Genomic DNA, 144,179 nt, shown 5'->3' on the forward strand with positions numbered 1-144,179 from the left:
TATAGTATGCCATACGATATGGGCTATAGCCCATGGTCCAAAATGATGAGAAACGAGGCTAACTTTTTTTTTCAAAATTTCAAAAAACATGGGCTATAACCCATCGTTTTTTTATTTTTTCATTTTTTTCAAATCCTCCAAAATGATGAAAAACGGCGTGCTATAGTATGCCATACGATATGGGCTATAGCCCATGGTCCAAAATGATGAGAAACGAGGCTAACTTTTTTTTTCAAAATTTCAAAAAACATGGGCTATAACCCATCGTTTTTTATTTTTTTCATTTTTTTCAAATCCTCCAAAATGATGAAAAACGGCGTGCTATAGTATGCCGTACGATATGGGCTATAGCCCATGGTCCAAAATGATGAGAAACGAGGCTAACTTTTTTTTTCAAAATTTCAAAAAACATGGGCTATAACCCATCGTTTTTTTATTTTTTCATTTTTTTCAAATCCTCCAAAATGATGAACAACGGCGTGCTATAGTATGCCATACGATATGGGCTATAGCCCATGGTCCAAAATGATGAGAAACGAGGCTAACTTTTTTTTTCAAAATTTCAAAAAACATGGGCTATAACCCATCGTTTTTTTATTTTTTCATTTTTTTCAAATCCTCCAAAATGATGAAAAACGGCGTGCTATAGTATGCCGTACGATATGGGCTATAGCCCATGGTCCAAAATGATGAGAAACGAGGCTAACTTTTTTTTCCAAAATTTCAAAAAACATGGGCTATAACCCATCGTTTTTTATTTTTTTCATTTTTTTCAAATCCTCCAAAATTATGAAAAACGGCGTGCTATAGTATGCCGTACGATATGGGCTATAGCCCATGGTCCAAAATGATGAGAAACGAGGCTAACTTTTTTTTCCAAAATTTCAAAAAACATGGGCTATAACCCATCGTTTTTTATTTTTTTCATTTTTTTCAAATCCTCCAAAATGATGAAAAACGGCGTGCTATAGTATGCCGTACGATATGGGCTATAGCCCATGGTCCAAAATGATGAGAAACGAGGCTAACTTTTTTTTTCAAAATTTCAAAAAACATGGGCTATAACCCATCGTTTTTTATTTTTTTCATTTTTTTCAAATCCTCCAAAATGATGAAAAACGGCGTGCTATAGTATGCCGTACGATATGGGCTATAGCCCATGGTCCAAAATGATGAGAAACGAGGCTAACTTTTTTTTTCAAAATTTCAAAAAACATGGGCTATAACCCATCGTTTTTTTATTTTTTCATTTTTTTCAAATCCTCCAAAATGATGAAAAACGGCGTGCTATAGTATGCCGTACGATATGGGCTATAGCCCATGGTCCAAAATGATGAGAAACGAGGCTAACTTTTTTTTTCAAAATTTCAAAAAACATGGGCTATAACTCATCGTTTTTTAATTTTTTTCAAATCCTCCAAAATGATGAAAAACGGCGTGCTATAGTATGCCGTACGATATGGGCTATAGCCCATCGTCCAAAATGATGAGAAACGAGGCTAACTTTTCTTTTCAAAATTTCAAAAAACATGGGCTATAACCCATCGTTTTTTTATTTTTTCATTTTTTTCAAATCCTCCAAAATGATGAAAAACGGCGTGCTATAGTATGCCGTACGATATGGGCTATAGCCCATGGTCCAAAATGATGAGAAACGAGGCTAACTTTTTTTTTCAAAATTTCAAAAAACATGGGCTATAACCCATCGTTTTTTTATTTTTTCATTTTTTTCAAATCCTCCAAAATGATGAAAAACGGCGTGCTATAGTATGCCATACGATATGGGCTATAGCCCATGGTCCAAAATGATGAGAAACGAGGCTAACTTTTTTTTTCAAAATTTCAAAAAACATGGGCTATAACCCATCGTTTTTTTATTTTTTCATTTTTTTCAAATCCTCCAAAATGATGAAAAACGGCGTGCTATAGTATGCCATACGATATGGGCTATAGCCCATGGTCCAAAATGATGAGAAACGAGGCTAACTTTTTTTTTCAAAATTTCAAAAAACATGGGCTATAACCCATCGTTTTTTATTTTTTTCATTTTTTTCAAATCCTCCAAAATGATGAAAAACGGCGTGCTATAGTATGCCGTACGATATGGGCTATAGCCCATGGTCCAAAATGATGAGAAACGAGGCTAACTTTTTTTTCCAAAATTTCAAAAAACATGGGCTATAACCCATCGTTTTTTTATTTTTTTATTTTTTTCAAATCCTCCAAAATGATGAAAAACGGCGTGCTATAGTATGCCGTACGATATGGGCTATAGCCCATGGTCCAAAATGATGAGAAACGAGGCTAACTTTTTTTTTCAAAATTTCAAAAAACATGGGCTATAACCCATCGTTTTTTATTTTTTTCATTTTTTTCAAATCCTCCAAAATGATGAAAAACGGCGTGCTATAGTATGCCGTACGATATGGGCTATAGCCCATGGTCCAAAATGATGAGAAACGAGGCTAACTTTTTTTTTCAAAATTTCAAAAAACATGGGCTATAACCCATCGTTTTTTTATTTTTTCATTTTTTTCAAATCCTCCAAAATGATGAAAAACGGCGTGCTATAGTATGCCGTACGATATGGGCTATAGCCCATGGTCCAAAATGATGAGAAACGAGGCTAACTTTTTTTTTCAAAATTTCAAAAAACATGGGCTATAACCCATCGTTTTTTAATTTTTTTCAAATCCTCCAAAATGATGAAAAACGGCGTGCTATAGTATGCCGTACGATATGGGCTATAGCCCATCGTCCAAAATGATGAGAAACGAGGCTAACTTTTCTTTTCAAAATTTCAAAAAACATGGGCTATAACCCATCGTTTTTTTATTTTTTCATTTTTTTCAAATCCTCCAAAATGATGAAAAACGGCGTGCTATAGTATGCCGTACGATATGGGCTATAGCCCATGGTCCAAAATGATGAGAAACGAGGCTAACTTTTTTTTTCAAAATTTCAAAAAACATGGGCTATAACCCATCGTTTTTTTATTTTTTCATTTTTTTCAAATCCTCCAAAATTATGAAAAACGGCGTGCTATAGTATGCCATACGATATGGGCTATAGCCCATGGTCCAAAATGATGAGAAACGAGGCTAACTTTTTTTTTCAAAATTTCAAAAAACATGGGCTATAACCCATCGTTTTTTTTTTTTTTCCATTTTTTTCAAATCCTCCAAAATGATGAAAAACGGCGTGCTATAGTATGCCGTACGATATGGGCTATAGCCCATGGTCCAAAATGATGAGAAACGAGGCTAACTTTTTTTTCCAAAATTTCAAAAAACATGGGCTATAACCCATCGTTTTTTATTTTTTTCATTTTTTTCAAATCCTCCAAAATGATGAAAAACGGCGTGCTATAGTATGCCGTACGATATGGGCTATAGCCCATGGTCCAAAATGATGAGAAACGAGGCTAACTTTTTTTTTCAAAATTTCAAAAAACATGGGCTATAACCCATCGTTTTTTTATTTTTTCATTTTTTTCAAATCCTCCAAAATGATGAAAAACGGCTGCTATAGTATGCCATACGATATGGGCTATAGCCCATGGTCCAAAATGATGAGAAACGAGGCTAACTTTTTTTTTCAAAATTTCAAAAAACATGGGCTATAACCCATCGTTTTTTATTTTTTTCATTTTTTTCAAATCCTCCAAAATGATGAAAAACGGCGTGCTATAGTATGCCGTACGATATGGGCTATAGCCCATGGTCCAAAATGATGAGAAACGAGGCTAACTTTTTTTTTCCAAAATTTCAAAAAACATGGGCTATAACCCATCGTTTTTTATTTTTTTCATTTTTTTCAAATCCTCCAAAATGATGAAAAACGGCGTGCTATAGTATGCCGTACGATATGGGCTATAGCCCATGGTCCAAAATGATGAGAAACGAGGCTAACTTTTTTTTCAAAATTTCAAAAAACATGGGCTATAACCCATCGTTTTTTTATTTTTTCATTTTTTTCAAATCCTCCAAAATGATGAAAAACGGCGTGCTATAGTATGCCGTACGATATGGGCTATAGCCCATGGTCCAAAATGATGAGAAACGAGGCTAACTTTTTTTTTCAAAATTTCAAAAAACATGGGCTATAACCCATCGTTTTTTTATTTTTTCATTTTTTTCAAATCCTCCAAAATGATGAAAAACGGCGTGCTATAGTATGCCATACGATATGGGCTATAGCCCATGGTCCAAAATGATGAGAAACGAGGCTAACTTTTTTTTTCAAAATTTCAAAAAACATGGGCTATAACCCATCGTTTTTTATTTTTTTCATTTTTTTCAAATCCTCCAAAATGATGAAAAACGGCGTGCTATAGTATGCCGTACGATATGGGCTATAGCCCATGGTCCAAAATGATGAGAAACGAGGCTAACGTTTTTTTTCCAAAATTTCAAAAAACATGGGCTATAACCCATCGTTTTTGTATTTTTTCATTTTTTTCAAATCCTCCAAAATGATGAAAAACGGCGTGCTATAGTATGCCGTACGATATGGGCTATAGCCCATGGTCCAAAATGATGAGAAACGAGGCTAACTCTTTTTTTCAAAATTTCAAAAAACATGGGCTATAACCCATCGTTTTTTTATTTTTTCATTTTTTTCAAATCCTCCAAAATGATGAAAAACGGCGTGCTATAGTATGCCGTACGATATGGGCTATAGCCCATGGTCCAAAATGATGAGAAACGAGGCTAACTTTTTTTTTCAAAATTTCACTAATCATGGGCTATAACCCATCGTTTTTTTTTTTTTTCATTTTTTTCAAATCCTCCAAAATGATGAAAAACGGCGTGCTATAGTATGCCGTATGATATGGGCTATAGCCCATGGTCCAAAATGATGAGAAACGAGGCTAACTTTTTTTTTCAAAATTTCAAAAAACATGGGCTATAACCCATCGTTTTTTTATTTTTTCATTTTTTTCAAATCCTCCAAAATGATGAAAAACGGCGTGCTATAGTATGCCGTACGATATGGGCTATAGCCCATGGTCCAAAATGATGAGAAACGAGGCTAACTTTTTTTTTCAAAATTTCAAAAAACATGGGCTATAACCCATCGTTTTTTTATTTTTTCATTTTTTTCAAATCCTCCAAAATTATGAAAAACGGCGTGCTATAGTATGCCGTACGATATGGGCTATAGCCCATGGTCCAAAATGATGAGAAACGAGGCTAACTTTTTTTTTCAAAATTTTAAAAAACATGGGCTATAACCCATCGTTTTTTTATTTTTTCATTTTTTTCAAATCCTCCAAAATGATGAAAAACGGCGTGCTATAGTATGCCGTACGATATGGGCTATAGCCCATGGTCCAAAATGATGAGAAACGAGGCTAACTTTTTTTTTCAAAATTTCAAAAAACATGGGCTATAACCCATCGTTTTTTATTTTTTTCATTTTTTTCAAATCCTCCAAAATGATGAAAAACGGCGTGCTATAGTATGCCATACGATATGGGCTATAGCCCATGGTCCAAAATGATGAGAAACGAGGCTAACTTCTTTTTTCAAAATTTCAAAAAACATGGGCTATAACCCATCGTTTTTTTATTTTTTCATTTTTTTCAAATCCTCCAAAATGATGAAAAACGGCGTGCTATAGTATGCCGTACGATATGGGCTATAGCCCATGGTCCAAAATGATGAGAAACGAGGCTAACTTTTTTTTTCAAAATTTCAAAAAACATGGGCTATAACCCATCGTTTTTTTATTTTTTCATTTTTTTCAAATCCTCCAAAATGATGAAAAACGGCGTGCTATAGTATGCCATACGATATGGGCTATAGCCCATGGTCCAAAATGATGAGAAACGAGGCTAACTTTTTTCTTCAAAATTTCAAAAAACATGGGCTATAACCCATCGTTTTTTATTTTTTTCATTTTTTTTAAATCCTCCAAAATGATGAAAAACGGCGTGCTATAGTATGCCGTACGATATGGGCTATAGCCCATGGTCCAAAATGATGAGAAACGAGGCTAACTTTTTTTTTCAAAATTTCAAAAAACATGGGCTATAACCCATCGTTTTTTTATTTTTTCATTTTTTTCAAATCCTCCAAAATGATGAAAAACGGCGTGCTATAGTATGCCATACGATATGGGCTATAGCCCATGGTCCAAAATGATGAGAAACGAGGCTAACTTTTTTTTTCAAAATTTCAAAAAACATGGGCTATAACCCATCGTTTTTTATTTTTTTCATTTTTTTCAAATCCTCCAAAATGATGAAAAACGGCGTGCTATAGTATGCTGTACGATATGGGCTATAGCCCATGGTCCAAAATGATGAGAAACGAGGCTAACTTTTTTTTCCAAAATTTCAAAAAACATGGGCTATAACCCATCGTTTTTTATTTTTTTCATTTTTTTCAAATCCTCCAAAATGATGAAAAACGGCGTGCTATAGTATGCCGTACGATATGGGCTATAGCCCATGGTCCAAAATGATGAGAAACGAGGCTAACTTTTTTTTTCAAAATTTCAAAAAACATGGGCTATAACCCATCGTTTTTTTTTATTTTTTCATTTTTTTCAAATCCTCCAAAATGATGAAAAACGGCGTGCTATAGTATGCCATACGATATGGGCTATAGCCCATGGTCCAAAATGATGAGAAACGAGGCTAACTTTTTTTTTCAAAATTTCAAAAAACATGGGCTATAACCCATCGTTTTTTATTTTTTTCATTTTTTTCAAATCCTCCAAAATGATGAAAAACGGCGTGCTATAGTATGCCGTACGATATGGGCTATAGCCCATGGTCCAAAATGATGAGAAACGAGGCTAACTTTTTTTTCCAAAATTTCAAAAAACATGGGCTATAACCCATCGTTTTTTATTTTTTTCATTTTTTTCAAATCCTCCAAAATGATGAAAAACGGCGTGCTATAGTATGCCGTACGATATGGGCTATAGCCCATGGTCCAAAATGATGAGAAACGAGGCTAACTTTTTTTTTCAAAATTTCAAAAAACATGGGCTATAACCCATCGTTTTTTTATTTTTTCATTTTTTTCAAATCCTCCAAAATGATGAAAAACGGCGTGCTATAGTATGCCGTACGATATGGGCTATAGCCCATGGTCCAAAATGATGAGAAACGAGGCTAACTTTTTTTTTCAAAATTTCAAAAAACATGGGCTATAACCCATCGTTTTTTTATTTTTTCATTTTTTTCAAATCCTCCAAAATGATGAAAAACGGCGTGCTATAGTATGCCGTACGATATGGGCTATAGCCCATGGTCCAAAATGATGAGAAACGAGGCTAACTTTTTTTTTCAAAATTTCAAAAAACATGGGCTATAACCCATCGTTTTTTATTTTTTTCATTTTTTTCAAATCCTCCAAAATGATGAAAAACGGCGTGCTATAGTATGCCGTACGATATGGGCTATAGCCCATGGTCCAAAATGATGAGAAACGAGGCTAACTATTTTTTTCAAAATTTCAAAAAACATGGGCTATAACCCATCGTTTTTTTATTTTTTCATTTTTTTCAAATCCTCCAAAATGATGAAAAACGGCGTGCTATAGTATGCCGTACGATATGGGCTATAGCCCATGGTCCAAAATGATGAGAAACGAGGCTAACTTTTTTTTTCAAAATTTCAAAAAACATGGGCTATAACCCATCGTTTTTTTATTTTTTATTTTTTTCAAATCCTCCAAAATGATGAAAAACGGCGTGCTATAGTATGCCATACGATATGGGCTATAGCCCATGGTCCAAAATGATGAGAAACGAGGCTAACTTTTTTTTTCCAAAATTTCAAAAAACATGGGCTATAACCCATCGTTTTTTTATTTTTTTCAAATCCTCCAAAATGATGAAAAACGGCGTGCTATAGTATGCCGTACGATATGGGCTATAGCCCATCGTCCAAAATGATGAGAAACGAGGCTAACTTTTTTTTTCAAAATTTCAAAAAACATGGGCTATAACCCATCGTTTTTTTATTTTTTCATTTTTTTCAAATCCTCCAAAATGATGAACAACGGCGTGCTATAGTATGCCATACGATATGGGCTATAGCCCATGGTCCAAAATGATGAGAAACGAGGCTAACTTTTTTTTTCAAAATTTCAAAAAACATGGGCTATAACCCATCGTTTTTTTATTTTTTCATTTTTTTCAAATCCTCCAAAATGATGAAAAACGGCGTGCTATAGTATGCCGTACGATATGGGCTATAGCCCATGGTCCAAAATGATGAGAAACGAGGCTAACTTTTTTTTCCAAAATTTCAAAAAACATGGGCTATAACCCATCGTTTTTTATTTTTTTCATTTTTTTCAAATCCTCCAAAATGATGAAAAACGGCGTGCTATAGTATGCCATACGATATGGGCTATAGCCCATGGTCCAAAATGATGAGAAACGAGGCTAACTTTTTTTTTCAAAATTTCAAAAAACATGGGCTATAACCCATCGTTTTTTTTTTTTTTCATTTTTTTCAAATCCTCCAAAATGATGAACAACGGCGTGCTATAGTATGCCATACGATATGGGCTATAGCCCATCGTCCAAAATGATGAGAAACGAGGCTAACTTTTTTTTTCAAAATTTCAAAAAACATGGGCTATAACCCATCGTTTTTTTATTTTTTCATTTTTTTCAAATCCTCCAAAATGATGAACAACGGCGTGCTATAGTATGCCATACGATATGGGCTATAGCCCATGGTCCAAAATGATGAGAAACGAGGCTAACTTTTTTTTTCAAAATTTCAAAAAACATGGGCTATAACCCATCGTTTTTTTATTTTTTCATTTTTTTCAAATCCTCCAAAATGATGAAAAACGGCGTGCTATAGTATGCCGTACGATATGGGCTATAGCCCATGGTCCAAAATGATGAGAAACGAGGCTAACTTTTTTTTCCAAAATTTCAAAAAACATGGGCTATAACCCATCGTTTTTTTATTTTTTTATTTTTTTCAAATCCTCCAAAATGATGAAAAACGGCGTGCTATAGTATGCCGTACGATATGGGCTATAGCCCATGGTCCAAAATGATGAGAAACGAGGCTAACTTCTTTTTTCAAAATTTCAAAAAACATGGGCTATAACCCATCGTTTTTTAATTTTTTCATTTTTTTCAAATCCTCCAAAATGATGAAAAACCGGCGTGCTATAGTATGCCATACGATATGGGCTATAGCCCATGGTCCAAAATGATGAGAAACGAGGCTAACTTTTTTTTTCAAAATTTCAAAAAACATGGGCTATAACCCATCGTTTTTTATTTTTTTCATTTTTTTCAAATCCTCCAAAATGATGAAAAACGGCGTGCTATAGTATGCCGTACGATATGGGCTATAGCCCATGGTCCAAAATGATGAGAAACGAGGCTAACTGTTTTTTTCCAAAATTTCAAAAAACATGGGCTATAACCCATCGTTTTTTATTTTTTTCATTTTTTTTAAATCCTCCAAAATGATGAAAAACGGCGTGCTATAGTATGCCGTACGATATGGGCTATAGCCCATGGTCCAAAATGATGAGAAACGAGGCTAACTTTTTTTTTCAAAATTTCAAAAAACATGGGCTATAACCCATCGTTTTTTTATTTTTTTATTTTTTTCAAATCCTCCAAAATGATGAAAAACGGCGTGCTATAGTATGCCGTACGATATGGGCTATAGCCCATGGTCCAAAATGATGAGAAACGAGGCTAACTTTTTTTTTCAAAATTTCAAAAAACATGGGCTATAACCCATCGTTTTTTATTTTTTTTATTTTTTTCAAATCCTCCAAAATGATGAAAAACGGCGTGCTATAGTATGCCGTACGATATGGGCTATAGCCCATGGTCCAAAATGATGAGAAACGAGGCTAACTTTTTTTTTCAAAATTTCAAAAAACATGGGCTATAACCCATCGTTTTTTTATTTTTTCATTTTTTTCAAATCCTCCAAAATGATGAAAAACGGCGTGCTATAGTATGCCGTACGATATGGGCTATAGCCCATGGTCCAAAATGATGAGAAACGAGGCTAACTTTTTTTTTCAAAATTTCAAAAAACATGGGCTATAACCCATCGTTTTTTATTTTTTTTCAAATCCTCCAAAATGATGAAAAACGGCGTGCTATAGTATGCCGTACGATATGGGCTATAGCCCATCGTCCAAAATGATGAGAAACGAGGCTAACTTTTTTTTTCAAAATTTCAAAAAACATGGGCTATAACCCATCGTTTTTTTATTTTTTCATTTTTTTCAAATCCTCCAAAATGATGAAAAACGGCGTGCTATAGTATGCCGTACGATATGGGCTATAGCCCATGGTCCAAAATGATGAGAAACGAGGCTAACTTTTTTTTCCAAAATTTCAAAAAACATGGGCTATAACCCATCGTTTTTTTATTTTTTCATTTTTTTCAAATCCTCCAAAATGATGAAAAACGGCGTGCTATAGTATGCCATACGATATGGGCTATAGCCCATGGTCCAAAATGATGAGAAACGAGGCTAACTTCTTTTTTTCAAAATTTCAAAAAACATGGGCTATAACCCATCGTTTTTTATTTTTTTCATTTTTTTCAAATCCTCCAAAATGATGAAAAACGGCGTGCTATAGTATGCCGTACGATATGGGCTATAGCCCATGGTCCAAAATGATGAGAAACGAGGCTAACTTTTTTTCCCAAAATTTCAAAAAACATGGGCTATAACCCATCGTTTTTTATTTTTTTCATTTTTTTCAAATCCTCCAAAATGATGAAAAACGGCGTGCTATAGTATGCCGTACGATATGGGCTATAGCCCATGGTCCAAAATGATGAGAAACGAGGCTAACTTTTTTTTCCAAAATTTCAAAAAACATGGGCTATAACCCATCGTTTTTTATTTTTTTCATTTTTTTCAAATCCTCCAAAATGATGAAAAACGGCGTGCTATAGTATGCCGTACGATATGGGCTATAGCCCATGGTCCAAAATGATGAGAAACGAGGCTAACTTCTTTTTTCAAAATTTCAAAAAACATGGGCTATAACCCATCGTTTTTTAATTTTTTCATTTTTTTCAAATCCTCCAAAATGATGAAAAACCGGCGTGCTATAGTATGCCATACGATATGGGCTATAGCCCATGGTCCAAAATGATGAGAAACGAGGCTAACTTTTTTTTTCAAAATTTCAAAAAACATGGGCTATAACCCATCGTTTTTTATTTTTTTCATTTTTTTCAAATCCTCCAAAATGATGAAAAACGGCGTGCTATAGTATGCCGTACGATATGGGCTATAGCCCATGGTCCAAAATGATGAGAAACGAGGCTAACTTTTTTTTCCAAAATTTCAAAAAACATGGGCTATAACCCATCGTTTTTTATTTTTTTCATTTTTTTTAAATCCTCCAAAATGATGAAAAACGGCGTGCTATAGTATGCCGTACGATATGGGCTATAGCCCATGGTCCAAAATGATGAGAAACGAGGCTAACTTTTTTTTTCAAAATTTCAAAAAACATGGGCTATAACCCATCGTTTTTTTATTTTTTTATTTTTTTCAAATCCTCCAAAATGATGAAAAACGGCGTGCTATAGTATGCCGTACGATATGGGCTATAGCCCATGGTCCAAAATGATGAGAAACGAGGCTAACTTTTTTTTTCAAAATTTCAAAAAACATGGGCTATAACCCATCGTTTTTTATTTTTTTCATTTTTTTCAAATCCTCCAAAATGATGAAAAACGGCGTGCTATAGTATGCCGTACGATATGGGCTATAGCCCATGGTCCAAAATGATGAGAAACGAGGCTAACTTTTTTTTTCAAAATTTCAAAAAACATGGGCTATAACCCATCGTTTTTTTATTTTTTCATTTTTTTCAAATCCTCCAAAATGATGAAAAACGGCGTGCTATAGTATGCCGTACGATATGGGCTATAGCCCATGGTCCAAAATGATGAGAAACGAGGCTAACTTTTTTTTTCAAAATTTCAAAAAACATGGGCTATAACCCATCGTTTTTTTTTTTTTTTCAAATCCTCCAAAATGATGAAAAACGGCGTGCTATAGTATGCCGTACGATATGGGCTATAGCCCATCGTCCAAAATGATGAGAAACGAGGCTAACTTTTTTTTTCAAAATTTCAAAAAACATGGGCTATAACCCATCGTTTTTTTATTTTTTCATTTTTTTCAAATCCTCCAAAATGATGAAAAACGGCGTGCTATAGTATGCCGTACGATATGGGCTATAGCCCATGGTCCAAAATGATGAGAAACGAGGCTAACTTTTTTTTCCAAAATTTCAAAAAACATGGGCTATAACCCATCGTTTTTTTATTTTTTCATTTTTTTCAAATCCTCCAAAATGATGAAAAACGGCGTGCTATAGTATGCCATACGATATGGGCTATAGCCCATGGTCCAAAATGATGAGAAACGAGGCTAACTTCTTTTTTTCAAAATTTCAAAAAACATGGGCTATAACCCATCGTTTTTTATTTTTTTCATTTTTTTCAAATCCTCCAAAATGATGAAAAACGGCGTGCTATAGTATGCCGTACGATATGGGCTATAGCCCATGGTCCAAAATGATGAGAAACGAGGCTAACTTTTTTTCCCAAAATTTCAAAAAACATGGGCTATAACCCATCGTTTTTTATTTTTTTCATTTTTTTCAAATCCTCCAAAATGATGAAAAACGGCGTGCTATAGTATGCCGTACGATATGGGCTATAGCCCATGGTCCAAAATGATGAGAAACGAGGCTAACTTTTTTTTTCAAAATTTCAAAAAACATGGGCTATAACCCATCGTTTTTTTATTTTTTCATTTTTTTCAAATCCTCCAAAATGATGAAAAACGGCGTGCTATAGTATGCCATACGATATGGGCTATAGCCCATGGTCCAAAATGATGAGAAACGAGGCTAACTTTTTTTTTCAAAATTTCAAAAAACATGGGCTATAACCCATCGTTTTTTATTTTTTTCATTTTTTTCAAATCCTCCAAAATGATGAAAAACGGCGTGCTATAGTATGCCGTACGATATGGGCTATAGCCCATGGTCCAAAATGATGAGAAACGAGGCTAACTTTTTTTTCCAAAATTTCAAAAAACATGGGCTATAACCCATCGTTTTTTATTTTTTTCATTTTTTTCAAATCCTCCAAAATGATGAAAAACGGCGTGCTACTGCCGTACGATATGGGCTATAGCCCATGGTCCAAAATGATGAGAAACGAGGCTAACTTTTTTTTTCAAAATTTCAAAAAACATGGGCTATAACCCATCGTTTTTTTATTTTTTCATTTTTTTCAAATCCTCCAAAATGATGAAGAACGGCGTGCTATAGTATGCCGTACGATATGGGCTATAGCCCATGGTCCAAAATGATGAGAAACGAGGCTAACTTTTTTTTTCAAAATTTCAAAAAACATGGGCTATAACCCATCGTTTTTTATTTTTTTCATTTTTTTCAAATCCTCCAAAATGATGAAAAACGGCGTGCTATAGTATGCCGTACGATATGGGCTATAGCCCATGGTCCAAAATGATGAGAAACGAGGCTAACTTTTTTTCCCAAAATTTCAAAAAACATGGGCTATAACCCATCGTTTTTTATTTTTTTCATTTTTTTCAAATCCTCCAAAATGATGAAAAACGGCGTGCTATAGTATGCCGTACGATATGGGCTATAGCCCATGGTCCAAAATGATGAGAAACGAGGCTAACTTTTTTTTTCAAAATTTCAAAAAACATGGGCTATAACCCATCGTTTTTTTATTTTTTCATTTTTTTCAAATCCTCCAAAATGATGAAAAACGGCGTGCTATAGTATGCCATACGATATGGGCTATAGCCCATGGTCCAAAATGATGAGAAACGAGGCTAACTTTTTTTTTCAAAATTTCAAAAAACATGGGCTATAACCCATCGTTTTTTATTTTTTTCATTTTTTTCAAATCCTCCAAAATGATGAAAAACGGCGTGCTATAGTATGCCGTACGATATGGGCTATAGCCCATGGTCCAAAATGATGAGAAACGAGGCTAACTTTTTTTTCCAAAATTTCAAAAAACATGGGCTATAACCCATCGTTTTTTATTTTTTTCATTTTTTTCAAATCCTCCAAAATGATGAAAAACGGCGTGCTACTGCCGTACGATATGGGCTATAGCCCATGGTCCAAAATGATGAGAAACGAGGCTAACTTTTTTTTTCAAAATTTCAAAAAACATGGGCTATAACCCATCGTTTTTTTATTTTTTCATTTTTTTCAAATCCTCCAAAATGATGAAAAACGGCGTGCTATAGTATGCCGTACGATATGGGCTATAGCCCATGGTCCAAAATGATGAGAAACGAGGCTAACTTTTTTTTTCAAAATTTCAAAAAACATGGGCTATAACCCATCGTTTTTTTATTTTTTCATTTTTTTCAAATCCTCCAAAATGATGAAAAACGGCGTGCTATAGTATGCCGTACGATATGGGCTATAGCCCATGGTCCAAAATGATGAGAAACGAGGCTAACTTTTTTTTTCAAAATTTCAAAAAACATGGGCTATAACCCATCGTTTTTTATTTTTTTCATTTTTTTCAAATCCTCCAAAATGATGAAAAACGGCGTGCTATAGTATGCCGTACGATATGGGCTATAGCCCATGGTCCAAAATGATGAGAAACGAGGCTAACTTTTTTTTTCAAAATTTCAAAAAACATGGGCTATAACCCATCGTTTTTTATTTTTTTCATTTTTTTCAAATCCTCCAAAATGATGAAAAACGGCGTGCTATAGTATGCCGTACGATATGGGCTATAGCCCATGGTCCAAAATGATGAGAAACGAGGCTAACTTTTTTTTTCAAAATTTCAAAAAACATGGGCTATAACCCATCGTTTTTTTATTTTTTCATTTTTTTCAAATCCTCCAAAATGATGAAAAACGGCGTGCTATAGTATGCCATACGATATGGGCTATAGCCCATGGTCCAAAATGATGAGAAACGAGGCTAACTTTTTTTTTCAAAATTTCAAAAAACATGGGCTATAACCCATCGTTTTTTATTTTTTTCATTTTTTTCAAATCCTCCAAAATGATGAAAAACGGCGTGCTATAGTATGCCGTACGATATGGGCTATAGCCCATGGTCCAAAATGATGAGAAACGAGGCTAACTTTTTTTTCCAAAATTTCAAAAAACATGGGCTATAACCCATCGTTTTTTATTTTTTTCATTTTTTTCAAATCCTCCAAAATGATGAAAAACGGCGTGCTACTGCCGTACGATATGGGCTATAGCCCATGGTCCAAAATGATGAGAAACGAGGCTAACTTTTTTTTTCAAAATTTCAAAAAACATGGGCTATAACCCATCGTTTTTTTATTTTTTCATTTTTTTCAAATCCTCCAAAATGATGAAGAACGGCGTGCTATAGTATGCCGTACGATATGGGCTATAGCCCATGGTCCAAAATGATGAGAAACGAGGCTAACTTTTTTTTCAAAATTTCAAAAAACATGGGCTATAACCCATCGTTTTTTATTTTTTTCATTTTTTTCAAATCCTCCAAAATGATGAAAAACGGCGTGCTATAGTATGCCGTACGATATGGGCTATAGCCCATGGTCCAAAATGATGAGAAACGAGGCTAACTTTTTTTCCCAAAATTTCAAAAAACATGGGCTATAACCCATCGTTTTTTATTTTTTTCATTTTTTTCAAATCCTCCAAAATGATGAAAAACGGCGTGCTATAGTATGCCGTACGATATGGGCTATAGCCCATGGTCCAAAATGATGAGAAACGAGGCTAACTTTTTTTTTCAAAATTTCAAAAAACATGGGCTATAACCCATCGTTTTTTTATTTTTTCATTTTTTTCAAATCCTCCAAAATGATGAAAAACGGCGTGCTATAGTATGCCATACGATATGGGCTATAGCCCATGGTCCAAAATGATGAGAAACGAGGCTAACTTTTTTTTTCAAAATTTCAAAAAACATGGGCTATAACCCATCGTTTTTTATTTTTTTCATTTTTTTCAAATCCTCCAAAATGATGAAAAACGGCGTGCTATAGTATGCCGTACGATATGGGCTATAGCCCATGGTCCAAAATGATGAGAAACGAGGCTAACTTTTTTTTCCAAAATTTCAAAAAACATGGGCTATAACCCATCGTTTTTTATTTTTTTCATTTTTTTCAAATCCTCCAAAATGATGAAAAACGGCGTGCTACTGCCGTACGATATGGGCTATAGCCCATGGTCCAAAATGATGAGAAACGAGGCTAACTTTTTTTTTCAAAATTTCAAAAAACATGGGCTATAACCCATCGTTTTTTTATTTTTTCATTTTTTTCAAATCCTCCAAAATGATGAAAAACGGCGTGCTATAGTATGCCGTACGATATGGGCTATAGCCCATGGTCCAAAATGATGAGAAACGAGGCTAACTTTTTTTTTCAAAATTTCAAAAAACATGGGCTATAACCCATCGTTTTTTTATTTTTTCATTTTTTTCAAATCCTCCAAAATGATGAAAAACGGCGTGCTATAGTATGCCGTACGATATGGGCTATAGCCCATGGTCCAAAATGATGAGAAACGAGGCTAACTTTTTTTTTCAAAATTTCAAAAAACATGGGCTATAACCCATCGTTTTTTATTTTTTTCATTTTTTTCAAATCCTCCAAAATGATGAAAAACGGCGTGCTATAGTATGCCGTACGATATGGGCTATAGCCCATGGTCCAAAATGATGAGAAACGAGGCTAACTTTTTTTTTCAAAATTTCAAAAAACATGGGCTATAACCCATCGTTTTTTTATTTTTTCATTTTTTTCAAATCCTCCAAAATGATGAAAAACGGCGTGCTATAGTATGCCGTACGATATGGGCTATAGCCCATGGTCCAAAATGATGAGAAACGAGGCTAACTTTTTTTTTCAAAATTTCAAAAAACATGGGCTATAACCCATCGTTTTTTTATTTTTTCAATTTTTTCAAATCCTCCAAAATGATGAAAAACGGCGTGCTATAGTATGCCATACGATATGGGCTATAGCCCATGGTCCAAAATGATGAGAAACGAGGCTAACTTTTTTTTTCAAAATTTCAAAAAACATGGGCTATAACCCATCGTTTTTTTATTTTTTTCAAATCCTCCAAAATGATGAAAAACGGCGTGCTATAGTATGCCGTACGATATGGGCTATAGACCATCGTCCAAAATGATGAGAAACGAGGCTAACTTTTTTTTTCAAAATTTCAAAAAACATGGGCTATAACCCATCGTTTTTTTATTTTTTCATTTTTTTCAAATCCTCAAAAATGATGAAAAACGGCGTGCTATAGTATGCCGTACGGTAGGGGCTATAGCCCATGTTCAAAAATGATGAAAAATGAGGATAACATTTTTTTCAAAAATTCAAAAAACGATGGGCTATAACCCATGTTTTTTGAAATTTTGAATTTTCTTCAAATCCTCAAAAATGATGAAAAACGGCGTGCTATAGTATGCCGTACGGTAGGGGCTATAGCCCATGTTCAAAAATGATGAAAAATGAGGATAATTTTTTTTTCAAAAATTCAAAAAACGATGGGCTATAACCCATGTTTTTTGAAATTTTGAATTTTCTTCAAATCCTCAAAAATGATGAAAAACGGCGTGCTATAGTATGCCGTACGGTAGGGGCTATAGCCCATGTTCAAAAATGATGAAAAATGAGGATAACATTTTTTTCAAAAATTCAAAAAACGATGGGCTATAACCCATGTTTTTTGAAATTTTGAATTTTCTTCAAATCCTCAAAAATGATGAAAAACGGCGTGCTATAGTATGCCGTACGATATGGGCTATAGCCCATGGTCCAAAATGATGAGAAACGAGGCTAACTTTTTTTTTCAAAATTTCAAAAAACATGGGCTATAACCCATCGTTTTTTTATTTTTTCATTTTTTTCAAATCCTCCAAAATGATGAAAAACGGCGTGCTATAGTATGCCGTACGATATGGGCTATAGCCCATGGTCCAAAATGATGAGAAACGAGGCTAACTTTTTTTTTCAAAATTTCAAAAAACATGGGCTATAACCCATGTTTTTTGAAATTTTGAATTTTCTTCAAATCCTCAAAAATGATGAAAAACGGCGTGCTATAGTATGCCGTACGGTAGGGGCTATAGCCCATGTTCAAAAATGATGAAAAATGAGGATAACATTTTTTTCAAAAATTCAAAAAACGATGGGCTATAACCCATGTTTTTTGAAATTTTGAATTTTCTTCAAATCCTCAAAAATGATGAAAAACGGCGTGCTATAGTATGCCGTACGGTAGGGGCTATAGCCCATGTTCAAAAATGATGAAAAATGAGGATAATTTTTTTTTCAAAAATTCAAAAAACGATGGGCTATAACCCATGTTTTTTGAAATTTTGAATTTTCTTCAAATCCTCAAAAATGATGAAAAACGGCGTGCTATAGTATGCCGTACGGTAGGGGCTATAGCCCATGTTCAAAAATGATGAAAAATGAGGATAACATTTTTTTCAAAAATTCAAAAAACGATGGGCTATAACCCATGTTTTTTGAAATTTTGAATTTTCTTCAAATCCTCAAAAATGATGAAAAACGGCGTGCTATAGTATGCCGTACGGTAGGGGCTATAGCCCATGTTCAAAAATGATGAAAAATGAGGATAACATTTTTTTCAAAAATTCAAAAAACGATGGGCTATAACCCATGTTTTTTGAAATCTTTAATTTTCTTCAAATCCTCAAAAATGATGAAAAACGGCGTGCTATAGTATGCCGTACGGTAGGGGCTATAGCCCATGTTCAAAAATGATGAAAAATGAGGATAACATTTTTTTCAAAAATTCAAAAAACGATGGGCTATAACCCATGTTTTTTGAAATTTTGAATTTTCTTCAAATCCTCAAAAATTATGAAAAACGGCGTGCTATAGTATGCCGTACGGTAGGGGCTATAGCCCATGTTCAAAAATGATGAAAAATGAGGATAACATTTTTTTCAAAAATTAAAAAAACGATGGGCTATAACCCATGTTTTTTGAAATTTTGAATTTTCTTCAAATCCTCAAAAATGATGAAAAACGGCGTGCTATAGTATGCCGTACGGTAGGGGCTATAGCCCATGTTCAAAAATGATGAAAAATGAGGATAACATTTTTTTCAAAAATTCTAAAAACGATGGGCTATAACCCATGTTTTTGAAATTTTGAATTTTCTTCAAATCCTCAAAAATGATGAAAAACGGCGTGCTATAGTATGCCGTACGGTAGGGGCTATAGCCCATGTTCAAAAATGATGAAAAATGAGGATAACATTTTTTTCAAAAAATCAAAAAACGATGGGCTATAACCCATGTTTTTTGAAATTTTGAATTTTCTTCAAATCCTCAAAAATGATGAAAAACGGCGTGCTATAGTATGCCGTACGGTAGGAGCTATAGCCCATGTTCAAAAATGATGAAAAATGAGGATAACATTTTTTTCAAAAATTCAAAAAACGATGGGCTATAACCCATGTTTTTTGAAATTTTGAATTTTCTTCAAATCCTCAAAAATGATGAAAAACGGCGTGCTATAGTATGCCGTACGGTAGGGGCTATAGCCCATGTTCAAAAATGATGAAAAATGAGGATAACATTTTTTTCAAAAATTCAAAAAACGATGGGCTATAACCCATGTTTTTTGAAATTTTGAATTTTCTTCAAATCCTCAAAAATGATGAAAAACGGCGTGCTATAGTATGCCGTACGGTAGGGGCTATAGCCCATGTTCAAAAATGATGAAAAATGAGGATAATTTTTTTTTCAAAAATTCAAAAAACGATGGGCTATAACCCATGTTTTTTGAAATTTTGAATTTTCTTCAAATCCTCAAAAATGATGAAAAACGGCGTGCTATAGTATGCCGTACGGTAGGGGCTATAGCCCATGTTCAAAAATGATGAAAAATGAGGATAACATTTTTTTCAAAAATTCAAAAAACGATGGGCTATAACCCATGTTTTTTGAAATTTTGAATTTTCTTCAAATCCTCAAAAATGATGAAAAACGGCGTGCTATAGTATGCCGTACGATATGGGCTATAGCCCATGGTCCAAAATGATGAGAAACGAGGCTAACTTTTTTTTTCAAAATTTCAAAAAACATGGGCTATAACCCATCGTTTTTTTATTTTTTCATTTTTTTCAAATCCTCCAAAATGATGAAAAACGGCGTGCTATAGTATGCCGTACGATATGGGCTATAGCCCATGGTCCAAAATGATGAGAAACGAGGCTAACTTTTTTTTTCAAAATTTCAAAAAACATGGGCTATAACCCATGTTTTTTGAAATTTTGAATTTTCTTCAAATCCTCAAAAATGATGAAAAACGGCGTGCTATAGTATGCCGTACGGTAGGGGCTATAGCCCATGTTCAAAAATGATGAAAAATGAGGATAACATTTTTTTCAAAAATTCAAAAAACGATGGGCTATAACCCATGTTTTTTGAAATTTTGAATTTTCTTCAAATCCTCAAAAATGATGAAAAACGGCGTGCTATAGTATGCCGTACGGTAGGGGCTATAGCCCATGTTCAAAAATGATGAAAAATGAGGATAATTTTTTTTTCAAAAATTCAAAAAACGATGGGCTATAACCCATGTTTTTTGAAATTTTGAATTTTCTTCAAATCCTCAAAAATGATGAAAAACGGCGTGCTATAGTATGCCGTACGGTAGGGGCTATAGCCCATGTTCAAAAATGATGAAAAATGAGGATAACATTTTTTTCAAAAATTCAAAAAACGATGGGCTATAACCCATGTTTTTTGAAATTTTGAATTTTCTTCAAATCCTCAAAAATGATGAAAAACGGCGTGCTATAGTATGCCGTACGGTAGGGGCTATAGCCCATGTTCAAAAATGATGAAAAATGAGGATAACATTTTTTTCAAAAATTCAAAAAACGATGGGCTATAACCCATGTTTTTTGAAATCTTTAATTTTCTTCAAATCCTCAAAAATGATGAAAAACGGCGTGCTATAGTATGCCGTACGGTAGGGGCTATAGCCCATGTTCAAAAATGATGAAAAATGAGGATAACATTTTTTTCAAAAATTCAAAAAACGATGGGCTATAACCCATGTTTTTTGAAATTTTGAATTTTCTTCAAATCCTCAAAAATTATGAAAAACGGCGTGCTATAGTATGCCGTACGGTAGGGGCTATAGCCCATGTTCAAAAATGATGAAAAATGAGGATAACATTTTTTTCAAAAATTAAAAAAACGATGGGCTATAACCCATGTTTTTTGAAATTTTGAATTTTCTTCAAATCCTCAAAAATGATGAAAAACGGCGTGCTATAGTATGCCGTACGGTAGGGGCTATAGCCCATGTTCAAAAATGATGAAAAATGAGGATAACATTTTTTTCAAAAATTCTAAAAACGATGGGCTATAACCCATGTTTTTGAAATTTTGAATTTTCTTCAAATCCTCAAAAATGATGAAAAACGGCGTGCTATAGTATGCCGTACGGTAGGGGCTATAGCCCATGTTCAAAAATGATGAAAAATGAGGATAACATTTTTTTCAAAAAATCAAAAAACGATGGGCTATAACCCATGTTTTTTGAAATTTTGAATTTTCTTCAAATCCTCAAAAATGATGAAAAACGGCGTGCTATAGTATGCCGTACGGTAGGAGCTATAGCCCATGTTCAAAAATGATGAAAAATGAGGATAACATTTTTTTCAAAAATTCAAAAAACGATGGGCTATAACCCATGTTTTTTGAAATTTTGAATTTTCTTCAAATCCTCAAAAATGATGAAAAACGGCGTGCTATAGTATGCCGTACGGTAGGGGCTATAGCCCATGTTCAAAAATGATGAAAAATGAGGATAACATTTTTTTCAAAAATTCTAAAAACGATGGGCTATAACCCATGTTTTTGAAATTTTGAATTTTCTTCAAATCCTCAAAAATGATGAAAAACGGCGTGCTATAGTATGCCGTACGGTAGGGGCTATAGCCCATGTTCAAAAATGATGAAAAATGAGGATAACATCTTTTTCAAAAATTCTAAAAACGATGGGCTATAACCCATGTTTTTGAAATTTTGAATTTTCTTCAAATCCTCAAAAATGATGAAAAACGGCGTGCTATAGTATGCCGTACGGTAGGGGCTATAGCCCATGTTCAAAAATGATGAAAAATGAGGATAACATTTTTTTCAAAAAATCAAAAAACGATGGGCTATAACCCATGTTTTTTGAAATTTTGAATTTTCTTCAAATCCTCAAAAATGATGAAAAACGGCGTGCTATAGTATGCCGTACGGTAGGGGCTATAGCCCATGTTCAAAAATGATGAAAAATGAGGATAACATTTTTTTCAAAAATTCAAAAAACGATGGGCTATAACCCATGTTTTTTGAAATTTTGAATTTTCTTCAAATCCTCAAAAATGATGAAAAACGGCGTGCTATAGTATGCCGTACGGTAGGGGCTATAGCCCATGTTCAAAAATGATGAAATATGAGGATAACATTTTTTTCAAAAATTCAAAAAACGATGGGCTATAACCCATGTTTTTTGAAATTTTGAATTTTCTTCAAATCCTCAAAAATGATGAAAAACGGCGTGCTATAGTATGCCGTACGGTAGGGGCTATAGCCCATGTTCAAAAATGATGAAAAATGAGGATAACATTTTTTTCAAAAAATCAAAAAACGATGGGCTATAACCCATGTTTTTTGAAATTTTGAATTTTCTTCAAATCCTCAAAAATGATGAAAAACGGCGTGCTATAGTATGCCGTACGGTAGGAGCTATAGCCCATGTTCAAAAATGATGAAAAATGAGGAAAAAATGAAAAAATGAAAAAAAAGATGGGTTATAGCCCATGTTTTTTTAAATTTTGAAAAAAAAAACTTATCCTCGTTTCTCATCATTTTGGACCATGGGCTATAGCCCATATCGTTAGTCAGGGTTCTAGTCTCCTGAAGAACATTTTCACTGTCAATCTAAATTCTAAAAGGCTGGTTAAATGAGACATGGGCTATAACCCATCGTTTTTTTCATATTTTCATTATTTTCAAATCCTCAAAAACGATGAAAAGCGGCGTGCTATAGTATGCCGTACGATATGGGCTATAGCCCATGGTCCAAAATGATGAGAAATGAGGATAACTCAAATTGTCGTATAACTCAAATTGTCGTAGTGGTTAAGATGTTGGCTTTCCACGTGGGAGACGAGGGTTCGATTCCCGGCTGTTACACTATCATACAAAAAAAGACCTCAACAGCGCTAAGAAAGATCTGATTAATATGATGCTGTGTTATTTAAACTTTACTAACTGAAGGCTAACGAACAAAAGATCACTTCAAAATTACCAGGAGACTTTGCCTGAGAGTGTCTGACTGATGGTGCAGTGGTGTCAGGGTTTGAACCGGCACACTTCTACGGATATCATTTGACTTATCCACTGGGCCACTGAGGCACACAATCATGGTGAATTTCTGGGCTGCTTTAAAGTTGTCCTTCTGGAAATCAGTGTGCAAAGTGAGTTAAAAGTTTAAAGAACCATGTCGTTTTGTCTGCTTTACACAACTGCTCACACTATCATTTTGCTGGTCACGGTCACAGTAATAGAAAAGCAAAGTCACGGTAATAGAAAAGCAAACATGGATGTTTTTTTATTTTGTTTTTCTAACAGCAGTTAATACATTACCTATAGCAAGCCAAAAAAATAAATACAGATATTAACTTAAATAATTTGAACAAAGTGATTCAACACATGACAGTAGAGTTTCTTTTTAAAAATGTGACGGGTAGTGAGTGAATCTATTTCAATAGTCTAACATGGCCTCGTATCCTGCTCTTTAGTTTCATTACATCCCTTTAAGAGAATGATTACATGAAATACGGTACGGAAATTCATTCCTTCTCAAATGAGAATTTTGTTTAAAAAAAAATCCAAAACAATACTTTTGGATAGAAAGATTATTTTCATTTTTTTAATCAATGGATGAAAAGAGAGGAAGCCACGGGAGATTACTGGAACACAAGCCATCAGAAGCAGAATGATGTTCAACATGCGGAACAGCAGGACATGGGATAAAAATACAATAACAGTGCAGAAATATTCAAAACAATACAAACGGACAGAAAACAGACCACCCCCCCCCCTCCTCCCAAAGTCTACTGTAGGTGACGCTATTTAGAAAAATCTCAAGATTTTTTATAATCGTCATGTACAAATGAAAAACATCTCGTTTCAAAAAAAGGTGGTGTGACAAATATAAGCATTTTTTTTTGTTTTGTTCTTTTATTTTATATTCCCTGACAGATGTGAAAGCACTGAGCAACCATTGGGCCACGATACACCCAGTTAAGATCACCAGTCCAATCAAAATCGTGGCTTGACACTTCATCCACTAATTAGCAGACACCAACACACATTATGCCAATGGTAATCTTATCCACTAGACCCATTCCATTAGAGGTGCTGAAACCTTTCCTGCAATCCGAGGTTGAATGGATGGAGGGATATTTCACTTAAAAAAAAAAATAATAATCTTTGGTCATTTCATCGTCTACTCAGGTTTATGTGAACACCACAGACAGTTTTTAAGTCAGTTGATTCAGTATTTATTTATTTGCTGCCCCGCCCCATTCATATAGAAACCAATTGTAACTTCAAATTCCATTTTAATGTTAGATTAAAATGTTAGATTCATCGAAAAACATCCGTCCTTTTTTATGGTCACTGATACTGCCCTCCTGATACGTGAGGGGGCTGTGTTTTTTCAATTACTATTTTCATTTACTTTTAATAATGTTTTAGTGTCCGGCCTCCTCCTGCTCCTTATTCTTTTCCGAGAAGAGGTGTTAAAATGGAGTTTGCGGTTACAATGGGGTTGTATAGGAAGGGGGCAGGGCAGCTAAAATGAATATATCTAAATACTGAATCGAGCAACTTAAAAACTGTCTGGGGTGTTCACATAAGCCAGAGTAGACGATGAAATGAACACCCTTTTTTTAATGTGAAATATCTCTTTAAGATGGACCTGGATCCTACACGCAGACGCTTGAGCGTGCATGCGTATACGCATGCATGCACGCACAAACATGATAAGCAGTACATTTTCCCAGTACATCGTCTCTCTACACCGCTGGTTCCCAAACTGTTCAGGTCGAGACCCAAAAGAGAGATTCAACTTTTGCAGGAGACCCAAACTAGTGAAAATAGCAGATCTACAAGGGCACAATGGGTTGCTTCGCGTCGCGAGCTTGTAGATCAGTTACTTTCACTACTTTTTAAATCTGCATTATTTTTATTCTTTTTTTTTTGTTTGTTTTAAAATGTATACAAGTTTTGGTATTTTTATTTATTTAAATCAAAATCTTTTGAAAAATATATATATATATATATATATATATATATATTCTTTTTTTTAAATGTAGGAAATGAAAATGGGATTTTTTACTCGAGTCGTGACCCATAAAAATTGGTCAGTGACACACAAATGGGTCCCGACCCACTGTTTGGGAAACAGTGCTCTCTACACAGTGCATTCATTTGTCATTGATCTTCAGCCTCTCTACTCTCTACGGCCTAATTTAAATACATAGTCGCGCGCCAGCGTCGTCGTGCAATTCGGAAAGAGCCGGTCTACGAGCTCGCACACACAACAGCGCACCGCTGATCTGCTTATTTCCGGTGAGCGCCGCGGCTGTGCGAACCAAAAGTCTAAATCAGGCCTATATCAATAAATAATACGTGGCTCCTCCTCCTCATTTCCCTTTGGAGTGGCGCGGCTCCCAGTGCGCGCTGCTCCCCCTGGTGGCGGCGCGGAGGTCGGACAGAGCCACGTAGTCTTTCTGGAAGCGGGAGTTGGGCGTCCTCTGCCTCTTCCTCTCGCCCTGCGATGTGATGAAGGTGTCCTGGAAGCGCATGCTGGAGGCCGTGGACTGGAGAGAGAGACAGAGAGAGAGACGGAGACTTAAGGCCCCATTTAGACCCGAGGACGATTCTACCAATGTCTTCTAAATCATGACAGTTTTCTGAAAACCCCTGAATGTGGCTGAAGTCACATTGGGAAAAAATCTGATTCCATGTGACTTGTACAGTATGTGACCTGTCTGCATTTAGACTTGTTTAAACAAAACAGATTCCAATGTTATGTGGATGGGGCACAGATCTGATTCAGGCTAGATTTGGCTGCCAGTGTGAATGGGGCCATAGAGAGATAAATTAGAAAAGTCAATGATGTGAGCGCTGAGTCAGATTATTATTATTTTTTTTTAATATCCAATCCAAATTTTAATTATTAATAGCAGTTTATACAGTGTTTATAAAGTGAGGAGTGTAGATCTTAGGTTTGGGCGGTATCCATTGTCTTATACTGTACCTTCATACTTACCTACCTGACATTCACCAATCTATACGTTATATGACTTTATATATTTGTGTTTTTTTTCCTTATCTTTGTAGCAGGTACAGTTGTCCAGATATTTTTTTATTTGTGTGAATTTCAGCCTCTGCGGGGGGTATTCATATGCAAATATCAGGACCAATGGCATTGCAATGATCAATGATGACGTTTAGGTGAAAAAAATATTTTTAATTAATGAATTAAAATATGTTGTAGTATTGCAACGCTGGGTGTTACAGGGTTAAAGCTATTTTTGTGTGACACTGTAGTATGATCAAGTAAGATCATTTACGAAAATAAAAAAAACTAAGTTCTGTGTAGTCTCTTTGCTTACCACTACATCTGGTGACATCTAAATTCAAAGGGGCTTGAACTGAATCAGAGAGTTAAAAATAATAATGTAGCCACGGAGGCGACTAGTCATTGGTTAGACATGGGTTAAGGTTAGGTTTAGGTGTGCTGCCCCGTGGGAGGTTAGGTTTAGGGTGAGGGTTTGAGATAGGTTGTAGTTGTAGGACTGGTCTAACCAATGACTAGTCTAAACCAAAAACTGTCTAAACTAAGTACTGCACCCAGAGGCGGACCTACTATATGGATCCAAAAGGCACATGCGTTACCAGTCGACTAAAGAGCCAGGCCTGATAGTGAGTAGCAACACAGCACCCTATAGAGTCCTGGCCCCTTTGATGACGACGACGACCAGGGGCCCCGGAAGAGAATTTCCCATTCATTTTTCCCATAGACGTTTCAAAAAGTATTTATTTAAAGAGCTGTAAGCCCCAGACAAAGCCAACTCGGATGGTGACAAATCATGACAATAAACTAAAAACTTTGGGCCGAACAAATGATTAGAAAGAAGAAAAACAACAACAAATGTTTTCTTCTTTCAAATTATTTGTTCGGTCAAAAACAAAGTTGTTTGTCATGATTTGTCACGATCCGAGTTGGCTTTCCGAGGATAAAGGTCTTTAAATAAATACTTTCTGAAACGTCTATGGGAAAAATGAATTGGAAATTCTCTTCCGGGCCACTCGTCAGGGGGCGAGCATCGCAGTCCCTCCCCCTTTCAGAACAACAAGTGGCCCAGGAAATTAATTTGTCCCATAGGCATTTTGTGCTTTACTTATTTAAAGACCTTTTAAGCGTCGTACGAAGCCAACTCTTGTCGTGACAAATCATGACAACACACACAATATTTTGGACCAACCAAATAATTACAAAGAAGAAAAACAACAAAAAAAAGGGTTGTAACCTGCCGTTTTTTCTACTTTCTAATTCTTTGTTTGTCCCGAAATATTGTGTGTAATGTCATGATTTGTCACGACAAGAGTTGGCTTCGTACAACGCTTAAAAGGTCTTTAAATAAATAAAGCACGAAATGCCTATGGGACAAATGCATTGCGATTCATTTCCTGGGCAACTCGTTGTTCTGAAAGGGGGAGGGACTGCGACGCTCTATAGCCTCCAATAACAGCATTGCAGAACCACTGCGAAGACTTTTGGAGCGGTCCTTCATATTGGCAGCAGTATCGGGACTGGGTTTCAAAGCAGCAGGTGTAGGTTTGTGAACGGCTGTTTTTTTCCAGTTTTTTTTCTAGCCCCACACACTTAATATAGACGTCATCAGACATATTGGTAGGTGGAGTCAGGGATCTCCCAATATGTCTGGCTACGCGAAACTATCGTAGGCAAGTCTTGCTGGGTTTAAATTAATTATGGCCCATATAAAAATGAACAGATAGGAAATATGCACCCTCCACCCCTCCGTAGATTCAGCATACCTTGCTGGAGAAGCCGGTGACACTTGTTGGCGCGGCGGGTGCCGACACAGCAGTGGTCTGAAAGGTGGTGGCAGACTGGGCAGTTGAATAAAATCATGTGGCTAATAAACTGATTTTGTAGTTGGAAGTCATCTCAACATAAAGTTATATGTGGCAATATTGTTTATGATTCTGTGTCTATGTTTTTGACAGTATTGAGAACCACTTTAATTTTTAAATACACCTGGTATACCGTAATATCTTGATACCGCCCAAGCCCTATTAGATCTACACTTTACCATGCAGCATATTGCTTGTTATGGGCTGTACAACAGTAGACTACAGTACAGACTGTGACACTTACAAGTCTACCCTTCACCTTTTTAGGCAGGTCTTCATCCAAAGTATACACATCCTCCCTCTTTGCCAGCACCTGAGAGCCATCCTCAAACTCCACCTACAGTGAGAGAGAGAGCGCACACACACACACACACACACACACACACACACACACACACACACACACACACACACACACACACACACACACACACACCTTTAAATAGTTGTATGGTTTATTGTTTGACAAGCCCTTGTGCTGCAATCAAAAAACTAATAAAATATCCATGTGTTAAGCTCTGCTAGCTGCATGGCTCTAAGGATTTGGCACTTGGAAATGTTCAGCGTCCCATTAGCCCATCTGTTCAACACTTCTAATCTCAAACAAGATATGAAAACTACTGGCTAGATTGCCATGGAATTTGCCCATGTAACACTTCCCAAACTATGTTTAATTAAAACTACCAGCAGAGTTGTTAGGAACGTGACCTCTTAAGAGCTGCCTGCTACAGTAACAGGGCTTTTAAACTCTTAGGCCTCTTGTTTGAGGGCAGAAAATGTTCACGTTTATTGGCAGAAAAATAACTGTTGGAAGATTGACACAGCAGCGAATTGGCAGCGTTGGCAGTAAGCAGCAGGTTCAGCATTGTGGGGAACTCTGCACATTGTGGAAGTCAGCACCGTGCCTTGAACGTTTGCAAAGGCAAAATCCCTGCCGGGTCAAAACAAACGACAAGTTGGCAGGGGAGCGCTTTAAAATGCACTGAACAAACACATTTTGGCAGCTTCTGATTTCCCTGAGCTGTACAAGATGTCTTGAGGTGAAAAGCTCTCTCAAGGAAAACAGGTTTGTTTAAATGAAGTGGAGATTAGAGTTCCAAGAAAATGTATTTACACCATAAATAAATATTGTTTATGGAGGAAACACACATTTCCAAAATTGCTACAAGTTACCGTCCCTTTGATATAGCACAGTAGAAAGGCTACTGTACATTATTATTATCTTATTTATTTTGAAAACCTATTGAATACATCCAACCCGTGTTCCCAGCGTGTATGACAGGCGTAGTAAACCAAAGTTTTCAAGGACCCCCAGCGTGCTGTATTGGTGTCACGGACCCCCATACCTCTGAGAGTGTACAAATGGAACCAAATGGACCATTGGTGTCCTTCTGGTAATAATGATCTCGGGAGTCATGTGACAAACAGCATCCCACAGGGCATTAATGATGTCATCACATACTGTTTGCCCATAATTGGCTTCTGAAATTAGTGGGATTCATTTCTTACAGAAAATGCCATATATCATGAACGCAGCATCCAATAAACCTAAAGCATTGAACTAGCATGTTGAGGGGCCTCTATAGAACACACCTCCAAAAGCATGTCACAGAAATGCGGGTCCTGGCGGATGCAACACACTACTTACACAACACTGGCCAGGCAACCCAACCTGGCACAGATATGCGCTCTGCTGAGCACCCCTTTCTAGTTTCATATTTAAACACAAAAGGGACAAAGAGGAGTTCTTGTCTTTTTCAGAGATTGTCCCACTTCTAAAAAGAAATGCGTCTGTGTGTGTGTGCGCGTCAGAAATGCATCTGCGCATTGCTAATGGTTGACGCCCAGCTAAAGTATATAAAGATTTAAATGGAAGCAGCCTGACATCTTGGGCTTAGTTAATATTTCAGTGTGTTTGAATAATGCAGATTGTCACCTCCTCCTCATCCCCCACCTCTGGCTCTTTCCACCCCTCTACCCATCCTCTTCCGCTCTACGCTCTCCTCATGTGCATCTCTGCTACGATCTGTCCGTCTCCTCCCTCTTTTACGTCCTCCCCTCTGACGACAGCTCCCCCTCTTCTTCTCTCACCACTGCTCCAATCAATCCACCCCATCCTCTCTTCATCCTCCCATCTGGCACATCTCCTTAAGACCGCCTCGGTGCCCGCGTCTGCTTCTCTTTCTTTCGCTCACTTCACTATCCCTTTCCGAGGCTCCACCTGTCTCTATACATAGACCAGATAACGTCAGCCGAGTCAGGTGGAATCTGAAGGCGGTCAAGAAGTTTATCGCAGTGTGTTCCTGACCATCTGCCGGGTTTGCAGCATTCTCTGCCAAGGTCCAAAGACACCATGTACATAACAATTTAGCCGCATTTAGTAGACGCTCTTAACCCAGAGTGACGTTACAGAAAGCAAGAACAACACAAGGTCAAATACATAGAAATAGTCAACTAGGATCATAAGTCAACTAAGAACCGTCTAACAGTAGAATATCTGTAGCCAGAAGGGAGAATTAATGGAGATGTGGGTTGTGTTTGCACTTGTATGCTTGCTCACTGCATGTGGCACGGTGAGTGTATGCGTGCGTGCATACCTGGTACATATAGGAGACATTGGAGCCCAGGTATTTGGCCCCATAGAACAGTCCATCGGGCCATTTGACTTGAACAGGCTCTCCCACCTCTGGAGGACCCAAGTTCAAACAATCTCTGCTCTGTAAAACCAAGGAGAATATTGGTTAGTCTGGGAGTGTATTTGTGCCAAAATGCTCCTAATGGTGAACATTAGGTTTAGGTTGTCATCACAAGCATTTTACACGTTAATGAATTGCCCAGGAGGGACGTTCTGTCTTTTGAAACCTATCCCGTTTCGGGAAAAGACAGAGACTTAATTGTTTGATATGGGCGAGCGATACACTACAGTCTACAGTCTACAGTGTGCAACATTCGAAAACCACTGGTGCGTGATCAAAAGTGTTCCCCCTCCATTATAGCGGACGGGAGGTATAATCTAATAATAATAACGCTAATATCTCTGAATCTAAATCACTGATTTCGATTCTAATCAAAACATGCGCTTTTGACGGCCCATCGCGGTCCTGTTGATAGTCGCGGTAGAATAATTAATTGATTCGTAAAAGCAATCGTCAAGTAAACTTAATTTCATTTACAGTTGAACATTTTTGCCAACGAATGTAGCAAAAGATTTATGAACTGCTTAACGACCTGTCTGGTGTATAGCGTGGGGAATATTATTGGAGAATAAATCATAGAGCACGCTTAGCACACATTAACCTGATCTACGGTTTGACAAATGTTCTGGAAATGTTCGCAGGTAAAATGTTCTGGAAATTCAATCCAGAGAACTTCTCCTGGAAGAAGGTTGAGCCCAGAGGGAAAAGCCTGTCTCAGACACCTTTCATGTGCTGTTGCATGGTGGTAGATCGTATCATCCTCTATCTAATGACCTGTACACCTTACACCTACGTAAGTCCTACTTTGAAGAAGTTATGCAAGCTAGCAATTATTCAGCACGGTCTGATGCAGTAGAGACAGTAGAAAGTATAAGCCAGCGGAAAATGTGTACAAGCTTTTATATCTGTGATAGAGAAATGTAGCTGGGACACCCTGCTGGAACACCACTTTCAGAACAACTGCCACATATTACATTGTGAAGACTGTCATAAACTATGGTTGCCCAGTGCCCACACATTAGACTATTGTTAGAACACACTGTAATAAAAGGGACATTAATAGGAGTTCAGGCCTGCCTGCAGGCGTCATATCTTGTTTCTGGGAAAACATGATCTCCCAAGAGGTTATTGGCTGGGCTGACACTGGTCTTGGCTATGACTATGAATCGTCTGTCACTATTTGGGGAACATGTTGCCGAGAAGGTGTCTTCAAGTTACAAAAACGCCTGGTTGTTGTAACTCACAAACCAGTGGGTCAACAATGACACTGCAATATTAGTCAACCATGGTTCGATGGGAGCGTGTGCCTCATGGCTCCACTGGGTTAGCCAAGATCACAGTGAAGCCAAGTTCACCATGACCCGAGTTGAGAGAACTTAATCCCATGCTGTCAAAAACATCATAGAATGAGGCGCCAGGCTCGGTGGAAGATTGTTAATGGTTTATTCTGGAATATTAAGATGACTCACTAGGTGGAAGCTCCTGGATGGGTGGGAGGAGGTCATGTCCATAGGACAGAAATAATCAGGTATATATATGTTGAGTTGGCCCACGGTCGCGTGTGTGCATGTATGCGTGTGCGTGCGTGCGTGCGTGTTGATACAACACGTTAAAACACTGTTAAAAGTTCAGGTTTTTTGGGTGCAATTGAGCTCAGAAAGAAAAAAAACAACATTACAAAAACTGCAAGCTGCAAGGTTGACTAATCCACAAACTTTTTCCATGGCGCTTTGAACCTACTTTGTCTATTACTTTCTCTAAATAGTCCATCCATCCATCCATCTTCAACCGTTTATCCGTAGTCAGGTCGCGGGGGCAACAGCTCCACCAGAGTGCTCCAGACTTCCCTCTCCAGAGCAACATTAGTGACTTCCTCCTGGGGGATTCCGAGACGTTCCAAGGCCAGTGAGTCGATGCGTTTCCTCCAACTGCGCCTTGGTCAGCCCCAGGGTCTCCTCCCAGTGGAACGTGCGTCGAGGACCTCCCTAGGCAGACACCCGAGAGGCATCCTAACTAGATGCCCGAACCACCTAAGCTGGCAACTTTCCAGGCGAAGGAGCAGGGGTTCTACTCAGAGTCTCTCTCGTCACGTGTGACTGAACTTCTCACCCTATCTCTAAGGGAGATGCCAGCCACCCGTCGAAGAAAACTCATTTCGGCCACTTGTATTCGCGACCTTATTCTTTCAATCGTGACCCACACTTCATGACCATAGGTGAGAGTAGAAACTAAGATTGCTCGGTAGACAGAGAGCTTTGCCTTCTGGCTTAACTCTTTTCGTCACAACAGTGCGGTACATAGTGCGGTTTCAACTGAGTGCGGTCTATAAATTAAAAATATAAAAAGTAAATAGTCTACTTTCTCTAAATAGTCTAAAACGAATAAATTACTTTGTCTAAATAGTCTATTTGCATGGACAGTTCTCCAGAATGTCCACAGTTCAAAACTCAGCAGGCATCTGGGGCTAGATTCAGAGCTGGCTCACACGTGCAAAAGTAACACGAGACAATCCAAAACATAGCCACATTCTGACAGATTCTGTACAGATGTTTATCGCATACGCATGGAGGCTATATTCTTAGGAATAATGATGACACATGATAAATGACCCGATGAATGTTAATATTAAAGGCTTGGCATTTGAGAAAGTTCAGACTAAGGGCTGAGATGAATTGCAGAGATAAATGTGGGGCTTATACATCGACCCACACTGTGCAGCACATACAGCATAATGCCTACAGGGTGCCAAGAGTGCAAGTCTGAATAGTAGAGAACATCTCTGAACAAAATCTGTATTCATTAGCCCTTGTGCTTTCTTATCTAAACTCTCAATGCAGCCCTTAGGACAGGTGGTTAATGAATGCAATCAATGCCTATGGAATAAAAGGAATGTGCTTGCAAGTATAACAGCTGTGCATGTACGGTGTGTACGTGTGTGTGTGTGTGTGTGTGTGTGTGTGTGCGTGCATTCTTTGGCGGTTTCAGCGGTTCAGACTAGAACTACATGAATGAATCCATTAATTTCAGTGCATCCACAGGCATCAAGTCAGTCATTATCCCGCAGCCAGGATGTCAAGAACCGACGCTTCAATTATCCGCAGGTTTCCTTATAATTCCATTTCCTTCTGAACGGTCCTTTCAACTAAATTGCCTCATGTCAAATTGTCACGTCACGTGACATGCCATTATGTCAAGTGAGCGGTTTCACTATAATTAGAGCTAAATAATTTAATAATACAGAGTCCTGTGGTTCAATCGGCTTTGGAAGCGTATGTGTCGTGGTACTATAAAACTTAAATTTTTCGTGCTTCAGTTATGACAGCATTGATGGTGATCATTTGTAAAACATTTGAATGACTGATCCTCACCACTATGTCCTCTGGGTAGGTGTCATTGGAGAAGGAGCCGTCGTCGAACATGACCTCGTAGAAGGTCTGAGAGGTGATCTGGGTGACCTTGGAGCTGTAGTAGCGAAGGTTCTTGTGTTTGGAGATCACCGTCTGCCCCAGCGAGATGGCCACCTGCCGTGCATGCTGCTTCTGGCACGCACACGCAGTCACACACACACACACACACACACACACACACACACACACACACACACACAGCTATTAAGGACTTGATTCGAGAATTATTTGTAGACGTTAGACTACAAATAATTCTCGAGTCCTGCATCTGTCCTTAGACTTGAATTTCCAATTATTATATATATGACCAACCCCCTAGTTTACATTGATTGATTGATTGATTGATTGTGTCACGCTTCCGACACAATGCTGGGCTTCTGAAGAAGCCCAGGGCCATATGGACGTACAGGACACCTTTTTCAATTCACACAATGACAATAATTGACAATAAACCGACATGACAGTTCGCAAACAATGATCAAGTGAATACTAAACTAACTGATACACCCAAGATTCTTACATGGCAGATTACGTAATATAACAACATAAAATAAGTAAATAAATTTTAAATTAAATACGCCATTGGGCCTGAAACAGGAGACCTGACATACAGTGGACCTACTTGAAGAGCTGAGATTGTCTTCTACTCCAGGCTCTAGAAACAAATTGTGCCGTCTTAAATACTTCATGATTAAATAACCACTCCAACGTCTGACCATCATCTTCCCAGAATAGTTCAGGTTTTTGTTGTTGCATTGCCTCAAATAATGGAACCCTCAGATCATCATACAGGGAACAATAAAACATAAAATTAAATTAATTTTACTAGTGGACTATTCATTTTACACTAGGACTAATTAACTTGGTTTACAGTACAGTATAGCACTCTATTACATTTGATTTGCAAACAAGATTTGGCCCCCCGTTAACAAATGAGCTTATGAGGTAAATTAGTTTATGACTTTGGCCAAAGCACACTTTGGTTCATAACTAGACACAGAGACTCATGACTCACAGCTGAGGAGATGCGTGTTTGGTGCCTGTGGCAGGTGATTGACACGACATACGGCCAATCGTCAGGCTCCATGGTCACCCCAGCAGCATGGGCACAGGTGACATGAAAGGAGGTAGGACATCGGCCGCACGAGCACTGGATGCATGCTCCCGTCTGCCGCTTCCCCGCACAGCGCTTACGACAGTAGATACACTTCTGCAAAATATACACACACATGCATGCATTTTTTTTAAATGGCTTCTAAATCTTAAAACTTTTCTGAAAAACCCTACGTTTCTATGTCAGTCGTTCTCAAACATTTTCATGTCAAGGACCCCCAAAAATATATGCATTTTGCCGCAGACCCCAATCGGAAAATAGGCACCCCCCCTAGGAGCAAAGATTTGAGTTAAAAACGTTTGCTCTGAAAGAATATATATTCAACGATTTGCGTCACATTTTCACGATTAAAAAAATCTAAAAGCTTGTAGTGCGGCACTCGGTGCCACGCTACGAGCTTGTAGATCTGCTATTTTTCAACAGCTAAAGTATAACATAATGCTTAAAACACCAAAAGGGGTTCCCGTCCTGAATGGGTTCAAATAAATACAAAACAAGGCCTTGTATTCTCCAAACTCAACCTCAAAAGAAAAGTTTGAAGTAGACATAACATGTACGTAAGCTAACTGGTTGAATTGACCTGGGACTGGAAACCAATAAACCTAGTTAGGGATAGGCTACAGTCCGGGGGTAGGAGGAAACCTTAGGCACGAGTCTCAACATCGTCACAGGGGAGGGTGAACACAGGCACATTGGCACGTGAGAGAGAGGTTTTTTTCCTTTACAATTAAATATTCAAAACAGATTAAATCAGTTAAATTAAGTCTCCTCACATTTATACGTCCTGCACATCATTCTACATTCATTCAAACTCTTAACTCTGACTGGGGAGGGAGTCTGAGAGATAAGTGGGGTTATTGCTCTAAGCAGTCTAATGACATCTTGACTATTTCTAAAGGATGTTTATCTATAGCCCTAATGGAAAATGTACTTACTGACTTATTCCTGTAGGCTCCTAGGTGGAGCATAGGGCCGCAATCACACCCCGCCATCGGACTCTGACAATGATCAGTTGAAAATATTTATTTTTGATGCTGTGTCATCAAACTTTAATGTTGATATGTCACACTATGACTATCAAGAAAATGAAAACTTGGCACTTCATGTCGAAAAGGGTGCCGGTTGCTTGGCTACTCATCGCTTTGAGTAGCAAGCGCTATGAGCTTGTAGATCTGCTATTTTTGAAATATCATGAAAATGTGTGCAAATCTTTGCATATATATTCTTTCACAGTGAACGTTTTTAACTCAAATCCTTGCTTCTGGAGGGGTCGCTGGAACAACATATTTTCAGATGGAGGTTCACAGCCAAATACAGAAAAGATTTTGGTTTATAAGTTTTTCAGACATTTTGTAGAATCTGGTCTCAGGTCTTAATGGGTTAATGGGTAGAGTGAATGAAGAAAAAAGTGGAATGTCCGCACACCGCACACGATATAATTCAGCTCCCAGTCCTTTTTATTTCAACCTAAATACAACAATGTTTTGCCCCTCCAGGCTTTCTTCAACTTGAGAAAGCCCGGAGGGGCGAATTTTTTTTGTATTTAGGTTGAAATATAAAGGACGGGGAGCTGAATTATATCGTGTGAGGACATTCCACTATCTTCTTCATTTAGTCACTTTTTGGGTCCAGCACAGTATTCGGAAACTGGGATGTGCATATCGTTTTTCCTTCTTTACTTATTAATGGGTAGAGTGGCCCTCTGGTTAGAGAAGGCCCCTGTCCGGCCCCAGTCTACTCTGTGTGTCTAAGTGTCCCTAAGCAACCCCTAACTACTAGCTACCCCAGAGTGCTCATTACCATCTGAGCGGCCATCAATCGACAATTAAGGCATTCAGCGTACGCTCTTATCCAGCGACTTATAAGTGCAAAATGGGAACGAGCAGAGTAAGGAGGAGGCAATAAACAATGGTAAATAGTCAAATAAGTGAGGGCAGAGAGAACAATTTAATGCCTAAAAGGAGCCTGGGCGGCAGGTAAACAATGTCCGTCTGAACAACATGCTGAATCTAAATCATGTCTTAAATTTGTGGCAGAGGAAAAAACTAAACAAAGACACAAAACAAGGGAACAAGTAACTAAGATATATCTGCATAATAAACTAGCATTGGAAAAGAACAGAGAGTGAAGTGCTATAGAGTTAGGTAGATTCTGAAGACTATCAGCTCTGTGAGTTGCCACTGTGATTCATAAGGTCTGCAACAAAACAAGAATCTTTATTTGTATGTCTGCCACTATCTTCTAATCTAAACAATTATTTAATCGATTACCTTGGTTAATTTCTGTGGATTATTTTTTATATATATTTTTTAATATTTGTCATAATAAATGTAATCTCTCCGTTTGATTATTGTTGCACATTTGTGACATGTTACAGTCATGTTGCAGGTTTAAAGACAGGATGATGTAGTAGTATTTCAAAAGTCCACACAACAGCATTGCTTGTTTACTTAAAAACAGGGAAAACAATACGTGGTACAACGTTTCGGCCACAATGGGCATGTTCTTCACTGACAAAAGCATAAACATATTGTACTGTAGTCAAGGAAACTAAAGCATACAGTATGCAATGTTTATACCTTGGAACAGGGTCATACAGTATGCAATGTTTAGAGCTTTGAACAGGGTCAAATGTGAGTAAGAACAGATTTGCTTTCAAGCGCTGAAGAGAACTATTAACCAATTATCAGTGTTGATTTTGACAGCAAATTTTGATTTTAGTTTTCTCTTGAATAGTATTCATTTAGTTTTAGTTACATTTTAGTCACCTCGAAGTGTTAGTCTAGTCTAAATATCATAAGATTTTAGTTGACTCAATCTACAGTTGATTTAGTCACACATTTTAATTTGGCGGGGCCTTGATGCCGTCGTAATGACTGATTTTACACTGGCTGAAAAAAGCTGATCTAACGTTTCGTGCTGCGAAGCACGGTGAGCTTGTAGATCTGCTAATTTCAGCATGCATTATGCAACCAAGTGTAAAATGACTTGTACCCTTCCTAACATTTTTGTCATATTTGTTGACGAAATTCTCAATCTATTTAGTCTTAGTTTTACTCATCATAGCTTAGTTTCCATTTAGTTTTCGTCAGTGAAAACAGGTAGTCGACGAACATTTTTCGTCATAGTATTAGTCGACGAAATCAACACTGATTAATATAACATCTAAAGTGCTTTATTATTTAATGTATGCCCTGAAAAGCTTCATAAATGACATTATAAAGTTCATGCCAATTTTTCCTGTGAAATGCATGTAAAAAAAAAAACAAAAAAAAAAAACCCTGTTCCCATTTGGTCAATTCCACACGCCTCACACGACCAAAATGCTCCACATCTGCATGTTGTGCTACCAAAAACAAAAGGCATAACACTAAATCCAGCCTATTGCATGCTCCAAAGAATCATTGGTTCAATCTGCTCTGCTCCCTGTTATTGGATACAGCCACAGTAAACAATGTGCGGGAGCCCACTGGGCAAGTAAGACAGGGAGGGAAATGGAAATAGTCGGTGAGAGAAAAACAAGGGGGGGGGGAGATGACCCCAAGCCGGAACAATCACAAAGAACATGTTATTTCTCGCCACAGTGGAAGGGAACCCTCAAATAAGACCCAGTCGGATGACATCATTTGAGGTTTACAGTACACAAGAGCCAGTGCTGCAGTGCCTGCTGTGTGTTGTGGTGTTTTTATTTTGTCATCTCGGAGGTCAGTGAATGGTAGACATTAGACAACTGCTCTCGAGTCGGTCCAGCACCAGCATGTATAACGATGTGCGCGCACACACACACGCACTCCTCAAACTACCGCTGGTTTTCTGCACCAAACAGCCCATCAAGTCCATTTCCTCTGCTGTGGCATCTTTCACCCTGTTATCCTCTGCTCTCCCACTAAGGGGAAAAAATGACGGCATTCTGGCCCCATTATAACCCTACTCTCTCGGCTCACTCCTTTCTCCTCTCCCTCTCCCTCTGCCCTCTGTATTCCCCATCCACTGTTCTTACCCTCTCCTTCCCTTTCCCCAACCCCTGTCTTTCTCCCTCTCTCTCTTGCCAAGTTGTTTCACGTCTCTTTCAAGTTGAATTTATTCATTAATCTAATTCCACCGAAGACGTGTTTATACAGTATCTCCGTACATGGAAGCATGTAATAGGCCTATATTTAGAGGACCTCTCCTGGGGAATGTGCTCTGCTGGTATGTGGGCTCAAATGGGATCTGGCTGGCTTGTAAATATGAAAGCTAGAGGATGAAAAAAAGGCCTGATGATAACGTGTGTAAACTCTCATAACACTGTATATACAGTAATATGTGAGCATACAGAGGTACCAGCAATTTTTTAAAGGGGCGCTAGGAGCATTCATCCCTAGGTATATTTGAATAATAGCCTAAGGCTAAGGCAAGACTGTACCGTATTTGATGTGTGGTAAATACAAGGTATTTAACAAATCCCCGTACGGCTAAGCGCATGAAATAAGTAGCTTTCTTTGCTTGCTTGCTTTTATAACTGAACATTTTTATTCAATGTGAAATGGGCTTTCTATAAAAGCCAATTTGGAATTGTGACTAGCAAACACAAATCTACCAGAGGACCCACGGTTCCAGGTCCAGGTTCATTTGGTGAATTGAACCTGGAATTAAATGTGTTGTACTTTTATTCCCTACAATGAGTACCATGACCATATCAACTTTTTTTTGCCTACATGTTTTGGCTGTCTCCAATGACTAACTATAGTATGCCGTTTTCCATGATTTTCATAATTTTTTATCGTCGAAAACCATGAAAAACTACACACTTTTTTTCATAATATCTTTTTAGACCAGGAGTTCTCAACCTTTTTGGCTGGGGACCCCCAGAAATGCTTTGGCCATTTTTACACATTCAGAAAATAATCTGGCACCCCTCGAAATAAATTGTTGACCCCCCCCCCCCCGGTCGCGACCCACAGGTTGAGAGCCCGACAGGTTTAGGGTGACAATACAATTATCAGGATAACTTAAAAAGTTTAGAACGACGGATGGTGTAATATATCTCTCTCCCCATTTCCTGTCAGCCTATTGTCTGTCCCTTTCATAAAAAATATAAAATAAAGGCGAAAGCCACAAAAAAAAAACATTAAAAAAAAATAAAGGATTTGCATAACCACGTATGAACATTAAACTCACTGAAGTACCACCACAGGGGATTAATCAATTATCTCTCCGTGTCTAGTAAACTTTTGAAGATATTTTCTTTCCCCCCATACAGTATACTGTAAGACATCCACTTTTTTAATGACTAAATTGGCCTATATTTCATGAAGACTTATACCACCTCCAATACGGACAGCAGTACACTGATGCACTGGCCCGACTACATCTTATCTGTGTGTGTGTTGGTGTGTAGCCATGTGTGTATTTAAAAATCTGCACATTAAAATCCACAACGATGTGTGTGTTTGGCAACGCATAAAGTGTGAATTTGCTAATGTAGCATGCACACGCACGCTACACGCACGCTGTGTGTGTCTAACCCACTTTCATCTCCAGAGTGTATTTGGGTCCCTGTGTTGAGCCATGCGTTAAGAACATTCCCACAGTAAATTATGAATGTGTGTGCGCATGCAAGTGTGTACGTGTCAGTAAATTATGAATGTGTTGGGCGACTAGTGCCAGCTACAGGGGCAATGGGTACGACGCAAGATCTTTTTTATTTTATTTTTTTGCACGTGGCTCCAATGAAGGGATGCACAAATGAAGGACCTGACAAACTACAGGAGATTAAAGTATGCCAGTGCCACCCACAGTCTGCCATCATAACAGCCATGTTGTGCTATCGAAACTACAAAGAGACAAAGGCCATGCCTTCTACAGATGTGTTTACATGCGCTGTTATTTATCTGCTACTGCTACGAAGGAAACACCAGCTCAGTGGCCTTGTGGGTAGAGTGTCCGCCCTGAGACTGGGAGGTCGGGGTTCAATCCCCCGGCCTGGTCATACCAAAAGACTCTAAAAATGGGACCCAGTGCCTCCCTGCTTGACACTCAGCATCAAGGGTTGGAAGTCCCTGCGTCATACTAGCGTCATGTCCAGGGGGTGTACTTGTACATCAAGCTGCCTCACGCTACAGAAACAGGAGATAGGCTCCTGACCTATGGCTCGGCAAGGATACGAACTAAGGAAACGCCACCGTGAAAGAAAGCACCTGATTTGGCAGAGTGACAACGTCACATCACCTTATATAAACCGGCACATCGCATGAAGAGAATCGCAGAAGTGCAGAAACAGTAGAAATGTAAATGAGTCATCGGCATCGACTCAGTTAACCAGAGCATATAACCAGAGTCATCAATAAATGCAGTCCTTTAAATTTAAATCCCATACGTGGCTTCTCCCGGGGTCGAATCCTCCGAGTTCTCTCCATAACAGCTATAGCGTGAGAGAAAGATCTCAATTTAGCACTTAAACCCTCCTAGAGGTTCGCATGCACTGTATTTATCTGCAACCGGGAGGGAAAGGGCAAGAGCTCCATTTAGCACTTAAACCCTACAAAAGGATCGGTGCGCTACACAGCCCTTCCGCCGTTCCATTGGATGACCAGCGGTGTGCGGTGTGGACAAAGCATGCCTCCCTATGTATCCGTCAGTCCGTGACCCGCTGTCCTGGACCCGGCCTGTCCTCCTTTAACCTCGCGTCACCAGACCTTCCACCTCGGAGGAAAGCCTGGTCTGTGTTTCTAAATCGCCTGTGTTTCTAAATCGCCTGTGTGATCCGGTCTAGGCGTGGTCTCAAAATGGTATTATGTCCCAGGCTAGTCCTTCAGGTCAGCTCTATATATGGAGATCTAAGGGTTTGAGGTCAGATGTAGAGTTGCTGGCCGGCTCAATATATGCAGATCTAGGTGATGATCCAGTCTTCTCCATCTATGGCTATCCAGGGTCAGTGTCGTGATCTTCACATATGGAGACGGCCGTATATGTGTCACGAGGCGTGACAGACTGACGGCCATATATGTAGCGTGTCACGAGGCGTGGTGGACAGACGGACTGACATGTTTGGCAGGTTTTCATAGTAATCTGCGATCTACGGTCGCAACAATAAAGAAATCAGATCAGGGCCATGGTTAAAGTTAAACTCAGGGTGAGAGAAATGCCCATTTTCAGCCTTCTGGCTCGCTTGATTGTGTTCTCCCAATGGACTTTAGATTGTTGCAACAGAGGAGGGAGATTAACAGGAAATTGATTTGGAAGCTAAATGAATGCAACACAGTAGTAGTGCCTGAGGCGCTACTACTTGTTGTGTTGTGCAAATCTTGAAAAGCAAGGTTTAGTATCACGAAAATTATTCCAGGAGGAACACAAACACATTCCTTTTTAGGCAAGCGGCCATCAATTTGGCCGGGTAAAACTCTTAAAAATGAACAGGCTATGGTGTGGACTGAATATTAATATTCTTCTGGCAAAAGAAAGTCTTTTATATAACGGTTATGAACACAATTATGCAAAACCCAGGTGCTGCGCCACTTGACAATGAATTGGAGACTGAATGAGTGGAATATTACATCTGAATGAGCTAAACCGCTTTCAACCGGGTGTCCCTGTTACGGGCATGTCAGTATAGGCGAAAATGTTGCAGAAGTAGCAGAAATAACCGATCTACAAGCTCAGATCTTGTAAGCTTGTGTGTCAGCCAATTTTGCCGCACACCGCCATCGCACGACAAATAAATTAGAGCTTAAATGATTCATGGTAATGCAGTGGCAGCTGAAAATGAGTGTGTGGATGCAATTCTGAAGACATTGCACCAGCTCCTCGCTTTTACTGTCACAGGGGCAGCTCTACAATTTGTTTCTCTCTGACATCACCATTCACTCCTGGCCCTGCTGTTCCTAGTTAAGAGGCATGCTTCCGTTCTGCTGCTCTCAGATGACTGCGGAAGTCTTCTGTACGGAAGGGACGGTTTTATCAGACTCGCTCTGAAATACTTATTTCCACTGGACGATACTGAAGGTTGGCTTCGTTGTTTGGACACCGTCGGTGATGTATGTACATTATTTGTCTTGCAAAGTGTCACTGTCCTATGTTTTGTTAACGGTTATGATCACAGATTTCACTCTGCACCTTAACCAAAACCTGTCCTATATGTCCTACAAGTGTTTTAATTGTAAGAATACCAAGTCCTGTTTTAGGCGGTTATTTTCTAATACAAAAGTCCAACGTCACATCAAGAAAGAATTAAGGCTCATTAAAACCCCGAACTAACACTTTACATACTATGCTCGTCTCCTGGATAAAAATGTAAGCTGTATACAAAAAGATAACATTCTATCACTGCTATCCATCTTGTGTTTGTGCTGAGCTATCATGGCGCCTGCAGCAGAGCTAACTATAGTGGCACTGTGTCATGTCTGCTGAGACTGGCGTTCTCATTAGGCAAACATGCACACATGCATGCACACCCAAGTTACAACAAAAACCCACCATAAGCTCATTCAAATACACTCATTTCGGTAGACCGGCACATAAACTCGTGCATGCATGCACACACACACAGACTTGTAGTTAATTATCTAGCTTTGACGGTGGGCATGTTCGTCTCACATTGTTAATTAGGGCTGAGAATACTTTATTCTACTTATTATACTTAATACATTAATTAGACTGAGCCATTCTCTCAAGGACCTGGGGAATTTCAACACTGGATCTGTCCGTGTGCGTGCGTGCGTGCGTGCCTTCACTCCTCACCAGTTTGTATCTCTGCATGGGGATCCTACTGGTGTCAATGGGACTCCTCTTGGCTTCATCTGTGAACCTTGCTTCAGGAAGAGCTACAGCACACATAATGTGGGCCCACCTACACACGAACACACAAGAACACACACACACGTTATCTGAAGATACAAACAGGTCTTACAGTAAGTGAACAAGTCTTACAGTAACACAAAAGTCTCTTACTTGTCATCTGTGGTTTTCTTTAGAGCTCCACCCCTGAGATTGCATAGACAGCACTCCTAACAGACCAAGAGGAGAGGAGCATCAGATCTTCCATCCACTGAACAACTTCTTTAATGTTTCAGGTCATCCAACTAATCGATTTAATAAATTATAAAACCATCGCTAATGATAAAACCATCGCTAATGTTATGAAATAATCGATTCATAATCAATCCCAATTTTAGGCAAGTCAAAGTTCAAAAGTAGTGAAAATAGCAGATCTACAGATGTGAGCTTGTAGATTAGCCATTTTCACTATTTTTGCACAACACCATTGCGCGACAAGAAACTAAATAACGCTTAAATGGTTGGCAAAAATATATGTATTTTCAAGTGCTTCTCAATTAATCTAAATGTATTCGATATAATATAAATAGAATATTTCTGAAATAGAATATTTATGACAAATAGTCGCTAAGAAAACAACAAGATAGTTGCAGGATGTCACAAGCGGGGGGACCAGGCCTTCTGCTCAGCTCAGCTTTTAAAAGACCTTCCTTTTTAACAAGGCATTTGCCTAGTTGGACTTTCTAGATGCCCTGTGTGCTTTTTAACCTTTAGCTGTATAGGTGACCACAGAATGCTTTAATTGTTTTTATTCTAATATTGTTCTATTAAATATTTTTACATTTGTAGCACTTTGAGATTTGTTTCAAACGTAAAGTGCGTTATAAATAAAATTATTATTATTATTATTATTAGGATGTGGGTGACAAACTGAAAGGAAAGGTAACACCGCTAGGACACTGCTAGTTAGTAAACGCACCGCTGTGAAGCTTCCTTCCGTACAACGATCACATGACCATTCCCCACTGACATCTTCGGCAGGAACACCATAACAACCTGAGAAATAAACCAAGATAAGAATCAGTTCCACATAACAATAAAACTAATTAATTACATGTGTAATAATGCAATGACATCCAAAACTAGAATGAATGCAATCAGCAATTACAATCAATTATAAAACCGCCGCTAATGTTATGACAAAAAAATCGCCCTGTGGCCAACCACACTAATTCTGTTGATCTTGCGGATTGTAGTTTGAGGGCATAAACACTCGGTTTATTGGCAGTGCAAACTGATAGTTCGTAAGTTTGAGACGGCACTGGAATCGGTACACATTGTCCTAGCAGTACAACAAAAGGTGGGCTTCATGAAAAGGGCAGGTGGCACAATCCCACCACAGGAACGCTGGCTTTTGTTTTCGCCGTTTAAATCTTTACTTTTTTATCCCACGATTTTTGTAACCCATTTCTTTTCACCCAGTGCCAATTGTCTAATCTAATGTAATCAGTCTGCCAACCTGGGGATAAACTGCATGTTTTTTGTAAGGAGGAGAACATGTAAACTCCACACAGAAAGGCCCTTTTGCCAACCCCACCTAGGGTATAGGTATAGGCAGTGATGTAAATAGGTTTTCAATGTAATGGGTCCCGGGATGCAGGAATGGTCTTTTAGAAATGAGTCCCAGGGACATTTTATGAGTCCCACTTCAACGACGTTAGGAGTCATATTTTGCCATTTGTACAAATTGCAGCATTTAACTCCCATTTCATTTCATATGGTTATAATGTGGTTATACTCATGTAGAAAACACTAGAAGAAATAACTATTATAACTAAAGCTAGCAAAATAAAAGACAGTACAGTAGTACAGTAGTGCATCCCGTGGATGCAGAGGTCGTTGTTTTATTAACTATTATTGTCTTAACTATAGACTGTTTTGGGATGCAAAATGCACCCTCTCTGTATAGGCGCTGATGACACGGAGGAGAGAGCACGCCCCCAGCGCCCACGGCATCCCCGGCAGGGATCGAACCCGGGACCTTCTACCTGTGAGGCGACAGCGCTACCGTCTGCGCCACCGTGCCCCCACGTGTTTTGCCGTTTTGTACCGATCTGTGTGTACCGAGTCACTGTGGTTCTCCAAAGAAAAAGGGGGAAGAGACACAAAAAACATTTGCCCAATAAATATTGTGTTCCTTTTCTCTCATATGATGGCTGTCATACTTGGCACATGGCGAATGGAATATTGCCGACAGTGATGATGTAGGCTCACAATACTTGCGGACCCCCATAGGAAGGCTAGCGAGCGCTTTGTGGAAGCTAACGGGGACCCTAATAAAGAATAAATACTCTGATTCTGGAATGGCCTGCCTGACAGGATAGTTTGTTATTGGCTTGCCTTGGTGGAACACAATGTGGGTGTTTATCAGCCGAGAGCACCGCTTTACTGCAAGGCACCAATACATGACTGACAGGAAAAGGCAGAAAATGTCTGCCCTTATTGCTTAAGCTGTACATAAGAAGATTAATTTCCCCCTAAAAAAAACTAAAGTGTACAAATACAGACAAACACAAACAAAACACAGAACCACATATTCCACATCTCCCAATGTTGTTTCCATTGGCTGCTGACAGAATGGCGGGTTTGTTGTTCCGTGCAGAAGAGACTACTGTTGCAGACTACGGGGAAATGTAGATCTCTGTGGAATGTGTGTGTGCATGCGTGGCGTGCGCGCGCGCACACGTGTGTGTGTGCGTGTCTGTACTGCGGGTGTGTTAAGCACAGCATTTCAGAAGGTAAGGTTGTTCGGGGGCACTTCTGTGTATGCGTGTGAGAGTGACTGCAAGTGCTTTCATGCATCTGTGAGTGTTCAGTGACCGTTCTGTCACTGAGGCTTGCCAGGCTTACTCTGGTGAGACGCATTAGCTTCGGGGGCTAACGCGGTGAGTCTTGCCCAACCCGATATACGTAAGACACACACACACACACACACACACACACACACACAAAGACCCGCACTCGCGAACTCTCAAAAGAAAGAAAAAACTGTCTGGAAAAACAGCTGCAGCTTTGCTTTAGTTATCGTCTACGTACGTCAGTGGTGGCAAACATTTCATGAAAATGAGTTTCTCTTGGCTTACACAGTTCACTCAACGTGTGTCTTTGTGTGTGTGTTCTCCATTCCTGATATCCATCATCACACTAAATATAAAACCCAAGCTACGCCGCTACATCCTTTCAAGGGCTCAAATAACCATCAAATGTATCGTTTGATCACATGACCAAAAATGTGACTTTCACATCAATGTCAAATATGCCTTTCATCACATTTGGTTTTATGAATGTAAATGTAAATGTATGTAAATGTATATTGGACAGGGAAGAGATCTAGGCTTGTAAGAATGAGTGAATATGATTGAGAAAACGTGTTGTGCATTAGTGTCTGTGTGCATGTACTGCATGTGTGTGTGTATTGTATACTCCAGGGCTTTGTGTGTGTGTGTGTGTGTGTGTGTGTGTGTGTGTGTGTGTGTGTGTGTGTGTGTGTGTGTGTGTGCGCGTGCGTGTGTATGCTTGTGGCATTGGCAGCAGCTGTTAGACAGGAAGTGTGTGTGGTAAGGACAGAGGATTCACCCGCATTCAGCTGACGAAGGAAATAAAATACTCAAACCACAGTGTATGTGTGTGAGCATGTGCGTGTGCGCGCGCGCGTGTGTGTGTGCATGCACACATGTGCACGAAACGAAAAAGGGAGAGGGTGAGGAAAATTAAGGGGAAAGAGTCAAGACTTAAACTCACTGAACCTTTGACAATGACATCAAGAGAGAGATGAGTGCAGAAAGAAGGGATGGAGCCCATTACAAACTCTATAACACATTTACTCGGTACTCTGTATCAATAAGGTTTGGGCTTATCGAGGCCGTTATTGAGCATAGTGGCCCGTGATGACGTCATGTTTAAACAATCAAGACAAGAGGCGATCAAGAAAGAAATCTAATCACCCACGCTGGCACAAACTAAAAGTGTATGTTAACTGCCAACCAGTGCTGCCCGGGGGTAAACAAAATGACGCTTTTAAATTGACGGTACACACATTAACCAGTTTCTTCAATATTGTTTTCAATATTAGTAAAAATGTCACCTGCTTGCCCTTCCGTCTGTGAGAAAAGTACTGTATTTGAAGGCCCTAGTAAAAGGGTTAAACAACCACGCGCGCGCACACACACAGGACATACGTACTTGCGTGGACCTGCAGGCAGCAGCCCTGACAGTAGAGCAGAGGAGAGGTGCCGTCCTCCTGCAGCAGAGGGTTGGTGGGAGTGGGAGGGCAGCTCTTCTCCCCGGAGGAGGAGAAACAGATCTCCGGTACCAAGGGCTTGGTCCTACTCAGACCCGCCAGCCGAGTGGCGCCATCCAGGGGAGAGCAGGCCACGGCCTGTGTGGGCTTACCGTCCTCCGCTTTGTCCTCACTCTGAGGGAGCGGCGAGAAGGAAAAGAACATCAGCTTTGCTTCTTGAGAGTCTGGAGTACCGCGTTTTCTAGGGTCAAATGAAGAGCTTTGCACACAAGTCTGTAATGTTCTTCAAATGTGTTGCACGTAAATAAGAACTTACGACCTCATGTAGTGTCAATCACGCTTACACACTGTATGCACTATGCGAGAAACTTTCATCTGTCCTAAAAGAAAATGCTGGATCAGGTTCAAATTTCTGAGTTTTTATCCGCGTTACTCGGCCAAAAAAAAGTTTATTTAGGACGAGAGAGAAAATTTGGACAGCAACACTGCCTTCCTCAGGGTATTACAATCTAAAACCGATTCACACTATACACAGATACATCAATTACAGGATATATAGATCTATCTGCCAGTGTGTTAAGCCTGATTTGTTTTGTCAGAAGTAGCGGCTCTACAAGATCACAACTAGTGGATTGATTGGTATATGTAGATTGGAATACTTGCAGCAGGTACAATGGCTATTTTTAAAACACAATGAGTGCCACATGCTGGATGAATGTGGTATGGCGCTTGGGTGCCGGGGATTTCTGTCCATTCCACTATGACTCGCATCCGCTGATGTGTTATTAGTATTAGCGTTAATGTTACTGCGCTAAAATTAGGACATCTAGAAAAATCCAATGTTCTCATCGTGCTCAACGGATAATCAGAAAAGACCTCCGAAGCATGAGTTCAACTCCGTTGCTCTCCCCAAGTTGGTGCTTGGTGGAGGGTGTGTAGAGCCCAGGATCATATTAGATAATTGACACAGGGGTGAAAAATGAGTTACAAAATCGTGGGATAAAAAAATTAAAAAAAGACCTCCGAAAATCACCGATCTGTTCAACACCACGGACAGCACATTAGTTTCCGAGAAGAAAGCCTGCTAAGACGCTGCCTAAAGCAGGAGCCAGTGTGGTTGAGTGAAAATAAACGGTGCGGGAGGGGCCCTAGCAACCGTGCATAGCAACCAGAGCCGCATGCATGGAATGAAACACAGCGAGGCAATGTTACAGCGGTATTAAACGCCTTAAAGGGGAATACCACTCATTTTCAACATTTTATGTCATTAATATACGTTTGAGCTGTTGTGTCAGTGTGAAAATAATAAAAAACTCCCCCCCATTATGTGTTTCCTAGAACTGGAGGTCTGAAAGAAAATCATTAACATGGTGAATCACATCTTGATGAACACAGAATGGGGTTACTTTTTATTATTTCCAGCTCAAAGGTATATTACATTACATGACATAGTAAAATGTTGAACATTTGTGGTATTCCCCTTTAAGACGAGCCTGCTCGTCAAGAGCGCCCCGCACACGGCGCAAAATTAATTAATCAGGGCGAGTATTCCTGTCCTACGTATCAAATGGGTTAATGCAAGACATATCAGGTGTACCTGATAGTAGGGCATGAAGAGAGTGCAGACAGAGCAGTATGGTTGCATGGTGGCTGCGTTGGCATTGTACTCCCTCTCTGCGGTGAAGTTGCTCTTCTTGCTCTGCCACAGGAAGAGGAGGGGCTTAGCCCATGCTTCCACTTCCTGCTCCTCCCCCTCCGCCAAGCTTGCCTCAAGAGGCTCTGAGGTATAAAGACATAGTAGAATCTTTAGTACATTACAAACACTTGCGTATTCCACCTTGCGTATTCCACATTCCCTTTTCAACAATGGGCTCAGTGATCCTTGACGCACGGAACGCAAACTGTTTTTTGCTCATTAACACATTGTGTTAATTCAGTGTATTCTACAAAGACAAACCAAGACAAAACGTGTGAACTGAATATCAAGAGCCAGCATGCCTCATCCTCCCTGCGTTTTTTAATTCACTTCACTGCCAGATCAGACTTAATCCATCCAATGTGGTAACAATTTCTCCAGTGGCTTGGAAAATAAACAATCAATCCTGAATGAATGGAGCCCTATCTGTTTATAAAATTGCTCGAAATGATTGAGAGCCCTCATCATCATAAAGTAAGCTAGCCAGAGCCATGAATGGTCATTTCATGGTCATTTCTTACTCAGGAATAAACAACTAAAATGGCTGCTGAATTATTCATTTCTTTCCTCGACCACAAAGATGATGAGCGTGACTATGTATGTGTATACAGTACAGTACACACACACACACACACACACACATGTCCATGTATGTGCGTGCGTACATTAGTAGCCGTTAACAGAGGGCTCCCCCTTCTTCAATTTTAACTCCATGGTGTCCAAATTTATGGGCAAACATATAGCCAATCTAGAAGGTCACATGCATCGCAACATGCCACGAGCTTCCAGATATATATGCCAATAGTCCTCGTACTACACCGTCGTACAATGAAGTATGAAACATTATTATTGTTACCAAAGCAACCTCAGGGCTTAAGTGGTTAAAATCACTAAGACGGATTGAGAAACTCTAAACAGGGTAACAGCCCAGTTAATTTCATTGCGGTAGACCAAAGAGATAAATCTTGGTGGTGGGTGCTTGTTGAATGTGTGCAGTGACGTCAGAACAATCATTTGAAAGGGGGGTGAAATGTGAAAAATGAAGCTGGGACAGCAGAGTTGTTTGAACGGCTCCATTTTTACAGGCTATATTTCATGGAACAGAAACTGTTACCCGACATTGATTACACAATGTTTCAAACATAATGAGTACACAAAGTTAATTTTGTACACAGATGTTTCACGAAAACGATGAACATCAACATTCATTATGGGATTTAACTTGGTAACCTTGTTTTTTAAATGAATGATGAATATGGCTAACACCTAAAGTTCAGGGGATCCCATCGCCTCTCTGCACAGTGCACCATTGATGAGTTTTTTATCCAAGCCTGGGTTAGCGGGCTGTGCGTGCGTGCATGCATGCATGGGTGCGTGCGTGCGTGAGTGAGTGCGTGCGTGCGTGCGTGAGCTCACCATCGTCACTGACAGTCTGTTGTTTAACAGCAGTTGGCACAGCTCTGGCAGTGGGTTTCCTCAGTGGGTGACGCCAGCTCTTACTGGTCCTCCTCTTCACAGACAGGGCAGGGTACTGGCATGAGAGAGGCAGCATTAAAGCACATGCACTGTACTCTAGTCCAGTGGTTCCCAAACTCTTCAGCTCAAGACCCAAAAGAGAAATGAGACGTTTGCCCTGAGACCCAAACTAGTGACAATCTACAAGCTCACAGCACGTCGCTTCGCGTTGTGAGCTCGTAGACCACTACTTTCACTACTTCAACATTTGTTTTCTAATCTAATTTATGGAATGAATTTATTCAAGAAAAAACATTGACCTTTGTTTTCTTCTTTTCCTTTCAGCTTTTCCCTCCAGGGGTCTCTACAGCGAATCATCTGCCTCCATCTCACCCCGTCCTCTGCCTCCTCTTCTCTCAAACCAACTAACTTCATGTCCTTTTTCACTACATCCATAAATCTTCTCTTTGGTCTTCCTCTAGGCCTCCTGCCTGGCAGTTCCAACCTCAAAATCCTATTCTACCGATATACTCACAATCCCTCCTCTGTGTATAGGCTACAGTATGTCCAAACCATCTCAGTCTGGCCTCTCTGGCTCCTGATCATATCCATCCTTTTTAGTCCCAGAGAGAACCTCAACATTTTAGTCTCTGCTACGTCCAGCTCTGCTTCCTGTCTTTTCCTCAGTCTCTAGTCTAAACCATGGCATACAACATAGCTAGTCTCACCACCGCCTTGTACGCCTTCCCTTTCATTCTTGCTGAAACTTTCCTATCACACATTACACATCTTCTCCACCCATTCCAAACTCTTTCTTCACCTCTTTTCCACACTATCCACTGAAATGTTGACCCTATAAGTACTTAAAAGTCCTCCACCTTCTTTACATCTACTCCTCACTCTTATCTGCTCACTGCTCTTACTACAGCTCACATGGTCCATGGGGATTCCTGTCTAACCTCATCTGTCAGCCTATCGAATCCATCAACGTGGCGAACAAGAAGGGGCTCAGTGCTTGATCCACTTCCACCTTGAAATCCTCTGTCACACCCATAGCACCACTGTCTTACAACTTTAATACATCTCCTGCACCATCTCTCTAATCTACAAAGACACAATGCAGCTCCCTCTGACCTTCTCCGAACTTCTCGGTCAACATCCTCAAAGCAAATATTGCATCTGTAGTACTCTACCTTGGAGTGTGTTTTTTTTAAATGTTTTGAAATAAAAAAATAAATTTAAATGTATAGGAAACCAAAAATAAAGGGACTGACAAATGGGTCCCAACAAAGTGTTTGGGAGGGAACCAGTGCTCTAGTCCGTATGCGTGTATTGTATACTTGCCGAGGCCACATTTGACCCGTCTTAGTGTATGTGTGTATGTGTGCGTGTGTGAAAAGGATGCCGATTGTATGTATGAAAATGATACTCACAGTACAAACCTCTCCAGGCTCTAGGCCTGCTTCATCACACTCATGGTCCGATGGATCATTGTCGTCCTCGTCATCTGATGACTCACTACTGCTGGTTCTCAAACTCTGCTCCTTTTCGTCCACTCCCAGTCCCCCCTCCTCCTCCATGTCAGACACCTCCTCCTCCTGTGCTGCACCTCCTCTTCTCCCTCCTCCTCTCAATCCCAAAAGACAACCAGGTGCATCCAGACCCCCCTCTGCCACCCTCCCCAGCTCCCTGCACAGTGCTAGGGCTTCAGTTACCTCTGCTTCGCCTCTCTGAAGATCATTGCCTTCACAGAGCGCTAGGGGCTCCAAGGCACCGGCCGACACCAGGGAGGTGGGCTCCAGCTGGGCCCAGGTAAGCGGCCCATCCCCCTCCTCCGGGTTCCCCACGTTGCAGAGGTCTTGGTCCGCGTTGCCCGGGTCCGTGACCTCTTTACACTGTGGTTCAGTCCACATGGTGTAGGCCAGAGGCTCGTGGGTGAAGTCGGAAGGGAGTTCGGGGTGGAGGCTTTGGATGAGTACCGCTGGACTCGGAGAGTTGAGGTTTTTCCAGATGCTGCTGGAGAAGGGTTTGGGCTCCAGGTAGGGGCTCTGGGAATTACAATGGGAGGCAGAGTACACATTTTGGTTGAGAGGAGATTCATCGTACACATGATGGTGTTGTAGTGCCGAGTTGCTGTCATTTTGGGTGTATGATGGACGAGATGGTGTTGGCAGCTTGTGGTCTGAGGTTGTGGTCAAAAGTGAGCCTATACTACTGAGAGTGAGTGTGCCGTCTCTTTGACTTAGGCTCATGCAGTCCCCCTTAGATGTTAAATCTGCCAAGCTTTGCAGTGGCTCCATTTGAAGAAGAGCATTCTGAACAGACTGGCTACTGGTGGCGCTGCACTTTGTAGTGGTAACACTTTTCGACTTAGCCTTGATTTCTTCATCATTAATGTGAACAGTGTCATTTGTCAAATTAGCAGCGTTCGCTTCCAAATCAGGGATGCTATGCCATTGAGAAGAATGCAACTTGCTAGCATGATTTACACACCGAGTCTCTTTTAATGCCATTAAGTTTGTCTTTTTCTTCCCTGATTGAGTTCCCTGTGAGGATAGAGAGCGACGTAGCCTCTCCCGCTGAAGCACAGGTGCCACCTGGTCAGGATGTGATCCTGCTGGAATGGCCTCAGCTTGCTTCTCCTCAACAATGGTAAGCGAGGGCATCTCTTGAGTGAGGACAGGCGGAAGGGGGCAAAAGCCAACCTCGTCTCTACCACGTTCAGGAGTGAGGAGTGGCATATCGACTCCACTCTTCTGTAACAGGGGAGGCAAAAGGTTTTCCTCAGTGCCGCTGCTGCCGTTTTTGACACTGTGCTGATGTCCTGTGTGTGGTGGGGCTCTACTGGATGTGTACCTATCCCCTCCTCTGGGCTCAGTGTGGAGATTATAAAGTGCTTGTGTGCTGGAGTGTTGCTTGGTATGTGCTGGGTTAGTCGAGTTTGCCGGATCTGCCTTAGCGTTGTTGTTAGTGTCGGGCTCACTACTTGTGTTCATTCTGCTGTCCATGCGTAATGTTGGGTTTACAGCTTCATCTCTACATGGATGACTACTAGACACCCGGGCTTCAGAGTCAGAGGGACACACGCCTACCTCAGGCAAAGACGGACACACTGTTGGGGAAGATGAGGCCGTTTCGCTCGTCTGTGGAGGGGTGACCAGCATTGAGCAGTCCTGAGGCGTTGAGAGGTTTTGTGGGTAAGGAGAATGTGGCTTGGACAATCCAACTCCAGCACACATCTGGGAAGGCTTAGACCTACGCTGGGTTCCAACAGCACTTTGGCCTTTGACCTCTGATCTTGAGTGACGGTCTTGAGACGGGGTACCCACTGCCAGGTCTAAATTAACCCGTGAGGCAGCGGAGGGAGCGGGGGTGGAAATTGCGTTTTGGGATGAGTCTATATTGGAAAAGCACGAACTGTCACTCTCCACCCGTTTCACCTTGACCACACACATCTGTTTGCAAGGACCTGTCATTGACAAAAACGGGGTAAAATGTGTTATCTGCAAACCAAGAGCAATAGAACTGCAAATTATTATTCCGTTATTCTAGACACACGCATAGGGCATTCAATATATTTAGTATATTTTTACCTACCTGGTCTAAACCCTAAACGCTAACCTCAACATCCCTATATGTTACCCTAAAACGAATCAAAAAGAATAACCACAAAGTTACCCTTTTCGTCATTGTGACCTGAACAATGTAGAGACATTGGTCTCCACCAAGATAGTATAACTAACTTGGTACACAAACACACAAACATACTGTAAGCACACACACTCTAGCCTGCACACTCCAAAATGCAGCACATAATAATTCTGTTCTCAAACAAAATACCTTCTGGCTCCACCAGTCAGTCTCTTACCAGGGAGCTGGAGAGAGTCCTGATTCTGGCTGTGCTTTGATACGGATTCACCTTCTTCCTCCTCCTCCTCCTCCTCTTCATCCTCCTCCTCCTCTTTAGTACTGCATGTGGTCTGTCGCCCCTTGGGCCCCAGTGGACCACCTCTCCTCTTGTTACCGCACAGGACTGCGCTGCCATCCAAAGTGAGGGACGCCTCTGTGGTTCGGAGGCGCTTGGAGCGCATGCGGGAGTGGGTTCTACTCGAAGAGAGAAGAGGATTCAAATTGAAATCCTGATTAACACTCAAGTAGGCAATGCTGGAATTGTGTGACTTGGGCCATTTTGACTAAAGTTTCATGGCACAAAAGATAGCTTTCGTTATGTAATCTACTGCAAGATTCTAAATAAACAATGACATCTCACCTCATATTTGCATGTGGGTTTTTCTTTTCTTTTTTTACTGGTTTGATACATTTTTAATTCATTGGTTAGAATGAGCCCAGCAAGGTGCAATTTCAGTGTGAGTTTGCAATTGGCTATTCCAGTGCAGTGACAAACCTATACAGCATATTTCTACGCAGGCCATTTTAAGGCATTTCTGCTTTAGTTGTAACAGAGGATAGATACAGCAATAAGTATAGAGAGTCGGTTTTAACTTTGACACACGCCAAAGGTCTGGCTATTTATGCTTTGAATTGCCTTTGTGTGTGAAATATGCTGCACATAAATTTGTGATAGAACCAAGCCCAGGACGGCACTATAGGAATATTGCAGCAATATTTTCAAAGAAACGTTAAAGTATTATATTTAATATTGGAATATTGTAGGCGATTTGTCTATTGGTTTACACATACAGGAAAAGTATCACGAAAGTGCAATTTGTATTTTATGTCTACAGTATGTCACTCATCGAGAACAACTTAACAACAAACAACAAATTTTCAACTGAAAGGTTTGTCGGGACTCGGGAGTATAAATTAGAATGAAATCCATAACCACTTAAACCCTCTCCTTTTGACCGTTTTCTTTAGTCTACAGTACACCAAACCTACAAATCTCTTTGCCAAAAATAGCCAATCTACAAGCTCCCAACTTAAAGATCTGCTATTATCTCTGTAATCATAATAATCACCAAAGAACCTCAGGGTTCTCATGTAAAATAAAAGAAACATATTACTAAACATACGCATACCCTTTATTGACCGGTTTGGTTTTGTGTCGCCTCTCAAGCCAACTCTGCAGCTCCGGCGTCGTGCTGGGCGTGGAGCGTGTATGGTCGAGGGCTGCCGAGTCTTTGCCCAGCATCCAGTTGGCATAGCGATCAGGCTGAAAACCTTTAACAAACGGTTCCATGCTGATCTTTACCATGTCCTTACTGCATGTGCACTACAGGGAGGAGAGAGAGACATACAGTACATCAGGTGTAAATATTGTAATATCATTGTTAGAATATTTTCTTGGTGAATTCAGTCGGGGGCATTTTGGGAACAATATATATATTTTTTGTTCCATGAATCAACACTGTCAACTTGATCCAGCCAGATTGTACCTGTGTGGCCACCTTGCCATAGTCTATCCAGCGGACGCTAGCAAAGTTGGTGGACTCAGCACAGTTGAAGCCATGGTTGAAGCCAGCATGGTAGCCGTAGGGGAAGGTGATCATGAATTCTCCTGCTTCCTGAGTAATCTGGTATGGGGAAGGATGAGGGGGTAGAGGGGTGAAAACAGAACCCATTATCCACAGGTCCCCTAGCAGCCCTATTCTGTCAAAATGGGCGAAACATTCAGCAAAAATAGGTAAACATTTTCCGGAAATAGCAGATCTACAAGCTCGCAGATTTGCTGTATATGGAAAAGGGAGGGCACAAAGTATAGACCTCTGAGGGGCCCTGGTCAACTTGTACTGTATGGAGTTCAAGAAATAAATATATTGAACAATTTTTTTTTTTGTTCCAGATGTGGAAAGTAAGGAAATTCCTAAGAAATGCAACTAGAATCCATAATTCCCCATAATCCAGTACACACAATATTGAATTATGTAGATTGCTAAACATCTGGTTAGAAGAAAGAGTGGGGGTGCACTTTTTCAGAGTGGCTCAGTGCCTACCTTATCAAAGGGGATGCCATACTTCTTGAGTATGGACGGGGAGATTAGAGTCATCTTGTGACGAAGGAAAGCCTCACATCCCTTGAAGCTATTGGGAAAGAAACCTGACAAAGACAGTGACAGAATTAACACAGACAATGAGCCAGTTTCAAAAAAGAAGTTTTCCAAAAAGCTCAATAAGAGCGAGTCTTCCCTCAGAAGCAAACCCAGTTGTTCCTGAGAAGTAAAACACCAAGTGGCAGCGGCATTTTTAAGTGTCCTTATGCACTCATGCTGCTCTATGATTTGCTACCGACTCCAGAGTGGTAACTCACCGTTTTAGTTTGCACAAGCTAACTAGATTTACGATAGTCCATCGTAAATTAGGCGACAAACACATTGGCACTTTAGGCTACCGAGCGTTTTTAGGATAATCTGCTAACATGAGTCAGGCCTTCACTTCATCTAGACAAGTAAAGGGCAACTCAGGACAATACAAAATTCTCATTACAGGAGTTTAAATAATGTTCCCAATTCAGGAGGACTGGACCAGAATATTCCATCCCCTTATTACAGAGTTCCTTGAAGTCTTGACTGATTAAAACAAGCGCAATATTAACTGCAGTGCATAGTTAGTAGGATCCTGTCTCCCTTACCTTTTTGGCATGTCTAATGTTATTGCCATTATCAGAACAGACAGTCATTTCAATATGCCGCCATTTTAGATGGGTTTTTTTTAGACACAATTGACTCATTGCACTATTTTACAATAAGGTGGCGTGTATAATATTATCTTTTTTTTTTTACCTGTAGCCAGACGTTCCAATCTTTTCCCATGCTCGGGGGGGATGGCATACCTGTTAGAAGAACCAAGGGAGATGGATAAGTGCCATGATAATGTGCTACTGACCAATTCTACTCAGCAGTATACAGTCAAACACATATTTTGGAAGCACTGGGGTTGGGTTTTTCTACATCTTCAAGTAGCCTTCATAGTTTCAAGACTGCCATCAAGTGGCGAGTAAATGAATAGCTGTGTGTGTGCTTGGGAGAAAGAGATTTCTCAAATTAGAATGTAATGTAATGCAACTGCAGTGATACCTGTCCTACTATAATGAGTTCACATTATTTGCAGAGGTGGATCGTTAAGGTGCGAGACCTACAATACCGAGATCATTATCTTCCCCAGGTTGACAGGCTGAGAGGTGGAGACACCCCTGTCAATGTGTGGGCACAGCTAATGTTGGACAACGCCGAAGCCATCGGCATCGACTATACTATTCACACTCCCCACTGCCATTTTCATTTCCTTCAATTCACACTATTTTCGCTACTACTACCATAGAATAGATAGATGATCCAAAACTCACACCAATAGCTACACACTATCTCTGAGCCATGTCATCATGTCATGTGTATCATTCACATTTTTCATGTTTCATTACTAAAATATATTTCAATCATGGCTAGGATTGCCTTCCAAAGCAGACAAGTCTCCCGTTTGCCCCAGCAACTTGACTTGCCTCACCAGAGTTTATGAAAACTTCATATTATGACAACAGTGAAAAATATTAAGGAAACATTGGTTACTATTTTGCAACATGGAACAGTGGCTCCTCAAAAAGCCGGTCAAAGATGTGGTGGAACCGCATGAAAGGTACCACACCCTCATAAGTATCTTCGACCACACCTGCAAGTGGGAATCTCAAGTTGGGTAAGGTAATTCAGTCAAAGCCATTTTCAAAGCACCATATCATTAAAACACATTGTATATTAATTACTCTATCAAAACTTCCATTTAAAGAAATGTCTATATTAAGGTAGGGTATGTGATATGTTTTGGTTAAATAGCTCTATATTCTGATGCCTTTAACATTGGTCCGGTTCCCATATATATTCACAGTGCAAAGCAGTGGAATAGAGGATTTTCAAACAGTCACAACTCAGATTCTAAGATCGCTGTCCTTGGTGAGTTTTCTGCCATCCACATTTCAGATTTAATTTGTGCCTTTTTACCGTGACACTGGCGCCATGTAAACGCTTCAGACGAGAGGTAAGGAGTGTGTGAGTGTTCCATTGCTGGGGGCGGGCAAACACTGTCTTCTTAAAGTGAGCATGTATGCTGGCCCCTGGAGCTGGGGTTTATGCTAACAGCTAGCGGTAGAGATATAGTTAAGGGTCGCCAGCCTCGTTTTGACGTCATTCGGCATCATGCCATGCCACACGGCCTATGACTTATGAATTCTACCTCCGCCCAAAGTTCTCGGCACGAACCTTAGAGATCTTGACAGAATTCCCTCCAGGTAGGCAGGCATTCCATTTGACTCACATATTCCGTCTATGGTCTGTGGCATTTCTATCATGATATCGCCTGTCAGCCTCGCCGAGTGGTGAGAGAAGTATGCGAGGGGGAGGTAACCTCGGCTAAAGGTGGTGGTGGTGGAGGAGGCGGCTGCAGGAGGGGGTATATCTTTAAGCTGTTCTCATCCTCTAGGGATGAGCTGTCAAAATAGAGGAAGGGGTGGGTGTGTGTGTGTGTGTGTGTGTGTGTGTGTGTGTGTGTGTGTGTGTGTGTGTGTGTGTGTGTCACTGTCTGCCTGTGACACTGATCTCTGTGGGGATGCAGGGCTCACTGCTCTAATGAGCAGAACTACCCCAGGGCCAAATACGGAGAGAGAAATAGAACGAGACAGCATGACAATAAAAAGAAACACCGCCCATGTTCTTCACCTTTCTCTCTCTTAATGTCCCTCTTCCCTGTCATTTCCCTTTGCATGTCTTCATACACAGATTTTGCCTTTTTTATAGTTCAATCAAAATAAATGAATGTATAAGAATGAATCTCTATTCCATCACTTATTGATTTACACAATGCTTTAGATGAAATTAAAATGGATGTGGCTCCTCCATAGAGCAGGCATGTTCTCCACCTGTTCAGTACTGCATGGATGGATACAGTGTACAAAACAGCAGGATTTTGTGCTATTTCCATTCATTACACTGGATGTATCCAGGTAGATCCAGCTGAAAGCTATCAACTCTAAAGTTCAGCTGTTACATATAACTCATTAATGGGAATATATACAGTGCTGTACAAAAGTTTTTGACACTAGAGGAAAAACATGCAGTAAAGTAACTTTTAGTAACTCATTTAGGCCCGATGACAAAATCTAAAATCTTCTAAATCATGACAGTTTTCTGAAAAACCTATGTTTCTATATCAGTGGTGCTCAATATTATTATATGCTCAATATAATATGTCAATGACCCCAAAAATTATATGTAATAGGCCACCGACCCCCATCTGAAAATATGTTGTTCCAGGGAAGCAAAACGTTCACTGTGAAAGAATATATATTCAAAGATTTGACACACATTTTCACGATTAAAAAAAAATAACAGATCTACAGTACAAGCTCGTAGCGCAGCACTCTTTGCTATGAGCTTGTAGATCTGCTGTTTTTCAATAGCTAAAGTATAACATAATGCTTAAAACACCAAAAGGAGTTCCCCGTCCAGAATGGGTTAAAAAAAATAATGACCAGAACCTGAAAAATCTAAAACAAATCAATATGTGTTGTTGTGACTACCATTTGTCTTCTAAAACGGCACCAATTCTCCTGGGTACTCTACACTTGCGCACCATTTGTTAAGGTACTTGGCAGGTAGGTTGTTATAAACACCTTAGAGAAATTGCCACACATCTTCTGTGGCTTTCGGCTATCTCAAACTGTCTTCATGTAAACCCAGACAGATTCAATGATGTTGAGAAACAGGGGGCTGCACTACAAAGTAGGGGTGCAACAGTTAATCGAACTAATCCATTTAATCATAGAAAAATATAGATTTTGAGGAAATAATAGTTTAAAAATACCAGAAATAGCTAGCTTTACAAGCTTGCAATGCATTGCGAGCGACATAGTATGAAATAGGGCTTAAAGTGGTTAATAAGACTAATTGATTTAGTCCATAATAAAACCAATACAAAATGATTTGTTGATTGTCGTCTATGTCAGGTGGAAACCTCAGATGTCCGGAATTGTGATTCAAAATGAAAAAATATCAGATCAACAAGCTCAAAATGCAACGCTTTACGCCGTGATGCAACCTTGTGGATGTTCTACTTTTTATGATTTCGCGTGACGCTGTAGTATGATCAGATTAATCAATCATTCATTTTTGACAAAACACAAAATAAAAAGTTAGAATATGGAGATACAGTTTCTGCCTAACAGCTATATAAAATGTGTAAAGAATTACCCCAAATAGACGTTCTGCTCAATTAATCAAAGAGATAATCAACAAAACTATCTTTATGAAGATAATCAACAAGTTGATTATCTTCATAAAGATAAAGAGATGTTGAATCGACCACATTATTGAATAGAATTAATGTTGATTATTATTGACATATGACAGTGATATGATATTAATCCAAAAGACGGATTTCCCCTCAATAAAGCTCTGTTAAAGATTATCGGATATCGTTTTACCTCTGCAAAGGTTTGTTCAAAGGAAAAGGCTTATAATATTCTTGCCAAGTTGTATTAGCCTTTGGTCTTGAGGTTGAACTTGAATAAAGTAACTTCTCTCTCTCATTATACATGAGAGAAGGCAGATTCCTACTTTATTAACTTTCAGTGGATCCATCGAGTGATAGGGGCTCGCTTGCCAAAATAAGCTGATCTACAAGTTGTTATGCGGTGCGCACCCCGATGCGTTGTTAGCTTGTAGATCTGTTCTTTTTGGAGCACGTCAGTAACGTGAGAGGATAAACGTCATTATGTTAGAGTTCCCGCACTTCCCGGTTGCTTTTTTATGGTGTTAAATGTGGCATGGAACAATGCAAATTAACTTTAACGAGAACACACTCGTGATTTTATGACAGCTGCCAGCCATAAGTGAAGTATACCCCTGATCCGCACATACTCACCCCTCCGTGAATTAGGGCTTTAAGCAACTAGTCGACTATTCAACTAGTCGACTAGTAAACTATTCAACTAGTCAACTAGTAAATCCACTAGTCGACCTTGTTGGTACTAGTTGACTAGTTGATAAGGATTTATTTATTTTTTCCCGCTTTTGAAGGCCTCAAGATCAGCTAGAATGCTATATTATAGTCTGCCCCCCTTTGTTAGTCTGCCCCCCTTTGACAACTTCTAGATTTATGTACTGTTCTTAATGAACTTTTAATCTTTTAAACCAATAACCACTTCCTTTAGGAAAGGATTCCATATAAGCCTATAGGCTTCTTCCTTTCCATGCATTATATTTTTGTTTCTTTTATATGTTATTGTCATTTATTTGTATTATATGCTAAATAAACAAACCAAACCATTAGTCATCAATGTACCGTTTTTAAATGTACAAATATTATTAAAGGTTTCATGACATTTATTTTTATTTATATTTTAGGTTTTATGACCTCAATTACACCCAAAAAACCTGAACTTTGTAGCATTCAGTGGATTTTCTGTGGTATGGAGTTTTCTCTGGGGTTTGGAAGCCTCAAAAGGCTGCAATGAAAACAGGCAAAACAGTGAACATTGTGACATCTGCTGGCAAATCCCATTGACACATATGGGATATGCTGGCTCTTACATCACAAACAGCAGGAAAATCAGAGCACTCGTTTGAGCCAGAAAAACCCCAGACCACAGAAAATCCACTGAATGTTTAAAGTTCAGGGTTTTTGGGTGCAATTGAGCTCAGAAAACCAAAAATAAATAAATTACTTTTTTGACATAATAGGTAAACAACAAATAGGTATTCAACTAGTAAACTAGGCAACTAGTCAACTAGTCAAAATCACTAGAAGTGAAAGCCCTACCGTGAATTCCACATTTTTTGCGTATGGAAAATACACCCTCCTTTAGTCACTTTATTTACACCTGGGTGTAAATTTCCTTAGTGAATCGGGCCCCATGAAACCAGCACTGCCCACAATCTGCAACATTTCCAGCAACGTCACCCTTTAGTATGGCTGTTCCTCCTCACCCAGTTTCATTCCCCATTTCTGTTGCAATTCCTGATTTTGGCTCAACAAAATAATAAACTTTTTTGTAAGGATACAAGTTAAGTAACAAGTGGATTGTTACTTTCTTTAATTATATACAGTAAGTACTGGAATATTTCACTATTTTCAAAAGGAGTGTTTACAAGTCACCGCAACCTTGTATGTAAGTATGCCTGAAGAAGTTTAGAGTGGCTGAGTGTGCGACGGTGCAATATTTTTTTCCCAAATTGAACTTTGGTTCCTTCCTGCATTTTTTGGGATACTTTAAAAAAATGATAGACCAATAAAAATATTGCACCGGTTGCCTTAAAGGCATACAGAGGGTTGATGTCTTAAAGACTCAGCACCAGCTTATATGCATAGGTCGCAAATATTTTTGCTCTTCCTAACACCCACAATAGTTTAGTTTGCCAGACAGATGATATATATATATTAAAGTACATCCCACCCATCCCCTAAAACCTGCACAAATCCTTAAGTAGCTTTAAAGAAATGGCCAGAAAAACAGTCAAAAGCTTGAGGTGTGAGCATTGGAAAAGCCTCAATCATAGCAGCCCAATGAAGTCTAGGCTTGTGCATGAAAAGCGCTCTCCGCATTACATCCTCCTTGAGAACAGCCTCCCTCCACATGAACCCATACATAAGGCACATATATACCTGTATGTTGTACTAGAGGTTTGGGCAAGCCAATTTAACCCATTCTGGGGTCGCTGGAATAACATATTTTCAGATGGGGGTCGACGACCAATTACATATAATTTTTGGGGTCCTTGACATGAAATATGGAGCACCACTGAGGCACCACAGGCATTTCGGAAAACTGTCATGATTTAGAAGACATTTTTTAAAACGACATCAGGCCTAAATATAGGATGTGCCTTGGATTCAATACATTGTCCAATAGACCCCTTAACAGACAACGTCACACTGATAAGAGCCAGTATGCTCACGCAGGCTGACTTCAAAATAACCCGACCGATCATAAGACACAATGCCAAAGTGGTCACGACACTAGTGACCACAAGTGAAAATGCCATCAAACTTTCAGGTGCAGTTTTCCTCCCAGTTCGGAGGAAGAATGGCTTTACTGTGATCGCAGCCAAGATTTGCCATTGACAATGAACGGAGAAATTTGATCAAAATTCCGTTCAACTATATTCTCCTGCATGTCATGGTTTCTGTTGTAAGTGATGAGATCGATTCTCAAACCAGAAAACACGCCTCCCGTCACCGCCATGTGAGTGGAGCGCAACACACAGAGGGAGGTCTCCCACCACTGACTGACCCAACCCCAAGATTACCCGCTACTAACCAGGACTTTGGCTCTCCAAAGTGCAGGTAGTTGATGCTGTAGAGGTCCATGTCCTCCGTGTGCCAGGAGAAGGACGTCTTCCACATGCCAAAGTACAGGTATGGCGTGTTGACCCCCTGGATGGAGACGCCGCAGTCCTCCTCGATAACGTCCAAGATGGAGTTCAGGTGGCCGATGTTCCACTCCTCTATATCCTAAGAGAGAAGGAGTTAGATATGTTAAAGATGGAGTGCCGTCTTATTATCGTATTATTATTATATAAATGAAGATATTTTAAAAAAAAAGTGTACAGGATTTGTTAAAATGACGTTTTTATGTGGACAGATGTGCCATTGACAATGAATGGGGAATTCAGGTCAAATGTCTTCTAAATCTTGTCCCAACACGTCTCAATATTTGCCATTGACAATGAACGGAGAAATTAGGTCAAAATTCCGCTAATGATGTAAATTAAACATCAAAACATTAAACGCCATTGACACTGAAGGGCATGTAAACGAGCATATTAGCTAACCAATCACAGGCAACAGGCATTCTGATTCACTATGAGATGATGCATGATGATGTACGATGAAAAGAACGCCCCTCACTTCACAAAGGTGTGATTTTTTTGGTAATGAGACAGCCAGCAAAGGGGAAAACGCTCCCAAAAATCTAGGGGCCACAATCTGAGATTTTCCTATAAGCTTTGTCATTGGTCAATTTGCCTGTCTACTTCCTGATTGGTTAGTCATTTCGACTAGGTTGTTTTTTTTCTGACCAAAGGAACACCTTTGAATGCAGATTGTGGCCACTAGATGTGACACAGAGACTACATTTTTGGGAGCGTTTTACTCATTGCTGGTTGTCTGAAAACCCCCCAAAAAAAGATATATTATTACTTATAGCTACTTTAACCCTCAAAACGTTTTGAACTTGACCTTTGGCTTAGTACTTGTTCTACTCAGTCAGTTTGCACTCTTCAGAAACAGGCAGACACGTCAGACAGACAGATACAGAGATCTCCATATGGGACACAGACGGTTAAAACGGGTGCTATGACAACGGGTATTATTATACTAGGTTCCCAACATGCATCGTTCTCAAGTAGGCCGGTGGCCAACGGGCACAGGTCTAGTAGTAAAAATAAATGGAATGACTTGCATCGTTCCCAACATGCATGGGAGGCTGTTGTGTCCTTGTGTAATTCACACATTCTCCCATATATCAGAGTGATTGACAGGAGAGATTACCATTATGGTTCAAACATGGATGAAGTATGGATATAGTTTCTCAGTGAAGGTGCAGCCAGTGAAAGAGTAGAGATGAACTCTGGCCTCTACATCATAAAAGGAGACCAGACCCTCCTCATAATCCACAAACACTCCCACTTTCTGGAACGTCTCTAGTACAGGGATGGGGACTCTATGGTCAGCAAGAGCCCTGTACACATTTCCATTGCTCAACTGTATAGTCCAGTAACCATCGTTGGGACTCGGATAGATTGATCCCTTCCTGTTGATGGACTCTCTGGCCACTCCTGTTGTCCACGCAGTCTTCCTTCCAACCTGAACCTCAAAGTAAAACCTCCCTGAGGAGACGCTTTGTTTTCCTAAGACACTTTGTTGTTTGGCAGATTCTTCATTACGTTTCCATGACTCACTTGCTTTCCATCCTCAGACAGGATGAGGTATGGATGTGCTGTATCAGGGTCCAGGGTTACATCTACAGCGCATTGCCGAATTCTCCTCAGCTCAGAATCACACAGTTTCTCCATCTCTACTCTCGGTTGGGCTTGGTTTGTCTCACCTCAAACAAATATGACGCCAGGTTCATCCAAATATGGAGTTCCACACATGCAGCTCCTGTACTATTTTCTAAAACATCTGACAAACGTTTTAATAAAATAAACACGCTCATGAAAATGCACGAGGCCCACGTCCTCCCTCCTGACCCTCACACTGGCTGAGACCTGCTGTTACTGAGCAGTAAAGTAACTTAAGTACAATACGCAAGTCCTGTATTTGAGTGCAATTGTGAGGTATTTTTAAGGGGCGCACGTCCTATGACCAGCTTTGAGGGTTTGTGTAAAAACACAAACATTGAGTGCCACTGACAAAGAATGGGCAGCTTTGAGTGTTTGTGAAAAACACAAACATTGCGTAAACACAAACATTGAAGACGAAGGTGAGGACGCAAATTCTAATTAACCGGAATGAGATGATGTATGATGATGTACGATGATAAGAGTAGCGCCCTTCACACGGGTGGGATTTTATTTATTGGCACGTTTTGGCTGTCAAGGTTTCAGCCTCTAGGAAAAAACCCTAAATACAAATGGGGAAGACATCATTGCATATAACAACCACACCAAGGGGTCTAATGAAGTACTGTCACCTCATAAACACATGAAAAACTGGACTCCATCTTTAATACGTCACGTGTTATACTTGGAATCGAAAATAAATCCCAAACTCAAAGACAGTTTGTGAGTTACTCCCGTGAGTCTGAGCGATCGAGTATGAAACCTCGGTTTCAGATTTTTAGACTGGAGAGTTGACAGAAAGTAGCACATGAATGTGGAGGGAATATTTATGACAGATATGAAGAGGAATGAGTGGGAACTGACTGAAAATGACGGAACACATAACACTGATAGAAATTAAACAGTGAAAGAAAACAAGTCAAACAGAGAGAAAGTAGCGAAGAGTAAGAGGACATTCACCTCATCATAGAGGCTTCCACTGACATCAGCTCCATATATGGGTGGAACAAACGTGACGTTTTTCCAGTACTTCCTCTCAAGGTCGTCATAGTTCAGGTAGCGAGGTGTAGAGTAACTGTGAATGAGAAAGAAATGCCTCAGAATAGTGAAAAACATTTGAGCCCCAATTTGTACAATCTCCCACCGTTTACTTCAAATAACTGTATTGACAGATCAACCTGTAGGTAACCTGCAGTGGTTGTTCTCAACGTTTCCAGGCCGCAACCCCCCAAAAAACACACATTTGAACTGGGGACACCTCACCCTGGGGACCCCTGTAGACAATGTGGAATTGTAGGAGTTGAGGCATTAGATTTAGTTTGACTCGGTTCCACAGATAAACATCGTGATATATATCGCCGATCTACAAGCTCCACTGCAGCTTTCATAAATCAATGCCCTATTTTATGCTTTTGCCATATACCAGTGTTGTGTAAAAGTAGTGAAAGTGGTAGATCTGCAAGCTCATACCGCTCCTAACGCCATCACAGCCCTGCCCCTCCCCCAGTTCCAGTCCTTTCAAATAATGACAGCAGCATTTTATTTCCATTTTTTGTAGACAAGGTTGATAAAGTCAGACCCCAACTGTCATGGCCGGCAGGCAACTTTGAGACGTTTCTCCCCAGTTTCTCTGCAAGAACTGACTGACCTTGTGAGAGTGATGAAATTCTCCTCCTTCCCACATCCATGCTAAAGGATGTTTTTAACTCAGTAGGCCCTTCTCTACTTAGTTTCTATTATTAATAGCTCGCTGAAATCTGGTTGTGTCCCCTTTTATTTTAAACAGGCAATTGTTCACCCGCTCATCAAAAAGCCAAACTTAGATCCAACAGAACCCCTTGTTGAATTTCAGCTCGCTGATGCTATAAACAAACATGACATTTATGGACAAATTTCAGTCAGACATCCGTCAGAACCATTCCAGAGACAGCCCTTCTCAGAGTAGTCTAATGACATCATGATGTCATTCGATGCGGGTGACTGCTCAACCCTGATGCTGCTGGATCTTAGCCACCAGATCTTTGACATGGTGGACCACGCCATCTTAATAGACAGGAGGGTGGGTAGGGTGTCTCTGGGAGTGCCCTAGGCCTAGATTGGTTCTCCTCATACTTCATCAGACAGAAGCTTTTCTGCTGCTGTTGATCCATACACTCCAACATGTGGTGTTCCACAGGGCTCTGTCTTATGCTCTAGGTCCTATTATAAGGCATTTCAAGGGCACTTCCTACCATCGCTATGCAGATTACATCCTATTATATTGTTCCTTTAAGCCACATCGCATCGGTGTAATTGTTGAACTGCATGATTGATTGTCTGCCATTAAGGATTGGATGGCCAGCAACTTTCTACAACTCAACGTTTTACTTATTGCCCCCGATAAGATTGCCACAAATGTCTTGGGTCCTAATGCATGTTCAAATCTTAGAAGTATTGCCATCATACTCAGTCAGGCCATGCTTTTAGACAAGCATATTATCTCTCTGTCCCGCACCCATTTTGATCACCTCAAAACATCTCTAAATTAAGATCTGTCATCTCTCACCCTGAGCCACAAATGATAATTCATGCGTTTGTGAATCCATTTCAAGGTTCTTGTAATCACACACAGTACAGAGCCCTCCATGGTCAGGCACCCCCATATGTGACCTGCTCCAGCCTGTCGTTCCCACTAGGTCTCTGAGCTCCTCATCCCAGGGCCTGCTGATTGTGCCTCCCACGAGACTTAAGACCAAAGGTGATTGGGCCTTTGAAAGCTTTGCCCCTAGGCAATGGAGTACTTACTCTACCCCTAGACCTCAGAACTGTGGCCTCTGCGGACATCTTCAAAAGACGGTTAAAGACTCACCTGTTCAAACAGGCTTTCACATAGCTCCTTTGTGATTACACTGCTGTGTTGGGACATCTCCCTTATTCTGAGTTTGTTTGATTTTCTTTGACTCTTTATGGTCGATGTGCCATTTGGCAATTATTTTATTCCATTTTTGATTATTTTATTGCTTGTGAAGCACTTTGTCACTGCAATATCTGTGAAAGGTGCTCTACAAATACATTTTACTTACATTTTCGAAACATTTTGAAATGTTTTTGCACAACAGCTATCGATATCTCAATTCCATGATGGCATTTTATGAAAACAAGCAGTCAACATAGAATAGAAAATGAATGTATGTGTATGTGCCAAGTAGTTCCTAGTAAATTATCTAAAAATGTATTACTACTGCTTTTTAAGTCCCCCTACAAGTCCTTACACATGAGGGGATGTCCATGTCTGGTTTGAATCCTACCTGTAATGGTGTATACATTCTGGATTTCTGTAGGTACAGTAATTAAGTTTCACAAACTGCAATGATTAAATCTGTCGCGTTATTCCAACTCTTTAATTATTACCTTTTATACTATGTTGTTCACTGACCTCATCCTGTCTGCACACTGGCCCAGCTCAGCCTAAATCCCAAACCGCACCAATGGGTACGAGTAGACGCATGTAGATAGACGCATGTAGTTGCAAGCAACAGTTGAACCAACTGAATCAATTTGGTCGACTTGCGTCGACATGCTCCACCATGCACCGCTGGGACGAACACTAAAACTGTTTTGTTTTGCAAATTTGTCCTTTGGCAAAAATTGTGAAATTGTGGTGCAAATCTTTGTTTTTAACTCAAATCTTTGCTTCTGGGGGGGGGTCCCTGGAACAACATATTTTCAGATGGGGGTCCGTGTGGAAAGGTTGAGAACCACTGACATAGAAACATGGGTTTTTCAGAAAACTGTTTAGAAGCTATTATTTTAAAATCGGCATCAGGTCTAAATGGGTTAACCAGAACGAGATGCAAGTCCCATCTTACTGATTCTGGCCCGTCTTCATTGGCTGGCAGATAAACATTGGATGCAGAAATTAATTTACAAGGTATAGCATGGTAAAGCAATTGTTCTGCTGTGCCCGTTTGTGATCGTTGAGAAGGCTTGGGCGAACCATTTTACTATGCGCAAGGTTAAGATTAATTATGGAAATTAGGATTGTGAAAGGGATTTGAAAACCACAAGCTGCTCTACAAGCTCTTGGTAGAAAGGAGCTTTTATATAACATCAAATGCTTCTGGGAGTGCATTCATTATAATCACTTTAATATGTTATACAGATATACTGTACAATTATACTGCCAATTAGAGAATGCTTATTTCTGAGGTCCCTCAAGAACCAAAAAACATTACGGTAATTGTTAATGTTATTCATGTACAAAATTAATTTACCAGGAAATTTGTCAAGGTTGAGCTAAAACAGAAAATGATGCCTTTCCATAATGGCACAAATTATACAAATTACACCAATATATACTGACTTGTCACTGTTTGCCAGTTGTCTGAACTCCTGCACAGTAAGAGGTTTCTTCTGGATGTTATATTGGGTGAAGAGCCCTGATTGGCCAGCCACCATTTGTTGGATAGGAGCAGGGATCACAAGTTGATCGATGTTGTCGTAGGAACGACGTGGCTTCCAACCCTTCGGAGGAATCACCTGGATGACACAAAGGGAGATAAAAGGTTCTTAATATGGAATAGAAAATGCTGCAGCACTAGTACTCAGTGTTTCTGATTGTTTCTGAAGGGACACCTCTATAAATAATTTAACCTTACTCATGGTGTTGGTTGGGTGTAATAAGGCTGCCCAGTTTTATAACAACTATGAGCAATTATTGAAATCACTACTTGATTGTATTATGTAATTATTTCTGTAATTCTACATTCAATAGGCTTTATGCACACAGAATAACTGTTCTCACACTTTTTAATTCAAGGACCCCCATAACGTACAAGTGGAGCCAAATGGTCCAGACCATTTGGTTCCATTTGTATGCTCTCAGAGTTACACACCCGTATGGGGCCATTTGGGACACACTCAAGACACTTTGAGACCCACTAGTATAGCAGAGTGTATATCCAGTGAGCCAACATGCACAGTAGCAGCATCATCGGTAACACTGAAGGAAGTAGGAAAGAGGCCCGGAAGTAGGAAGAGTTACTGTGTGCATGGAGCTATTGTCGGCCTTATGCACAAAGGGCATTGTATATTCCAATTCAATCATAGTGTTTCTGTCATTATAACGCACACAGCAAGTGACACATTATGCCTACACCCACCTTGGCCAGACCTGCCCGGTGTGCCCCTTGAGACTCCATATAAACCAGATACTGGTTGAAGTCCCGGAATTCCTCCATGGTCGGCCTAAAGGTCATAATCTTGCAGGTGGGGTTTGCAGGGGAATACACCTCTGCTCCCGCCATCCTGCCAGATTACAAGATAAAGCCTGTAAGCCTGTAAACAGAAAATATAATTTTAGAAGACTAATATTATTGGTATTATAGGGTAGGTACCCTCACGAAAACATGCAGTAATCCTGGTCTCTAAACTACCTCCCACTGGCCAGCCGGGGCGCCTGATGGAGGGGAAAGGAACTGGTCGGATTAACGTGTTCCTTCCACGCGCTACGTCCGGTCAGGGAAATTTCCCCCTGTCAGGTGAAAAGAAGCAGCTTGGACTCCTCATGTATGGAAGGAGGCAACAATATTTGTTTTTACAATTTTTTAAATAAAACAGATGTTCCATCAGTTCTCTCTCCCAATTGGAATACATTAGTATCCCCACCTACTGAAAACATATTACCTGTTTGTTAAAGAGCTGGAGAGAAGGGGAGACCCCTGTTACTGTACAAACACTGAGTCTAGAGCAGTGGTAGGCAACAGGTGGCCCGTGGGCCAGCACTGACCCACCGGCGATGTCTGTCTCTGCTAATAATTTAGTAAATGATTTACAATATCTGACTGACAGTCCCTTATGTCGGATATGGACAGCAATGGCTTTGTGTTGATGGAACTGGGTAGGATAAGGATTGAATGCATAGTTTGATCTCCAAGTCATGAATTCACTTTCCACTTTAGACTTTTGAATGCCAAACATATTGACTCTCACATTTAAAAAACTAAACTAAACTAAACTTCAGACTATTCTAAGAGACCTTGAGATGAAAGGAGTATGACTATCTCCAGAATATCTCCTTACTTTTTTTTATTGTAACTAAATATCCTACAAGTGCCACATTCAAAGATGTGGCCTGCACAACATGAATACACACAAGCATTTCTGTATGCACCAGTAGCATTTGATTAAACACACATACACATTTCTATCGGCAGTTATTATGAGACACACGTCTTCATTCATTAACTTTTATAGCAGTTATTATCGTATATACTAGGTGGTTTGTTGCATGTTCCAGGTCCTAGATTTGTCCTTGATTGTGTTCTGGCCCACCATCTATTGCACTGGCTCCCAAACACTGGGTTGGGACCCATGTGTGGGTCACGGACATATTTGTATGGGTCCCTTTATTTTTTTTGTTTCCTGCATTTTGTTTTTAATTATTATTATTTCAAAACATTTTCAAAAAGCTTTCCCAAAGAAGCAACATTTTTCATGAATTAAAAACAATGTCAATGATTTTTTTTCTCAGTAATTGTCATGAAGAAATAAAAGAAACATCAAAGACATTACATAAATTGCAAAACAAATATTTAAGCGGTAGTGAAAATAGCCGATTTACTAGGTCACAACGCTGCATGAAGTTACGCGTTGTGAGCTTGTAGAGCTGCTATTTTCACTTAGTTTGGGTCCTGAGCAGACATAAAAAATATATATTTTGGGTCGCAGGCTAAAAGGTTTAGGAACCACTGATCAATTGGCTTAGGCCTACTTGCCGACCCCGACACCCTGGCTCTACACTTTTTATTAAATATATATTCGTAATTACACCCTTAACACTTGCTGTGAAAACTGCAATATAAGACTAGATGAATAATTATGTGCCCGATATTTCCCTGTGTGTTATTCACAGTTTCACCACTAGATGGAAGTCAACATTCATCAAATGTCGATTTGATAATGATGGAGACAGCATGAGACACACACCCTCTGTGGATTTTGGTCCCATGTCTTGATCCCCCATCCCACTCCCGTCCAACTCAAAGACAGAATGTACTTGCTTTGGGACAAAGGACCTTATATCACCCGCAGTGGTGTTATTGTGATTTCATGGTGGAATAGCTGACAATAATCACCATATTTAATGGCATGATTCGATTATGTAACAGGTCATCATAGCAAGGATGAAAGCAGCAAAAAATAAGAATAAACTTTATGATGCCTGCAGAATATTACAATTGCCTTAGTCTTCGTCAACAAAATATTATAATCGTATACAGACTCTTTATACGATTATTATTGCTTTATTAATATAAAGTTCATTATTGCCGATACATAACAATAAAGGTTCAATGCATGGCCCATTGCAGCTTTTTAAATTCCAGAGTAAACGTGTGAACAAACACAACAGACGCTTAGCTTTGTTGTCTGCCTAGCCTGTTAGCCTACGTTTTGTTGTGATGCTAAGCAATGGCTGGTCTCTGATCAGCTGCCTGCCTGTCTATATGGCTGTCTGTCTGTCTGGGTAACTTGTCTCCATTTTAGCCTATAGTCAATTTGAACGTACAGAGAGAAAGAGTTTACACGACTCCACTTAGTGGGAGTAGATTACAGCAGTTATTATTACCAAGTTATAACGCAAGAGACAAAACCTACCTACCTAGCTAGTTAGCTATAGCTGCTAGCAGCACCACAGCTAGCCGCAAACAGTTAAATGCTGGAGACTGACTGGGGGATTTAAATGCCCCTTCTTCTTGCAAGGTTGCTTGCTTCAGATGCTATAGGCCATGTTGTTGTGCCGCACTCTGTATCCCCGTTCGAATATGTTTCCCCACAATGTTCCCACAAGAGAGCATTTTTGACAATAAAACTAAATATGCGCCGTTTTTAATAAGTAGTTTTGACCTATTGGGATATTTTAAACAATATACATGTCTTTGTATTTCCTCGCGTGAAATCCGAAAGGGACGGGGCGAAACAGATTCTGACGGGACACAACATTCGGCGCAACACCTCCCGTGCAACTATTAGCCTGAGCTTTGACTGGGCTCTGTTGAAATCAATTCAGGGTCTCTTTATTAGTTGTTTTGACAGAGTCGAGTCGCGTTAAAGTTGAACACGAAAGAGCATTATAAATAACAACGTTACGCCGCGCGAGCGACGTACGTGCACGAGCGCGTGCCAACTTGGTGTATGATTTGAGCTGCTTAAAGCTAGCTTGCGTGCTAGCTAATGTAGCACAGTTAAAGAGCAAGTAAAGTGACGACAATTAGACCTCTATAATAACAGCCCCATTGGAGCTAACGGCTAAATCACCACTATATACGCAGCTCTGTACATGTTGCATGTCACTACTAGTCGCTTTAAGCTCTGCGTACATTTACCTGTCTGTAGAGAAACACGTACGGTTGTCGCACGGTTGTTTGTTTATCCTCTTTGCTTCTTCTTCTCCGTGCACTCCAGCTGTTTCACATGACAGCTGCTAGTTGTGAACACACACACACTCACACAGGGAGACTCTCACACGCACACGGACGGACGCGTTGCTGGTCGCCTCCACTGCTGCGCTGCCTACCAGTCACTCGACAGACAGTCAGTCAGAGGCAGTGCTGCTGCTGGAGATTTGCTAAAGGCGCTGCAATGTTGCATGTGATGGGTTGGCTATTAGTGTGAAATACTTCATCAGTATACATTATGAGATCTGATCATCTGTCTGTCTGCAAACGAAAGCTGCAAGTAGTCTCTCTCTTGGCTCTGACTTGAAGCAGGAAAAAGTCCAGGCATGCAGGCAGCTGCTATAGGCTGCACCTGCTGCTCAAGATTGTATTGTGTTCATGAAAAACAAAAGGATCAATGCATTCTTTATTAATGGCCAATGGTGTCTTCATCATGCATTATGTTTTTTGGGTTTTTTTGCAAATCATACCTGCTATTTTGCTTAGGGTTAGGTTAGGTAAGTTATTTATGTATATTCATTGATAATATTAGTTTGTATAATAAGAACAGGGAAGTACAATTCAATATAAGGTCTGCTATAGCAGGATAAAATAAAATAAAAACCAGAAAGTACTATATGCTTGTTTCTATTGACGGGGGCTCTGCATGCTTTAAATAAACTGGTGTTTTAGAACAGGACTGATTCATTTCTTTCCCCAATGCTGAATATAATTTATATTTGGATACCGGTATACAGTATAATTATGGGAACCTATGAGCTATGGGAACCTATGAACTTGTATTGCATTGTTTCCATTTGCAGACCCAGCAAGTCATGCAGGTTCTCATGTCGTCCACTAGGTGGCTTCAAAGTGACAGCTCAGTGAGAGAGCACACTTGAACTCTTGTCAGTCCCAGGTCCCTAAGTCTTTTTCATCTAGTTCTAGTCCCTGCATCTGAGGCAAACATTGTACTCTATTACAAATTACATTTACAATTATTTGACAACTTAACTTAGCCAATGACATGTTAAACTGACTTCTACTTATGTATTAATCCTGTAGTTTTTCCATCTTGCTTGCTTTGGCAAACAGCAGAAATAATTGGATATTAAACTCTTTTATTCAAATAAAACACGATCAAACATCTTGAATTGTGTATGTACTAATACGGAGACAAACATTTATAAAAGAGAATTAGTTCTGTAGTGCAAGACAAATGAACACAAACACTTTTCATGCCAAATTCATGGATGGGGTTTTATTTTCAAGGCTTCTGAAAATATTTAGTTCAATACTTCCTTCCCACAGCAAGTGGGAGGAGAAGATATGATTTCCAACACACGTGACTCGCCACTTGAAACAAAACAAGAGGTGCAAAATATTTTTTGTTTTAATTACATTATTTTGTAATATTCTAACACAGACAAGTTTAAAGCACTGGGTTACTCTAAGCATGTGCTTCATGTTAAATCCATGAGGGTAACAGCAGCGGTGGAGCGGTGGACCAGTCAAAGAGCATATTTGGGTCCAAACTTTAACCATTCCATTACATGTTTTGAAAAAGATTTAAAGTAAAAAAAAAAAAAAAAAACTTAAGTCAGGATGTAGGTGTTTTTAGAATCAACCATGTTGTACTTTGTTGTACAACGGTCACGCGTCAAAAAATAGTCGAAACACGTCACGATGAGAAGACGCATTGAGCTCGCAGATTGGCTCCTTTAGCCATTTTTGATAGAACATACATAAAGTAGATGACAGGTTGAAAGTTGTTAAAGTCTAGACCGCCTTTAGACTGATTTCACTATATCGTGGCTGTTGGGCGGAATCCTTTATCTCCAAATTTCAGCTCTTCATTTGTAAATTAACGCCATACTTTATCTCCAAATGTCAACTCTTTATTTGTAAATTAATGCCATACTTTGTTGTACAAGTAGCAGCAAAAATTGCCGACCTACGTGATGCGTGAGCTTGTAGATCTGCCATTTTTGCTATTAAAAACATTTGGAAAGTTAAAGTGGTTAAGTCGGTCTATGGGTTTTATAAATATTGAACCAATGATAAGTATTAACTAAGAATTAAGGAATAATAACTACATTGGATCCATCAGAATGCTTTTGGACATACAAGCTTTCCGCCCAACAGCGACAATAGATAACCCATGGCATCAGTAGAGCGCCCCCTATAGGAGCTACAGGCATACAGTGTTCACAAATAAAACACAAGTTTATATGGTATTTATTATTATCATCATCATTATATTTTGAAATTTAAACCCAATAAACTACAACGCTCCTCTTCATTACTGTCCCACATTTAAACAGAGCCAAGTTTATCAGCCCTCTAACCGAACCAGCCGTGACACTTGGGGGAGTTTCATCTGTACAAGAAAGAAGTAATATGGTTCGGGTAACGGGGTGGGTTTGAATATCAGTAGAGAACCAGCAGTTGTAAAAAATAGACCAGTTAAAGGAGAGCATGAACAAACTAGTATCTTCTTCTTTCTCCCCCCCACAAACAACAGTGTGCTCTGATTTGGCGGCTTTGTGTGTGTGTGTGTGTGTGTGTGTGTAGTGGTGGTGGGGGGGTGGAGTCTTTAGGGCTGGCTCTGGATGTGTCTGCGGAGCTCCTGGGCCTTGTCCTTCAGGTCAGGCCTGGCGTCTGACTGCAGGGTGGACAGAGAGCGCTGGAGCTGCTCTCTGCTCTTCACGGACACGCAGTCCCACTGCTCGCTCTCTGCGCACGCACACACACACACACACACACACACACACGCACGCACACACACGCACACACACACACGCACACACACACAGGATGTAGGACTATTAATCCATTTAGGCCCGACCTCGAAATTAAAAAAGAAAATCTTCTAAATCCTCCAGTTTTCTGAAATAAATAATTTCACGATAAAATAAATAGCAGACCTACAAGCTCGTAGCGAGCCACTCTGTGGCGCGCTGAAAACAACAGATTAATAGTATAAAAAGTTTATTTACCTCCGGTCCTCTTCACCAGCAGCTCCACAACCGACAAGGCTTCTGTCCTCACTGATGAGTAGCTCTTATTTTCTTGAGGGAGAGTACACAATGAAGTGATTAAATACAAGCAGGATTGAGGGAGAGTACACATGGTGTGATTAAATACATGCAGGGGAATGTCACTGTTACACTTTGTTGACTGGGATTGTAGCAAGTTCCATTAACAGTTTATTATTCTATTCCGAGCCGTAAACAAGGAAGTGAACGGCAGCGCGCGTGCGCAAAACAGCATGAAGTACGGTGCAGAAGGAGCGGCAAAAAATAAATGTAAATGTTTATATCAATAAAAAAGCTCTAAAGACGTGTATACACATCCAAGGCCACCAGCGGTTTGATTAGAAAAGACGTGTATACACATCCAAGGCCTTAATTGTGTTAATATGCCTAGATTATATTCAACCTAGTGGCCTTGGTCAGTGTTGGAATGGTTCCATTGTTGTTCATGTTGTTCACATTTCGTGTCTCACCATGTTCGGAGATCATACTGTAGCTCTCAAGCTTTTTGTATTTGACAGATATGTACAAATACGTAGTATGTTAATGTACACGCATTTCTTTCCAAAAAAATACAATAAATCATTGAAGTCACCCACGGCTATATACTTAGTCCCCTCCCTTTCCCCGTCTATATAACATTTATTTATAAATTCCGGGTATGACGATGATGTCACGTGCATACCCTCTATAGGGTCATTGGGGTTCAAGTGGTTTAATGCAGAAGACAGTGTGTAAGTGTACTGTGAAATTGTTAGCAGTAATACCTAGAGGGTATGTAAGAGCAGCGCAGGTCTCTGTGAGGATCTGAGATAGTGCATTAGAATCCTGATAGCCCTTCTCCAGCAGCAACAGCCTAAACAGACAAAACATTCACTTCAAAACATAGCAAGATGTTCTTATGCTGAGCGCCTTACAAGGTGCGTACGGTTAAGTGGCATGAACCCTAGTACAGTGGTTCCCTACGTGACACCCCCAGCGGGTTCCATTTTGTACACTCAGACTTATGGGGGTAATGCATATTAAACTGTAGACAGAATACGTTATTGGCAAATAAAAAAACAACAACAGAAACATCCTTCAAGAGCGCCAATATGGATAAATGAATACAATTAATGAAAAACTGTGGGTCCTTGAAATGGAGAAAATAGAAGAAAACCATGACAGCGGGTCAGGTAGATATCAAACCTATCAACGATCTAAACAGATAAAAGCTCAAAGGAAGATTATACTGGCCTACTAGCTCTAAAGCCATAATTATGTGATTAATAATAGGATATCACATTGAAAGTTCTATTACGCACCCCTGAATGTATGCCTTCAGAGAGTGTAGAACTCCCAGCTGAACCTTCCAGGTGCTCAGCCTGAGCTTCTCACACATCAGCGTGCACACCTCCACCTGGTAACGAGCTGCATAGACCCAAATGAGAAACGACACAGTTTACATGGATACAAAGCAAAATAACATCCCACAACTGAATCATTTTGGTATGGTGCGAGGAATATTTTAACGTATGGTCTAGCATTTCAGATAAACTTAAGTTTTCGTGACATCGTTGGTCCTTGGTTGTATTCGTTTTACGTTGTGTATGTACATGTATCTTGTTTTAGTTTATTGTTGTATTTTTTATTCATAATGCAATACTGCATAATTGTATTGTTTCTGTGATGAGAAAAAAAACATTGTATGGCCAAGTCATAATGTGCAATTTGAGAACCAATTAATTACTGGTACTGTAAAATGATGATTTAGTAATATTGTTCTTGCTGTTCTACAAAACGCCAACCAAAATGGTGCTTTTATGAAATATCCGAGACCATTAGGGTTTTATGTAAGATGCTTCTGAACAAATTGCTTGTTTGACCAATTCAAATATAATAACCGAAAATAGCCTTTTTTCGCTGCGCAACATGCTTCCAAATACAGATGATTGTACTGTATTGAAATATGCAACGGTCAACAGTTCATTTGGACTGGGTTCTGAGGGCCATCAAAGACCTATTCTGTGGAATTAGCTGTAGGTTTACCCTGGGTTTGTGGATTCTTGGGCCAGGCCTTTCCCAACGTGTCGAAGGCACAGAGCAGAGCTTCCGTCATCAGCTCCTTCTTATCTCCATCGTCCTCTTCCAGGGACCTGGGGGCAGTCTCTGGGCAGTTCTGTCAGGAGTCAACGATCAAGAGGGGGTTTGTTTGTCACTAACTCCTAAAGGTACAAATGTTCAGCAAAGAGTGCTAACAATACAATATAACAACAAGATAATAATAATAGAGATAAAACAAATTAAGTTAAAATATTACAGGTAAGAAAAAGGGTGTGAATATAATGTGGTTGAGCTGTGATGGTCCACATCATGGCCATGTTTTTAAGGACTACTTGTTGACATACAGTATTATGGGCACTAGTGTGTAATCATGTCCTGCTACCTTCTTGATAAGAGGGATGAGGATCTGGGCCATTTCGCTGAACCGGTCCTCTTGGCTGCTGTGCAGCACATCTCCTGCACAGCGCAGGGCGGCCATCTTGTACACCAAGCTCTCTTTGGAGCACTCCTTCACCACCACCGCCAACACCTCAGAGATGGTGGGCTGGCCTGGACAGGGCTTCTGCAGCTCAGAGCTAGAAAAAAAAACAATGTAAACCATGTATAAAATGACCGTATGTAACGGAAGATGATAATTCTTTGAATAAACAAACAATAACCTGGCTACGGCTTGATATATACAGATCACGCAAGTTCAAACTTGAATAAGTGAGCTTGTAGATTGTAAATGCTTTGTGTGCAATACAACGCTAAACCACGCAGAGATCATGTATAACGTGACACTGTGGCCACTAGACTAGCTCCATTCATTGTGCATTATTTGCTCAACCAGAGCTATTAGCTCTCAAATTAGATTTCTGAGCATTTGTTGGAACATGTAGGGTTTCTGGAGGTGGCAGGTAGATTGTGACTAATTTAATTCAAAACGGGGATAGCCAACCACACCAGCACCTTACAGTAAAGATCAAAGAAGACTTCCCAGATTAGGTAAGGTAATGTCTTAGTAGATAAACACAAAGATACCATACCTGCACTTGGATACCACTGACCCAATGGCTTTCAACAGCTCCTCCTAGAAGAAATCAAAAGGCAGAAGTCAGTTTGTTAACTAACTTGACTAATACTAATTTAGACCGCACTCCTTTGCCGTATTCTCTGTCAATGCACATTGACAGAAAATACATAGCCTGTGAAATCTGTCCTCCATTCTAAATATTAGGAGCAGTGTGCGCCACTATTAATACAGTGCTCAGGGACACTTCAACACACAGACTGGGCGAGCCAGGGGATGAACCGGGGACCTTCAGGTTCCCAGACGGCCTCTTTACCGATTTAGCATCTATTTCACCCGTAAAATGCTTCCCATAAAAAGTTCTGACCTTGCCCGCCCACGTGCGTCCAGACAGCCCTTGCATCAGAGCGGTCAGCACCATGCCGAGGTGTGGCGCCACCAAGGAGCCCGTCTGTTCCTTCGCCACGGTTGCCATGGCAGCGGCACCTTGAGCTTTCATCTTCCAGGACTGGGACTGCAAAGCCTTCTGGGTAAGGGCGATCAGCTCCGTCATGTAAAGCCTGATGCCTCCAAAGCTTCCTGGTGGTCAAGCAAGCACACACACACCAAATGTGTTAATGCCCTACATCAGTGGTTTTCAACTTATTCATGTTAAGGCCCATTATTTATTTGGCTTTTGAGCCACGGACCACCATTTGATGAAATTTAGCCCCGTACACCCTAAACTAAAGAATATTTTGTCATCGTTGGAAATGATTTTGCCCACAATTCCTTGCTGTGGACCCTTAAGGGTTTGGTTTCAGTTCACGCTCAAAATCGAAATCTACAAACTAGCTAGTAACTAAAGCTTTCAAATAATTGTAGCGGAGTAAAAAATAAAATATTTGCCTCTGAGATATAGTGGAGTAGAAGTAAAAGTATCGGAAATTGGAAATGCTCAAGTAAAGTACAAATATCTCAAAAGTGTACTTAAGTACAATACCCGAGTAAACGTACTTACACACCACTGTATAACCCATTCTGACCTGAGATCAGATTATAAAAATGTCTGTTTGAAAATGACAGTTTTCTGAAAAAGCTATGTTTCTATGTCAGTCGTTCTTCGATTTTTCAAAAATAGCAGAACTACAAGCTCGTAGCGCGCCGCTCAGTGGCGCGCTATGAGCTTGTAGATCTGATATTTTTCAATAGCTAAAGCATAGCATAATGCTAACACCAAAAGGGGTTCCCGCCCCAAAATGGGATAAACCAGGCCCTTACCCGGCACGTTGTCCTGCCACACCTCGGTGAACAGCGTGGCATCGTGGCACTCTCCCTTCTCCTCCTCGGGGCCCGGGGCCTGGTGCATGCCCAGGAAGGCCAGGGGCAGGCCCACGCCGGCGTGGCTCTTCAGCACGTCGGGACTGTAGTGGCTGATGGCGTGCATCGTCTGGGCACACGACGACTTGTACACCGGGTCTGGGGGAGGACGAGACAAGACGGGACGGGGGAAATCAATTCACTGTTGTGTTCATTCACTGCGCTCGCCGGGAGGGCGATTGGCTGTTTTCAGTGCGTTGACACGACGGCGCACAATCAAATAAATCAGTGTAGCTAAGCTGAGAGGACTGTCACGATTATTACATCATCGCCTAATCGCAATTATTTGAGATAATTGTCAATCGTTTCCATGTTGAAAAATGTCCATACCTTTTCAAAGGAATTTCAATAATGGCAGAAATAGCAGATCTACAAGCTTACAACACGTCATGTTGTAAGCTTGTAGATCAACTATTTCCACTATTTTATATATTTTTGTGACAATTAAATTCGTAATCGTGACAGCCCCATTTAGCCACAGCTCATTTCGGGGTCCGTAGGCTTTTCATTGGTCCGACATGCAGAAACATTTCATCTACTTCCATGTATATATATATGGGATGAAGCTGTGTTTGTGTCCTCTCACCCTCTTTCTCCAGGTACCACGTATTGAGTTTCAGTAGTAGTTTCTCCACACTGCTGTCCTTTGCCGTCTGATTTGGGGTGGAAAAAAAATAAAACATTTATATTTGAGACTATAGAGTGCTACTGTACAGAAGTCAGAAGTGAATTTATAATAATTAAAATGTCAATGTCTGTGTGTGTTTTTACATAATGCCAGGCTTTTTTCAATTTATATAGAAATGAAGGACTGTTTCAGGTGATCACCAGGACACAGTAGCTTCACTAATCCTGGGGGCTTGTGGTATATACGTGTTCTGTAAAAGCAAAATGGCCACCATGTGCCTATGATCCATGGTAACTAACTAGTGTTCTTACCCTGACCAGGTGGCCCAGAGCGAAGGCGAAAGCTTTCTGCACCACACTGCTCCTGTCATGGATGCCATTCAGCAGGGCACTCATCAGTTTACCTACAGTAGCAAGGTCAAACACACCAGTGCACACACAGACCGTATTATGTTAATCACTTAAAGTAGAATACCACTCATTTTCAACATTAAACTATGTCCGTTTATATACCTCAGACCTGATGCGTGTTAATAATAAAAAGACCCTTTCTCGTCTGTGTTGCCTAGAACAGCAGATTATTATTTTGGTCATGTGACCAGCAACGTACTACAGCTGCTGTAGCCTCGCTGCTAGAATGGGGAATTTCATCTCCAACTGAAACAGCGTGCCCTGAATATACAATGAAGACTTGTTTGACCCTTTTCAGCCAATTCAGTTATATTGTGTACCAGTACCATGTCTTGTAAAACTATACAAATACATACTACAAAGAATTTATTGCAAAGAGATTATAATGTTTTGCACGGACATACGGAAGTACTAGGGAAATCCGTTACACGTTTTTAGATCTGCTAAATTTTGCCATCCGCTGGGAGTTTTTAGATCTGCCGTTTCTTTCGGCAAATGTTCACCTCAGGACACTTGGGTTCATGTGGTTACAGTGTCCATTTTCTTTGGCACGCTAGTAGTTGTGCAGTAGTACCTCTACTCAGTAGTACCTCTACTCAGTAGTACCTGAGTAGTACCTCTAGTAGTTGTGCAGTAGTACCTGAGTATGGGGTGAGGTCTTGGGGACACTGCACTGTGAGGGAAACAATGACACTGGCACAACCACCCTATGGAGGGATAGAGGCAAATGAATACACAGGGAATAACGTGATTCATCTTTACATACAGACGATAGATAATACACGGGGAATAACGTGATTCATCTTTACATACAGACGATAGATAATACACAGGGAATAACGTGATTCATCTTTACATACAGACGACAGATAATACACAGGGAATAACGTGATTCATCCTTACATACAGACGATAGATACGTGGACGGAGGTACGAGACAGAAAAGGGACTGAAAGAAAGCAGTCTATGAACAAAGAGTTAAGTAGACACAGGCTGTCAACCATGCCGGGATGAGGCATGTTGGGAGCTTGAGGATTGTATAACACAAGTCGTACAAAGAAGTATGAATCAGGCTTTGGCCGTGTGTAGTGTACCTTGGTTCCCAGCCCCACTCCACTCTTCAGCAGCTCACAGAGCCTGGGGACCAGCTCTCCCAGTACAGACACATCCAGATGCTGGAGACACTGGTGTCACAGACACACACATATGGGATATATTAGGTGAGGATATCTCTAGGTACCTGACAATTCGGTTCTGATTCAGAGGCCCACGATTGGATTATAAATCGGCACCTCAGTCTTTCCCAGACTGAGGTGCTGAGCTGCTCATTATTGAATCGCTTCAACCTCACGGTTACAATATTAACACTTCTGATTACTTATAAAAAAGATGGTAGCCACATTAACGTTAGGCGCTTTTGCTTCTGGTTCATTTTGCTTCTGGTGCATTTGGACTCCGGAGGCAGTTAGTGACATACAGACTGAATTCATATTTATAGTAAATGAGTTAAAGAAAGAACTAAAGAGCCTCCCATGATGTATTCTTCACTTCTTTATTTTGAAACGATCTGTTTGGAAAAACCAACAGACCAACAGACAGAAAATGATTTTATGTAACTTAAATTATAAAAATGTGTCCAAAAATCTATTTTTACCATGTTAATGGTGCCTCATGCTACAGAAACATGAGATACTGGGACTCATGGCTCAGCGAGGCTTACTTACTTACCATGTTAATGGTCTCCATCATGGGGGACGACTTGGCAGCACTCAGCCTAGCTGCATCCATGGCACTCTGGAGGTAAAACGAGAGTCAGAACAAACACCCTGTCGGTGCTGGCAAATGATAACCTAGGCTTCGTCAGCGTTGTATCATACAGCGTTGTACGATACAACGCTGACGAAGGCTTCAGCCGAAACGCGTTCGTTGTGTGCTGCTTGTCTGCAGCATGCCATTTACCTAACTTACCTATGGTAAAATAAATAAGTGCCTTAAAAGCTATTACCGTGAGTGCTGGTTTTCTTCTCGGTTTAAAATGTTGTGTCTGACCGTGCACCAGGTAAAATGATTAAAGTGAGTGAGTCGTGCATGCTGCCTTCTATTGGAAATGATAACCTAGCCCATGACATACACGTTCTTCATGTGTCCGTTAGAAAATCGTTTTGGGGCCATACAGCCATCAGAAACACAAAACACAAACAGAGCAATACAACTTCATACAACACATAATGAAACATGTACTGTATGTAGGCCAACATGTTATCTACATCTAAAACGTTGTATCATACAGAGCATTTACAAAAATAACTATTAGGTTGTTATGTGTGAGTGGAGAAAATGTGCTCCAAAGTGCTACAGTATACTTGAGTGGACAAATTATCTCTTAGATCAGTGGTTCTCAAACGTTTTAGCCCGTGACCCAAAAGAGAGTTTTGATGTCTCCCCGTGGGACCTAAACTAGTGGAAAAAGCAGTTCACAACAAGTTGCTTTGCGGCGCATTGTGAGCTTGTAGATTGTCTATTTTCCCTACTACTTCAACGAAATTCCATAAATTAGAAAACAATTGTTGATTTGTCTTTTATTTCTTCATGAAATTACTGGAGAAAAAATTAATTTGTTTTTAATTCTTGAATTTTTTTTTGTTCTAATGGAGGTGGGAATGTCGTTTGAAAAACAAAAAGTGGACAAAAGTGTCCGCGACCCACAAATGGGTTTTGGGAAGCAGTGTCTTGGATGACATGACTTCAGTTCAGCCACCATCTCAGGTTTACCTTCTCCTGCTCCGTAGCTCGCAGACTGAGGTAGTTGAGGACCTGGGGCTCCAGGGTGCTGAGGGCCTCCAGCAGGGCTGGGATCAGCCGAGGGGTGTGAGGTTTCAGCCTGGCACCAGCCGTCTTACTCACCTTCACCAGGGTCTGAATGCTGAGGGAGAGACAATGTTTCAGATGGATCCCCCATTAGCCTTGGCTTCAGCAGTTTTAGCAAATGGTCTTAGCTATCAGTCTAAAGTTAAACAATTAAACATAGCATACTGGTCACTGCATTTTGTGCACAGTGTTTCCCCTAGCCAGAAGCCGGCAGTGTAGGGGGAGCTTTCGTGCATGCACACTCGTGCGAGTGTGCATGCGCCCACTCATGATTGTGTGGTGGCCCGCCACACAATAATGCAAATAGGGGAAACAGTGGTGTATTTAGAACTAACTAGAAATTAATAGTTTTATCAGTCAAAGATTGTACCAAATAAAACACAATTCACAAAACAGTGTTGTGGACACACTTTGGTCATTGCATAAAAGACAACCTTTAAGAGTCCACACAATTCCTTTTAAGAGTCCACAATTCCTTGCGTACTTGGTCACTCATTGTAGGACCACAAATGCAACAAAAATGAATAATTAAAGTGAGACAGTCAGAGAGTGAGACAGATTCCAGGAAACGGAGAGGAAGATGGAGAGAGATGGGTTCTGGCCATCAAGCTAAATGGAAAGGGAAGCTACCTGAGTGCGCGGACCTCCGGGACGTTGCTGACGATGCCTTTGTCCAGCAGGGTTGGTAACATCACTGCAACAGTTCTCTGGGCTGCAGCACCCGTGGACTCACACATACGAGTACACACCTGGAACAGACAGAGAAAGTATAGTTAGTAGACATACTGTAACACTTTAAAAATAAAACCGCATGAGTTTTCCTGATGTCATAAACGGTCAGAATCAGCTTAGTGTTCGCTTATGTGCTAAAAGAGTGACTTTGAGAGTTGTTTCCCCGTTAATATGTACTATTAAACGGAGCAAGATTATTCATGGAATGTTTGCTCATAACAAGGTAAGAAAACAAACCCTCTTTCTGCTGTACAGCAAATATATTTATTGACACTGCAAAACCATTTTGACCAGCATTGAAAGCTTGACCAGGATCCTAACCTAGTAACCGTTGCTAACATGGTATTGGCCAAGAACGGGCTTGGGTGGGACTTAGCGAAGAGCTAATTTAGTAACCCTTTTTTCACCCAGTGCCAATTGCCTAAGAAGCTGTAATCCTGGGCACTACTCTCCCTTTGCCAACCTTGGGAGAGCCCCGAACTGAGCTCATGCTTCCTTCAATGCATGAGGAGTGAGCAGGTCGCTTCATAATATCACCTGACCGGTAGAACGTAGACATAGTACACCTCCACCAGGCGCGCCCCGGCTGACCAGGGGGAGGCAGTATAGAGACCAGGATTACTGCATGTTTTTGTGAGAGTATGTACACAACACAGTAGGGGAACACGAGGAGAACATGCAAACTCCACACAGAAAGGCCCTTTCGCCAACCTCACCCAGGGTATGGGCACTGATGACACGGAGGAGAGAACACGCCCCCAGCGGGAATCAAACAGGGACCTTTTTCTGTGTGGCGACAGTGCTACCGACTGTGCCACCATGCACACAATTATATATATATATAAATCAATGTATTGACGCACATATATTTTGGGGATTTTGTATAATCAATTAAATCGATTAGTCTGATTAAACACTTAAGGACAAATCTATAAATGGTCTGGCTCCTCTTTATTTGTCTGATATTATTGAGGTTTATACTCCTACTAGGTCACTGCGGTCTGAGGGCCAGCTAAACCTCAGGGTCACAAAGAAGACCCGCTTGAAGTCCAGAGGCGACCGAGCCTTTTCCGTTGTAGCCCCTAAACTATGGAACGCACCCCCTCCCACGTCAAATCGACCCCCTCCATCGAGACTTTTAAATCTCGCCTAAAGACCCACCTCTATACCTTGGCTTTTAACCCCGCTTGAGTTGTCTCACTGTGATGCTTTTCTGTTGTTTTTCTGTAATGTGTCTCAGTTGTTTTCACTGTTTGTACTTTGTTTTCTCGCTGTTGTTTTTCTGTGTAGTAGCTGTAGTGCATTTGTTTTTATTTTTCTCCTGTACAGCACTTTGTAAACTCTGAGTTTTGAAACGTGCTATATAAATAAAGTGGATTGGATTGGATTGGAGAGACACACACACACACACACACCCAAAACAAACGCAGCCTTACCTTACTGAGTGTCTTCAGTGCTATGTCTGCAGCCTTCCGCACAGACTCCTGAAATACAGCCACACAACATGGTCAGAATGAACCTGAGAACATCATGCAGCCTTCCTCAAAAGCCTCCACCGGGTTTGAACTGGTTTGGTTCTGTTCTTTCCCGCCCCGAGTGTTCCCGTTGAAAATTAATTGGTTCAGAACCCTAAAAGAAACCGGGAACCAGAAAAATGGCCACTGGTTCCATGAAAGGAGATTCCAAGAATCTAGAACGGACACAACCTGAAAACATCAGCAGAGCACTATAAACTACAGACATAATGATAAATATACCAACTCGAATCTGAATCTTTAATCATTTATTCATTAAAGAGCGAGCATCATGGGAAAGATTCCGCTACACTCAAATGTGTGACAGCGTCTAACAGTAACATCTATTCATCTATAGTAACATCTGTGTGTGGGGAATACAAACCTTGATGTCATCTAGTACTCTGAACAGGTCAGTGTGTGTGTGTGTGGGGAGGAATACAGACCTTGATGTCATCCAGTACTCTGAACAGCGTCTCCCACATCTCCCCCAAGTGGTCGACGATGTCGTCAGCCTGACGGCCACGGATCAGGTCGTTTAGGGCCAAGCAGCTGGAGGGAAGAATGTGACAATTAGATGTTTTTGACAATTATTCATTATTTCAGCGGACAACACAATGGTATTATATTATGCAGAGTTTAATTATTTTGTCCTGCATTCAGGTGAGGAGAACACTTTGGCAAAAGATTGATGAAGACTTGATGTACTGCAGTGTTTGTACTGCCTGCCTACCTGGATTCTCGTACTCTCCAGGTGTTACTGGTCAGGTTAGCGAGGACGTCCTGCAGAATCTCCTTCAGGTACTTATCCACCTGAAAACACGTCAACACAAACATGATGTACTACCCACAATCCACCTGAGACACGTCAGCACAAACATGGACCCACAATTCACATGAGGGACTTTATCCTAAACCAAGGCCGGGTACCTCAAGACCATGTGCAGGAGTATCATTATGTAAGGGAACACTGTATCGTCCATGAGTGTGTGCAGTGATTTGACCCTTAGTGTTCCTCAAGGTTCAAGGTTGTACTTTATTGTTACATCTTGTGTACAGGTACATAAGAGTAAAACCTATTTTTGATTTTAATTAATGCAACAGCATAGGTAACGTTCCATTTGTGCACTCTAAAGACTTATGGATGTCCTTAAAATTAAAAAAAGGTTTGAGAAGCACCGAGTGTGTACTATATCTCCATGGGCTCCTCCTACCAGGGTCTTGTCCTTGACCAGTGCGTCCCAGATGCTGGTCATGGCCTGGCGGATCTGGAGGTTGGGGTCAAACTGGTAGCGGTAGAGGCGGGGGATGAGCTGGGGGAGGTAGGGAGTCAGCTGTTCTCCAGCCTTCGCAGCTATGATGTGGAACCCGAACGCTGCTCCCTGGAAAACACAGCAGGAGGACAGCAGGTGAGTCATGTTGAAAGAACAGCTATGAGTACAGCCCCAAAAAATCCCATATCCTATACAAATAGTCAAATACAAATAGTTTGGGCCTGTTTTTAGGGAAATTTGTGTCATACATGTCCAGCGAAAATCTAAATGAGCACATGAGCCTAGTAGCAAACTGATTGGTCTGGTCCCCTACTTCACTGTGGGTCGGGAGTCGGGACCCATCTGTGGGTCCTGGACACATTTTGTTTCCTACATTTAGTTTTTACATTCCTAAATTTTTCATTATTTAAAAACAAAATTAAATAATTTTGATAATTTCATGAAGAATCAAAGAAAATTAAGAAATTCCACAAATTAGAAAACAAATGTTTAAAAAGAAGTGAAAATAGCCGATCTACAAGCTCACAACACTATTTTCACTAGTTTGGGTCCCAGGCAAATGTGTCGTTTCTTTTTTTGGGGGGGGGGTCTTGAGCTAAATCGTTGGGAACCACTGCTCTACTTCACTCCTATAGGACGACAGAAGTTGAAATTGTTGTTAAATCACTGTTTCGGGTCATAATGTTAAAAGCACTACCTTTCCTATTTTTGTTGACGTTTAGATTGACAAATAGTGATGGAGTACATCATACTGATATTCACATGATGAATAGGTACCTTGCGGGAGTTCCACATGGCGTGGTGATTGGCCAAGTTCATGAACTTGTAGACCAGATCTGGTTGGTTGAGGTCGCTGGCCAATGAGCAAAGCTCCTTGTATGTGGACAAGCCTTGCCTGCCATGAACCATGAGAGACAAAAAATATACAAAGACGATCAACAATCATGAGATGTACTTACAGTATTATATTATCAATATATTATATTGACCGGGCAGCCATTTTGCTCTAACGTTAATAAGTATGTAGGCCTGTAACAATTATTACATAATCGTCTAATCGGAATTAATTGAGATAATCACAAATGATTGTCATAATCGTTTCCACGTTGAAAAAAAGCTTAAATAGCAGACCTACACACTTACAAATACGAGTTATGAACGCTTTGTAAGCTTGTAGATCAGCTATTTCTGCTATAATTTTACCTAAGTTTAAGTGTAAAAATCATGAATATGTCAGTAATTTCTTTGTATATTTCAGTCATTTGTTGACCAGGAAAACATAAATGTATTCTTTATTCACATGTTCCAAATCCAAAAACACAATTAAATCGCACATTTGCATGTATGACATGAGATGAATATGTGTGGGTTCTTAAAATATGGAATGGGAAGAATGCATTCTGGTGGGAAATGACTGACCCGTCTGGTGCTTTCCCCAAAGCTTCCCCTTGGAACACCTCGGTGTCGCCTGACACAGCATGCTTCACTCTGTTTGGAAAGAAAACAACATTTGACTTCACATCATGCATGCATATCAATCTGGGGGTGCTTGGCATGAAACAGTTGCATTAGAGTGTCTACAACAAACAGCCACACTCCTCTGTCCCCTTCATCACCTCTTGCCAGTCATGAGTGTTTCCACCAGGGTGGACACCAGTTCCTGCTGGTCCCCTTCTCCTCCCATCTCATAGACCAGACCCAGGCCTTTAGACGCCACATCCTGACTCAGTTCTGCACCAGAGGGCCAGAAAGAAGGTGGTTTAAAGTTTGTTTATACACATTTCACGGATGCAAATAATGGCAGGAATGTAGTAGATTTCAGATTGGATCGTCATCTCACCATCGGGGTCCGAGAGATTGGAGATGAACGCTGTCTGAATGTCCTTTAGGCTGGACTGGAAAAGAGTTAAGAGTGAATAACTGTACGATGAAAAACCAAATAAGCCCCAACCTCTACCTCTAAATGAGAGTACACTTCCACCCACTATTAAAATCACAGCAGCAATTTATTGGCGTTTGAAAAATCTTGTTAAGTGTTGAGATAGAACTACTGATTTAGAAGGCAATTGTAGAATCGGCATCAGGTCTTTAATGGGTTCTCCTGAGCCCCTGCCCTCCAGCTGGGTACCTTGATCTGCTTGTGATGGCTGAGCTTCTTGACCAGAGAGAGCAGCCAGATGCAGGCTGCCTGTCGGACGTGTGGGTTCTGACTGGGGATGTACTTGGACAGAATGGAGCCGAGGACCCACGGTATCACGTCGTTGTTGTTCACATCAGACACTGCAGACAAGAGAAAGAGCATTCCTGAAACAACAAACACTGTTCCGCTGCCAAAGGCGTCTGGTGTTTTGCTTTAAGACACAAAATTACTATAATTTTTTTTCGTCAGGGCTGGTATTACAGACCTAAATCCATTAATCCCCCCCAGGGGTCTATAATTGGTCCCTTCCTTTCCCCCCCCCCTCTATGCCAAACCTCCAAATCTCTTAGGTGAAAATAGTCTACAAGCTCACAATGCGATGCTGCCGATTAATTATTATCGTGAGCTTTTTAGATGAGCTATTTTCAAATATTTGGCCATTATGACATGCAGAACGGAGACGCTAGGGTTCAAGTGGCCAAAAGACAAAGGCTTACATTGGCCACCTAAATGTATGTTTCTAATAGTGTGTGGCTGTAGGACAAATCTGGACAATATTATTTTTCTAAGATATTTTTGGGCGTTGTTGCCTTTATTGATAGATCACGGTAGGTAGACAGGAAACGGGGAGAGATGGGGGGGGAAGACACACAGCGAAGTTCGTCTGGATCGGGATTTGAACCCATGCTGGATTAGCAGCCAAGGTGCCTGGACCGCTAAGCCGGCCCAGGCCTATGGCCAATATTCTAAATGCTTGTGTAAGTGGTTACTTTGTGGTGGGCTGTACTGCTCCTCAGTGCAGGTCCACGGGTCCCTGGCGGCTCCAGAGCGGCTTCCTATGGCACCACTGGTGATGGCCTCTCCTACTGTGAACTGCAGCTCTACCTGCTTGGCCTGAGAGAGAGAGAGAGGACGACAAGAAGTAGAGATGGGGAGTTGTGAATGTTTGTTAGTGGCAAACTGGCTGTTTGTTAGCGGCAAACTGGCTGTAGTATCAAGTAGTATGTCATCAATGATCTATCTTTTTTCCTCTATGTGTTAAGCATATGAAGCAGTTGTGGAGAAGGAGGTGCCATGTGTATCCTTAAGTGAACGTGAACTGTCAACCACATTATATTTGTTTCCTTTGTGGATTCAAATAAAGAAATCGAAGTGTGTGTGTGTGTGTGTGTGTGTGTGTGTAATAACAATGTGTGGCTGTAATAAACACAAGCTAGTCCCTGTCTAGAAGGCACTCATATAAAGAATGGACCCTTCGCTAAACTCCAACCCAAAAGCGATTGTTTAATGCTTAGGCTGATAGCAGGTGCATGCATTATGGAGACAGTCAGTAACTTCCAAGTTCAACACAACAGAAATTGTGTTTGTCTATAAATTAACTAACTTAACTTAGTGAAGGTTATATTGAGGCCAAGTATATGAAGACCGAGGTAATATGGGTGTAAACAAAAACAAAGTGGCGTGAATACATTGATTTGCAGCGCACACGCACATCGCTGATTTTTATATAAGCTCACGTGCAAACTGCTTGCACACTCACCCAGCTCAGCTGTAGTTTGTTGACAATTGCGTGCGACAATTACAGAATTACGTTTTTGGGGGGCACCCGCTGACATCTAATTATTTTGCTGTACACTTGTGCATGTCCGTTAGATTTTTTTCAAACTCCAGCAGTACTGTTGGCCCAGCTCTCCCCGCAGCAATACTTAACAGGATTGTTGTAGCATGCCGTTGTCCAGTCAGTCAATGAGTTGAATACTGTCCTGTACCTCCACAGAGTCCATGAGTCCCTGCAGTAGCTTCTTTTGATGGGGAAAGTCCACATCTCCCACTGGGAGGTATCCCAAGGTCTGGATGGATCGCTCCTTCATCTGCACACACACACACAGACAGACACAAACATTACGTTTGAATTAGTGTTGATTTTGTCGACTTAAACTATGACGAAAAATGTTCGTCGACTACCTTTTTCACTGAGGACAACTGAATAAAAACTAAATAAGAACTATCTACGAATAAAAATTAGACAAAAATGTTAAGGAGGGACTAATGGAGAAGACAGAACCAAAAGTAATTTTATGCTTCATTGATTGCATGCGGAAAATTGCCGGTTGTGTTGTGAGCTTGTAGATCGGGGAGTTTCATCATGCAAACAAGTCTAAAATCATCAGTCATTGTCTATTTAAAAGACTATGACTAAAAATCAACACTAGTTCGAATAGGGACAAATGGGACAGTGACTTCATTTATTTTGTTGAGCGAAAACTAAATGACAATGAACTTCCCCGTGTTTTGATATTATACTTCCATAATACATGTAATATACTGCATTTACCGCAGGAGGTTGTGCCTTACCTTGGTGCTCTCCTTCCCAGAGGGGATGCGAGCCAGGAGGTTGTGCCTTACCTTGGTGCTCTCCTTCCCAGAGGGGATGCGAGCCAAGAGGTTGTGCCTTACCTTGGTGCTCTCCTTCCCAGATGGGATGCGAGCCAGGAGGTTGTGCCTTACCTTGGTGCTCTCCTTCCCAGAGGGGATGCGAGCCAAGAGGTTGTCCACCACGGCCAGCTTGGTGAAGCCCTCTCCCTCCGGGGGGACCAACAGGGGTCCGTTGCGTCCGATCTCCCCCAGCGCTGTGCACGCTGCTACGGCCAGTAACGCACTGCTGCTGTCCAGAAAGGAACCTGGAGACAGACACAGGCCTTTATGACTCGAAACGAACACAATTACACTTTCTCTAGTTTATTGAGGGACGCTAGCCATTCCTATGCACAGCTTTGTGTGTTGGCATGTGTGTATGAGCCGTGTTTGTTTGTTTGTTTGTTTTCACTTCAAAATATAAAAAAATGTTACAAAGTCAATAAAAACAAGGAGAAAGCCTAAAAACCCTCCAGGGGTGTTTTTGTAGCACGGAATGTGATGATTTGATTGGCTTATTATATTTTTATAGAACACAGCCAAATCACAATAGTACAATATCCAAAATCATAGACAATAACCAGTCTAATATCATGATATGGATAATGGATATAATATTGATACTAGGGATGTCCCTAGTACTAGGGATCACGTTTTTGTTTGTGTTGTTGTTGTTTCCCATCATTTGACAACCCTAGTGATTACCGATGGTCTTGGTGGCCATGGCGACGAGCTCGTCGTCCTCCTGGGGTGTGGTATTCATCAGTAGATCTGCAGCTTTCTTCTTACTCATGTACCTGCCCACCATGTAGCCCAGCGCCATGATGGCCCCATGCTGAGTCTCAGGGCTCTAAAAAGGTGAAAATGATGAATATTACTTTACCATACATGCTTCCCTAACGCCATTTCTGTTTGTGAAGAGATCTGTGGGATTTGCATGCGTTACAACATACATGGTTGTCTTTAGTGATCTTGACCAGGTTGTGGACGGCCGTCTTCAGCTCATTCCCAGACATGGTGGAGACGACCACAGCATACAGTTGGGCCGCCAACTCCCTCAAGTCCTCCTTGTTTGTGTTCATCAGACTCTGTAAAGGTAAGCAACATTCAGCATTAACCTTAACCCACTTTGAGAACCACTAGTTCCGAAACGCCAATGACTTCTAGGTATATATTCTTGTTAGAGGGAGTGAATCATCTGTGTCGGCTTCTTCATATAAAAATAAAGAAATGAAGGTTAAATATTTCAGAAAATATAAAACATGTGAAACTTCAGATGATAAACTATGACATGACTCGAAATATGGACAAGGTTTCACTGTTGATTTACTTGTAAGTGTAATGTCACTCTCCCTCTTCCGTTCACTCTCTTACTATCCTCCTCCCTCCTCTGTCTGTCTCATTCAATCTCTTAATATATCTTGCTCTCCGTTTTTCTAGCTCTCTCACACATTTTATACATTTACACTAAGTTGTAGCCTCAAATTTATTTCACAAAATGTAGCAGCAAAATGTAGCAGACTGCAGTCACAGAAGTGTTCCAGGGTTCCACTTTGAAACTCAAAGAAACCCGAACTGAGCTTAAGTGAGGTACAATGAGCAACAAATACTCACTTTAATCCAGTCAATTTTCTCAACAAATCTTGGAGCCAGCTTCTCCGGGCAGCCAGACACCACCTCTAGAAGACAGTACATAGCTGGGATTCCTGTTGAAAGACCATAAGCAAAGTTCACAGAATAAAACTCTTTTCAGTAAACATACTTGTAACAAGTTACATATGAATGTACCGACTAATGCCATCTGCATTTCAGACCAACATTGTAAACCACTGTATTCATCTTGTATGGACAGAATAACTACAACAGCTGCTACGTCTCCTACAATAATAGAAAAAGTGCCCCTTGGGGCACAGGTCTCCACCAGGATAATAGCATTTGTGATGTTTGGACAAAATGTGTCAGATATGAAAAATCTTACAGACCTGTGTTGAACACATGACTATAGATAGTGTATACGGCCTCATGGTGGCGCTATAACAGGCAGATGCGAAAAATGCAGGGCAAAGGTTTTTCCTTGGCCTCTTAGCCTCTAGGGAGTGCACATACAAAGTTGTACACAGATCAGGCAGTTATAGGTAAAAACAGGAATTGGCCTGTTATAGCGCCACCATGAGGCTGATTTGAAAATGTGTGATTTCTTCCTCTGCCTAATGGGAATGTGTGTGCATAATTGCACGGAAATCGCATGCTTTATTATGATTCGAGGCAATTTGTTCAAAACGGACCAATCCTGCAAACATTTAAGGCAATCTTAGCCAATCGAGATGGAAGCGGACAGATCAGTGTTGATCACATGACTATGGAGATAGTGTATACCGAATTGCATGATGTATGGACAAAATGTATAAGAGTAAGAAATGTGTTTTGGGCAGCGGTTCGGACAGACGGTTCGGTCGGACTACCGCTCAAACATGCGCTGCTCCCGTGCTTGCGGTTATATTTAGGTTAGGGATAGAGATAGGTTGTCGGTCTAATGACTGTCGGACCAAAACAGTCGTAACTACACCCCACACACACACAAGGAAGGACACACGGACGGAGTGCAAAACATACTCTCTCCCCATGCCGTCGGCCTGGTGGAGACAATAAACTGAATAAACGATGGATTTCCTTTTACCTCCTATGGCAGACAGTAGCTGCTGCAGCAGGTCAATGTAGACGTGCACAGGGTTGGCCTCGCCCTTTGACCCGAGGGTCGTCTGGGTGTCGGAGGTCAGCAGTGTGTGGACGTAGCGGCCGATGGCGGGCGCGTCGTCCTGCATGTCCACCAGGTTCTTGGACATGGGCGTGGCACCGGCGCTGTGGGCCAGACACATCCTCAGGTAGAGCATGATCTGAGGAGGAGAGGTGGAGCAAGGGGAAGAGGACGGCATATCAAATTATGCATTTTGCAGAGCATCTTACAATGTGAGAGATCGGATCCGTGCTATAGGGGAGAGAGGGTTCTCTGAAGAGAATATATTGAGAGTTTAACTAAGCAACTTAGTAAGCAAGTACAGTAATAGATCAATGTATGTCCCTTACCTCTCCAAATGCAGATGGGTTGAAGGGAAGAGTGGAGGTTCCAACACTGTACTTGGCTGGCGTTTTCATCCTCTGAACTGCCTGTTAATGAGAAGATTAAACGACAGAGATGATGTGGGAATATCTTTGAAGAAATAGTGGAGACAACTCTCCACTAATATAGAAATATAGCTGAACATGCTGTATGACAAAAGACAGTGTCTTAGGAATAAGGCTGATGCCCCATTTATACTTGGGTTGCGCAGCACTGAAACTGGCAGATTTACAAACTCACAGCGCAGTGCGAGCTTGTAGATGGGATATTTTCTGTGCATGTCACCCATGCATAACTAAGTATAACTCAGGCTTAAGTTCCTGACCTTCTCCTGGATGTAGGCCACCATCTCAGTGAAGGAAGGCATTGGTCTGGAACCCTCCTTCTCCGTGCTCTTGGTGCGGACAGCCCTAAGTACCTTTTGGGCCTCCGCAGACACCTCCTCTTTCCTGGAAGGCAGAGCACAAGTACTGTAGTATTTATCCCAGTGAGCCCTGCGACCAGTTTCTACAAAAGTCTTCTAAATCATGACAGCTTTCTGAATCATGCCGGTGGTTCTCAAACGATGAATTTGGCCACAGACACCCCCATCTCAAAATATTTTGTTCCAGGGACACCCCAGAAGCAATGATTTGACATATTCAAAGATTTGCACCACATTTTCACGATTTAAAAAAAATAGCAGATCTACAAGCTCGCTATGAGAGCAGCCTAGAGCGGTTGCTGTCAAAAAAGTAGCCATGTAGCAAAAAATTGCTATCGTGTTTTATATAATTAAAAAGGACCCAAAGACGTGTCCACATGTTGGAACTAATTAGCGGCGGCGCAAGGGCTGATATACTGTAACAATACAGGGTGGCTGTGGCTCAGGAGGTAGAGCAGGTCGTCTAATGATCCCTGGGTCGGTGGTTCGAATCCTGGCTCCTCCTGTCCACATGTCGAAGTGTCCTTGGGAAAGACACTGAACCCTACATTGCCTCCAATGAGTTGGTCGGTGTGAGCTTGCCACCATTGGTGTGTGAATGTGGGAAGTGAGGACGCTGGCGTCGCCTGTTCGCCGCTTCACCTCCCAAAGTATGAATGAATGAACTATTGTAAAGCGATTTGAGCACTATAAAAATGCAATTCATTAATACTGTTGCTGACCAATGAGCGCGAGCATTAAGCAAAGGTGCCAACAAACATGTCAAACAAGGTCAACCACGGTTGCTGCATAGTTTTTACCAATTTGACCAAATAATATGGGAGGCGCGGGGAGAACCAGTCATGGTGATGCCCTAGGTTAGATAACAAGGAAGAGAAAGAACATCCGCACACTAGTTCTAGAGCTCCATGAGACTTACTTTATTTAGAGGCAACGTTTCGACTTACTAGGTCTTCATTTTTATACAATATTACGGGTATTATTATAAGAATACACTTGGTACTTACGGGTCTCCGGCAGCCAATAGCAGCAGGTACCTAGAGGACACATGATCGGGTGCAAACACTGTGCTGGCAAACTTCATCGCCACCTGACGAACCTGCACTTCGGGCTGACAAAGACATGACACATTATCACCACACAATACATACAGACAGAATAATATGAGCAGTTCACATGTCCCAAATATAATTACAAATCTGACTCAACAGGACATTTTATTTTTATTTAAAAAAATGTATCGTAATTTCATCGTCTACTCAGACTTATGTAAAAACCCCAGACAGTTATTGGTGAAAACTGACATGTTGATTACGGTAATGAGCATTGTCCCTGTCAAATAAATAAAATAAATAAATTTGTCCTTCTAATACGTGAGGGGGCGTGTTTATGTTTTTCATTTATTTTTTAGGAAAATAAATAGAACAAAAAGCTGCCAGGGCCTCCATCAGAGTGAGGTTTACCTACCTTCCCTATGTATGCAGCAACCAGGGCCTCCATCAGAGTGAGCAGTGCCCCCTGGAGGTTGGCATACGCTCCTACCATCATAGACAGAGCTTCCTGGATGGCCAGACGGACATCCGACTCCTCCTGCAGACGTTCATTAGGAAACACCAATGTCAGACACCAACTTGACCTTTGACCTTACTCAACACATATCACAACACAAAAAAGGATCACATCATAACAAGAGGGTGTTCAATGATTGTGATTGTACAGAGATTAAGATGTGTGCCGATTATATTGTGTTGCAGTTCCAAGATGAAAGTCTGATTCTCAAGACAAGCGTCTTTAACCCACCTTGCACATGGACTCAAAGAATTGCTGGACTAATGCTATGTCCTTTGTGAAGAGCTGGGGCATGCGGCTACGTGAAGAGGGAGCAGAAGAATGGCACAAATCATCAAGTCTCATCGTCCCACCAGGCAGACCCATTTCAACAACAATAACATTGGTATTTCACTGATACCTTGAGAGCTTCCCAACAGCAGAGTATGCGACACACAGCAACTTGGGATCCTGCAACATTGCGTTTATTTATATATTTATTTCAACAACTAACAACATCAACTGTTATACTCTATGACCTACATAGGTAGGTTAAAGGAGAATTCCATACTAAAAGGCTTTCTTACCTTTCTTTGTAGTTGTTACGTCCCCATCAAAGAGGTCCAGGTGTTATTTTGTGCAAAAGCTCCTTATTGGCTATTTCCCCTATGATAAGCCCTCAATGCATTGCATTGAATTGAATTGAATGGGATGTATGGGGTGTTGTGCTAATTCGCTTATTTCCATCGAAATAAGTAGTAAAGTGTGCCACTTGGGTTATTATTTACATTATGAAGAGAGGATATATATAAAAAATATATAATTTTGAGCGATGGAAATAAGCGAATTATCACAACACCCCATACATCCCATTCAATTCAATGCAATTCATTTAGGGCTTATGGTAGGGGAAATAGCCAATAAGGAGCTTTTGCACAAAATAACACCTGGACCTCTTTGATGGGGACGTAACAACTACAAAGAAAGGTAAGAAAGCCTTTTAGTATGGAATTCTCCTTTAACGTCACATAGGTGAACACATAGGTGAACACAGACATTGCTGTTCCTTGGAGTGGTTGCACCACTCAAAAATAAGATAAAATATAATTTGTTATTGTGTATTGTGGAACAGGCAGACAGCCTTTACCTCCTTGTATTCGTTAATGAGCTTGGTGAGACCATTGAGCAGCATCAAGCCTAAAGGCTTGTTGGTGTCAGGACAGCTGAAACAGAGAGGGAACAGCTACATGTTAACCCTTCAGAATGAAATAACTACATGTAATGAAACATTGTGGAGGGCAACGTTTTCTTACACCGAGCAGATGTGATGCACAAATTGCAGAGTGAGAGACAACAGTTTGTTGTTGGTGTTGGCTCCAAACAGCCCGTCATACACAACCTGAGAGGGACCCAAGGACAGTTATAATCTACGTGGCAGAAAGGTAATACGGCAGACTAAATAAATGCACACAAAACTACAGCAATAGAAGCAGTCAAGAGACATTTCCCTTACCGGGAAAAAAAAGGATCTGATCTCACACATTACTAGATGTCTGTCTATGCAATTGTGTCTGTGTTTGCAGTTGCACAAATACACACACACACACACACACACAAATACAACCTGTATATTGGCAGGGAAGCATTCTGCTGCTAGACGTGACCGTAGAAGATGTGGCAGGATCTTGAGTTTGACTCTGGTGCTCACTGGCTCATGTTTCAGCTCTTGCTTCACAGTGGCGCCCTGGAACATCCACACATGCATAGTACCGTACATAGAATAGTGCTATAAAAAACTATATTCAAACGATATGAAAGTTATATTACCTTTGAATATGGCGACAGCGAGTTGAGAACAATGAGAATAGTTACAAACCTTAGTTTTGAGAGGAATATCTCCCAGGTAGACCTTGTACATCTTGTTGATGATTGCAGGATTGTTCCAATCAACCAAGCTAGAAAATAAAAAGTACAATGGCCATGATTTCAACATAACAATCCATTTAGACTATTTCTGAGGGCTACACAAACACCAAAATAACTCACTAATTGTGCACCTGACCTTAGCAAACCCAGAACATCATTCTCATCTTGAGAATCTTTGACAGCCACCATATTCTAATTTACATCTGACTGCTTTCATAGGAGTCTTATTTGACATCATTCCTTCACCACTGTGATACAAACATCTCTTGGGGGAGAAAAAAAGGTCATCAGACTAAAAAGAATACTGAACCAGGATCACATCTCAGATCCCATGACGTTATGACAAAACTTACATAAGCAAATGTATTTTAGGATACTTATAGAGGGAATGCACATGACTTCATCATCATTATACCCGGACGTTATGCGGGAATGCCTACTGAGTGGCAAAAACTACTTTTTGGCCTTGACAGCACATACCTCCAAACAGAAAGGTTATATTTGATTGCATTAAACTCACTTTGCCACTCACTTTATGCATGCACACTTTCCACATACCCTCTATTGAATTTGGCTCTGTGTCATCATTGTCTTACCCATCTATGTGTTCATTGATATACTGACATACTGTAGCTGTACTGTAACTGTACGTGCCAACGAGAGGCCTGAAAGATGAGTCGATTCTTCCTCCTACTGTACCTCTGTTTGCTCTTCAGCTCCAGATCCGCAGCAGTGGCCACGCTGTGTCGAGTGTCACTGGAGGCAACCACTAAATGCACCACGGTCTCCACCTCTGGAACCTGCTCTGCCTCAATGAACTTCACAATGCCTAACTTACACTGACACACACACACACACACACACACACACACACAAAGAGTAAGAGTGAACAAAATACAAATACAGCATCCAATTGGTTACATTTAGCACACAATACATTTGTAATTTCACCATCATTTTATGGTCTAAATTAAGCATAGATTAACTGAATAAAACGAAATCAACCACAATAAATTACGGTGTCACGGTTTTCCAAGCAACGCCGCTTGACACCGCAGTTATGATTGCCACTCTGATGTGATGTAGGCTTCTGCCTACATTCCATCAAAGACCACCACCTTGGCTAAACATTTTCCCGTTTCACGTCAGCTGCTACCTGTTCCAGCTGCTCGGCACTCCACTGGGCTTCTCCAATCACCCGTTTGGCAGCGTAGACACTCATCCCTGGGGGTGGCTGGGGGAGACCTTGGCCCGCGGTCACCACTGCACCGGCACCTCCCTGGGGGGAGGAGGGAGCAGGGCGGGTAGGGGATTCATTCAGCACAAACCTGAGGGATTCACATTTAATGTAGGTCAGTCAGAGGGCCACACACACACACACACACATGCACACACTTCAAGAGCTCCCACCATTACCAAAACCTACAGACTGCAACTCTAACAACATTGCTGGATGCATCTTGATAATCATGACATGCTCCACTGGTCTCCTCCTCCTTTATACAACTTCACTGACCTGGACGAAAGTGACAAACAGCTTGAGTAGCTTTCCCTATTGTGCTTTCGGGCATTTCATACACAAGCCCGCTATTTGTCTTATAGGAAAATCAATGCGTAAATCCAGCGCATACCCATAGGGCATCAGTAGAACGTCGAGCATGAACTCAAGCAGTAGTTGCACCGTCTTTGGTCTCTCTACCAGGATGAAGGGGGAGGCGTTCTTGGAGGGGTCCGCGGGGTACTTCATATGGTAGAGTGTGGGAATCAGCAGGTGCATCAAACTACAGTAAGGAAATAAATTGTTTGGAAAAGGATTACGTTAGAAAACAGCAATTAAAAAAGGGAAATTAAGTGATTACTGGGACTTATTGAATTGAGTATGAACGCAAACAAATCAAGACAAGACAATTAAATTATTATTATTATAAAACAAGACAAAATCTAAAAACATGGCCTTCCTGTCTCAATCTTGGTAAGCTATGGTATAGATAACAAGTGATTTGGGTTTGAACGAAGGTGTCTGCGAGTCCTAATGTGGTGACGGTCTACTCCTGTATGTCTTATTTGGCCAAATGGAAATAACTAACATTGTTTTTAAAAGATTGCTATTGCATTACAGGCTTTCATGGCCAGATGTGCTTCTGTTTTATGACATCAAGCACCATGATTGGTCTATTCAGACAAACTCTGTTCAAGGCAGCTTGGCCTACAGTCAGCCACACCACAAAATATGTCTATGGAACATATCTTGTCTTCACCTGTCCTGCTGTGGCTGAGGCTTGCCCTCCATGGCAGTGAGCAGGGTGGGGGCAAGTTCACACTGTTTGCCAACCTCCAGACGAGGGTAACCTATCTTGATATAGATGATGGTGAAATTCTGGAAGAAAAAAGAAAGAAAGAGACATTCAGTCTAGAGTGGCGGGACATACTGAGCTGACTGGTTAGCAAGCAAGCTCATTATGACGTTAATATGAATGTCTAATTCTGCTATTACAAAAGTAAAAATCACACCCGTATGAAGTGAGGATTGCCTCACCCCTTTGGCCTACTACCACATTTACTGCTGTAAACAAACATTAAAAGCCCATAGACTTGACTGCCACTCTATGTTTGTTTAAAGTGCTCTAAACAAACGTAAAACAAATTATTCATCGTCAAGTTTTCGGTGGTCACCACGACCACCGAAACAGTGGTTAGTAAAAACAGAGAGCTGTGTTGTGTGAGCGGTGACCACCGCGGCGTGACGCGTCATGTTGTGGTTTTCGGTGGTCACCTCTTCACCGAAAACTGGACTATGAATAGGCCTTAAAAGGTCCATAGACTTGGCTGCCAGACGTCAGAGCCCCTCAAAAACATGATTATTGTAATTTAGTGCATAACATCGGGATTTAATTGAGCTACAGTACAGTATGAAAACACGTTCTTACGGTAACAAAGGATGCAGCTGCAGGGTCTTGGTACTGCACTAGCAGAGTTTCTACTGGAAGTTGAATCTTGGGTCGGCTCTTTATCCTCTTGTTCAAGTGGACCAACAACTCCATTACCTAGCAGAGAGGACATGGCACACTATTTATGCACTGGCATAAATACAAGGTGGGTGTAATATGTTTTGTAAACAAAAACAACTAGAAATATCCTCATAGTGCAAGTGACAATATAGACTGGCCTCCTCCATGTATTGTTGAAAATGGGTAGTGCCAAGCATCCAAGCCGAAGCGGCATGCGTTCCCAACAGGCATCACTAAGAGAAACTCGACGAGCACTCACTGACTTTAACCATCTCCAATACTTTAGCAGAAATAGTCTCCAGCTTTGAACTTGGGATGAAAGGTAATAGGTCTGCTTTTCCATAGTGCCTAGTGCTGCACGATTCTTGCTCAAATGTGAATCTCGATTTTCCTCCACAAGAATTGAGATGCTGAACATTACGACATTCAAAATGTGGCACCTGGAGCTAACTACCGTGTGTGTAAACAGACAACATCAAAGCTAGACTTAAACCTCTCTTAAAGACTCTCTCTTGGAGCAAAAACATAAGAGTAAAGGTGGTTGCACACTGGACGCGTTTTGTGGAAAACCGATGGAGAAACGCTGCTAGAAATCCGAAAAACAGGCTCGGTGTGTGGGGACCTTAACTGTAAGTAAAATTAATTGGACAGCCTACTAGTGCTGCACGATGTTTGTTCAAATTTAGATCGCATAGGTGCCTGAATCTAGATCTCGATCTTTTTTCGATTAATGGTGCAGCAGTAATACTGTAGTTCGTAGTAACCTCGCGTCACCAGGCGTTCCACCTCAGAGGAAAGCCTGGTCTGTTACTAAATTGCCGTGTGATCCGGTCGAGAGCGGATGATATCGTTACGTCATGTTGTAGTCATTGTTTTGTAGTCATCACCGGAAGCGTGACTCGTTCTCTCGTAGCCTGAGCTTTTATTGGGAAGGTATTATTCTTCCGGTTTGAGGGAAAGGATGTTCCAGTTTGAGGGTTCCGGCCTGATGACTACAAAACAATGACTACAACGATAGCATCCGCTCCCGACCGGATCATAAACCCGAAAAGGATAATACCGTAGTGACTTTATGCAAAGCGCTTTACAATGTGTGTTACATTCACCCATCCACACACAGAGGCAACCATATGCAAGCAAGGCACCAACCTGCTCATTCAGAGCAGTTAGGGCTCAGTGCCTTGCACTAGGACAGACACTTTGTATCTGAAGGAGGAGCAGGGGATGGAACCTTCTGGTTCCCAAACCGCGGCTATGCTTCCTGAGCCACTGTCGCCTCTATGGCTGATTTAAAATCAGCTACACTGAATTCTGGTGACTCTTCCTTACTTTTTTCCGCACTCCTTCTTGTACACTGGAGAGTTTGAGGAGTACAGGGGGTAGGAACTTGGATATTATGTCTTGCAGTTGATCATCTGTCTCTGCATGGCCCAAGCGAAGGAACACGCGTTCCAACTGATCTGTGAAATACAAAGAAATTGTTTATTTATTTATTTTTATTTAGGCCTTTCCAACAGTCTCATTCGTAGTGGGTATTAGGGTACTAGTCATTATTATTAATAGTGAGAGACATATCTTCTTGTTTTCTGTCCAAAGTGGGACAACTGCATCTCATGCCCATGTGGCGAAGGTCCACCTGTGTATTGCATGATGCATTGCAATGTATATGGAAAATATCAACCATTCTTGAGTAAATGGCCGTCTCAAGATATCCTGGTGCCTGGCTGTATCCATCATCACCCACCCAGCCCTTCTTTCATTGTTGGCAGGGCTCACCAGCAGGCTAACTCACTCACAGACTATCCCCCACGCATATTCTCGCTTCTTTGCCACAGGACATTAGCTTTTAAATGGCCTTTGACAGTCTGCAAAACGAATACTTGATGAGCCGAACATTGCAAAGATCCACCACTAAGGTTTAGCATAGCCATATGTCTATATATTTAACTGTGATACATTAATTTTGACCATGACTGGGCAAATGACGTTAGCATGCTAGCTATAGCAGCAATAGCCCCGGTTAGCTAACTGTGGTGCCACTCCTGCTGCGCTAACCTTTTGCATGTACATGTTTTGAGTTTCTACTGTCCAAAAAGAGGCAAACCGACACAGCAGATGTACATTTAACAGACACCAACACCCATGACATCTGTTACAGATCAATGATAGAGCAGAGACAAACTTACTGAGTTCATCCTGGGCAGCCATGTTTAGAGAAAGTCAAGAGCACCCTCCCAGATTACCGATCGAGTGCCACTGCACACACACAGGCTCAGTGCGCACGCATGCGACACAGACAGTCAGACACACACACACGTGCCATGCCACAATTGCCACTCCTCTTTACACCCAGCAATAAATATGTATGTATAATATTATGTTATGTACTGTTGTTCATGATATACCCATAATACCGGTAGTGTACAATGTACATGGCATACTGTACACTACTTGGGAGAGCATCCTAAGACCTAAGTAACCAATTGGTTACTAATTGGTTATGCAATGTATGTATGTAAATACATGTAATAACGATTACATACGTGCCCATTATTCTTGGGGGCTGGCATTGAAATGATTCTGTCCTAGGACCCCTGATGGGGTTTGGTTTATTTGAATGCATGAGCAATACATTCATGGTGATGTATGAAAAGGTTACTTGGCTATCTTTAAACACATTGCCGAAGCCTGGAACATCAGAGTTGTCACCAGAGAGATGCATGTCGTTGTTTGGGGTTGTACCAGATCACCAACCTATTGGGAGAAGTAGGCTATAAAAGAGAATCTTGCATGATTTCTTTATTGATTCTATAGGAGTGGAAATCAACACTGGCCCCGGCCTAAAGCATCTGTATGGCTTAAAGACCTCATGATCTAAATTAGGAGAAAATTCAATTCAATTTGAGGGGATCACCAGGACAATTTGACCTGGTATGGGACCCTATGATTGATTAAACATATAGCCTAACTGAATTGAAGACGCTACAGGAAACAACTACCACAAATATTACATGGCAAAGTAAGAAATGGTGACATTAGTGCACGCAGGCCATAAGCAGATATCTGCACAAAAGTTGCATTGAATATTGTATTGAACTCGAACTTAAATATGTGTAGTGCATCTCATGTCTCTGTATAGGACGTTAAGAATTAAATTAATCAATATTTTGATTTGTTTGTTAAACCTCACAAAAACGATGCTTAAACCTAACCTTAACCCAACCTCACAAAAATATCAGGGTAATAACATTTTTCTCTTCAAAATAAAATTGAGAAATCAAGAAAATATCATGTTTATATCAAGTCCTATAGGATCTTCGAAATGTCCAATAGGATCCTACAGGATTTTGAAATCCTATAGGAATCCTATTGGATTTTTTTTTTATAGGATTATAATCCTATAAGAAAATATCCAATAGGATTTGTTCCAAATTATTATAGGATTTTTTAATTGGATTTCCAATAGGATTTTTTCTATCGGAATCCTATTGGACTTTTTGACTAGGGTAACGTTTGGTCCATAACGTTAACACTAGTCTGAGGGTCTTTCTGACCCATTTAACACTAGAGTCTGTGAGGGTCTTTCTGACCCATTTTGAGATTTTTAAGTTGATTATCTTTGCCTGTGAAGCTCTCAAAAGCTCTCAGAAGATTCCCCTTTTATAAAATAGCGCCCCTCAAAGCTGGACATAGGGTCTAGCGCCCCTCAAAGCTGGACACAGGAGGGGCTAGCGGCACCAGTGTTGTTTTTGGCAGCAAATTTTGATTTTAGTTTTATAGTCATAGTCTTTTGAATAGTTTTAATGTAAGTAGTTGCATGAAACATGCGTAAGCTAAGAACATAACAGTGGAATATCTATATAATGAAACTACCGTATACATATACTATAAAGGGCTATGTCTACATAAAATGCTATTATAGTGCTGTCAACATAAACTGCTATAAGTCTACATAAAATGCTATCTAAGTTACATAAGTTGAGCCTTTGCATATGCCTGCAAGGTCGTCGAGGCTAGGGCAAGTGCTACGGGCTAAGATGGAGTCTGAAGAGGTGGGTTTTCAGACTACGGTGGAAGATTGGGAGTGTGTCTGCAGTTCTGACTGCAATGGGAAGTTCATTCCATAGTTTAGATCGGGAGTGAGTCTGTAGTTCTGACTGCAATGGGAAGTTCATTCCATTGTTTAGATTGGGAGTGAGTCTGCAGTTATGACTGAAATGGGAAGTTCATTCCATACTTTAGATTGGGAGTGAGTCTGCAGTTCTGACTGCAATGGGAAGTTCATTCCATACTTTAGATTGGGAGTGAGATGCAGTTCTGACTGCAATGGGAAGTTCATTCCATAGTTTAGATTGGGAGTGAGTTTGCAGTTCTATAACGCTCCGGTTCGGTCTCTATCCTTGTATTACTCTATGGTTGTAATAAAAGGACGGCTGCAATTCGAAACTGGGCCACGTAAAATCTGAAAAATGGATAAACATGACCTTCCCCAAGACAGAGGCTGAGTGCTTCTCCCTCCCACCTGGAGCAGACCCAGAAACCATGGGTTCAAACCATCTGTGGGCGTCCACATCAAATGCATGAAGAATGTTGGAAGACACGTGTACCACGCTTATACCAAAAACCTCCCCAGAGGTAGATGACATCATCAACCAGCATGCACAGCTGTGTGGCCGCTGATGGAACCTCTCCTCTTCAAACAAAGGCCAAAGATTATAGTCGAATGTAGTGTTTTGTTTCTCCTCGTGACATCACACCATCCTATATGGCTGTCAGTCCCTCACGCCTCGTGACATCACACCACCTTATATGGCATTCAGTCCATCACGCCTTGTGACACGATCCATATATCGCAGCCAGCGTTCCTCGCATCCCATTTGAAAGGCCACTTCCCACTAGCTCTGAAATGGAAATGTTAACTGTTTTCAGTGCAGACGCTCTTGAACACACCTGCAGTCAGTCAGTCGGTTAATGGCTAACCTGCACCTGCACAGTCAACAGTCTCTGTCACACACACACACACACACACACACACACACACACACACACACACACACACACACACACACACACACACACACACACACACACACACGCACACACACACACACACACACACACACACACAGTCACAAAGTCACACAGTCACACCCACACACCCATCCCGGAATACATGGACCATACATTTTACTCTGCGCTGGAACCGAACAACAAGTATTCAGCTTTGTAAGTTATAATTATGATAATTATGATATGAACCACATTATGTTTATGGTGTTACAACACCTTAACAGCACTAAATACAGACTAAACTAAACTTTATAAATATCCACACGGTTTAATAGTTCATCCAATTAAAACTTGTTTCATTCAGCTGCGGATTCTATAAAGTGTGATCTTTTCTACCGTCTATATAGTCTATATAGGTCTGAAGTGTGTTCTGTGTAATTCATATTTATCTATAGGTCTGAAGTGTATTTTGTGTAATTAATAATAACCTATAGGTCTGAAGTGTATTCTGCGTTGATCTCGCTGCAAAGCAGGTGCCTATGGGCTATATAGTTCCCATTGAGATAGAATGAGCACTTCCGCATTCCATTGTTACAATGGGAGTCAACGCTAGTGTCGCCACTCTCTTAATAAATTACTAGCTGGTTCAAACGAGCACCACTCCACACCTAATCAAAACAAATAATTCAGCTGCTCTGTTCTCCCAGAGCACATCAGCAAACTTGGTGGCTAGGCTACAGCTAGTTTCTTGGGACATTTGTGGTCTTAGTGACTAGATCTGTCATTTTTGGTTTTAAGGGTAACTGTTGTATAATTGCAATATTACACTTCTGGCGTGCATTAATGACGTTAAACCACCCCCTCTTGTGTAATATTGCTTAAGTATCAGTAGCCATAAAGGTATATTGTATTGTGTGTATAATTGACCCGCTGACCCCCATTTGAAATGATATGCCATGGACCCCCATGAGAGAAGGCTCTAGTGCCGTTTCTACGGGGGGGCACTAGGGGGCACTGCCCCCCCAGATAGACTTTGTGCCCCCCCAGTCCAGAACCCTACCCCACCATTATTTTTAATGTTTTACAGGTTTAAAATATATATAATGTGTTATTTTCATGTTCTTTGTGTTTATAATAAATTTACATTTTCTAATTAATTCATAGTAATAAAAATGCAATAATAAAAAGTACACTGGCACCTAGTCGGTGCACCTAGTCGGATTCGTTTTGATGCAGCGCACCAAAAGCTACGTCATTACCTGTGTTGCCACGCAGGCCGGGTCAATTCAAATATTTTCAGACTTCAGTCACAGTGAAAACAAACCCAAACCGGTAAAATTTTATCATGGATATTAGGAACTGGCTCAAAGCCAAAACACCAAACTCTATAAACCCACCAGCACCTTCAGAAAGGCAGACTGATGACGATACTGAAACCAACGCCATGTCGCCTGTTGTTGTTAATATTGCGGGGAGTCATTCGAGCACCGAGCACTACTAAATGCACAACGAAATTCGGTCGTCGGATCACATTACTGGGGGTTCGCGAGTGTCGGATAGCATTATTCCAGTGAGGCAGAGGGCTGCTGTTTAACTTCCACAGCAGCAGCTCAACTTTCGGACCTCCACCACCACCGCATGCTTCTCCACCAGAGAAGCCAGAGGTTCTGGCACACCGTCACTGAATCAGGTAAAACGGGACAAATACCCAAGTAGCCTTCATAATGGCAAACGCGCAATCTGCAAACGCGCAGATCCCCCCCCCCCCCCCCCCCCCTTTGCCTCCCGACATAAATACACTATATAGACTTGTTGTTTTTGGTTGGTGCATAAACTTTTACTCATATTCCCCTACCGTGGAGATGGCCACATATAAAAGACACTATAAGCCTAAATGCTCAACTATTTGTTGGTGATTAATGGTTGGTGCATAGGCTATAGTCTTTTTTTTCTACTTTCCTCCCGCCGTGGAGATGCTCATTGTGTTCATTGTGTTGTTGGTGCGATGCGATCGTGTTTCCACATGACAGTATATAGGCTATGTTTGTTTGTTTGTTCTGTTGGCTACAATAATTAGGCTATATTATTTGTTTTGGTGTATAATTGGAACCTATACTTGTAGCCCTTCTCCAAGCCTTTTGTGTTGTTTTATTGTATAGGCCAATGTGAGAGCTTAATTGCTATATATGGATGTGAACTTGAAAAATCAAGTGCCCCCCTTGGAAATATGAATGCCCCCCTGCTGATTATTCCCAGTGATTCTCAACACGTTTAATTTCAAGGACCCCCAGTTTGACATGCATTAGTCTACGGACCCCCATTTAATGGCATTTCTATCTCTGGGACCCCCAATTTATATTGTAAAATCAACGTTAAATGAACTCTGAGAGTGTACAAATTTGTACACTCTCAGAGTTACGGACCCATAAGGTTCCATTTGGTTCCCAACTATATATAATTTAGCTGGGGACCCCCTGGAACTCCCTCTAGGACCCCTGGGGGTCCCCCCACCCCACTTTGGGAACCACTGGCCTACATGTATTGTGTATTTGTGTGTATTTTAACAGACAGTATCAGTAGTCTATAGTATTGATTTGTTTCTTGTTATAGACTAAATGGACCGCTACAAGTATTTGGTGTTTGACCAGAAGGGGACGCTGGTTCTCGGGGTGCTGCAGGTGGCCTGCGCGGGGCTGTGCGTGGTGTGTGGCGTCATGGATGCTGCGTTCCGCAAGAGCACCGCGCTGAGTGCTACACGCACCCCCGTGTGGGGAGGACTGGTAACTACACTTTATATAAGACCCCATGTATGGGGAGGACTGGTAACTACTATTTATATAAAACCCCATGTGTGGGGAGGACTGGTAACTACAACACTCTTTACTGTTTATCAGGGACAAATTAACCATCGGGCCAGTGGGGCAGTGTCCCGAGCCAAGGGCCCTTCGGAGAAATTGGACCGCGCAGTACTATAGGTTTGACGCCCCTTAAAAGGGCTCCTGGGGCCCTTCATTGGCCATTGATTTAGTTAAATTTAGGTCAAAAACATGATAAAAACACGGAAAAACATAAAAATGTTCCGCGCACGTGCGCTATGGGGGACCCAGGGGCCCTCATGGTGATTAATCCGTCCCTGCCTGTTTATATAAGACCCCATGTGTGGGGAGGACTGGTAACTACATTTATATAAGACCCCTACCACAAAAAATATACCACAACAGCTGTTCTGTTTATGGTAGATTACAGCTGTTCCAGGGGTTCTGGCCTTGTTGACCTCCCAGAGGAAACACCCCACACTGGTAAGTATGTGTTCAATGTTCAGATACTTGAATGTGTTCTTATCATCACTTTACCCAAATACAGCTCAATCTGTCTGTCTGTCTGTCTGTCTGTCTGTCTGTCTGTCTGTCTGTCTGTCTGTCTGTCTGTCTGTCTGTCTGTCTGTCTGTCTGTCTGTCTGTCTGTCAGGTCAGTAGCATGGTGGTGTCGGCCATCTTGTCGTGCGTTGCCATAGTAATGGTGTTTGTTTACTCCTGTGTGACGCTGAGCTACGGAGAGGAAGAGGAGGATGTCTTTATCCATCACCACAGTGCTGACGTGGTACACGCACGCACCCATGCACGCACACACACACAGTACACACATAGACTTTTTGTTTTTATTTTTGGCAGGATATGTAGTATGTACCCACAGGCCACAGACTTTTTTTGTTTTTGGAGTGTTTCAATAACTTGAGATGTCTCAAGTTGTTGAAACACTCCACAAAAACAAAGAGTCTATGTTCCAACTTCCAATACCGTGGTTTAAGCACGGCTGGAAAGCTGTTTCAACCAATCAGATTGCTTCCTCGAAACAACCTGTTGTTTTACACTTGATGAAGGGTATTGATGAATGATATTTTCAATGTAACCTTAACTGTATCTTTAATATTGCGTGCGTGTGTGTGTGTGTGCATGCGTGCGTGCAGACCTTTGTTCTCCATGGCATGGTTAAAGGGGCCAACGCCACCATTGTCCTCGCCTGCTGTGTGAGTCTGCTGCTCTGCAGTCTGATGGTCTGCGCAGGCTGTCGCAGTCTGCCCTGCTGCGCATGCTACGACGCTCGCACTGGACTGGTACGTCTGCTATAATATATACTATAATATAGTACAGTGGTTCCCAAAGTGGGGTCCGGGGACCCCCAGGGGTACCTGAGGGAGTTCCAGGGGGTCCCATGCAGCTAAATGATAGTCTGGAACCAAATGGACCATTATGGGTCTGTAACTCTGAGAGTATACAAATGGAACCAAATGGACCCTAACGGGTTCCATTTGTACACTCTCAGAGTTAAGGATTGATTTTTCAATATAAATTGGGGGTCCCAGTGATAGAAATGTCATTAAATGGGGGTCCATAGCCTAATGCATGTCAAACTGGGGGTTCTTGAAATTAAACGGGTTGAGAATCAGTGCTAGAGCCGTTAAAATCTTCTCTTCCTGGCATATCTTTTCAAATGGGGGTCCGCGGGGCTAATTAGTGTTAATTTGGGGGTCCATGTACGGACTGGTACGTCTGCTATAATATACTACACCAGTAAGACGGCCCTCGGAGGTCACGTGCACGCATCCGCCTGGGTGACGGCAGACTGCTCTACTACTACTGTTGTGTCCATGAAGGTCAATCACATATATCACATAAACATAAATGTTAACACAAATAAACGTGTGTGTGTGTGTGTGTGTGTGTGTGTGTGTGTGTGTGTGTGTGTGTGTGTGTGTGTGTGCGTCTTTAAGGAGACCCTGGTTCCCCAGACAGACCCCTACACAGACACAGAGCTGTGTAGCTGGCACGGTAAGACACTAACTAGTCTTTACCAAAATACTTTACTGTGGGCCCCTAGCCGATCTACAAGATCACAACGCATGAATACTGTGGGCCCCTAGGGGGCCCCTAGCCGATCTACAACATCACAATGCATGAATACTGTGGGCCCCTAGCCAATATACAAGATGCAACGCATTGGGAGCTTGTAGATTGGCTATTCTGCAGACATTTTGTCATGGTTTGGGTTTGTGGCACCCTCTGGTGGCCATTGTGGACCTTTTTTTGCCTAGATTTTGTGTTTTGTTTTCCCCACCTCCTGTTAACCACCACATCTGAGTTATGTTTCAGTAATTGCCTTGATTTGTCTATGTAAACCCTTGTCTTTCAGTGGTGCTTGGTTCTCGTGAGTAATGTACAATAGTACATTAATGTACAGTAATGTACAGGACAGGTACAGCAGAGGTCGAACGATGGTTCACTTTCTAGTGTCCGGCCTTTTGTTTACTTTGCTATGCTGTATAGCTACAAGACTTAAGCCTGACTAAAACTGACTGCTGTTTATTTTTTGGTCCTTTTTGCCATTTCTGTTTTTGTAACTTCATTAAATTGGACTTTCTTCTGCATCTGAGCTTCCACAGCTTTAGTATTTTTTTAGGGTTCTCAGCCCTGACACATTTGGTGTAGAAGGAGAAATGACGAGCATGCAGAAACACCATGGCAGTGTTGTTTTCGTCGACTAATACTATGACGAAAAATGTTTGTTGACTACCTTTTTTTACTGACAAAAACTACCGTACATAAAAACTAAGCCATGGTGACTAAATATACTGTTGATTTTGTCTTGACTGTTGATTAGATGGCTCTGGGTCACCCCAGGCAAGCCCCAAGGTCATCGTGACATCACATGACATCAGCCTCCATATATGGTGTCCAGGTCATTGTGACATCAGCCCCATATATGGTGTCCAGGTCATTGTGACATCAGCCCCCATATATGGTGTCCAGGTCATCGTGACATCAGGGTTTAGATAGCATGTTGTCTATAGATATATAATGTTATTTAGATAGCATGTTAGCATGTTGTCTATAGATATATATGTTATTTAGATAGCATGTTGTCTAGACCAGGGGTTCCCAAACTTTTTTGGACCAGGTACCCCTTTTGGGGTAGATATTTTTCCAGGTACCCCCTCATCCTCGCAACACGGATAACAAATAAATGTATACGTCTAAATGTAGACGTTTAAATGTAGACGTCTAAATGTAGACGTCTAAATGTATACAGACGTCTAAATGTAGACGTCTAAATGTAGACGTCTAAATGTGTACGTCTTCTCTTATGGGGGTCCCTGGCATATCTTTTCAAATGGGGGTCCACGGGCTAAGTAGTGTCAATTTGGGGGTCCTTGACATGAAAAAGTTTGGGAACCACTGCTTTAAACACTTTAGCACTTTATGAACATGAACAAAATAGATGGGTCCCCCCTGGAACTCCCTCAGGTACCCCTGGGGGTCCCCGGACCCCACTTTGGGAACCACTGGTCTAGACAGATGCTAGTTTCATTGTTTACCTGCTGTCTTATAGTTTATGATGTACAGCAGGGGTATTCAATATGCGGCCCGTGGGCCAAATGCGCCCAAATAATGGAAGTTACAGGCATGGTTATGTGAGATTATATGAAGTGTGAGATTAACATAATGACAGTAAATCCTTAATCATATTCCATCATATTGAAGGGCCTTTGGAGAGAAATGAGACAGACTCCACTCACTTTAGACTAGAGCACTGCAGAGGGAAGGTGCATGCGTGTGTTGTAGTCTAACGTTCCCTCTGTGCCCACTAGGGGGCGATGACGTCAGGCTCTTCAACTCTCCATCCAGGGAGGAGGAAGCCACGCCCCCCACACCGCCTGCATACAGCCGACTGACGTGACCCCTGGAGGTCATGACCCCATGTGACCTCTGGAGGTCATGACCCCATCTGACCCCTGGAGGTCATGACCTCGTGACATGCAGATGAGTTCACTTTATGGTCTTCCCCGTCTGACTCCTAGCCTGGCATGGCCAGACTCTTTTTATTTATTTTTAGATTTTTGATCATTTGATTCCCTCGATTAGGGAGTATAGTGAATGATGATTATTGTCTGGTTTCCAGACTAGATTAGGGAGCAGTGCATGATGATTATTAGAGGTATTAAAAAGGGCTACAAAGTCCTTTACCCATTCAGGACGGGAACCCCTTTTGGTGTTTTAACAATCAAGTGTTGATTTCAAGTGTGTGTGTGTGTGTGTGTGTGTGTGTGTGTGTGTGTGTGTGTGTGCGTGTGTGCCTGGGCATGTACCGTGCATGTCTGTTTACAACTATAAAGACATGGAGGAATGATCCAATCAACAGTAAATCCCTGTCTGCACCCGTGTGTGCACCTCATGCAGGAAACAAATGACCCTTTAGTACCCTGGCTGATTTCCAATGTTTACAGAGTATTTATACTCGAAGGTTTACAGACATTCAGAATAACAGGCCTGTGTTCTGTTGTTTCATTTTATGTTTAAAAATAAAACATGATAATGATATTTTCTTCTCAATTTTATTTTGAACATAAAAACAAATTATACGTTAGTACCCGGACCAAATAGCTGCAAATGGAACCTCTCGTTCCAAATGGGGCTACATATGCCAAGTCAACAACAATCAAAGTAGTTAAACACTGACCGAGTGAGTAGTATCATCTTGAAGCTGTGAGGGAGGAGGTTAGCTCTGGTTCATAGCCTTGAAGTCCTTGGCTATGGACCAGAGCTAGGAGGAGTTTAGGCTATATAGTAAAAGCATGGTTGTGACAAAAAGTACAGTAGTGTGGTGCATGTGTGTGCAATCTGTGCATGTGTAGGTGTAACCCCATCTGTGACCTCTCACCTCCAACCTCCCCCAGATCCCCAATGTTGTCCAATCTACAGTAGGCTAATATCATAATGAATGAGTGAGATCACAGATGGGGCTAGTCCTGTGTTACACAGTAGGTTTATGCATTGCATTCTGTAATATTTAATAATATCATCTCCGTAAGCTTAATTCCCTATGGTCGTCATCGGGTACCATGAGAAGATCAGCTGGGTGATGGCCATCATCTCCTATGTTCTGGAAAAAATATTCTTCACTTTCACAGGCAGTGCTGTCACTACCCTCCATACAGTCTTTAGATTTGATCTGTTTTAGTTCCGTACTGTCACTGGCGTTGCTCTCTGAACTCTCACTGGTGTCTTCACTGGTTTCACTGGTGTCTTCACTGGTTTCACTGGTGTCATTGCTTTCGCTGCTGGAACTTTCACTGCTCTTTGTGGTACTGTCAGCAGAGTCACTGGTATCTGCACTGTCACTGGTCTCCCCGCTGTCTTTGGTCTGGCTCTCAACCAACAACAGAGTGCTGTTGCTCTCGGCCGGGGTGTTGCCTACCCTTCCAAGACTGATGGAGGAGTTGTCAGAGGGATGCTTCTGGGATGGCTTGTTTTCCAGGTGATCTGTCTGACTCTGGATCTCTGTGCTGCTGTTGTCCTCAGCGCTCAGGGCCTTGATAACATTCGCATACACATGAATCCAGCCCTGCTGTAATGTAGAATATAATGGGATATAAATGGACGTGGACAAAAATCACACCTCTTTTTAGCTGCCACCAGTGTTGGATACATTATAATTACATTAACGTTTTTTATTTATTATTCATCCATTTTATTTAAAGATCACAGATGACACCTCCTTTAAATATAGTACAGTACATGTTTTTGTTTGTGAGTACCCACCCTTCGAACATTCTCCTCACTGCCAAGACTGTTGTCTCTAGTTTCACCATGAGAATCCGTCTGGAGAAATAGAGAGGGAAGGGAATCACAGTCAATACGTTGAAATCAAGATTATACAGGTATTTCTTATAGGCCTACACAATAAATGGATCGAGCTCATAGCTGAAGTTCAGGAGCAGGACAACACCTCCAAAACAGCCACTTCCAATCGGGTCACCTCCACCTGTATAGCCCATCCATCCCCCTGTTCTCGCTTTTGTCATCCCTCCCCCCACCCTAATTCTCATCCTACTTCCTCTAACATCTCCTTTAACAGGTCCCTAAGGGGGGTTTGTTGTGCCCGGGAGCACGGCGGATCCCCTTAGCCTCCCCACCTCAACTTAAATTACCCGATGTCCACCTGGATGGCCAGACGACATGCCGCGGGTCATCTTCGTTATGTTCATTATTCGTTCCTTCATCGTGTCATTCATCTTTCATTAATAAAATTTGTTAAATGTCCTCATTGGTGGTGTGGTTCTTGATAGTGAAACAACAATAATCATGATGAAAAGTCTTACCCCCTCCTCAAGTGACTGGCTGTCAATCTCCTCTGAGGTCTGTTTGGAGCAGAAAGACACCCAGTTTTAGAAAGTGATACGATATGTTGTACTTTTATGTACAACAATTATAGCGAAAATAACACATCTACAAGCTCACAACATGTTTTTGAAAAGAATGGAGGAAAATGTGTTAATACTGTTCACCCACCGTATCCTCTGATGTAGACTCTAAGGATTCTGACTTGGAACTCTGCAAAACAAAATCATTTGATAAGACCTCAACCACGTTGTTAGAATACAAGGTGTGTAATCTCTCCAGAGGTATGTGATTGAGAAACCAAATGCACTTACTTGGTTTGAGGTATTTTCTTCAGAACTCTACGACATAAATAAGAATAGGCATCCATGAAAATAATTACGCCCACAAATACTTCTGTACTATCTGTAAACCTTCTATACCACAAAACCGTCTTTTACTTAGATAATTAGATACTATATTGATGCCGTAGGGAATTCCAGTGTTTAGGTAACTCACAGCATGCATGTTACACTTTTATACTTTGTAGTAGAGGCACCCTACCTGAAGTTCAGAGGTGTCACTTTCAGATGATTGTGAAGAAGACACACTCAGCGTCTGAAAAAAACAATGGAAACATAAACTACAGTGCTCTTAATTATACCCTGCGATTGGAAACATAAACAACGTACCACATTCATTTTCAATCCAGTCATGTCAACCCTTGCCCAGGCAGTCTGTTGTTCTGTATGCAATCGACTTTGTAGTAAACAAAGTCAGAGAAATATAAATGGTAGGTTGAGGTTTGGCGCACATCTATATTCCCACTCCGAAAAGTCAGCATTTCTCCTGAAATAGGACTGTGTACAGTAGGTGGCCGACAGCTTGATTGCAATCAAATGATTTGTGTGTTTACAGTCTCCATGCTGTCTACTAGCTGTCTATAACGGCACAATCACTCTTCAAATGCATTTAAACTATACTTTAACTATACATTATTCTATTTCTCAAAACACTCACCGTGTTTATTTCGTGCCCGTTTTGTTCCAAAATGACAGTGTACAAGATCTGTCAGAAAAGAAAGAGATATACTATTGTCACAACTCAGAAGGGAGGAATCTGTATCATGACTAGTATGAACATGTCATGTAATGATTTAGGCTCAGTGATGACTTGTGTTGTGTTCTGTGACATGGTAATGTTCTAAAAGGTCATGCTAATTAGGTATTTTTTTAAGACAGCAGTGGTAAAAGCTGTCAGAGAAATCATTCATTTACTGATGTCGTACTACTAAAAGCATTTGAAGAACACGCCAGCCTGGTTCTTATACAAATGTTCATATAGTTAAACGTGACTGTCGCGTCATATAAGGACTCCATCATGGCATGCTATTGTGTGAAAGGTCAGTGTAATCCACATAGAAATGTTTCTGCATCAGTCAGTGTTTAAACAGAATATCTATTTCCTAATTTAATTTACTTACTGGATTGGAAAAAACTGCTCCAACCAGGCAAAATGTTATTATAGAAACTTCCATTCTGTAATGACACATAAGAATATATTGTTGTGGTAAATGACATCTGCATAAATAAATATGTAATAAACATTTTTGCACAGTATCAACATGAATAACAATGTCAAGGTTAAAGTAAGTGATAGTTTTGGTTAAAATAAAGCGTTTTATTAAAAGATTAAAGTACACTATATTCTGAGAGTAATCATATCATTGCTATGGAGTGGTTTCTCAGTAAACAAGGTCTCCCCGTCTCTCCAGCTCTATAGATAACAGAAAATACATTTTCAGGTGGGTTGCCAATTTCAGGAAAGAGTATACTCATGTATCAGCTTCAATGTTATAGTGTTCCAGTTCCAATTTTGTCTGCATTATTTGTTTGTGCCATCACTTTCAATTTCACTTGTTTAATCTATATCCTGTGAGTTCTCTCTCCTGATTTGTATACAATTGGTATCCTAACGGAAATTTAAAAAAAAGACATACTCCTGTTACTAAACAGACACACTATAGCAATGACTACTATCAGATAGTAGAGCTATTTAACACTTGTAAAACAAAACGATATCTCATACTCGTACCCTTTAACAATAGCAATTGTTTTAAAAACCATCATAATAACAAGCAAGTTGCTGCATCATGCATTTTGAACGCATGTGAGCACAAGTAGTAATGTCTAATGTAATCGACAACAAGTGATCAATTACCTTTTCTTCTCCAAAGGTAGAATATGAACAGTGCGAGATGTCCTTGTGTAGTTTATTGCAGCAAACTGGAGTACAATGTTCCTCTTACTATCCCATGCATAGAAGCTCGCTGCTGAGAGGATGAGAGCAGGATGTGTGCATGTGTGGTAGGAACTAGTGAGGACTATATATCTGACCTTCATGAAGGCAGTTGCATCACTTCCTCTGAGGTCTAGCCCCATGTTGACATGCGAAGGTGTGTTTGTTCTGGAAGCTAAATAAAAAGCACACACATGCACGCACACACACACACACACACACACACACACACACACACACACACACACACACACACACACACACACACACACACACACACACACACACACACACACACACACACACACACACAAAACCACATGCAAACAACCATATACTGTACAGTTGTTTTATTCAGTAGCTACTTTTGCTCCACCCCCACTCTGTCTTAAATGAAATATAATTTAGCATGCTTAACTATAGGGTTTGTGGCTGGCTGAAAAAACTATTTCACCCACTCAAAGAGGATGTAGGAAAGGAGGGTAGGGATAAGGGTTAGATAAGGCTATGCTTACATCCGGCGGAATGGCTGCAGTTTTATAGTCTACGAGCATTTCTGTACACTATGTGTTAAGTTCTGTAAAGTAAGAACTAGTACTGTACATCAGTGGTTCTCAAAGTGGGGTCTGGGCTCTGGGGACCTCCAGGGGCCCTTGAGGGGGTGGGCACCCAACAAAATGTGTTAATGTTGGATCAAAATCAGTTCACTTTTACCATATTTTATACTACAATTGGGAATAATCCAGAATCCGGAATAGTCCACAAATGCTATGGGGTCCCTGGCACAAAATCCGTATCAATTTGGGGGCCCTTGACATGAAAAAGTTTGAGAAACCTTGCAGTATAAAGTAACTTAAATCTCGTGGTATAACCTTTGCGTTTTGGTTCATACTTTCTTTCACCTCTGGTCATGCAGCAGTTTTACCCAGGCTTCAAGATTTCCCTCTTCACTGCGGTAGCATCCAAAAGGTTTGTTTTCCATTTTTTCAGCACCTTTATAAGTCCCAGCAGTTAATTCTATGCTCAAATGCAGATCCACATTGCGCAGAACACGACAATATAACCTGAGTTGAGGTTGCATGAAAATACCTGACACATACAATGCTTCCTTTCCTTTAATTCAACCAAAGCACTACTTTTGTAATATAGCCTATTAGGGATCCATATGCTTCATGTTCAAGTCCTTGTATATTAGGTTCATATTAGAGTAGAAAGTAAAAGTAATTTGCTGCGTTACCCCTCCCAGATGTTTGCACTTGTTTCCTGGATGTCCATATTTGGGCAAGTCTAAAATAAGTCTGTGGAATTTCTTGTTTGACCTCACTTTAGCGTTGGTAATTACAAGTATGAAAACGGAACATGTAATTAGAGCGAATGTATGCCAGTCTGGAGCTGTTCAAGAAACCACAGCTATACCAGCCATTGTAACATCAGGCTGCTTTAAAACAGGGAGGAGTGAGACAGAGGTGATTGATTTGATTGGGTAAAAAAATGCTCTTTTGCCCAAAGGTTACAGTACAGTAGTCTAAGGCCCGACTCACACCTTTCGATTTATTTTATTTAACCTTTATTTAACCAGTAAAAACCACATTGAGACTGAAGTCTGAAGTCTTGAGTGTGAACTGGCCAAGACAAGAGGCAAAATAAGTGACACAGCTCTGCCAGTAAAAAAAAAAAATACACAACAAAAAACAGGACAGACATACAATGCTCATAAATACAGTATACCACTACCGCTCAAAGGGAGAACAGGAACGCGACCAATAAGGACTAATAAATAAAAACTAAGCAATGGAAATTGCTAGTAGATTAAAAAGCAAGCAGACATTTGCTATACGTCAAAGCAGGAGCAATGTATGGGAAGTGTGCCCATGGCAATCCTTTTAAAGCTCACTAGGGTAATCACAGCAGCCAGTTTGAGTCTGGACTGTAGGTCATTCCAAGACCAGGGTCCGAAATAAGCAATTCTTTTTTTCCCAGCCTCAGATTTTGTTGGGGGCACGACGTAGCGTAACCAAGCATTTGATCTGAGGTTGAGAGAGTTTTGGACAAGTTCAAATTTAGAACCAATGTAACGTGGGAGGTTACCAAGAATGGCTTTATAAATGAGAGTATACCAATGTAGCAACCTGCGAGACTTTAAGGTTTAGGTTATAAACCTCAATGCAGCATGAAACAGGGGGTCAAGTTTGCTCAGAGTTGAGGAACTAGCAAAGCGGTAGACAGTATGGCCATAATCAAGCTGCAACATGAACAGGGGGAACAGGAAAATATATGTTCAGGTGGGTTGCCAATTGGAGAGTAACAATTTATCAGCTTCAATTTGATAGATGATTTACAATTGCAATTTTGGCTGCTCATTTTTTTTGTTTGTTTGATCACTTCCAATATCACTTGTTTATCCTATAGCCTGCCCTATCCTGTATGACAGGGGATCTCAAACGTACATTACATTTCAAGGACCGCCAGTTCCTATCAATAATTTAGGCATGGGGAACCCTCAAGGACCCACATGGAGTTCCCGGACCTCACTTTGAGAACCACTGATGTATTGCTTATCTCTCCTGACCTGACCTGACTGGATGAAATCATAACCGACAAGGAGACTTGTCATAGACTGACACCTAGTGGCAAAAATAAGCCAAGCATAACTTCAATTTGACAAATCATGTTTTCAGTTTAGTGTGTGTGAGTGTGAGTGTGAGTGTGAGTGTGTGTGTGTGTGTGTGTGTGTGTGTGTGTGCTGTACATAGAGTAGGCCTATGCTGTTTATATGTATGCGTGTATATTTAACATACGTTTTGTTAAATAGAACAATGACATTACTTCATCTGTTTTAATGCATTTGCGATTGTTTATTTATTTATGTTCATATTATATTGGTAGAGGCAACCCCTGTCGCTCTGCAACTTGTCCTTGCCGCAAACAGGGACCCTCCCATATCCCAGGAAAGCTGTTGATACAACAGACCTCAAAAGAGTGTGTGTGTGTGTGTGTGTGTGTGTGTGTGTGTGTGTGTGTGTGTGTGTGTGTGTGTGTGTGTGTGTGTCGCGTGCGTGCGTGCGTGTGTGTGTGTGTGTGTGTGTGTGTGTGTGTGTGTGTGTGTGTGTGTGTGTGTGTGTGTGTGTGTGTGTGTGTGTGTGTGTGTGTGTGTGTGTGTCCGTTCAGCATAGTGTGTGGACAGTGTGTGTGCTGTCTTGACTAAGAAAGGACATATTCTCGTCTAGATTCTAGAGCACGTGCATGTATTGATATTTCTGTGGGATTCTCAGTTCTGCTCCAACTCCCGACCTCAGGTAAAGGGTTTTTTTTAATCATGGAGACATTTAAGCTTATTTTGAAGCTTGAAGGACAGCACTTGATGACCAAAAATGTGTTCTTGACATTCCTTTTAGTAATTTTGTAGCATGTATTGGAATCTGAGTGGGTTGTGTCATTGCATTATACATATAATTATAACATGTAGGCCTACAATTGTACATTATAATATGCATAATTTCTTATATAAACATTGCTCTACTGATCCATATTGACTGTGATGTCAGCATTATTGCATTACAGTGCTGTACATATTCCTATTGCGTAGTGCGTACTCCCAAATATCCTGCATTTGACACATTAAAGGTGTGTCAATGAAGATTGTAAGCATGCTTTATACTGAATATAGAACACAATTGCATTGATGGCTGCAACATATCAATTTTTATCTAATGTTGCCTGTTCATGTTATATTCTTTTGGTAAGATGTTAATGGTGAAATGAAGTTATAACTTAGTTAATTATAAGAAATAAATATACTAAATGTTTATGCATAGAATGGTCAGTGCAATGAAGTTGTATAGTGATTATTTGGGGAGGCATTCTCATTCCTGGGCTATTGTCAGTGGTGGAAAGTAACTAAGTATGTACATTTATGCACTTCAGTACAATTGAGGTATTTGTACTATACTTTCCAATTTCCAGTACTTTTACTTTTACTCCACTACATTTCAGATACAAATATTGTACTTTTACTCCACTACATTTATTTTAAAACTTTAGTTACTAGTTACTTTGTACTAGATTTTGATTATTATTACAAAACTTACTTCAGCCTTTTCGGCTATTTGAAAACAGCCCATCTACAAGCTCACAATGCGTATTTATATCTTAAAAAACTTGAAACGTATACATTTGCTTTTGGTACTTTAAGTATACATTTTTATACCAATACTTTAGTACTTTTACTCAAGTAAATCTTGATTACCGGACTTTTACTTGCATAACGGAGTAGTTCTACATTGCAGCATTGATACTTTTTACTTGAGTAACAAATGTGAGTACTTTCTCCACCACTGTCTATTGTCCCGCTGGACTGGTCCAGTAATGTGGGCTTTGTCTCCATCCAGTGAGACAAAAACATTGTGGACTTAGTCAACTATTTCCAGTCTGGTAGCCTCTAATGTTGACTTTAGTCTGCCGGTTCTGAATGTGACTTTGGAGAGAGGCATGTAACCGTGGCAACGGCTCAGGATAATCCCACGGCTCTCCTGGTCATGACTGTGTTGGGCAGCATACAGATACTCTCCTGGTCATGACTGTGTTGGGCACCATACAGAAGCACAGAACCACTTCTCCTGGTCATGACTGTGTTGGGCAGCATACAGATACTCTCCTGGTCATGACTGTGTTGGGCAGCATACAGATGCACAGAACCACTTCCATGACTCTCCTGGTCATGACTGTGTTGGGCAGCATACAGATGCACAGAACCACTTCTCCTGTTCATGACTGTGTTGGGCAGCATACAGATGCACAGAACCACTTCTCCTGGTCATGACTGTGTTGGGCAGCATACAGATGCACAGAACCACTTCTCCTGGTCATGACTGTGTTGGGCAGCATACAGAAGCACAGAACCACTTCTCCTGGTCATGACTGTGCTGGCCAGCATACAGATGCACAGAACCACTTCCATGCACTTTGAAATGTGCAGGTGTCAAGTTCAACTCTTGTTTTATGAACAGTTAGATCAGTGGTTCTCTCAAACTGCAAGGTTGATGTATTTGGCCGCGGACCCTCATCTGAAAAAGTGTGCCAGGGACCCCCCCAGAAGAGAAAAACGCTTGGAAACTTTTGGAAACGTTTGACAAATGTTTCCAAACATTTGCAATATTTCTCAAAACCAAAAATAGCAGTTGCGCAAGCTCGCAGCGCGGCATATAAATAAAATATTAAAATGCATAAAGTGGTTAAAATGACTGTGATTATGACTGTATTAAATAATTTTGTAAGGTCCCTGGACCTCACTTTGAGAACCAATTAGTTAGATTTTTAGAAGTGTGTTGTTTTCTTTATCAGTGACTGCTGACTGGTGCTACACTGACTGTGTTATCCTGGAATATACTTTGTGTTTAAAGTTAAATTATTATCTTCATATTATATCATGATTTTCTTTGCACTTTTGTTCATTTATCTTTATCTTTTAATGTTAATGTCACAGGTATGAGGGCCAGCGTTGTACTTATTTGGTTATTGGCATCAACATTTGCTTTGTCTGTAAGTACATTTTTTCGTTCTGTTCTTTAGTAGAGAATTATGCAATTCCTCATTGGCATTCTAGAGAGAGAGAAAGAGAGAGAGAGAGAGTGTGTGTGTGTGTGTGTGTGTGTGTGTGTGTGTGTGTGTGTGTGTGTGTGTGTGTGTGTGTGTATTTATGCATGTATACTATACACACAGTATAGATACAGTATACAGTATACAGTATACATTCATACAGTATAAATATAAAGGATATTTCTACTTATACTCAGGTAAAAAGTAAACCACATGGCAAACACAAGACCTCACACACAGCCAACAATGAGAAGGTACAATGAAACACTGAATTCTTTCAATTTTATCAAATCGGTATTCATGTATAAGTGTAGACGTACTGAACAAATAAAATACCTGTCCTCTCTCCTGGTTAAGGATGCGCTCCCAGAGGAGGCCAATGAGGGACAGGTGTTGCCGACCTTCATCACATTTGAGGCCAGCAGCCAGGAGCAAGAGGACGAGGAAATGAGCTCGGAGGACAATGCCAACTCTCACATTGACAAGGATGGTGTTTTGGAGGCGTCTGAAAGGAACGACAAAAGCACCCCAGTCTTACTGAGTGAGGAAGAACTGGTAGATCTCCTTAAAGAAGAGTTGAAAGAGTCAGACGAGGCAGAAGAGTCGGTAGAGGAAGAAGAGTCGGGAGAGGAAGGAGAGAAGGCAGATGAGGAAAAGATGCAGTCCGAGGAGGCTGGTGACATAATCGAGAGCGAGGGCGCCGAGCAGGAGGAGAGAGATGTGGAGGAGACAAAGCTGTCAGATACAAAGCTGTCAGATGAGGTGGAGGAAGAGGTGAAGGAAGAGAACCAGAAAGAAATGGAGAAAGAAGAAAAGGTGGTTGGCGAAGAGGTGACATCAGTCGAGGCAAGTGAGGGAGACTCTGTCCCCGTAGTAGAGGAGGAGTCAGGTGTGGAGGAGACCGATGGCAGCACAGCGTCGGAGATCCCTGCTGACCTTGACTACGCTGCTGATAGCGACAGTTCACAGCCTCTACAGACTGAACCCCAAGCTGATGACGCCCACCCTCTCTCAAAGACAGATGTTGCAGATGTTAAAGCGGAGGACAAGGAGACCAGTGAGAAAGCTGCACCTGTGGCTGCTGATGACTACGAACAAGACTTTCAAAACACGGAAGCATCGGAAAGTGGTGAAGACGTGAAAGCTGATCAGGGCAAAGAGAAGGGCGAAGGTTCCCTGGACGAAACCAAGTCAGAATCTGACTTCCAGGAGCCAAAGAGCAGTGTGGAGCTCGCAGGGGCACGGCTCGCTGGAAAGGAGGATGCGGCGAAAGAAGAGAACAGCAATAATGACAGTGCCAGCCACGCCAAGGGAAAGAAAAGGAAACATAAGAAGAACCAGAGGGTGAGGAAGCACCACATGCAGAGAGATGAAGGCCAACAAGGACGTGGGCAGATTCAAGAGGATACTGAGAGCCGCAGCATTGATAACACTGTCCACAAGGCTAAGAGGAGAAGGGCAGGGAAATGGGTAGGCTACTGTATAACACAGTTTAAACTATTACCTTTTCTGGTGCTGCTAATGGACAGACAGACAGTATTGATAATGCTTTATTAGCAGAGTTGGCTGTACCTTCACTGATTTCACCTTTCATTGTTTTACATCTTTCATGCAGTATGTTGTTTTTATCCACATTGACTTCTTCTGACCCTGTGCTACTATTCCCTGTGTCTGTAATTCCAGGCTACTTTAGTGGGCATGAATCCAGTTCAAATTAGAGCAACGGTGGATCTCTACCCCAGTGCTGGACCCTCTCTTGTTGGAGGGATACATCGTCCAGATGCCCCTGCTGGTTAGTGTCTTCTTGTCAAGTCAGCAGTTGCGGGGGCAGCCATATTCCCCACCATGATAACAACCACCGAAAACCTCCTCACTGACCCGGCAATCTCCCTGGGGAATCTGCTGACAGGATCATTTAGCTAGAAATCCCACGTGAACAGTGACACTCTGCTTCACGGTCAATCCCTAAACACAACCCTGCAGGCTTAAGGAATCTATGAAAGAGATCAGGTTGAATTTAGGCACTGTACAAACGTAAATGCTGATGGAATGTAGGGGCTGCTGTGCACTGCTTATACTCTCATCCCGCTTATATACTCTCATCCTATTGAAGACGGCACAGTTATTGTTTTAGCACAGAATCCATTGTATGGACATTACACCAGTGTCAGTGTCAAATTGCGCTGTACAGGCCATGGTTACATTTTGATATTTACTGTACATATACGTTTTTACCTTTTCTTCTAGACCCTTGTGACAACTTCCGCTGTAAACGTGGAAAGACCTGTAAACTAGATGAGAACAACAAGCCCTCCTGTGTGTGTCGACAGGCATCAGAATGCCCCCCTAGCGTGAATGAATTTGAAAATGTACGTACAAATTCACTGAGTGACTGCCATAATGGAAATGTGTATTGTACATTTATTGTGTAGTATTTTTATTTTCACAATGTTCCACCATTACAGGTCTGCGGGACAGACAATAACACATATGACACTTCATGCGAGCTCTTTGCAGCTAAATGCAATCTGGAGGGAACCAAGAAAGGACACAGACTTCACCTCGACTACACCGGGCCATGCAAATGTAAGGCGTCATTTGTACTTATTAGTTGCATTCGGAGACACAGCACAACTGATGCTAGTCTTTGCTAGATATTTGGGCCTGATGCCAATGTTATGATATTTTGTCAAAAATAATGATACCGTTATGTACCTGGCCTAGGGGGTGCCAAGATACACAACAAAAAACAGGGGAGACGCAGTTTACCAAGGAAATTGAATTGATTGATTAACCAAAAATAAGTAATCAAACGATAAATCATGAATAAACAGATTAAGTGTGGAGATCAGTATTCAGTGGTGTAGTGCGTGTATGCATGAGTGAAATGTATGTGTTCGTGTTGTATTTATTACCAGAAATGTTGAAAAGTGTGCATGGTGGAAAAGGTGCAGGAGGCAAATGAAAAGAACAGAACTCACAGAACTGGGGAAGCAGGCATTTATAGGCGTCGACATCCGGGCCCAGGTGCGAGCTGATCATCATTAGAAGATCTGCTCCCCAATCCTATTGGACAGAGAACAGAATTGGTTAGGGGCAAAGCAACTACACACAACCACATAAATAAGTGAAGTAGTCCTACTAAGCAACTATATTCACACACACACACACACACACACACACACACACACACACAGAACATAGGGAACCGTCACAATACTGTACATTTAAACACAAAACTTTATTTTATCTAACCACGTAAGCCCCATTCAAACAAAACGTGTCGCAATGTGAGCATGCAGATGAAAAGTCTGTTTTGTTTATGTATACAGTATACACCAAGGTTATTATAGTTAACGAAAACTAACGAAAACTAAAATTAAAAAAACATTTTCATTAACTGAACTAAATATAAACTAATGATAAAACTGAAACCGTATTGTAACTAAAACAAACTGAAATTATAGGCAAAATGCCCTTCGTTACCAACAGTAACTGATTTTTTCTTTTTTTTTACGCACGCACGCACGCACGCACGCACACACACACACACACACACACACACACACACACACACACACACACACACTCTGATGCTTTCTCTCCCTTTCACAGTCATAGCTCCATGTATGGACACTGAGCTGATCCAGTTTCCTCTGCGTATGAGGGACTGGCTGAAGAATGTACTGCTGCAGCTCTATGAACATGACTCCATGAGCCCTGGCTTCCTCACCTCCAAACAACGTGTCAGAGTAAGATACAGTGCACACTACACAAGAAGCAACAAATTATCATCATTTTACAAATACAAAAATAACATATGCACTAAATCATTTTATTTTTTTATTTATAATTGGCTAACCAAATCCAAGATAGCATATTATTTTTCATACATTTCTGTGAATATAATCCTAATTTAAAGGATCAAACTTGGATCATATTGTAGTAGGCTACTTTTGTCTTTTTATGTATACAATCAGAGTGACACTTTATTCATAGCCGATTTCAGTTTGATCAAATATGGATTTAACCTGCTCTGTGTTGTCAACCATTAATGTTATGAGCCTAAATGTATTCCATGTTTTACTGAAGGTAAGAAAGATCTACGAGAGTGAGAGGCGTCTTCATGCTGGTGACCACACCCTTGAGCTCCTCGCACAGGACTTTGAGAAGAACTACCACATGTACATCTACCCCGTGCACTGGCAATTTGCCCAGATAGATCAACATCCTTCGGACAGGTACACCTCAGTGACTTCACACATGTTTTCCCTATGCACAATACCAGGGGTTCTCAACCTGTGGGTCGGGACACCCAGGGGGGTCCCCACATGATTTTGTTTCTGGAGGAGAGAGTCCCCAGGTGACAGTGAGTGAGTGAGTGAGACAGGGAATAGTAGCAGAGGGTCAGAAGTCAATGTGGATAAAAACAACATACTGCATGAAAGATGTAAAACAATGACAGGTCAAATCAGTGAAGGTACAGCCAACTCCATTATAATAAAACATTCTCGGGCCTGTTGAGAACTCTCGTTTTCACCGGCTGCCGGGCGCGGCTGCACTAATAACTTTGGGACGGGCCCGTCTAGAGTTTGAAGGTATCAGTCAAAAGGGGGACATTGAAGAGGAAGGGGAAGGATCAACATACGGAATGTCAGAACAGGTCAGCTCCATATATGGAGATCTAAGGGTTTGAGGTCAGATGTAGAGTTGCTGGCCAATATTGATGACATCAGGGATGTCACGATGTCACGATGTGAAGAGGGTTAGGACCCAAACGCAGGACAAAGGCAGAGCAGTCGAAATTGCAGACGGTTTATTCACTCAAATCCATACACGAGGAGAACACAAGGAGTAACAAAGAACACTGGGAGTCAAAGTAGCCTACTAGGAGCATAACACTAGTGACGTACAAACAATGATCTGACAAAGAACTTAAAAAAACAGGAGAGTATAAATACACAGGGAAAACAGGGCACAGGTGAACATAACTAATAATCAACACTGGGATAGGCTGGGGAACTAACAGGACAAGGTGGAAACACTTCAAATCAGAAATCATGGTGAGACAACACAGGAAACCAAGAGACAAAACGTACTACAAAATAAGAGTACACAAGTGCAAAGGAAACTCCAACTGGAACTAAGAGACTAATCTCATCCCTGATGATGTCACGTGATGCCAAAAGGCATGCCATGACCAAATATGGAAGCGTGGGGTGGCGGATGGACAGACGGACGGACGGACTGACTGACGGATGGGAAATGCACGTTTTCATAGTACAGTAAATGTGTCCTGCGGTCGCAAAAAAGCTGGTCAAACATTGACAAAATTGACAAATAATATAAGAAAGAGACAAACATTTTGAAAATAGCAGGTTGAGAACCAATGCACATACCACTGTTTCCCAAACAATGGGTCGGGACCCATTTGTGGGTTACGGACACATTGTTATGGGTCCCCTTATTTTGGTTTTTAATTATTATTATTTAAAGAACGCAACAATTTTCATGAATTAAACACTAATTAAAATTTTCTTCTCCAGTATATTCATGAAGAAATCAAAGAAAAGTCTAAGAAATTCCATAAATTAGAAATCAAATGTTTAAGAAGTAGTGAAAATAGCAGATATACAAGCTTGTATATTTGCTATTTTGATTAGTTTGGGTCTCAGGAAAACATCTTATGTCTCTTTTTGGGTCACAGGCTACGTAAATAGTTTGGGAACCACTAAACATTATGCCATGTATTTACATTTGAATTATAATTGAATAAATGGTATAACATTGGTGAGGTATGAGCGTGTGAGTGCACTGGAAGGTGATTCGTAAAGTATTCAAATCACCAGTGGTGGACAGTAATTAAGTACATACATACTTACACTTGAGTATTTCCAATTTCCAATACTTTTAGTTCTACTCCACTAAATCTTAGAGCCAAATATTGTACTTTTACTCCACTACATATATTTGAAAACTTTAGTTAATTTACTTTGTACATTTTGATTATTATTACAAATCATACAGTAATCACTTATACCCAATACATTTAACAAGAAATTCTGCCTAATGCATACTTCTACTTTTGGTACTTTATGTACATTTTGATGCCAAAACATTTGTACTTTTTGCATTTTAGTGCATTTTGAATTCCGGACTTTTACTTGTAACGGAGTAGTTCTACATTGCAGTATTGATACTGTTACTTCAGTAAAACAATTGAGTACTTTTTCCACCACTGCAAATCACCACCTCACAATTCCCAGTTCATTCATCCATGTCTCTGTCATGCAGGTTCCTGTCCCATTCAGAGCTGGCCCCGCTCAGGGTCCCTCTGGTGCCGATGGAACACTGCACCTCCCGCTTCTTCCAGGAGTGTGACGCTGACAAGGACAAGCAAGTGTCCTTCAAGGAGTGGACTCAGTGCTTCGGCATCAAGGATGGTAAGGATGTCAAAATGGGACCAAGCCAGCAGCATATAGGATGTATGTGAAATGTTGTGAAAAGAAGGTTCTACACACCAAGCACTATATAACTATAAATGAATAGTATATAAGTTTATAGTATATAGTATATTAAGTAAATTGTTTTAAAAATCATTCTAATTCAAGTGGATGGTAGAGTCATACAGTGCTTAGTGTGCACGGCCCTTAATATGATTTGGGTTTTGAAAGAGATTGATTTTAGCTTGAAAAATCAAAATATCTGATGTCAGATAGTAATAATTAAGTAACAAAGGAATGAAAGTAAAACAAACAATAACAAATGTTTTGTTTTATATCTTTGAGTTCAACTATATACCCCTCTGTCCACCACTGTAGGCTACTTTGTAACAATTGGTGATATGTCTCGCCATGTGACAATGCAGAATTTGTTTAACCACTTTAACCCTGGGGCCCCTATTGTTATTATAGGAGAAAATGTTAACAAAGACTTTCACACACTTTCACAAAGATTTTACAATGGTCACAATGCATCGCACCCACCGTGACCCGTTGGGAGCTTGTAGACAAGCTCTCTTCACTGCGCAACATCATTGTAGGACAAAGACAATATGAAATATGCCGCTCAAGTGGTAAAATGTTTAACAAACTGTGATGAGTTCAGAAGACCCCTTCAATCCCTCTTTTTCATTGTCTCTACAGAGGACATGGATGTCAACCTACTGTTCTGATTCCAACTCTCTACCTCATCTACTGTGGATACTGCTCCAACAAAGCAGAAAGGAGGCAGTTCAGTTCTGCATATTTCAACTATGTCAAAAGGCACTCTGAAAAGTACAAATAAAATAGAAGCATTGTACTTCCTACTACATAGTGATACATGGATGAGGGACACATCTTCCACTCCCATAGCTATTTGTAGTTTTATACAAAAACGGTTTTCTGAATGCATTCCAAAAAGGGGAAATGTTTACAAGGAATCATTATGGTAGAGAGAGAGAGAGAGAGAGAGAGAGAGAGAGAGAGAGAGAGAGAGAGAGAGAGAGAGAAGAAAAAAAAACGTTTCAAATATGCATGATATGATTATGATATGCATATTAGAATGCTTTAGGACAGAATGTCTTTTCACTTTTAAAGTCAAGCTTAGAAAAGTTAATATCCTTGTAGAGTTGTTATTCTATATAGCAAATGTAAAAACACTGTCCTGTTTACCAGTTTTTTCAAGTGGTGGTGAGTGCTGTAAATGTTTGTCACTGTTCCCATGTTTGATGCTTCACAACAGTTCTAATTAAAACTTTTTGGACCACAATGGACCTCACAGTCTTCACGCAGAATATTTTAAGTGTACATTGTAATCAATCTATAATGATACCTGCTCCATATATGATATATATGATTTTCATTTTCTTTCCAACTATATAAAAACCTACCCTGGGAAACACCCGAGAGCCCTAACACCAAAACCTTTATTTAGTCGATGATTTTACTTTAGTGACCATTACATCAAGAGGTGACATCTGCACCCTACAGACCATGGGGATGAGAATTCTGGCCACTGACTCCTGGGTATGGTTTGCCAGATAATCCTGAATAATGGACCTCTGCATGGTGTAAGGAAGCAGAAAATAGCAAGCCAACATGGTCAAGATGATTACAGTCACCTGTGTATAGAGATCAAGCACTTGACTCTGATTGGAGCTCTCTGGGTGAACATGGAAGCTGAGTTTCTATATAAAAGCAGAACGAATGAAGGAGCACGTCAGGTTTCAAATGACTCCTGTGTCACTGAGCAAAAACAGAATGTTTTGCATACTTTGGATTATCTTTCAGACCTTGGCATTTGTGGCTGAAGGTGGGTCTTCAGAGAGTGCCGAGGCTGCTGCCAAAGCGGCAGCAAATAATGGCGGAGCAGCAGCAGCAGCAGCAGCAGCAGCAGCTGGTAACAATGCCAACCAGGCGGGTCAAAACGGGGCTCAACAGAATGGTCAAGTCTTTTTAGCAAGACTGCAACCTGGTGGCTCATTTATCCTCCAACCATTTGGGGCCACCATTGAGCAGCCTTCCCTGCAGCAGGTGCTTCCCGGTGGATCACTCCAACAGGGCGGGACAATCTTCGTGGCACAAGCAGGAGGAGCCAATGGCATTCCACAACAGGGACAGTTGGCTCAGTCTACCAATGGCGGGGCAGTGTTGCCGTTGCAGTTGGGTCACTCCGCCAACGGTGGGCTAATAACCATTCTGCCGCAGTCAAATGCAATAGGAAGCCCTCAGAATCTATTTCTAAATGCAATAGGAAGCCCTCAGAATCAATTTCTAAATGCATTAGGAAGCCCTCAGAATCCATTTCTGTTTTCTGGACAACAAGTGCAGCTGATTCCACTGAATGCAGTGAGCAACCAGCAGCAGCTGGCAGGGCAGGACACTCGGAGGGTCCGAATCAAGCGTTCACGTGCGCCGCGCCTCAGAAGAGCACAGCCTTCTGGGAAACCAATGACGACTGCTGAAGAGAAGGAGGAGGAATGTTCTGGAGCCGGAGGAGAAGCCGAACAGATCATCATGAGCACTTATTGACATGTTGTTTGATAGCATTTTTAATAAGTGTGTTATACATCATGACTCCCTCTTACATCCTGATCTGATGCCATAACTGGTTGTTCATGTTTTAAAGTTGAATTTTACCTTCATGGGTCAATGTATAATTGCAACAAATAAAACGAATAAAACGTATTGTTGGTCCATTGTGAAATTGTTATCTTTATGGCTGCACAAAACACAATCCAGTGGTATAATAACAACAACAACAGAGTTATTATTCTTAATATTATTATTACCCCATCCATCTGCATGTGCTGGGTTAGGGCATTCCATAGCCTAGAGGCAACAACACTAAAAGAAAGTTATGGTTCTCAGAACTATTCTGAGCCATATATAGGTATAGGATTTGATCAGTCGATCCAGCAATTGCGAAGTTTGAAGCCTCTTACAACCAAGTAACCAACCCATGTACATAGGCTGCCAAATATAAACACAAGTAGATTGCACCTATAGCATAGCTCTGTGACTGTGATGGAGGAGTGGCTGGTATTTAATTACTTTGGTCATAAAGGCATCTTCTAAGGTAGAATCAAAGGTGCAGGCCACTTCAAGAATGGAAATGGATTTGTTCCCTTCATTGACAACAACAACAACATCTGGTGTATTAGCAGAGAGATGTGCAAAGATTTCAGGATTTTCAGTTGAAAGGTTTGACACAGGAATGTTTGTACATTCTCAATTTCTCACAGACAGTGTAAAATGTTTAGATATGTCCTTTGTTATGAGATCAACTATTCTGTCATGGCGTGCTATGTAAAGCCTGTAGGGCCAGGCATAGCAGCCATTCAGAATATGTGACATGGTTTCTGTAACAACTTAACAAGCCCTGTGGTGTGATGAAAACAATGAGGTACATGGGTGGAGGGAAGGAAACGAGAGGGAAAGGTTGTGTCTGGCGGGAAGGATCTGTAACCTGGCTTGTGTAAAGGTGATACTGTCCTCATTGAGAGCAGTGTTCCTTAGAAATGAATGGGAAACAGAGTGGTCAGCATGGGGAAGACAAGCAAGTTTCCCCTGGAGTTTAAGTCCAGTCCAGTGTTGTTGCCGATGTTGGAACATATTCAACAGGGTCCACCGAGCACAATAGGTGTCAAGGTGAGTGTGTCCACTGTAGGTCACTGTTGCTCTAACAAAGGTGAGGCGGTCAGTTATGTTATAATATCCTCAGAAACCCTCAGAGTCAGAGTGCGAGTGTCCAGTTTCCCACTGGGATTCCTTTTGAACCCAAGAAAGTGGGGCTCTGACTCCCTGCAGGCTAAATGGACCTTGCGTCTCCTCAAATCGAGGAATAGGGAAGATCTAGCCAGCTCCCTAACATCCCTGTCATCATTATTCAGCATGCTGTGGGACAAACGGACAAAGAAAACATATGTGATGTGTATTTATAATTTATTTCTGTTTTGGGGGTGTTAACCAAATATTTTCTTTACATTTTGTGTAGTTTCTGTGTTCAGGAAATTAATGTGATATTTTTTATTTGTGTTTTTGGTGTAAGACATGAAAATGCATTCATTGATTGATTGATTAATTCACTCAGAGAGAGAGAGTCATATCATATTGTTTGTGATTGTGCTTTGGCAACACTTGTAAAATGTCATGCCAATAAAGCCTGTTGAATTGAATTGAATTGAATTGAGAGAGAGAGAGAGAGAGAGAGAGAGAGAGAGAGAGAGAGAGAGAGAGAGAGGGAGAGGGAGAGAGAGAGAGAGAGAGAGAGAGAGACAGAGGAAGGCTCTTGTGATATATGTCAGTTAGTTATTATTTGACATGCTATGACATACAGTATATTGGACAAAACAGATGCATTGCTTAAATATTATAGCATACATCCCAATTTTCAAAACCTGTCCGAAGGAGGTTTAAACTAATGATAATAATAATAAAGTGTGCAATGAAGAGTTTAAGACACAGGGGAAAAGCATTATAACTAGAATTAAATACACATGAGCTATAAGACAACATGACATGAAGTGATGTATCCCAAGGTCCTCTGGGTTTCGGGTCTCTCAACATCATACCTCTCACTCGGGTGACCCAAGTCCCGACTTACGTCCCAGTAGCTACCCTCAATCAGTCCCATTAGGGAAAAACCAGGGACACACAATCCACTGCTCCAGAACTACTCTGCCGGTACTGGGCGGGCCGTCCTGTACTGGGTGGGTACCGGGTGGGCCATCCGGTACCGCCCGGTTCCTATGCCTCACCAGATCCACTCCTGTTCTCACCAGATGCAGCCAGGACCTGTGCATTGCACCAGATTCCCAGACACTTCATTCGGGAGCGGTGGATTCTGCAGGCTACACCAGCAGGGAAACGGTGGTGCTGCAGGCTCCACTTGCGGCTTTAATGGCCCTCCTAAAGGGCCTTTTGGGCTTCCTCCTCACAGCGGACACATGCTGGGGCGCTAACCCAAACTGCTCACCCGGGAGCCGTCTACATTCCGGGTGTCAAGCATCTCTCAGGTGGTCACCAGACTATTCCCGGTTGTCACATAGTCTATTCCTATGAGTCACTAAAAATAGAACAACTAAGAACTAAAAATAATGATATCTATGTCATAATCAATTCATGTGAGCACTGCCGGAATTTTAACCCCCTATTAAAACTTGCCATCAATCTTTAGTGGGTAGTTCAGTGGGTAGTTTTACCACCTTTCCCGTAAAGTAATTAAGTCTGACCAAAGGAGATCTAGCTGGTACCTTAAAAGACCATTGATGAAAGATTGTGTAGTAGCTTTACCGGAGCTCAGACATCTAACAAGTCATTCAGAAAACAGTTGAAACATGATTATATAAAACATTTAAAAAACTGTTTAGGATGAATAAAATTAATTTAATTTTCAATGGTTGCAATTTCTTAAAATATCACATTGGTGCCAGCTTATTGGTTTGTGGTCCATGATTTGCCTGCCTGTATAGAAATTATAGGTTTTAATGTGGTTGGAGAGGCTTGGTACGATGATGTAATGTTACAAGTGTGACATAATCATTGCATGTATTGTGCAGTTTGATGCACCAAACTGCCCTGATTACAAATGTGTTATACCGGTCTATTGAATCCCACCTGTGTGAAGTGAGGCTCTTATCATCATATGTATGGCTCATTCTGGCCAGTCACAATTTTCGTCCTCACTTTTGTCTTCAATGTTTGTGTTTACACAAACCCCCTGAGAGACAAATGGAAACCGTTTCCAAGACAAATGGAAAACGTTTCCTACTGTATATTTTGTATTGCCAAACACAGCTAACACACAGACAGCAATTTGCAAGTAGCCTACTGTACAACGTTGTTATTTTTGAGGGGCGCTTTGAGGGGCTCACCACCCATATGACCACAAAATAAAATATTAAAAAAACATCCAAAAAGTAAACAAAACCAAAACAATATACAATTCCAGAACACAGCAGTTCTATTTAGAGAGAGTTATCAGGAAAGTCATTTGTCACGACATGAGACTGCAAACAGGAAGAATATGAGTCTGAAACCACCTCAACCACCTGGCAAGGTATACTTAATGTGAAGTCCCAGACTTCCACAGAGGGTGTTTACCTGGGATGCTGTGGCTGCTCTGTCAGCAACACAAAGCTGTTCTAACACGTGACGCCATACCCAGACAACCACACAGGGGATATGTAATGGCTACACTCATTTCTTGAGAATATGTGCTATGTCACGAGGACGGCATTTTGTTTCAGCATATTAGTAAAAAAAGAAACTTTTACAGGCTGAAAGTGGGTTTTGTTCTTTTTGCTATGTTTGAATATTGTGTAAGCAAGACCTAGTTAAATTTTCTGGAACAAAAGGAAATGGGGACGTCATAACTTCTTGAGTTAAATGCTACAGTGTGCATTCAAATCTGTAATCCTAATATACCTACAGTACATGAAAGAGTTACCTCAAGTAATTTAAAATTAGTAAGAAGTATAGTGTTACTATATTCAATTAAGTCTCTTATACATGATACTGCCATAATGGAATCAAAGGTAAGTATGGGGATGTTGGCCTTCAGAAATGGATATTTAGATTTCCACTGTCCTGAGGAAATACTTGATCAGGTTATAATAATCTAAACAATAACCATTAACCTTTGCCATTAACCACTTAATATCTTTGTCAACCAGGGGCCGGGTTCCACAGGAGTCTACCACAGTAGGTCTGCTCCTTATTTCCCTCTACACCAAATCTCTTTACCGAAAATAGCAGATCTACATACAAGCTCGCAAAGCATTCAGCGCAACGCGACACACTCTGTGTGAGCTTGTAGACCAGCTGTTTTAACGGACATTCCCATAGGGACGCTGGGGTTCAAATGGTTAATTATAAGGTAAGAAAATGATGCATGCATGGGCCTGCATTTGAAGTTTCAATGTTGGGAAACAAAAGCACCTCCTGATACTCTCATCAACCACAGTCCTCTTTAGGTGTTTCCTAAAGAAAAACCTTTGAGAAACCTTTTGACAAGTCACTGAATCATTTTGTTATTGTTTGTGGTTTCACCCAGCAATATCATGGAACAATGCAAGATGGTTGAATGAGAGATGGAGTCACCTAACACCTGCAACACATTCTACTATATTTCTTTGTATATCTCCATGAAAAGAGAACCTACCATGACATATAGGTGACAAATATAGCGTGTGGGCTTAAATCGTGTCTCTAATTGGCTCCTGATAATCTCTAGGTCCAATAAAAGGTGTTAATTTGGGAGGGCAATGGTCATTCTCGTCAAAAATCACCCGAAGCAAGAACATCATAATATTTCTAAGGTATGGAACTATTGTGTCTCTCTGTGTAATTGCACATCACAACTTTATCAAGTAATGCAATAGGTATCTTTCATATAATTGGTGTTTTTGGTTTTAACAAATGAAATTACACTTGGTGTCAAACCAATGGTTTTTATTTTGGCAGATTTCAAACGTCAAAATGAAGCTCCTTCTCCTCACAACATTTCTATCCACTATTGTTTATGTGAGTACACGATTCAGTCAATTTTGTCATTGTATCAAACCAAAGGTAAAGGTAAAAAAGAAAGTATTTCAGTCTAGGATTGAAAAATTAGAAATTTGTCTCTGTAACTAATTATTTTCAACTCTTGTGTATTTAGGTCAATGCTGGCAAGGTGAGAAATAATTCTTTTTCAATAACTGCATTGATTCTCAAATGAGTCTCAAATATTTAAGAAGGAAAAATGAAGAACTAAACAGTTCTATGGTGAATGCAAAACATTCCTTATTTTTCTTTTTGGAACAGGCAGCGAGAATGTTGGCCGCTATGCAAGCACAGCAAAATGGAGGAGGCAACCCAATGGGAGGCGCGGGGAACGCTCGTGCCATGCGTGGTGGTGGAGGCATGGGAGGCATGGGGGGAATGGGAGGAATGGGGGCCATGGCGGCACCCCAGTTTGCTCCGGTTAGTCAGTCAAATCCTCATGTTTGAGCTCCACTTAGTGCACTTTCAAACTTGCGTCCCTATTTTGGGACACCTATATGTCAAATAGCATGCACATGTATCAAATCGCATCACATTGAATGAATCAGCTTTATTGTCACGTCACAGTTTTACAGGTAAAGAAGTGGGTGAAATTCATTTTTGTGCATAGTTTATGTAAATAATTCCAAGTCTAAAGCGGTTAAAGTAAAATGATATTCTGTATATTCAATATTTCCCATTGTATACTTGGTATAACGCTGCTATAAGTGCTAATGGAGACGTGGAATTACATGGAGAATAATGTTGTACTCTCTCTCCCTTGCAAAGTATCCTCAACAATACCCTATGTATGTCATGGCTCCTCAACCCGCTGCACAGGCCCCACAAGGCAATCCTGTTAGTATGACTTCAAACGTTCTTTTAATTATTTTTTAAACAAAACAACACATTTAATATTCATTCAGGGGTTTGAATATCAGACATAAACATACTGTTTGTTCTGTTCTATTTGTTTTTTGGACAGTTCGCATACATGCAAGCAGGGGGTGGAATGAATCCCTACCCACAGCAATACATGGTAATGGTCCACAATGTTGTTATTTTTAATATAATTTTGTCTATATCTTGTAGCTAATAACACAGGTAGGTGTTTTACACCAAGAAAGGGTGATATATATTATAATACAGGTCAACCAGCAGGATAACATATAGCACGGCTAAAGTACACCCAATCTGCATCCACTCTGCACTCCATTAGGAAACCAATTTGTAATGCAAAATTGAAGCATAGTATTGACATTACTTACTCTACACCCTTTGATGATTAGGGAGGACCCGGTGGAATGCAACAGCCTGGTCAGTTTGACCCCATGAAACGATTCAAGGTACAGTCGGCCTATCAAAAACACAAAACACATGTTCATATACAGGACACAGTTACGTACTATACGTGTGTGTGTGTGTGTGTGTGTGTGTGTGTGTGTGTGTGTGTGTGTGTGTGTGTGTGTGTGTGTGTGTGTGGTCTTTATCTGTGTCTCGAAACTACAATCATGACTAGACTAATTATGTACATAATATTATACTAATAATTATAATATTATTCTAAATTATTATTCTCATTTCCAGCGTGAAGTAATGAAACAGGCAAAACCCGCCAAGACCACTGTGGATACTCAGGTAATATTGTCTAATTTTCAAAGAAAATACACTTTTTTTCTGAATGTTTTACAGTATGCAAATATCATGACCATTATGACCTCTTTCTTTAATCCCTCAGATTCCAGTTCCGACTGAAATGCCCACAACTACTCCTTCTACTGGTGGTGGTAGCAGTCATCACGCAGATAATTAAAATTAAAATCAATTTAGTACAGGCCAATCTCCTTCCATACTAGCATAATTGTCCATCTAATGACGGCTATTGAAACTTTGTGAAATCTGACTGCTGCTCTTTGTTAACATTTCTGTACTTCATAGGTCCTAGAGATGAGTCATTGCATGATCTTATTTCTTTACAATAAAATGCTTTCTACACAATATTAAAGGAGTTGTTTGATGTCAGATGTTCCTTCAAAGCCAAGTCCAACACAACAAAAGAGAAAAAGTCAAATATTGAACTCTATGTCAGAGCTCTGCTGCCATCTAGGATTCAAATGTAAAAATGAATAAGCATGCAGACTGAAGTCTGGCCAGAAGTTCAACATAAATCTCTCCTTCTAATGGCAGTTGTGGCTAGTCTATTCAGTGTTGTCACAGGTGTTTGTTTACTGACACAATGTGTAGCTTTCCTCTGCAAAAAAAACAACAACAACAACCACAACAACTCACAGATGCACACATACACACACACACACACACACACACACACACGCATGCGCACGCGCACACACACACACACACACACACACACACACACACACACACGCACGCACGCACGTGCACGTGCACACACACACACACACACACACACACACACACACACACACACACACTCAGAGAAAGGCTTCATATTTCAACAGAACATTTTTATTTGATGGTTTGCAGTGGAGGAAGCTATTAAGTATTGGTATAGTACCAACTTTTGATATTGGATGCTTCTGTGAAAATTCAATAAACAAAAATAAGAGAAAGGCTACATATTTTTTGCACAAATATCTATGGCCTTGTCACTTTCTTTGCTGTATATCATAAACATAAATCAAAACCGGCCAGACATCAGCAGCAATCTAAACATGATGTCAAGTTATGACAGGTTCGTCTGACAACATGCTTGTGCATCCTCCTTGGTGTGTTATTATTATTACACGGTGCTACAATTCAACACAAACTTAGTATAGGAGACTATATCAACAGCACAATGTGTTGTGCAATGCATGGTAAACTAAAGATTCTTGTATCCTGGCCCAGTAAAGAGACAATGTGACTGAAAGCTAATATAAACAGTCAAAGCAACTGATTTTATAACGGCACTGTGCATATAGGAGACAAACAGAATATAACATTTAATTCAATTTACAGACATGATACTGTGCATTAGTTTCAGGGCATGATGCTATGTCATGACATTTAGAGACATGACTTACTCTTAATAACACATCTGCACATCTTGTGTCATGGCTGTCTGAGTCTGCTGAGACTGATGCAATGTGGAATGATGCGTGTCACATTGACCACACACTGTCTGCATGGATTGGTGGTGGAGTATAACAGCTCAAAATGGGAGAATTTAAAAGGGTTATCGACACAGTGCACAGGAAAGGCACACTGAAACAAACCAGAATAAGGTAAGGTGATACAGAGGGAGATAGCCTATTACACATTTTTCTCTATTAGACAGAGGTAATGTGACATTCTATATGAAACAAATGAATAGTTCTTTATCAACAACTTTTGGTTTTGTTCTTCTCGTGCTATAGATCATGAAGCTGCAGTCAGTCCTTGCTTTGGTGTTTCTTTTTGGTACAAGCTTCTCCATTCCTGTAAGTTAAGTCTCCACATCAGCTTGAAAAGCCTCATTTATACTTTGTTGGAGGACAGTGTTG

General features: G+C 40.8%; 6 protein-coding genes across 14 annotated transcripts in view; 3 read left to right on the forward strand and 3 right to left on the reverse strand.

Annotated features, from left to right (window-relative positions):
* Positions 1 to 23,677: 23,677 nt before the first annotated feature.
* kdm4c (lysine (K)-specific demethylase 4C) lies at positions 23,678 to 75,324 on the reverse strand. Of its 7 annotated transcripts, none has more exons than XM_080760570.1 (23): positions 75,105 to 75,324; positions 71,883 to 72,057; positions 71,084 to 71,259; positions 67,702 to 67,816; positions 64,998 to 65,191; positions 58,477 to 58,526; positions 57,691 to 57,794; positions 57,133 to 57,270; positions 56,776 to 56,969; positions 55,605 to 55,840; positions 53,179 to 55,205; positions 51,698 to 51,812; positions 50,183 to 50,364; positions 48,528 to 48,759; positions 45,265 to 45,341; positions 44,460 to 44,515; positions 44,250 to 44,358; positions 35,433 to 35,627; positions 34,379 to 34,549; positions 30,912 to 31,031; positions 28,559 to 28,651; positions 28,216 to 28,272; positions 23,678 to 25,970 (listed from the first exon to the last, which is right to left on the reverse strand). In XM_080760570.1, exons 2-23 carry the CDS (start codon positions 72,024 to 72,026, stop codon positions 25,794 to 25,796), a joined length of 4,962 nt encoding a protein of 1,653 aa, XP_080616696.1. In that variant the 5' UTR covers positions 72,027 to 72,057; positions 75,105 to 75,324; the 3' UTR covers positions 23,678 to 25,793. The 7 variants fall into 7 exon arrangements, with proteins under 7 accessions (XP_080616696.1, XP_080616695.1, XP_080616694.1 ...); XM_080760569.1 differs by having other exon boundaries at positions 34,379 to 34,543; positions 53,170 to 55,205; positions 75,105 to 75,322; XM_080760568.1 differs by having other exon boundaries at positions 34,379 to 34,546; positions 53,170 to 55,205; positions 75,105 to 75,322.
* A 1,717-nt stretch (positions 75,325 to 77,041) lies between these two features.
* Positions 77,042 to 106,860, reverse strand: ecpas (Ecm29 proteasome adaptor and scaffold). Its single transcript, XM_080760429.1, has 49 exons — positions 106,796 to 106,860; positions 105,939 to 106,069; positions 104,529 to 104,645; positions 103,860 to 103,978; positions 103,233 to 103,382; positions 102,758 to 102,929; positions 102,301 to 102,440; positions 101,552 to 101,630; positions 101,300 to 101,419; positions 100,989 to 101,074; positions 100,823 to 100,898; positions 100,097 to 100,146; positions 99,928 to 99,994; positions 99,595 to 99,717; positions 99,135 to 99,238; positions 98,029 to 98,152; positions 97,670 to 97,750; positions 97,263 to 97,479; positions 96,200 to 96,291; positions 95,539 to 95,673; positions 95,291 to 95,435; positions 94,679 to 94,851; positions 93,940 to 94,041; positions 92,941 to 93,064; positions 92,159 to 92,310; positions 91,871 to 91,925; positions 91,647 to 91,761; positions 91,450 to 91,518; positions 90,808 to 90,925; positions 89,971 to 90,138; positions 89,490 to 89,569; positions 89,203 to 89,308; positions 88,679 to 88,726; positions 87,141 to 87,259; positions 86,415 to 86,565; positions 85,371 to 85,436; positions 84,737 to 84,826; positions 84,283 to 84,349; positions 83,544 to 83,635; positions 83,191 to 83,257; positions 82,506 to 82,703; positions 81,613 to 81,824; positions 81,262 to 81,305; positions 80,616 to 80,808; positions 80,219 to 80,348; positions 79,495 to 79,600; positions 78,958 to 79,046; positions 78,155 to 78,226; positions 77,042 to 77,891 (listed from the first exon to the last, which is right to left on the reverse strand). The coding sequence occupies exons 1-49, from the start codon at positions 106,815 to 106,817 to the stop codon at positions 77,752 to 77,754; spliced, it is 5,496 nt and encodes a 1,831-aa protein (XP_080616555.1). The 5' UTR covers positions 106,818 to 106,860; the 3' UTR covers positions 77,042 to 77,751.
* A 10,130-nt stretch (positions 106,861 to 116,990) lies between these two features.
* scpp1 (secretory calcium-binding phosphoprotein 1) lies at positions 116,991 to 121,226 on the reverse strand. 2 transcript variants are annotated; one of them, XM_080755450.1, is made up of 9 exons: positions 120,995 to 121,226; positions 120,258 to 120,312; positions 119,795 to 119,842; positions 119,339 to 119,392; positions 119,110 to 119,136; positions 118,967 to 119,008; positions 118,777 to 118,815; positions 118,217 to 118,276; positions 116,991 to 118,019 (listed from the first exon to the last, which is right to left on the reverse strand). In XM_080755450.1, exons 1-9 carry the CDS (start codon positions 121,213 to 121,215, stop codon positions 117,474 to 117,476), a joined length of 1,092 nt encoding a protein of 363 aa, XP_080611576.1. In that variant the 5' UTR covers positions 121,216 to 121,226; the 3' UTR covers positions 116,991 to 117,473. The 2 variants fall into 2 exon arrangements, with proteins under 2 accessions (XP_080611576.1, XP_080611575.1); XM_080755449.1 differs by having other exon boundaries at positions 116,991 to 118,022.
* A 3,052-nt stretch (positions 121,227 to 124,278) lies between these two features.
* sparcl1 (SPARC-like 1) lies at positions 124,279 to 134,049 on the forward strand. Its single transcript, XM_080758897.1, has 11 exons — positions 124,279 to 124,368; positions 126,555 to 126,610; positions 126,865 to 126,921; positions 127,025 to 128,137; positions 128,351 to 128,459; positions 128,915 to 129,036; positions 129,133 to 129,253; positions 130,283 to 130,419; positions 130,760 to 130,908; positions 132,962 to 133,110; positions 133,813 to 134,049. Exons 2-11 carry the CDS (start codon positions 126,557 to 126,559, stop codon positions 133,839 to 133,841), a joined length of 2,040 nt encoding a protein of 679 aa, XP_080615023.1. The 5' UTR covers positions 124,279 to 124,368; positions 126,555 to 126,556; the 3' UTR covers positions 133,842 to 134,049.
* Positions 134,050 to 140,402: 6,353 nt separating this feature from the next.
* Positions 140,403 to 142,961, forward strand: LOC308309753 (uncharacterized protein). The gene is made up of 9 exons (XM_080755670.1): positions 140,403 to 140,471; positions 140,617 to 140,676; positions 140,813 to 140,827; positions 140,959 to 141,117; positions 141,466 to 141,534; positions 141,662 to 141,715; positions 141,966 to 142,022; positions 142,264 to 142,314; positions 142,415 to 142,961. The coding sequence occupies exons 1-9, from the start codon at positions 140,418 to 140,420 to the stop codon at positions 142,487 to 142,489; spliced, it is 594 nt and encodes a 197-aa protein (XP_080611796.1). The 5' UTR covers positions 140,403 to 140,417; the 3' UTR covers positions 142,490 to 142,961.
* An 890-nt stretch (positions 142,962 to 143,851) lies between these two features.
* The window catches only part of LOC308312672 (uncharacterized protein), a 3,248-nt gene continuing 2,920 nt past the window's right edge, over positions 143,852 to 144,179 (forward strand). The window contains exons 1-2 of one of the 2 annotated variants that reach the window (XM_080759338.1): positions 143,852 to 143,921; positions 144,054 to 144,116. In XM_080759338.1, coding sequence (XP_080615464.1) covers positions 144,057 to 144,116 — 60 coding nt within the window. In that variant the 5' untranslated portion in view covers positions 143,852 to 143,921; positions 144,054 to 144,056. The remainder of the gene's footprint in view (positions 143,922 to 144,053; positions 144,117 to 144,179) is intronic. The other variant, XM_080759337.1, reaches the window with a different exon arrangement.

Source organism: Protomyctophum bolini, assembly GCF_963924005.1.
Source record: "Protomyctophum bolini genome assembly, chromosome: 3".
NCBI classification, from domain to species: domain Eukaryota; kingdom Metazoa; phylum Chordata; class Actinopteri; order Myctophiformes; family Myctophidae; genus Protomyctophum; species Protomyctophum bolini.

Excerpts from the sequence above, each read along its gene's own strand:
- kdm4c (XM_080760567.1), bottom strand. The coding sequence starts at position 72,026 with ATGGCGGGAGCAGAGGTGTATTCCCCTGCAAACCCCACCTGCAAGATT. Across the intron at positions 57,271-57,690 it reads ATGGCATCCCCTTTGATAAG|ATTACTCAGGAAGCAGGAGA; the intron begins GTAGGCACTGAG and ends TCCCCATACCAG. Across the intron at positions 50,365-51,697 it reads ACAGACTGTCAGTGACGATG|AGCCTCTTGAGGCAAGCTTG; the intron begins GTGAGCTCACGC and ends TTTATACCTCAG.
- ecpas (XM_080760429.1), bottom strand. The coding sequence starts at position 106,817 with ATGGCTGCCCAGGATGAACTCA. Across the intron at positions 84,350-84,736 it reads GAGTGGGGCTGGGAACCAAG|GGTGGTTGTGCCAGTGTCAT; the intron begins GTACACTACACA and ends ATCCCTCCATAG. Across the intron at positions 79,601-80,218 it reads CAAGAATCCACAAACCCAGG|CTCGTTACCAGGTGGAGGTG; the intron begins GTAAACCTACAG and ends GGGTCTATGCAG.
- scpp1 (XM_080755449.1), bottom strand. The coding sequence starts at position 121,215 with ATGGGGCTAGACCTCAGAGGAAGTGATGCAACTGCCTTCATGAAGGTC. Across the intron at positions 120,313-120,994 it reads CTACCTTTGGAGAAGAAAAG|AATGGAAGTTTCTATAATAA; the intron begins GTAATTGATCAC and ends GTGTCATTACAG. Across the intron at positions 118,816-118,966 it reads AGTCTACATCAGAGGATACG|ACCTCAGAGGAGATTGACAG; the intron begins GTGGGTGAACAG and ends TGCTCCAAACAG.
- sparcl1 (XM_080758897.1), top strand. The coding sequence starts at position 126,557 with ATGAGGGCCAGCGTTGTACTTATTTGGTTATTGGCATCAACATTTGCT. Across the intron at positions 128,138-128,350 it reads GGAGAAGGGCAGGGAAATGG|GCTACTTTAGTGGGCATGAA; the intron begins GTAGGCTACTGT and ends CTGTAATTCCAG. Across the intron at positions 130,420-130,759 it reads CCTCCAAACAACGTGTCAGA|GTAAGAAAGATCTACGAGAG; the intron begins GTAAGATACAGT and ends GTTTTACTGAAG.
- LOC308309753 (XM_080755670.1), top strand. The coding sequence starts at position 140,418 with ATGGTCATTCTCGTCAAAAATCACCCGAAGCAAGAACATCATAATATT. Across the intron at positions 141,535-141,661 it reads AGGCCCCACAAGGCAATCCT|TTCGCATACATGCAAGCAGG; the intron begins GTTAGTATGACT and ends TTTTTTGGACAG. Across the intron at positions 142,315-142,414 it reads AGACCACTGTGGATACTCAG|ATTCCAGTTCCGACTGAAAT; the intron begins GTAATATTGTCT and ends TTAATCCCTCAG.